The sequence below is a fragment of the Desmodus rotundus genome, chromosome X (assembly GCF_022682495.2).
Source record: "Desmodus rotundus isolate HL8 chromosome X, HLdesRot8A.1, whole genome shotgun sequence".
NCBI classification, from domain to species: Eukaryota; Metazoa; Chordata; class Mammalia; order Chiroptera; family Phyllostomidae; genus Desmodus; species Desmodus rotundus.
The window spans coordinates 71,088,035-71,232,213 of record NC_071400.1 but is presented as its reverse complement, the minus strand read 5'-3'; positions in this window follow the sequence as shown (position 1 = coordinate 71,232,213).

Genomic DNA, 144,179 nt, shown 5'->3' with positions numbered 1-144,179 from the left:
ACAGACAGGATGACCAGCAGAACTCACCTGACAAGTTTAAAGCCAGCAGAAGACTTTTTTTTAATTATTTTTTTTCCTTTCCTCCTTTTCCCTTGAATTCCTTTTTCCTTTCTTTTTTTTCATTCCTTCTTCCTCCCATCCTTTACCTTTTTTATGCCTTCCTCCTGCCTTCTTTTATTTATTCATTTGTTTTAATTTTTGTTAAAATTCCTTCTTATATTGCCTCCAATCTTTCTTTATTCCCTCTTCCTTCCTTCCTTTCCTTTCCTATTTCCTTTTTCCCTCCTTCCCTTCTTTTTTTTTTCCCCCCCTTTCTCTTTTTCCCACAGGTGAGACAACAAAACATGGAGTGCTGAAGAGACCAGTTAGACCATGTTACACCCATAAACGTCAGCTCAAGACCATTGAGCACAGGAGATTAAGGAGACAGCACCACTGAATCCCATTGGCATTCTACCATAGAAGTTCATACCATAAACCCAGGTAGTCAGAATAGATCAATTTAAGAAGCAGAGGCTAACAAGAAGAGTCTCACAAACAATGGGAAGACAAAGAAACAACTACCAAATGAAGGAAAGGAGGAAGCCTCAGAAAGAATGCTAACTGAAAAAGAGGCAAGTCAACTATCAGATACTGCGTTCAAAGCAATGGTTATCAGGAAGCTCACTGAGTTCTCTGAGCTCAAAGATAACTACCAGAAACTACAGGGAAACTACAATCAACATACTGAAAAAAATATCAACATGAAAAAGGATACAGAAACTATCAACAGGAGCCAAGAGGAAATGAAGAATACAATTTCTGAATTGAAGAACACAGTAGAAGGAATGAAAAGCAGACTTGATGAAGCGGAGGATCGGATCAGCGAGCTGGAGGACAAACTAGAAAAAAACACCCAGAAAGAGCAAGAAAAGGAAAAGAGGCTCAGAAAGAATGAAGAGGCAATAAGGGAAATGCAGGACAACATGAAACGTAACAATATCCGTATAATAGGAATACCAGAAGGAGAAGAAGAAGAGCAAGGGATAGAAAACCTGTTTGAAAAAGTAATGATGGAAAATTTCCCTATACTGAGGAGAGAAAAAGTGACCCAAATCCAGGAAACACAGAGAGTCCCAAGCAAGAGGAACCCAAAGAGGCCCACTGCAAGACACATCATAATTAAAATGGCAAATTTCCAAGACAAAGAGAGGATCTTAAATGCAGCAAGGGAGAAACAGGAAGTAACATACAAGGGAGCCCCAATAAGGTTAGCAACTGACTTCTGAATGGAAACGCTCCAAACCAGAAGAGATTGGCAAAAAATATTCCAAATAATGAGAACCAGAGGCCTGCAACCAAGACTACTTTACCCAGCAAGGCTCTCAATCAAGATAGAAGGCCAAATAAAGAGTTTCCCAGACAAAAGAAGTCTAAAAGAATACGCTTCCACCAAACCAGCTCTGCAACAGATGCTAAAGGGACTGCTGTAAGGAAAGGAAGGAAAAGAGAAAGAGAGATGAACACAGGTAGTGAAAAATGGCAATGAATAACTACCTATCGATATTAACCTTAAACGTAAATGGATTAAATGCTCCAATCGAAAGACATAGAATAGCTGAATGGATAAGAAAACATGACCCACACATATGCTGCCTACAAGAGACCCATCTCAGGACAAAAGACTTACACAGACTGAAAGTGAAGGGCTGGAAACAAATTTTCCAAGCAAACGGACAGGAAAAGAAATCAGGGGTAGCAATACTCATATCAGACAAAATAGACTTCCAAAGAAGGGCCATAAAGAGAGACCCAGAAGGTCACTTCACAATACTCAAAGGAAGAATCCACCAAGAAGACATAAACATTGTAAATATATATGCACCCAACATAGGAGCACCCAAATACATTAAGAAAATCTTGGAGGACTTCAAGAAAGATATTGACAGCAGCACAATTATAGTAGGGCACTTTAACTCCCCACTATCAAAAATGGACAGGTCTTCCAAACAAAATATCAACAAGGATATTGTGTCACTTAACAATACCCTAGATGAAATGGACTTAACAGATATATATAGAGGTTTTCATCTCAAAGAAGCAAAATACACATTCTTTTCAAGTGTACATGGAACTTTTCAAAGATAGACCACATGATAGGACACGAAGCAAGCCTCAACAAATTCAAGAAAATTGAAATCATATCAAGCATGTTCTCTGACCACAAGGGACTGAAACTAGAATCCAACCCCAAAGGAAAAAACGCCAAACACTCAAAATCATGGAGACTGAATAGCATGGTATTAAACAATGAATGGGTCAAGAACGAGATTAGGGAAGAAATCAAAAACTTTCTGGAAACAAATGAAAATGAACTCACAACAACCCAAAACCTATGGGACACAGCAAAGACAGTCCTGAGAGGGAAGTTCATAGCAATACAGGCCTACCTTAAAAAGATAGAAACATTTCAAACAAACAACCTAACCCTACGCCTACAAGAACTGGAGGAACAACAACAAAGACAGCCCAGAGTAAGTAGAAGGAAGGAAATAACCATGATCAGAGAAGAATTAAATGACATAGAAATTAAAAGCACAATTCTAAGAATCAATGAATCCAGGAGCTGGTTCTTTGAAAAGATAAACAAAATCGACAAGCCTTTAAGTAGGCTCATCAAGAAGAAAAGAGAGAGGATCCAAATAAACACAATTAAAAATAAAAGAGGAGAGATTACAATTGATACCACAGAAATACAAAGGATTGTAAGAAATTACTACGAAGAACTGTATGCCAAGAAATTTGAAAACCTAGGTGAAATGGACACATTTCTAGAAAAATATAATCTTCCAAAACTGAATGAAGAAGAAGGAGAAAACCTGGACAGACCAATAACAGCAGACGAAATTGAAGCAGTCATCAAAAAACTCCCAACACACAAAAGCCCTGGACCACTTGGTTTCACAAGAGAATTCTACAAAGCATTTAAGGAAGAACTAACCCTATCCTTCACAGATGGTTCGAAAAAATCCAAACTTTTGGAAGACTCCCAAACTCATTTTATGAAGCCAGCATCATCCTAATCCCAACACCAGATAAAGACACAATGAAGAAAGAAAACTTCAGGCCAATATCACTGATGAACATAGACGCTAAAATTCTCAGCAAAATATTGCCAAACCGCATCCAGCATTATATTAAAAAGATCATACACCATGACCAAGTGGGATTCATCCCAGTGATTCAATGATGGTATAGTATTCACAAATCAATAAACATAATATATCACATCAATAACTGCAAAGACAAAAATCACATGATCATATCAATAGATGTGGGAAAAGCATTTGATAAGATACAGCACCCATTTCTGATAAAAACACTCAGCAAAGTGGGAATAGAGGGAGCAGTCCTCAACATAATAAAGGCCATATATGAGAGACCTACAGCCAACATCACACTCAATGGACAAAAACTTAGAGCTTTCCCACTAAGATCAGGAACAGGACAAGGATGCCCTCTCTCACCACTCCTATTCAACATATTATTGGAAGTCCTACCCACAGCAATCAGACAAGAAAAAGAAATAAAAGGCATCCAAATTGGAAAGGAGGAAATGAAACTGTCACTGTTTGCAGATAACATGATAGTGTACATGGAAAATCCTATAGACTCCACCAAAAAACTACTCGACCTAATAAATGAATTTGGTAAAACAGCTGGATACAGAGTCAATACCCAGAAATCAAAGGCATTCCTGTACACCAGCAACGAAACTGCAGAAACAGAAATCAGGAAAAAAATCCCATTCGATATAGCAACAAGAAAAATAAAGTACCTAGGAATAAACCTAACCCAGGAGGTAAAAGACCTGTACTCAGAAAACTACACAACACTGAAGAAAGAAATTAAGGAAGACACAAACAAATGGAAGCATGTACCATGTTCATGGATTGGAAGAATTAACATCATCAAAATGGCCATACTACCCAAAGCAATTTATAGATTCAATGCAATCCCTATTAGAGTACCCATGACATATTTCACAGATATAGAACAAACATTTCAGAAATTCATATGGAACCATAAATGACCCCGAATAGCTGCAGCAATTTTGAGAAAGAAGAACAAAGCAGGAGGGATCACAATACCTCATATCAAACTGTATTACAAGGCCACTGTAATCAAAACAGCCTGGTAGTGGCATAAAAACAGGCACATAGACCAATGGAACAGAACAGAGAGCCCAGAAATAAACTCAAGTCTTTATGGTCAATTAATATTTGACAAAGGAGGAAGGAGCATAAAATGGAGCAAAAACAGCCTCTTCAACAGATGGTGTTGGGAGATCTGGACAGCTACGTGCAAAAAAATGAAACTCGATCACCAACTAACACCATACACGAAAATAAACTCAAGATGGATAAAAGACTTAAATATAAGTCTTAACACCATAAAGGTCCTTGAGGAAAACATTGGCAGGAAATTCTCAGACATTCCACGCAGCAACATCCTCACAGACACATCCCCTAAAGCAAGGGACATAAAGGAAAGAATAAACAAATGGCACCTCCTCAAAATAAAAAGCTTCTGCATGACTAAAGAAAACAGCACCAAATTACAAAGAGAACCAACAGTATGGAAAAACATATTTGCCAATGATACCTCAGACAAGGGCCTGATCTCCAAAATATATAAAGAACTCACACAACTCCACTCCAGGAAGACAAACAACCCAATTAAATAATGGGCAAAGGACTTGAACAGACACTTGTCCAAGGAAGACATACAGAGGGTCCAGAGACATATGAAAAGATGCTCAGCATCACTAGCCATCAGAGAGATGTAAATCAAAACCACAATGAGGTACCATCTCACACCAGTCAGAGTGGCCAACATAAACAAATCCACAAACAAATGTTGGAGAGGATGCGGAGAAATGGGAACCCTAATGCACTGTTGGTGGGAATGCAGACTGGTGAGGACACTGTGGAAAACAATATGGAATTTCCTCAGAAAACTAAAAATGGAACTGCCCTTTGACCCAGCAATTCCGCTGCTGGGATTATACCCTAAGAACACTGAAACACCAATCCAAAAGAATCTGTGCACCCCAATGTTCATAGCAGCACAATTTACAATAGCCAAGTACTGGAAGCAACCTATGTGCCCATCAGCAAACGAGTGGATCCAAAACTATGGTATATTTACACAATGGAATTCTACTCAGCAGAGAGAAAGAAGGAGCTTATACCCTTTGCAACAGCATGGATGAAACTGGAGAGCATTATGCTAAGTGAAATAAGCCAGGAGGTGAGGGACAAATACCATATGATCTCACCTTTAACTGGAACATAATCAATAGAAGAAAAAAGCAAACAAAATATAACCAGAGACATTGAAGTTAAGAACAATCTAACAATAGCCAGGGCGGGGGGGGGGGCGGGGACAGTGGGAAGAGGGGATTACAGAAACTACTATAAAGGACACATGGACCACATCAAGGGGGAGGGTGTAGGTGGGGGAGGGAGGTGGGTTCGCCTGGGGTGGGGTGGAGGGATGGGGAGAATAGGCATACAACTGTAATTGAATAACAATAAAAATTAAAAAAAAAAAAAGAAAAACATGTTGAAACATGATAAGCTGAGAGCTATGGCTCCTGGACCAAACAGTTTGCCAAACTGTGAATGCAAAGAAAAAATTCTTTGAGGAAATTAGAAGTGCTACTCCAGTGAACATATGAATGGCAAGAAAGTCAAACAGCCTTTTTGCTGATATGGAGAAAGTTTTAGTGGTCTGCATAGATGATCAAACCAGCCACAAAATTCCAATAAGCCCAAGCCTAATGTAGAGAAAGGCCCTATCTCATTTCAATGCTATGACGGCTTACAAAGGTGAGGAAGCTCCAGAATAAAAGTTGGAAGCTAGCAGAGGTTGGTTCATAAACTTCAAGGGAAGAAGCTGTCTCCATTACATAAATGTGCAAAGTAATGCAGCAAGTACTAATAATAGAAACTATAGAAAGTTATCCAGAAGATCTAGATAATGAATGATGCTACACTAAACGACAGATTTTCCATGCAGACAAGCCTTATATTGGAAGTAGATTCCATCTAAGGCTTTCATAGCTACAGAGGAGAAGTCAATACTTAATTTCAAAGCTTCAAAGGACAGGCTGACTCTCTCGTTAGGACCTAATGCAGCTGGTGACTTTAAGTTGAAGCCAGTGCTTATTTACCATTCTAAAAATCCTAGGGCCGTTAATAATTAGGTTAAATATACTCTGCCTGTTCTCTGTAAATGGAACAACAAAGCCTGGATGACAGCACATGTGTTTACAACATGGTTTACTGAATATTTTAAACCCAGTGTTGAGACCTACTGCTCAGAAAAAAAAAAAAAAAGATTCCTTTCAAAATATTAATGCTCATTGACAGTGTATTTGGTCGCTCAAGAGCACTGATGGAGATGTAGAACAAGATTAATGTCGTTTTTGTTCACAGCATCCATTCTGCATCCCATGAATTGAGGAATAATTTTGACTTTCAAGTCTTATTATTTAAGAAATACATTTCATAAGGGTATAGTTGCCATAGATGGATCTGGGCAAAGTAAATAGAAAACCTTCTGGAATGGATCCACCATTCTAGATGTTAAAAGCATTCATGAGAAAAAGTCAAAATGTCAACATTAACATGAATTTGTAAAAATTTGATTCCAGCCCTCATGAGTGACGTTAAGGGATTTAAGACTTCAATGGAGAAAGTAACAGCAGATGTGGTAGAAAGAGCAAGAAAACTAGAATTATAAGTGGAGCCTGAAGATGTGGATAAATTTTTGCAATCTCATGATAAATCATCAACAATGAGTGAGGAGTTGCTTTTTATTCCCAGGAGTTTCTCCCCTGGGAATGATGAGGCTGGAAACGTTGCCTGCTGGCCCATCAGGAAGAGACATCACCCAGTGGCTACACCATCACTTCTTACTTGCTGGGCAGAAAACCATGTGGTCCACTATAACAGCTTGGGAGTTACCTGTCACCTTAGCAGAGGTACAGGAAATTTGTGAGACCTGTGTTGTCTATTTGAAAGAGCATCTCTGGAGGCCTGTGGGGACTACCAGGCAGGTGGTTTGAGGATGGGTATTGCTGACCCTGTGGCAGGTTGATGAAATCAGACCCCTGGTTAGTTCAGAGGGGTATAAGTATGCAATCATATTTGTGATTTGCACACATGTCCAGTGGACATGGCTACTGGACTTTGAGCTGCTTACCCACATGCCACCCAGATCAGAAAGTGGTAATAGCTGTGCTAGTGCATTTATGTGTTACTTATGGGTGATCCTTGATCATTGAAAGCGATCAGGGGACACATTTTACTGGGGCCTTGGTACAACAATGGGCCCAAGACCTGCAGATTGACTGGAAGTTCCATGTGGTCTATCACCCCAAAGCTGCCAAAATGATTGAACAGTATTATGGCCTCTCAAAACAAGGCCTGTGAGCCACGACTGCCATCCCTATGCTGGGGGCAGGAGGAGCTTGGACAAAATGCTTATGGACTGTCCTCCGGACTCTAAGTGAGAAGAGTTGGAGGAGGGGCCCAGCTCCAGTGGAAGCCTTACTCCACCAAACTGCTGCTGCAATTCAGCTGCAGGTACAGACTAAGGAAGGATGCTTTGCTGAAACCAGGCATGTGAAAACAAGGAAACATTTTCTTGCTAGCACCTGAGGGCCTGGAGCGAGGGCAGGCAGCCACTTGGACATGGACTTGGGAAATAAAAGCTCCTCACATGTGTTGGGTGGCTCTGGCTCCCCTTTGGGGACAAGAGGTAAAGAGAAACTTGCAAACAGTGCCCTGGGTAATCGGAACATGCCCCCAATCTTAAAGGTGGCATACTCAGGGCCGGTAGACCATGAAATGCTTCTCCATGGAATCTTTGTAATATCCTTATGGCTCCTTATGAGTTTTCTACTATTGTGCAAGTAGATGCTGAACCCCTAGTTGAGCTGAGAGGTATGGTATTCACATTCCAGAAGGCTGTTTCTACCAGACACCATCTTGTCAATGAACCAGAAACTTGAGGGTCATGCTTGAGGGTCATGATTTGCCATTGTTAGTTCCAATACCTGTTTTGTTTTTTTCACCCCTCGGGTGCACAGTAACACAGTAGTGGACTGGGTACATACCTATGCCCCAGTGGCTAACCAATCTGCATGCTGGGTCTGCACTGAACTCCCCCTGAGCACATCGGCCAGCCTCCCGTGGTGCATCTCTCCAGCTTCTGTCTCCAATTGCACTTGGTTATAGCACCAGTGAACAGGGCACATCCGTTGTGGAATGTGACCTGCACTGACATCTCAGCAGGGTGGAAGCAGCAGTATGACTGGCCCAGGCTGTTGGTCGGCTACTCCATATGGGATGACTCACAGCTGAGGCCTTGGAGCTGGCTGAACCAGCTCCCCTTTGCATTGAGAACCCCAAAGGACAAGCCCAGGTGGGCTGGACAGCTGGACAGGTCTGTGTCAGACTCAGACTCTAGAGCATCTCTGGGAGGCATGGAATGATGCATCAGCTGTTGTTCCTACTGGAGCCCTCTGGGTGTGTGGTTCACACGGGTGGGCTTACCTGCCTGGAAATCGGACTGGTCGTTGTACTTGGGGATGGCCCTATTTGCCTTCTTTAGTTCAGAAAACTCCTGTAAGCTGGCCATCAAATTGGGAAGCGTTTAAAGCATGATACTGGGTCAAATGTACTCCCTGGTGGTATTATCCATTAGCTGTTTTTTCTTCTTAAGCTGCTTCTGTAGTCACTGAGACCGAGATAAATGCTTTGGCTTTGCACTCTGCTCGTGTGTTGAGTGCAACACATGATTCCTTAAGCCTCTTAAATGGGGAAGTATATCAATTAGGAAAAGTAGCCTTGCAAAATTGCATGGCTTTAGCCATGCTCAGTGCATCACAAGGTGGGGTGTGTGCCCTGGTAGGGGCTGAATGCTGTGCATACATTCCAGATGTCCATCGCAATGTTTGACAAACTCTACAGGCATTAACTTCTGAGTCCCGTGCTATCAAATACCTGACAGGTGATCTCCTGCAGGAATGGTGGGCATCCCTAACCACTGAATGGAGATGAGTCTTTGCTGTTTTGGGTGGTAGCGCTTGTGTTCTGTTTGTGTGCTATTGCAGTTTGTATTGCTGTTGTGGCATTTGCCTGCAGGGCTCTGTCCTCCTTGCCAAGGGACCCTCATGGAAGACACCCTCATGTAGATTGTGTGGTGAGGAACTCTGAAGGGGTGGATTGTAGGGAAAATGGAGTCAGTCAGGGTCCCTCACGCAGATGCCCAAGCAACTAAGAAAAGCAGTATTCTCATAACCTTGAAAATGGGCCCACATGTGCAGAATCATGCTTTGTTATATAATATTTTGGCTCTCTGCTGACTTTGTGTGTATTTAGTATATGAGGGAGTTGGGACTTCCTACTGTGCAACACACAGCTTTCAGTGTGCGTGGATCACCCCACCTTTGAATAAAGGCGTTCCAGGCATTCTCATGGCTCTGAATTTTCTTCCATCTGCTGAATCCCCTGTGAACCTTCCCATCCTTGAAAGGTTGCAAAATAACTATTATAGAATGTTAAGAGAGAGTAAAAAGACTAGCTTTGGCTGCCATTTCATGGTCGCTGGGCAGGGGACAGCATCTTTGGGAGCCAGGCAGAGGAGAATGGAAGAGCAGTTGGAAGATGTGTGGATTTAAGCTGCCACGTCCCTAATTCAAGATCTTGAAATGCATCGTGATTCCTGTCCATTTTGGAAACAACAGTAACAAGACTGAATTGGAATGAGCTTTTGGCTATTAGGGACTACTCCGAAGTGTATGGATTGCTGGAAACCCTCCTGGCTTTGCTTTTATTGAATTTGAAGATCCCTGAGATGCAGCCAGTGCTGTCCAAGAGCTAGATGGGAGAACACTATGTGGCTACCCAGTAAGAGTGGAACTGTCAAATGGTGAAAACAGAAGTTGAAATTGTGGTCCACCTCCCTCTTGGGGTCGTTGCCCTTGAGATGATTATCAGAGAAGAAGTCCTCCACCTTGTCGTAGATCTCCAAGATGGAGAAGCTTCTCCGACAGCCAGAGCAGGTCCCTTTCTAGAGATAGGTGAAGAGAAAGATCACAGTCTTGGGAGAGAAATCACAAGCCATCCTGATCTTTTTCTAGGTCTCCAGAGATCTTTCTAGAGATCTCTAGAGATCGTCCTGATCTTTCTCCAGATCTAGGTCAAATGAAAGGAAACAGAAGACCAGTTTTCAAGAGTTGTGGTGTACAGGAAATAACTTCATTTGACAGCAGTATGTACAGAAAATTCGAGTTTTGTTTGAGACTGCATAAGTGTGGTACATTTTTAAGATGTTTTAGCTGTTCACCTTTGTCTTGGAACAGTGACATAAAGATGTAATTATGGTTCAAAATAAATCATATGAAGCATGTAATACCAAGAATTGTTATTTTACAATGTTTCCTTAAGCAAAATTGGTTTTGCTTTGAAATTTAGTCTTGCATAGACTGATAATAATCTGTTAACTCCTTCCAGCTAAAGTGTGATATATAGTATTATGGAAGCTAAACTGGCAAAAATTGAACTTAAGACTTTCCATAGTTGGGGTATAACATGCAGTGGTAGTAGAATAAGCAACCTTCAGAAGCTGCTGTGAACACAAGCCAGCAGGTAAAAATTAAAGCTACACCCTTAGATTAGAGGTTTAAAAAAATCCAACTAGTCTTTACACTGGGCAGAGTTGGTTCAGTTAGTGTAGTACCTAAGAAGTTTCAAGAAAGTTAGTTTACCTTTCTTTGTTTTAGGTAATAAATTTCTGATGTGATTGCTGTATATGAATACATAGCTCTTTGTAACATTATTCATTTGGAAATTTGAGACTTCAAGATACCATTGTCCTGTCAGTTTAAGAGTACATTGTAGAGCTGAAGTATGAGTTACTGTGCAAAATTTTTTTTCATTTGTAATATGTTTTGTGAGAATCCTCGGGATTAAAGTTTTGGTTACAAATCGTTATTTAACATGGAAGCCTGTTTTTCCTTGCAGAACTAAAATCTGTGAGCTTGGTACCAAGTTCAGGTGTAACATTCCTATTGGAAGCCATACTTGTATTTCCTCGTAAAGTGCTTCTGAATTAATAAAATCATAACATAACTTTGTAATAGTCAAACCCACTATTACCATAGTTTGTGTCCCTTGGAAAGTAGTTGGTTACACAAATCTTATAAAAAACAAAATTGAGGCCTTTAAAATGAAGGAAATATTTAGTTGTCATCTAAGTGATTGTTAGTACTTACCACTTAGGAGTTTTTTTGTTTTGTTTTAGTAGAAGCCAGTTCAAAGTCCATGATACTCAGTGACCAACATTTTCAAGTTTAGCAACCTAGAACATTGTTGCCCATTAAAAGGTTTTTAGTATTAGCATGAGAGCTTTTCATAAAGCTTTAAAAATTGCTTCCATTTTACATAATTTGAGGTATTGCATGGGAATTCTAAATTGTTCCATTATGATGTAAAACTCACTATATGGTTCAAAGGTAACAGTGCAGACTGGAATATGGAGGCATGGATAATCTTCCTCTTATAAATCCAGAGGAGCTGTAATTTCAAAATTTTGTGCAATTACATTAAATCATAATACAAAAAACAAGACTAGCTTTGGCGTGTTTGAAACAAGAGGGAGCTAAAATACAATAACATGAAAATGAGAGAGTAAAGTTTTTAAAATTTCTGAGTTCATTTTATTTTTGTGCATAGAGGCAAGAGATGAGGATATTTTTCTATTTTACTTGCACATATGTTAAAACCTAATTGTGAAGTCATGAAAGCTAATTCACTTAGCATCAAACTGATATTCACATCTCTATTACTGTCAAGTATTAGTAAATACCCAGCAAGTAAAGGAAAAATAGAGGCCAACTCGTCTTCTGAGCTGTGCTTCACAGTATTACCGAACAGCAAGTGGGAGTCCTGCAGCTCACCTCCACCCTCTAGGCAAAATTCGAGAGGCAAAGGTTTGGTGATAAAGGAAAGGAGTCTTTATTCAAAAGCTACAATTTTGGGATAACAGCTTAACTCTTTAGTTACAGCTTTAATCACTTAAACCTATCAGTTAAGGCTAGACTCTTTAACCCCTGAGTTCTCCTATTATTCCTCCTGTTAGTTTTTAATTCTCTTATTTCTATAGGGTTAGTTTACAAACTAAAACAACATAAGATGCAAATGCCACACAATTTTAGAAGAGTGGCAAGCTTCTGCCTCAGTTCATCCCCTCTAGGACACCCAAAGAATAACCCTGCCACCTTCTGCCAGACCAGCCTGATTCTAGGCTGTACCCAGAGTTCTTTCCCATCCAAAAACTGTCCATTGGAAATGATAGGCAGCAGCACATAATCATTCAGGTATACCTGAGAAAGAAGAGAGCCCGAGAGCCAATCTCTGCCCTCCTTTTATTTTAAATCTTATGGCTCATAATTCCATGTGCTCCAGAGGCATTCAGCTTCTCAACCAATCCTGTCCTAAACTCTTTACCTTGCTTCAGAAAACCTCCTCCTACATACTCTTCTTACTTTTCTGCATTGATCTGATCAGATCTCTCTTTATCAGTAGGGTAGAAGAAAACAACATCAAGTGTTGTTGAGACCCAGGATGCTAATTTTTGGCTCCTGTGGAAGAATGATTTTATACGTCAGACTCTAATTAATTGCTTATTTGGTTACTTACTGGGTGTCAAGGGCAATGGCCTGTATGTCATTGGCATATTCTCATTTTAAGCATCTGTCCTCAGAATGAAATGAGCATACATAAATAAGCAGCCTTGTTAATAAGATTCAGTCACAAAACAAGTATTTGGAGCCTTGAGATACAAGAAACTGCTTTCTAGCATAGTGTTGTCTGATTGTAGCTTATTTTATGGTGGACTTTTATTTCCTTGTTATCTCCCACTGGCCTTTCTTATAGCTGACCTAGTCTGCTAAGCTAACTTGTGTAGTTCCAGAGACCAAATAATGACTAGTGTTGTCTGTAGCAGCACAACATTTGTAGTTCTGGGAAAGAAAAGCCAAAACCTGTATTAGATGTAGCTTTTTTTCTGTTCCAAATGAGTATTTAACTACCCAACTACCCTGAGATTCAAAGACCATGAAGGGATGGGAGTTGCTGGGAATTTCCTTGGATGAATAGTTTGGATTGTTTTATAACGAGATTAATTGCCTTGTGCCCAGGTATAGATGGCACATTTTATCTCTAGAGCCTGGGAAATAACCCTCATCTTCATTTTAAAGCTGGCCTGGGTCCCCAGAAATTCAGTGCTGGGGCTTTCACAAACTGGAAGGAAAATCAGGGAAGCAATCTGTTCGTTTTTTGCTGGTTTTTTTTTTTTTTTCCAGATTCCTGGGATTTTGCTGAGTCTGCTCCTGAGAAAGATCGCTCATCTCCCACACCCTATTTAATTAACCTGCAATTAACCTTCTCATTAATCTACAGATAGAGAAGGCCAGCACACACAGTTTGTGTACAGTTGCATCGGCTCTCACTGGTTATGATGAAGAACTAAATTCCAGCTGATATATGCAGGAGGCATAGTTAAAGATATTTAAATTTGAATTTTTATTGCAAAAATTGGTTGCCAAAACATATTTTTATGTTAACTATAAGTCTATACTTGTAATATAATTATTAATCAAGAAAAATATTGAGTCATTTCAGGAACCTGATCCAAGTTTCTATTGATTTTTTCCCATCCTATGGACTTAACGTACTAGTGAACAACATACCTAACCCATTGCACACAAGTTGGTTAATTCACTGCTTGGGGAACTTGGGGTTTCCTATAAATCCATGTCTATACTGAAATCCTTACCTCTCCTAATCCTTCCCAATGCTCATATTCAATATTCTCCCCTTCATCAAACCTTATTAACCACAGTAGCTATATTTATTGACTGCCATTCTTTTTCTGGCATTAATTCTTAATGCAATCTTTGGTTTTGATCAGTCCCAGGAAAATCTGCTCCCTAATTAACACCCATGTCTCAATTTTCTTTTACTTTATGCAGTCTTTGGGATTCTTACTGTCAAAATCCAAATATAATGGCAAAAAACCCACAGACAATGTAGTTTCCAGTTTTAGGCCTGTCTTAATAATTCTATGAGAGATGATTTAAAGCTTCTCTTGAAAATTCTCTGCTAAAGACCTTGTAGTTGTTTTTTATGGTTTTCCAATGAAGTGTGAAGTCCTTCTAATAGCTGTCAATAACTTTCTCTTCTCTGTAGCTGAGAACCCTAAGAAAGAGGCCTTTAACAACCATTTCTGCTTCTCTCTCTCTCTCTCTCTCTCTCTCTCTCTCTCTTTATCATCATCACTACTTTGATATGAAACTGAACAGTTGACATTATAACCCTGCATTGCCTAAGAGGAGTTAGGGTTAAGTATAATCAGTCATGGTGGATCCCTCCTGAATTTAAAAAAAAAGAAAATCTTCACACATAATTTATATCCAGCAGTTCAAAACAAAAATGATGGACTTATACTCTGTGCTGTACATTTTGCTAAAAGCTGAAGAGAGGTAGATAAAGAAAGGGGTTCTTACTCTCAAGTAACTCCCAGCCTAGTTGGGTAGAGAGAGATGTAAATGAGAACACTACAAGATTATGTGCCCTGAAGAGAAAGGTAACCAGAAAGAGGCTGAATCTGACAGATGAGCATAAGCATGTCTATCATCACTATGTCTCCAGTACTTAAGTCAGGGTTCAACTTGTTTATAGATATGCAATAAGTATAGGTCGAATTAAATGATATTACCTTAATTTTTAAGGCATCTGTAAGAAAAGTGAAATAATCCTATACATTACTTTACTATTTGCAAAGTTTATGTTTTCAAGAAAGACGTCTATTTAAGCTTTCCTAGATATCACTTAGAAGAGATGAATCAGTAAAACCATCCCTTAAAAAGCCTTTTAATTTTTTAAGAAGGCACATGAAATTGTCAAGTAAGTGTTTATGTCTGTTATACTTAGCATAATAGTTTAGGCCAAATTTGTGATTTATGAGAGCTGTATTTTTATATGCTGTAGGTACTCTTTATGGCACATTGGAGTACCTTTTGTGTAATCAATGTGCACAATATGAGGTCTGTCAGGAAAGAGTCCAGTCATTGTTAATATAACGAGAATGGTTTGCATGACATCCATGTAATCTGGCAGCCAAGGATAGTGAACTGGAATGTGCATGCCTGAACAATAATGACTTCATCATACTACTCAGTGGGGTGGTAGACACCATTGAGTGAGCATGTGTACTGTGTGGCCATTGCATTCAAAATGACTGAGTGAGTAGAGCAATGAATTTGCATCAAAGTTTGCATTAAGCTTGAACATTCCTCCACAGAAGCTATTCAGATGATTCAGAAGGTTGAATTATTGCCAACTTCTGATTGGCAGCTTCATCACAACAATGTACCCAGCTATGCATCATGTCTCGTGCAGAGTTTTTTGTTGAAACATCAAATTACTCAGGTGACTCCGTTCCCCTAAAACCCTGATATGACACATTGTGACTACTGGCTTTTCCCAAAACTAAAATCACCTTTGAAAGGGAAGAGATTGCAGACCATCCATGAGATTCAGGAAAATATCATGGGGCAGCTGATGGTGATTGGGAGAACCGTGTGAGGTCCCAAGGTGTCTACTTTGAAGGGGACTGAGGCATCTTTGTCCTATGCACAATGTTTCTTGTGTCTTGTATCTTCTTCAATAAATGTCTCTACTTTTCATATTACATGCTTGGATACCTTCTGGACAGATCTCATATATTTCTGTCCACTATATAAGGCTTGAAATATAATCTTACTCTTTTAAATTGTTATAGAGGCTTGCAGTTGTATTTTTCTTCTATAACATACTATTGTTCATGTTTATAATATATTTTATATCATATCCTTGGTTATAAACACAGTCCCAATTATTGCCTTGCTCCGTGAGGAGAAAAGATGACCTGTTTCAGGACAATATGCTCTGCTCCTAGAATGCAAGAATGCTTTGTGGTAGAAATTGGTGACTGTGTAGTCATGTATGACTTGTTATTTTTTCATAGGAGTGTTAAGTTATTTCTTCAATCTGAATGTATGCCCTTCCAGTGAGTCACTTTTCCTTTTCCTCTCCAAATTCCTGTAACCATTGATAGGTTATCCTTCTAGGCAAAAGTTGGTATCAGGCCTTAAGCCAATCATGGATGCCAAAAATGTCTGAATTTCCAGGTTAACTTCAAGGGGAACTTAGAATTAAATTTTAATGGAGTACACTAAGAGTCAGGCATGCTAGGGATGTGTGTTCTCCCTTAATTCCTACACAATAGTTCAGCCAGGTTAGCCCCACAGTCTGCTTCTGAATACACTTACCATTTAACTGAGTTAAGGTCCTGCTAAGTTCTTGTCAGACTTCCCTCTGAAGTTCTGAGCTTCATTACCTATATTCTCTATCAATACTTAAGGTCTGCCTTTGAATGGACAGTGTTCACAAACATGATGTCATCAACTTTCATCCAACTCATTCTCACTACCTGACTTCCAGCCAAACTGGACTTTTCCTAGACCTTACCAATTTTAAGACTTGGCCTCCAATGTTAGAATGCCTGAATATGTTACAACCTTAGGATGATGGATTTCTCTGTCTAGCCATCTTTGCTAGGACAAGCTTCTCTAACATTCCTAGACTTACCAGTTTTAGTTTTGTCTCCTTTTTCATTAGTTTATGATTCCAAAGTACCAAGATATCTCACAACAGCACTGGTTGGACCCCAGTTCCTTAGATATGAACATTATATTAACCATGCAAACTCCACAATATCTAGATGGGGTAGGGCACAGAGAAATTCCTGTTGAACCAACGTCTGGGACAAAAAAATGGGGGGTGGCTCATCTGCCAATCCTGGCCCAGGGATTTGGAGCAAATTCTGGCAGAGAAAATGTAATTTAAACAACTCTGCCCTCGTGAGTTTATAACTTGATGGGGAGAAAAGGATCGATACAGGGAGCTGCTCCACACATGGGAAATGTAGCCCAGCTCCCACTTAGAAAATCCAGTGGGTGCGAGGTCTGGCACACAGGACCTACACCCACAAACAGGTTCTCCTGTGGGGAATCAGGCATGCATTGTACCTAGGCTGCTATGAGACTTGCTTTTGCTAAAACTCCGTCACCCTGGATTGAGGCAGCAAATGTTTACTGAATATCTTTAACTTCCTAAAGTCTGTGCTAAACCTCCCAAGTATGGAGTGTAACCAGTTCAACCACTTTCCCCCTTGATCTGTAACATCCTTCTCTTTGAAGTAATTAGTAGCATTCTTTCCTTTGTTATCTGTGAAAGGTAATCACCTACAGTGAACCTGTGCATAGTAAATGAGGACCATCCTCAATGTAATGTGCCCAGAAAAGCAATAAAAGCCTGTCTAGGCAGGGGTTGGGCTCTCTTGGGCTTGCTCTGGCCCTCTCTCCCTCTCTCTCACTTAGAGAGTGGCCATGCTGTCCCTTTTTCTCCACAGGATTTCTGTAAATTTGTCCATTGCTGCCACAACATGGATCCCATGAGCTGGGATCCGCATCAGATCAATGCACAGGAAATACAAATGAATAATACAGACTGCCAGGTTCCTGTGTTTTCTATAAAGATAAATGTTACTCTTAGTCACTCAAACAAGAAAATAGGACACTTTACTTCTTTTTTTACCCCTACTGACATTAATGGTGATCAAATACCACCGGTCCCTCATCTTTATGTCTCTCATATTTATTCTTTATTTCCACCACCAAGAATACTGACTCTAGTGATCCCACTTCTGGGAATATATCTGAAGAAACCCAAAACACTTATTTGAAAGTACAGAAGCATCCTTATGTTCATTGCAGCATTTTTTACAACCACCAAGATTTTTTACAAGCAGCCCAAGTATCCATTAATAGATGAGTGGATAAAACAACTATGGCATCTAGAGACCAAATGAAATCAGGAAGATAAAGGCAAGGTAGGTGGGAACAGAGCCCAGTTCTCCCTGTGCCCAGCTGGGACACCTAGCTGATCTTCTGAGGAACAGGGTGAACAGCCAATGGAATCCCAGCTTATATGAAGTTTGATAGCAAAAAATTGCAGAGGACATTGAAAAACAGATGGTGAGGGTGAGGAGATGGCACTGGGGAGGTAAGGTCCCTGGAATCTGCACAGGGACCAAGGCTGCTGCAGCCCATGGCCCCTGGCCCAGCGTGGTGCCTGCTGCAGGATATGGGGAGGAGAGGTAGATCACCAGCTCCCTCCCCTGCCAGAGCAGGGAGGGTAGTCCAGCACCAGGAGGAACCTGGATGCTGGAAGTCACCAGGGGGAACAGAGACAAAGTAGACAAAGTAGGACACACACAGAGATGGTACACATCTACTGGGACTGTGGACACCAGTACCAGAGAAATTGAGGTGCCCAGCAACACCTAGAGAAGGGAGGAAGTTGGGCCATGCAGGACCCTGACACGGATAGTCTCTGGACTGGTTGGAAAGGTAGGCTGTGTGAAAAGCCTTGCACTTGTTAAGAACAGCAGGCAGCTGCTTTGTAAGGAACCCTCCAGCAGTGGCTGGCTCACCCTGAGGGTGATTTCAGCTGCACGCACCCAGACACTGAGTAGCTGAGCAGAACCACATGCCCGGCTTGTCTCGGGCTCTGTGAACGAGATTGACTCACACTGTCTGCCCAGAAACTGAGTGGCTGATTTGAGCCTGGCAGCTCACAGAGGACATGGGCCAGAGGCCAGGAAACTGTGAATATTGAGACCCAGACCTGGTCCCCATCCTCTCAAAACCATAGGAAAGGAGCAAAGTGAAGCCCAGCCCCCATCTTCCTGTACCATCTACAAAGACCAGCAGAACTCGCTGAACAGGTTTATTCAGCAGGAGGCTTAATATTTTTTTCTTTTTCATTCATTTTGAATCCTCTCTCTTTTTTTTCCCTTTTGTTTTCTTCCCCCAAGTGAGACAATAACACATCAAGTTACAAAGGGTCCAGAGACAGATCAAAAGGGGAAGCACAAGGCTAGCCCCAGAAACTGAGAAACTGAGACAAATGTCACTTTGCTATCCCATAAACCTGGCATTTTATTGTTTATAAGTATTATTATTATCTTTTCATTATTTTTACCACTTTTATTTTATTAGTATTTTTAAATTTCTCTTCTTTATGTTTAGTTTTCCTTGTTTGATTTATCTGTTCAATTGCATTGTTTGTCTGGTTTTCCTTATTCTCTTTTTATTGTATTTTAATTTTCCTTCTTTCAATTCACCTGTGTTCCAATTACACACAACTCTTGATCAGGTACTTTCTATTCTGGTTATCCAAATCATATATATTTCTTGTCATATTATTGTTGTTCCAGTACTATTGTAAATAATTGTTGTTCCATACAACTGTACATGCTACAGAGCACACCTCCCACCCTACCCCGATCTTAGCCCAATTCACTTCAATCCTGAGCATTATTATTATCGTGGTTAACTCTATTCTTTCTCACATTACACCTACTTTCTATCCTTTACTCTCACTGTATCTCATCATCTAACCTTGCACAAGTGTTCTGTTTTCTGGATTCAGCTCACAATCATCCTCCCCTCTAACAAGAGTCTCATCTCTCTCTCACCTTTTATAAAAAGTGGCTGGTTGGGTAAAAGATCACAGTTAAGGCTATACTTAACCAAAGAATCTCCCATCTCTTCTCTACTTGCTAGTACTTTAAATCCCATAAAATACTCTCCCGCTGTCTTAATCCATTTTGCCTACCCCCTGCCACTGATCACATAGAGGAATAGGTGGGAGCTGCCAACATCAGTATAACTGCTTGAGGAGAAAAACCACCAACAAAGGAATCACCAAAAGGTAAAAACCCAAGTACAACAAGAGAGCCCACACAAACAGAAGAAAGGGCAAACCTAGAGTGCCCAGACAAGGAGATCAAAGAGACCACACCACTGAACCCCATAGAATTCCTAACATAGAAGTTCACCCTACAAAAACAGCTAGGAAAGTGAAACATCAGGAAGCACAGAAACTAACAAAAAGAGTCACCTAAAATGGGGAGACAAAAAAGAACATGCAATCAAAAGGAATGGAACACTCCCCAGTAAGAGAGCTAAATGAATGGAGGTAACCAAACTATCAGATATAGAATTCAAAATAATGGTTATAAAGATGCTCAAGGAACTCACAGACAAGAGCAAGGAATCGAGTGAAAACTACATCAGCATGAAAAAGGAAACAGAAACTATAAGAAAAAAACAGGAAGAAATGAACAATAAAATCTCAGAAATCAAAAACACATTGGAAGAAATTACAAGTAGGCTGGAGGAAGCAGAGGATTGGATCGGTGAGCTAGAGGACAAGGTAGGAAAAAACACCCAGAATGAAAAAGAAAAGGAAAAGAGACTCAGAAATAATGAACAGGTGGTAAAGGATCTGCAAGACAACATGAAACGTAATAATATCTGTAAAATAGGGATACCAGACGGAAAAGATGAAGAGCAAGAGATAGAAACCAGTTTGAAAAAGTAATGATGGAAAACAACCCAAATTTGATGAGAAAAAAAGTCACAGAAGTCCAGGAAACACAGAGAGTCTCAATCAAGAGGAAGCCAAAGAGACCCACTGCAAGACACATCATAATTAAAATGGCAAAATTCCAAGACAAAGAGAGAATCTTGAAGGCAGCAAGGGAGAAACAGGAAGTAACATACAAGGGAGCCCGGATAAGGGCAGTAGCTGACTTCTCAATGGAAACGCTCCAAGCCAGAGAGAATGGCAAGAAATATTCTAAGTAATGAGAACCAGAGGCCTGCAACCAAGGCTACTTTATCCACCAAGACCCTCAATTAAAATGGAAGGGCAAATAAGAAGTGTCTCAGACAAAAGCACTCAAAAGAATATACCTCCACCAAACCAGCTCTGCAAGAGATGCTAAAGGGACTGCTTAAGAAAAGCAAGAAAAAGAATGAGAGAGAGGAACATGGGTACAAAAAAATGGCAAAGAATAAGTACCTATAAATAATAACCTTAAACATAAATGAATTAAGTGCTTCAATCAAAAGACATAGAATAGCTGAATGGATAAGAAAGCATGACCTACACATGTGCTGCCTACAAGAGACCCACCTCAGGACAAAAGACAGACACAGAATGAAAGTGAAGGGCTGGAAACAAATATTCCAAGCGAACGGACAGGAAAACAGACCCGGGGTAGCAATACTCATATCAGACAAAATAGACTTCAAAAAAAAAAAAGGGCCATAAAAAGAGACCCAGAAGGTCACTTCATAATACTCAAGGGAGTAATCCACCAAGAAGACATAAACATTGTAAATATATATGCACCCAACATAGAAGCACCCAACTACATAAAGAAAATCTTGGAGGACTTCAAGAAAGATATCGACAGCAACACAATTATAATAGAGGATTTCAACACCCCACTGTCAAAAATGGATAAATCTTCCAAACCAAATATCAACAAACATATTGTGGCATTGAACGATGTCCTAGATCAAATGAACTTAACTGATATATATAGAAGCTTTCATCCCAAAGAAGCAAAAAACACATTCTTTTCAAATGCACGTGGATTATTTTCAAAGACAGACCACATGATAGGACACAAAACAAGTCTCAACAAATTCAAGAAAATTGAAATCATCGCAAGCATTTTCCCTGACTACAAGGGACTGAAACTAGGAGCCAACCTCAAGGAAAAAACACAAAAGCACTCAAACTCATGGAGATTTAATAGCGTGCTATTAAACAATGAATGGGTTAAGAATGAGATCAAGGAAGAAATCAAAAACTTTCTGGAAACAAATGAAAATGAATTCACAACAACCCAAGACTTATGGAACACAGTGAAGCCAGTCCTGGGAGGGAAGTTCATAGCTATACAGCCCTGCCTTAAAAAAAAGAAACATTTAAAATAAACAACATAACCCTACATCTAGAAGAACTCGAGGAACAACAACAAAGACAGCCCAGAGCAAGTAGAAGGAAGGGAATAACCAAGATCAGAGCAGAATTAAAAGGCATAGAGACTAAAAGCAGAATTCTAAGGCTCAATAAATGCAGGAGCTCATTCTTTGAAAAGAGAAACAAAAACAACAAGTCTTTAAGAAGTATCATCAAGGAAAAAACTGAGGGGACCCAGATAAACACAATCAGAATGAAAGAGAGAGATTACAACCAATATCACAGAAATAGAAAGGATTGTAAGAAATTACTACGAAGAACTACATGCCAAGAAATTTGAAAACCTAGATAAAATGGACAAATTTCTAGAAAAATATAACCTTCCAAAACTGAATGAAGAAGAAGTAGAAAGCCTGAACAGACCAATAACAGCAGACGAAATTGAAGCAGTCATCAAAAAACTCCAGAAACACAAAAGCCCAGGAACAGAAGGTTTTGCAGGAGAATTCTACAAAGCATTTATGGAAGAGATAACCCCTATCCTTCACAGACTATTAGAAAAAATCCAAACTGATGGAAGACTCCCAAACTCTTTTTAGGAAGCCAGCATCATCCTAATCCCAAAACCAGATGAAGACACAATGAAGAAAGAAAACTTCAGGCCAATATCGCTGATCAACATAGATGCTAAAATCCTCAACAAAATATTGGCAAACCACATCCAGCAATACATTAAAAAGATCATAGATCATGATCAAGTGGAGTTCATCTCAGTAGTCTCTAGTATTTACCAGTGTTTTTTCTTTCTGCATTCGCCTGTGGTTATGTGGAATGTTGACCCCATTTGACCTTAGGCAGCCTGCTCAGAGACTGCCAGAGATCTACTGCCTGTGGCTATATCCTCCAGCTGTTAATCTAATCACTCTGCACTCCTCAGTCAGGCTTAAGCCCTATAGGTTGAGGCAACATCCCTCCTGGGTTTGGGACTATTGTTTGCCCTCAGGCTGCTGCTGCTCAGAGGATAGTGATCTGCTTGAGCAGAATGGTTGCTGACATAGCGGTAATGACTCAGTCCCAGGATCTCTGGGGCCGCTCTTTCAGATCTCTACCCAAAGCCTCCATCCCCAGTTTCTCCTCAAGCATCTCTAGTCCACTCTGCCCCATCTTTGATAAGCATCTGCTGTCTGTGGCTGTCTCTTTCGGTTGTTCATCTAGTCATTCTGTACTCAGCAGTCAGGCTTAAGTACCACAGAGCTGGGGCAGAGTCTCTTCTGATGTTGGGGCCGTTGTTTCCCCTCAGGCCGCTATAGATAGCTTGGAGGGGAGAGATCTGCCTGAGCATGATGTCTGCTTCTTTATGGGGGATGACTCAGCACTGGAATCCCAGGGTCTATCTCTCAGCTCTCTCCCAAAGCTTTCATCCCCAGTCTCTCTTCAGGCCTCTGTCATCCACTTTGCCACCGGCTTTGCCGGAGCCCCGGGTAAGTGGCTGGGAATGAAAATTTGTGCCTTGCCCCTTTAAAAGCTCTTTTTGTCTCCAGCCATCTGTCTCTGGCAGAGAGAAACCCTGCTGCTTTTCGCCACCAGTTGTTATCTGTGTACTTTTTGGGCACTGGTGCTCTAGGCTGGGGCTCCCAGCTTAGGGTTTAGACATCACACTCGTCAGGGGGATCCAACCCATTGCTTAATTATCCCTCTGGCACTGCCACCTGTAGGCGCATAACCAGTCCTCTCAAGTCTCCACTGTACTCCTTACTAGTCAGTTATTGCTGAAGCAGATTCTTCTGTTTGTCCAAGGTTATAAAGCTTCTCTGTCGCTATTTTTCAGTTGTTTGTTCTGGGCGATTTCTCCACAATTTAGTTGTAATTCCAGATTGGTCTGGGGAGGATGTTAGTGTGGCTTCCATTCACTCCTCCACCATCTTGCTTCTTCCATATCCCTCTTTTTATTTTTGGCATTCTCATTTGTGTTCCAGTCATTTCTTTAGTTCACGATTTTATCAGCTAGATTCTATATTATAATTCCAATAGTTTTATACTTGAATACTTGTATGTATAACCCAGTTGGCTTTTATTCCATAATCTGAGTTGTATTGATTAGGCTAAAAGTTCACAGTTGAATGCTCCAAACACTCACTTTTTGGAGAGGATGGGGAAGGAGGACAACAGGGGAAAGAAGGGGAAGGGTTATCAAGGAACATATATAAAGGACCCACTGACAATGCCTAAGGGGCATAAGATTGACGGTGGGAGGTGGGGGTAGGTGGGGTGGGGTAGAGTGTTGAGGGGAAATGGAGACAACTGAACAGTAAAAAAAAGAAAAAAGTAGTTTTGCTACTTACATGCTTTATGACTTTGGACAAGCTACTTAACCTGTAGCACTAACTTCCTCATCTGAATATTATGGCAATAATAACACTACTTCACAGGGCTTTGTCAAGATTATGAGAGGAAACTCAAAAACTCAGAATTTATTTATAAAAAATTGTATATTTATTCTTACATGTTTAAACTTCATTCACCTTCAAAATACTGTCCTTTTGATGCAATATACCTATTGAGACTTTTTTCCCGTGCTTATAACAGTTTTGGAACTCATTGATTTTGATGCCTTTTAGCACTTCTGCCATTTTTTTTGTTTCACCTCTTCCACATTGACAAAACCTTTCCCTTTGAGGACTTTTTTCATCTGGGGAAATAAAAGTGAGTCACTCTGGGTGAAACAGGGTGAATAGGGAGGGTGGGGCACAGGGGTTATGCCATTTTTGGCAAAAACTGCTGAACACTCAGCATGGTGTGGGCAGGTGCATTCATAAATCACCCATCATGAAATGGGCAACCACGTTGAAAGAGTATTTTAAAAAATCCCCTAAAGCCAAAAACAGCCTCTCACAACAATGCCAGCTGGTACACTGATACAGATGGGTTCCTAGGACACTCACCTACTGAGGAAGCCTACACTACAAGATGCCCTCCCTCCAGAAGATATTTTTTGGGGTCCCTCATAAATTCATTAAAATATGTTAAAAATATGAAAAATGCTTAAAACAGTGCATGGTCCATAATAATTGCTATATATAAATGCTTAATTCTTGAATATGAATATAATATAGCATAATATAATGCAATATGATATTTATATAATGCATATATAATATGACTAAAATAGTATTTCATATATAAGTGCTATATATTATTACTCTATTTTTGACTTAATTAAGAATTTTATCAACATTAGAGATTGGACTTTATCCAATGCCTTTGTGGCATTTGTAACAATGTTCATATATCATTTTTCCTTTCATGGATTCATTTTTCTTAAATATCCATCTCAATATTTTTCTTTCACCCCTGTTGAAGTCATCCTACCTGCATAAGATGTGTAATTCTTTTTTTTGAAGATTTTATTTATTTTATTTTTATACAAAGAGGAAGAGATGGAGAAAGAGAGGGACAAAACATCAATGTGTGGTTCCCTCTCACCCCACCCCCACCACCAGGAAGTGGGCTGGCAACCCAGGCATATGCCCTGACTGGGAATCAAACCAGCGATCCTGTGGTTCGTAGGTTGGTGCTCAATCCACTGAGCCACACCAGCCAGGGCTAGATGTGTAATTCTTTAGGAAGTCATTCAAGAACTTCAATGGTATGACTTCTGTTTTGTTTCTAACCTCGCCTACCTTCTTCTGCACTCTCTGCTCTGAATATATTGAAGAATTTATTCCATGAAAGTACAATACTCTATAATGTTTTTACCGTGTGGGTTTATTGTGGGTATTAAATATTTTGTGCCTTTTAAAAATATGTGAAATGTATAGAATGGTACCTGGCACAGTCTAAATGCAGTATAGGTATTCCTATAATTATTTCATTGTTTTTTCATTAAGAGTTTTATCAGTAAAGATACTGAATTTCATTAACTTATTTTGGGGCATTTGTAGAAATATTTACGTGCTGTTTTTTGGCATTGGATCATCTTTTTTTAAAACACGTATCTCATCATATGACATCATTATATAGACTTAGCACTGTCTTCAGAGCAAGACATTGAGGACCTTCCATGATCTAACACAGCCTTTAAAGGACTTGACTGTGGTCCTGTACATAGATTTTCAAATGTTCTGTTAATCTGAAACAATTGTGACCAGATTGTGAATTATCAACTTTTTCCAGTTTTTTCATGCCCCTGGTGTTGATGCAAATTGTAAGACAAAAGCATAGCATTGTAGGAATTGGCATTTATTTCTCTGAAAACTTTTAATTTATTGGACTAATTTTGTATTAACCATGTGTTTCTTCTTTTGGGCCCCAGATACCATTTCATTAAGTGCTCATTAGTATAACTTCTATAATGCAAATGTAAAAATTCCACACGTATTAAAAATGTCTCCAATGTCAATACTTAGGTCCTTATTTTAGAAGTTTCCCGCTTTTTGTTTTTTAGATTTTACTTATTTTATTTTTAGACAGAGTGGAAGGGAGGGAGAAAGAAAGGGAATAAAACATCACTGTGTGGTTGCCTCTCATGTGCCCCCTACTGGGAACCTGGCCTGCAACCCAGGCATGTGCCCTGACTGGGAATCAAACCAGCGACCCTTTGGTTCATAGGTTCATACTCAATTCACTGAGCAACACCAGCCAGGGCAGAAATTTCCTGATTTTTAGGCATACATTTTGGACAACTAAACAGTATTCAAAGATCCCCTTGGGGCTACCTGAAATTTCAGAGATATATTGAAATCACATCAACAATACCTTGCCCTTTCATAATATATTGTGTGAAGATTTATAACCTCTCTTAGGGAAATAAAATTAATTTTTCAATGTTCTTCCCTTGTGAGAGAGGAGAGCATAGTAAATACACCTTCTCTGTACCTTTGGAGATAATTGCCTGGAAAACAATTGGGTGAAAATTGTTTTCTCACTCAAGGTCACTTTTTTTGCACATTAGCACCACTGAGGCATGCTTCTGATTACTAGGAACATGCCCTTCAGACAAAGATTAATTAGATGCAAAAGTTAAAAGAGAGAAACAGATGAATCCTCAGCATGGCTTTCAGAATATAAGAAGTGCAGTCTGTGTTAATGGCTGAGTTAGTTTTCAAAGCTAGCCTTTTGAACTTATTATGTATGTAGTTTCAAAGGCTTGTATTCCTGTTAGTAATGAAATTTTAAAATGAAAGAGATCCATCTAGCATTCATGCAAAGGAAATAATTATTTACCATAAAAAATTAATTCACAAATGTCACATAAGGAGCTAAACTGAGGAGAAACCCCTGTTTTGTTCATTCTCTTTCATCCGATTACACCCTTCCCTGGAATTGGAAAGGGCTGCCTTGGGGTTGCAAACATGAGTATAATGTGGTCCCACTACTTTATGACAAGTTTTTTTAACAGCGGTAACCAGGACAATATACAAATACCATTGATGCAAGGAAGAAAATGTTAGTACCCAGAAGATAAATTTTGAAAAGGAAAAAGATTACGTTCCTTGTTTTGATTCTGTTGTTTCATCTTGCTTTATCATTTTATTAAAACTTGTAAGTTACAAGAGTAAAGGGATACTATATAACAAGTCAAATAATAAAGACATATAAAAAGTATTTCATAATCTGCTCCTCCATCCCTTCAATCTTTGCCCTTGTTCAAAGTAACCAACATGAAATGTTTGATGTGTAACTTCTGTTCTTCTCTAGATTCTCCTATTAAAATATCCAAACCTTTTTTCACTCTTTTATCAAAAAATAGGTTAATCCTAAGTATCAACTTTTTTCCTCCATCTAGATCAAGGTATAAGGAAATAGATATGCCAATGTATTTCTATACAGAAAACTAGAATCTTTTCAATGAACAACTGAAATGAGTGAGTCTGAAGCAACTGAATATTTGTAAGGAAAAAAAAATGATCATTGACCCCCCTACCTCACACATAGAAAATTAATTTGGTTTGGTTCATAGACCTAAATATTAAAGCTTAAACTGTAAAGGTTTCAGAGAATGCATAGTAAGATAAAGTCATGACTATATCCTTGAAGTATAAAGTTTTGTTATAAAACTTTGTCTTCAAGTAGGCAAAGTTTTATAACAAAGAGAAAAATACTCTACTCGGAGGAAGATGGCGGTGAGATAGGTGGGAGCGGAGTCCACTACCCATCAAAACCAGTGAAACACCTAGCTGATCTGAGCAACAGAGAAAACAGCTAACAGCATTCCAGCATATATGAAGATCGGAGACCAAAGAGAGAGGACATTGAAAGATCTGTAGGTAAGAAGAGTGCTTAAGGACAATAAGGTCCTTGGGACCCACGCGGGGACCAGGGCGGCTGAAGCCCCGGCCTGGGTGCAGGGTCTGATGCAGGATTCTTAGGAGAGAGCCAGGCTGGGCTGTGTGAGAGGCCAGGTACTTGTTTGGACCAGGGGGGCTTGAATAGGAAGAGTTTCTCAAAAGGAAAAAGAAAATAGAGGCACTCAGCAGCTAGTTAGAGAACTCACCACAGCAGCCGCGGCCTCTGGTGCCCCTCCCCACTCAGCCCCTGGACTGTGAACGCGGATAAGCAGCGCCTGCTCTCACCTGAAGCCTGCTTGTGCGCACCCAGCTTAGCGGAATGGGGGCCCACAACTGAAACCCCAGCTGGCCGCCCACACTGAAACCTCGGGTGGGTGCGCACCGGGAGCAGAGGCTAGCTGCCCCACGCACAGACCCAAGGTGGCAGACCAGCTGGCCGCGTGACTAAGTCCCAAAGCGCTGGACCCGCCAGCCCCTCACAACTCAGGCCCAGAGCAGCTGACCAGGCGGCCCTGCAAGACCCAGGCCCAAAGCAGCAGATCCCCTGATCAAAACCCTGGCTGCCTGCAGGGGACCACACCTAGAAGCACCTGATCTGAACAACTGCTACCTAGACCCTATGCACAGAGCCCTGCAGGGCCTACTGGCTCTCTAGGACTAAAGCAGAACACCCAGCAGAGGGGAGCTGCAGGGCTAGGGTAGACTGCATTCCCCAGAAAGACTCAACCCAGTAGGGGGCTGAATTACCCCATAGCAGCACCCAGAGCCCCTAGCTCTAAGACAGCAAAGAGCAAGAAGGGGGAGTGTGAGTTGCCCCTAATTGGTGCAACTCAAGGACAGCACACCTGGTGAACTAAAGGCCTAGTGGGGAGCAGAAGGACCCTGAGGAACTGGACTACAGGCTGAACAACAGCAAAGAGTGTGGCTCAGGAAGGGAGGAAAGTGAAACCAATCCTTCCAACCACCCCAACCCGTTCCACAGACAGGAAGACCAGCAGAGCTAACCAGACCACTTTAAAGCCAGCAGAAGACTTTTTTTTTTCTTTCCTCCTTTCCCCCTGAATTCCTTCTTCTTTTCTGTCCTTCTTTCTTTTTTTATTCCTTCTTCCTTCCATCCTTTACCTTTTTTATTCCTTCTTCCTGCCTTCTTTTATTTATGCTTTTGTTTTTTTGTTTTTTTATTTTTTAAAAATATATTTATTGATTATGCTATTACAGTTGTCCCATTCCTCCCCCCTCACTCCACTCCATCCTGGCCACCCCCTCCCTCCCACATTCCCCCCCTATAGTTCATGTCCATGCATCATACTTATAAGTTCTTTGGCTTCTACATTTCCTACAATATTATTACCCTCCCCCTGTCTATTTTCCACCTACCATTTATGCTACTTAGTCTCTATACCATTCCCACCCATCCCCCTGCCACTCCCCTGTTGATAACCCTCCATGTGAGCTCCATTTCTGTGGTTCCATTCCTGTTCTAGTTGTTTGCTTAGTTTGCTTTTGTTTTTGTTTTAGGTGTGGTTGTTAATAACTGTGAGTTTGCTGTCATTCTTACTGTTCATATTTTTTATCTTTTTCTTAGATAAGTCCCTTTAACATTTCATATAATAAGGGCTTGGTGATGATGAACTCCTTTAACTTGACCTTATCTGAGAAGCACTTTATCTTCCCTTCCATTCTAAATGATAGCTTTGCTAGATAGAGCAACCTTGGATGTAGGTCCTTGCCTTTCATAACTTGGAATACTTCTTGCCAGCCCCTTCTTGCCTGTAAGGTTTATTTTAAGAAATCAGGTGACAGTCTTATGGGAACTCCTTTGTAGGTAACTGTGTCCTTTTCTCTTGCTGCTTCTAAGACTCTCTCCTTCTTTTTCATCTTGGATAATATAATTATGATGTGCCTTGGTGTGTTCCTCCTTGGGTCCAACTTCTTTGGGAATCTCTGGGCTTCCTGGACTTCCTGGAAGTCTATTTCCTTTGCCAGATTAGGGAAGTTCTCCTTCATTATTTATTCAAATAAGTTTTCAATTTTTTGTTCTTCCTCTTCTCCTTCTGGCTTCCCTATAATTTGGATGTTGGAACGTTTAAAGAGGTCCTGGAGGTTCCTAAGCCTCTTCTCATTTTTCCGAATTCTTGTTTCTTCATTCTTTTCTGGTTGGATGTTTCTTTCTTCCTTCTGGTCCACACCATTGATTTGAGTCCCAGTTTCCTTCCCATCAATATTGGTTCCCTGTACATTTTCCTTTGTCTCTCTTAGGATAGCCTTCATTTTTTCATCTAATTTGTGACCAAATTCAACCAATTCTGTGAGCTTCCTGATTACCAGTGTTTTGAACTGTGCATCTGATAGGTTGGCTATCTGTTCGCTGCTTAGTAGAATTATCATTGGAGCTTTGAAGTGGTGTGTCATTTGGGCCATTTTTCTTTTGTCTTGGTGCTTCTGTTATTTAAAGGGGCTGAGCTTTAGGTGTTCCCTGGGGTGGGGTAACACTGGTCGCTGCGCTGTGACCCTGACCTGGGGGAGGGGCTGAGAGGGAGTAATGGCGCTCCACTCTCTGCAGGATTTCAGTCACTCCCTCTGCTACACACAATCAAATTGGGCCCCTCCAGTGCTGGTTCCCGAGTGGGTGGGTGGGCTTGTGCACACTCTAGGCCCCTGTGGGTCTCTCCAACAACCTCTCCTGTGAGGCTGGGAGTTGCTCCTGCTGCCGCCCCAACACCCACGGGTGTTTTCACTCAGAGGTTTGAGGCCTTATTTCATTGTGCTGGAGCCCTGAGTTACGTGGTCTGCTTTGCTCCCCTCCATTCGTCTAGTTCATCTATGCACGAATGTAGGCCTGCAGTGTCTGATACCCACCGCACTGCCTGCCCCGTTCTCTGCCACTCTGAGTTCGGCCGTCTTGGTTTATCTGTGTGTGACTGTAGGGCTGCACGGTCTGCTAGTGGTCAGACTGCCTGCCCGGTTCATGCCACATTCTCCCAGTCTCAGTCCCCCACCATAGCAACGCGAATCCTCTCTGCCCTGACGGACCGTCTCTGTCCCTCCTACAGGTCTGGATGAATGATTATTTTTTATCTCCTTGGTTTAGGACTTCCTTGCCGTATGATTTTCTGTCAGTTCTGGTTGGGCAAGAAGGAGCAGTGTGTCTACCTAGGCCGCCATCTTCGTTCTCCTATTCTTTTGTTTTAATTTTTGTAAAAATTCCTTCTTATCTTACCTCCGATCATTTTATTCCTTCTTCCTTCCTTTCCTTTTCTATTCCCTTTTTCCCTCCTTCACTTCTTTTGTTCCCCCCCCTTCTCTTTGTCCCACAGGTGAGACAAGAAAACCTGGAGTGCTGAAAAGACCAGAGTTAGACCGTGTTAAACCCATAAACATCAGCTCAAGACCACTGAGCACAGGAGATTAAGGAGACAACATCAGAGAATCCCATTCGCATTCTACCATACAAGTTCATACCATGAACCCTGGGAGTCAGAATAGGTCAATTTAAGAAACAGAGGCTAACAAGAAGAGTCTCACAAACAATGGGAAGACAAAGAAACAATTCCCAAATGAAAGGAAAGGAGGAAGCCTCAGAAAGAATGCTAACTGAAAAAGAGGCAAGTCAACTATCAGATACTGAGTTCAAAGCAATGGTCATCAGGAAGCTCACTGAGCTCTCTGAGCTCAAAGAGAACTACCAGAAACTACAGGGAAACTACAATGAACTCACTGCAAACTATATTAACATGAAAAAGGAAATAGAAACTATCAACAAGGGCCAAGAGGAAATGAAGAATACAATTTCTGAATTGAAGAACACAGTAGAAGGAATGAAAAGCAGACTTCATGAAGCAGAGGATTGGATCAGTGAGCTGGAGGACAAAGTAGAAAAAAACACCCAGAAAAAGCAAGAAAAGGAAAGAGGCTCAGAAAGAATGAAGAGGGATTACGAGAAATGTAGGACAACATGAAACATAACAATATCTGTATAATAGGAATACCAGAAGGAGAAGAAGAAGAGTAAGGGATAGAAAACTGGTTTGAAAAAGTAATGATGGAAAATTTCCCTAATCTGAGGAGAGCAAAAGTCACCCAAATCCAGGAAACACAGAGAGTCCCAATCAAGAGGAACCAAAAGAGGCCCACTGCAAGACACATCATAATTAAAATGGCAAAATTCCAAGACAAAGAGAGGATCTTAAAGGCAGCAAGGGAGAAACATAAAGATACATACAAGGGAGCTCCAATAATTTTAGCAACTGACTTCTCAATGGAAACGCTCCAAGCCAGAAGAGAATGGCAAAAAAAATCCCAAGTAATGAGAACCAGAGGCCTGCAACCAGGGCTACTTTACCCAGCAAGGCTCTCAGTCAATATAGAAGGCCAAATAAAGAGTTTCCCAGATAAAAGAAGTCTAAAAGAATAACTTCCAGCAATCCAGCTCTACAAGAGATGCTAAAGGGACTGCTTTGAGGAAAGGAAGGAAAAGAGAAAGAGAGAGGAACACAGGTAGGAAAAAATGGCAATGAATAACTACCTATCGATAATAACCTTAATGTAAATGGATTAAATGCTCCAATCAAAAGACATAGAATAGCTGAATGGATAAGAAAACATGACCCACACATATGCTGCCTACAAGAGACCCATCTCAGGACAAAAGACTTACACAGACTGAAAGTGAAAGGCTGGAAACAAATTTTACAAGCAAATGGACAGGAAAAAATATCAGGGGTAGCAATACTCATATCAGACAAAATAGACTTCCAAAGAAGGGCCATAAAGAGAGACCCAGTAGGTCACTTCATAATACTCAAAGGAAGAATCCACCAAGAAGACATAAACATTGTAAATATATATGAACCCAACAAAGGAACACCCAAATACATAAAGAAAATCTTGGAGGATTTCAAGAAAGATATTGACAGCAACACAATTATAGTAGGGGACTTTGACACCCCATTATCAAAAATGGACAGATCTTTCAAACAAAATATTAAGAAGGATATTGTGTCACTTAACAATACCCTAGAGGAAATGGACTTAACTGATATATATAGAGCTTTTCATCCCAAAGAAGCGAACTACACATTGTTTTCAAGTGTACGTGGAACTTTTTCAAAGATAGACCACATGATAGGACACAAAGCAAGCCTCAACAAATTCAAGAAAATTGAAATCATATCAAGCATTTTCTCTGACCACAATGGACTGAAACTAGAAACGAACCCCAAAGGAAAAAACCCCAAACTCTCAAAATCATGGAGACTGAATAGCATGCTATTAAACAATGAATGGGTCAAGAACGAGATTAGGGAAGAAATCAAAAACTTTTGGAAACAAATGAAAATGAACTCACAACAACCCAAAACTTTTGGGACACAGCAAAGTCAGTCCTGAGAGGGAAGGTCATACCAATATAGGCTTACCTTAAGAAGATAGAAGCAGTTCAAACAAACAACCTAACCCTACACCTACAAGAACTCGAGGAACAACAACAAAGACAGCCCAGAGCAAGCAGAAGGAAGGAAATAAGCAAGATCAGAGCAGAGTTGAATGACATAGAGACTAAAAGCACAATTCTAAGGATCAATGAACCCAGGAGCTGGTTCTTTGAAAAGATAAATAAAATCGACAAGCCTTTACGTAGGCTCATCAAGAAGAAAAGAGAGAGGATCCAAATAAACACAATTAGAAATGAAAGAGGAGAGATTAAAACTTATACCACAGAAATACAAAGGATTGTAAGAAATTACTACGAAGAACTGTTTGCCAAAAAATTTGAAAACCTAGGTGTAATGGACATATTTCTAGAAAAATATAATCTTTCAAAACTGAATGAACATGTTGCAGAAAACCTGAACAGACCAATAACAGCAGACGAAATTGAAGCAGTCATCAAAAAACTCCCAACACATAAAAGCCCTGGACCAGATGGTTTCACAGGAGAATTCTACAAAGCACTTAAGGAACACCTAACCCCTATCCTTCACAGACTATTCAAAAAAATCCAAACTGATGGAAGACTCCCAAACTCTTTTTATGAAGCCAGCATCATCCTAATCCCAAAACCAGATGAAGACACAATGAAGAAAGAAAACTTCAGGCCAATATCGCTGATGAACATAGATGCTAAAATTCTCAACAAAATATTGGCAAACCGCATCCAGCAATACATTAAAAAGATCATACACCATGACGAAGTGGGATTCATCCCAGGGATGCAAGGATGGTACAATATTTGCAAATCAATAAACATAATACATCACATCAACAACAGCAAAGACAAAAATCACATGATCATATCAATAGATGCGGAAAAAGCATTTGATAAGATACTGCACCCATTTCTGATAAAAACACTCAGCAAAGTGGGAATAAACCGAGCATTCCTCAACATAATAAAGGCCATATATGAGAGACCTACAGCCAACATCACACTCAATGGACAAAAACTTATAGCTTCCCCACTAAGATCAGGAACAAGACAAGGATGCCCTCTCTCACCACATCTATTCAACACAGTATTGGAAGTCCTAGCCACAGCAATCAGACAAGAAAACGCAATAAAAGCATCCAAATTGGAAAGGAGGAAATGAAAATGTCACTGTTTGCAGATGACATGATAGTGTACATGGAAAGTCCTATAGACTCCACCAAAAAACTACTCGACCTAATAAATGAATTTGGCAATACAGCTGGATACAAAGTCAATACTCAGAAATCAAAGGCATTCCTGAATACCAACAATGAAATATCCGAAACAGAAATCAGGAAAAAATCCCATTTGATATAGCAACAAGAAAAATCAAGTACCTAGGACTAAACCTAACCAAGGAGGTAAAAGACCTGTACTCAGAAAACTACACAACACTGAAAAAGAAATTAAGGAAGACACAAACAAATGGAAGCATGTACCATGCTCATAGATTGGAAAAATTAACATCATCAAAATGGCCATACTACCCAAAGCGATTTATAGATTCAATGCAATCCCTATTAGAGTACCCATTACATATTTCACAGATATAGAACAAACATTTCAGAAATTTATAGGGAACCATAAACAACACCGAATAGCTGCAGCAATTTTGAGAAAGAAGAACAAAGCAGGAGGGATCACAATACCTGATATCAAACTGTATTACAAGGCCACTGTAATCAAAACAGCCTGGTAGTGGCATAAAAACAGGCACATAGACCAATGGAACAGAACAGAGAGCCCAGAAATAAACTCAAGTTTTTATGGTCAATTAATATTTGACAAAGGAGGCAGGAGCATAAAATGGAGCAAAAACAGCCTCTTCAACAGATGGTGTTGGGAGATCTGGACAGCTACTTGCAAAAGAAATGAAACTCGATCACCTACTTACGCCATAAACAAAAATGAACTCAAGATGGATAAAAGAGTTAAATATAAGTCGTGACACCATAAAAGTCCTTGAGGAAAACATTGGCAGGAAAATCTCAGATATTCCACGCAGCAACATCCTCACAGACACATCCCCTAAAGCAAGGGACATAAAGGAAAAAATAAAAAATGGGACCTCCTCAAAATAAAAAGCTTCTGCAGGGCTAAGGAAAACAGCGCCAAATTACAAAGAGAACCAACAGTATCGGAAAACATATTTGCTAATGATATCTCAGACAAGGGGATGATCTCCAAAATATATAAAGAACTCACACGACTCCACTCCAGGAAGACAAACAACCCATTTAAAAAATGGGCTAAGGACTTGAACAGACACTTTTCCAAGGAAGACATACAGAGGGCCTAGAGACATATGAAGGGATGCTCAGCATCACTAGCCATCAGAGAGATGCAGGTTAAGACCACAATGAGGTACTATCTCACACCAGTCAGAGTGACCAACATAAACAAATCCAGAAACAAATGTTGGAGAGGATGTGGAGAAGGGGGAACCCTGGTGCACTGTTGGTGGGAGTGCAGACTGGTGAGGCCACTGTGGACCACGGTGTGGAATTTCCTCAGAAAAGTAGACATGGAACTGCCCTTTGACCCAGCAGTTCTGCTGCTGGGATTGTGTCCTAGGAACCCTGGAACACCAATCCTGGGGAACCTGTGTACCCCAGTGTTCGTGGCGGCACAGTTTGCAGTGGCTGAGTGCTGAGGGTAGCCTTGGTGCCCATCGGTGGACAGGTGGATCCAGGAACTATGGTATATTTTCACAATGGAATTCTGCGCAGCGGGGAGAAGGAAGGAGCTTATACCCTTTGCAACAGCATGGATGGAAGTCGGGAGCGTTGTGTTCAGTTGAGTGAGCCAGACGGTGGGGGACAAGTGCCATATGATCTCACCTTTAACTGGAACATAATAAATAGAAGAAAAAAGGAAGCAGGGTTTGACCAGAGACATTGATGTTGAGAACGGTCTGGTAGTGGGCAGGGGGGAGTGGGGAGCGGACAGTGAGGAGAGGGTATTGCAGGAGCTTCTGTGGGGGACGCATGAACAGAATCAAGGGGGAAGGTGGAGGTGGGGGAGGGAGGTGGGTTCAGCTGGGATGGGGTGGAGGGATGGGGTGAAAAGGCACACAACTGTAATTGAATAACAATAAAAAATTAAAATTAATAAAAGAAAAAGTACTAATCATAGATGAAAGTACATGATCAATTGGAGACACACACACTTCTCTGATATTCAGAGTAAATATATCAACATTCTCTCATCAGTACCATAGGATTGTTTCAGTTACTTCATATCTTGATCAACACATAGTACTGGTAGGTTATTACATTTTACAATTATTATTGTTGATGTTGTTTTAATTTTAGCCATTCTGGTTGCTGTATATCTTACTGTGATTCTAATTGTATTGAATACTTCCTTGATAAGTAATGAAGATGAGTGCATTTTTATTGGCTCTTTGGATGTTTTCGTTTGTGAAATGTCCATGAAACTCTTTTGTTCATTAAAAAGAAACAGAAATGGGTTTTCTGTTTCTTGTTGATTTGGAAGCATTTTAAAAGTATAGCCCTGGCTGGTGCAGTTCAGTGGATTGAATACTGGCCTGTGAACCAAAGGGTTGCTGGTTCAATTCCCAGTGTGGGCACATGACTGGGTTGCAGGACAGGTCCCTGGTAGGGGGCATGTGAGAGGCAACCACATACTGATGTTTCTCTCCATCTCTTCCTCCCTTCCCCTCTCTAAAAATGAATAAATAAAATATTTTATATATATAATCTCCTGACCCTGACCAGTGTGCTCAGTTAGTTGGGCTTTGTCCAACAAAGCAAAATGTTGCCAGTTGAATTCCTGGTCAGGGCACATGTCTGGGTTGTGGGTTTGAGGTGCATGTGAGAGGCAATGGATCAATGTTTCTCTCCCTCTCTTTCTCCTTCCCTTCCCAGCTCTCTTAAAAAAAATATATATATATATCCTGGACATGACATATATAAATCTCAAATATCTTGTCCTGCTCAGTCCTTACTTCTTCACTGCCTTAATATACTCTTTGATAACAAGAAGTTCTTTATTTTAACGCAGTACAATTGGCCAATCATTTCCTTTATTGTTAGTGCATTTCATGGGGGCTATATAAGCAAGCCCAGAATTAGTAGCACAGATAATCAGAAAGGCAAGATCCTGAGCAGGCTGCCATCCCAGAGACACTGTCTAATGCTCATCCACAAGCAGGCAGACTGGATACATGGGAAAACCACTAGCAGGTTGGAACAGCACAGCATAGGTCAAGTTTATTGTCCACAGGTAGCAGTTAGGTAGACCCAGAAAGGATGGGAGAGCCATTTCAGACCTAGGTGCTGCTTGGAGTGTGAGCTCAGAAAAGACCTAACCCCTTTAATAAAATTCTTCCAACTGATTAAATCAGATACACAAAGGTAATGTCTCCTTTGATTAATGCAAAATCAACTGACTATGAACTAGAACCACATCTGCAAAATCCCTTTACAGTGGCACCCAGAATAAGCATGTGTATGCTACAAAATGGCTGTTGCCACCTTTCCATTCCCTAACTTTTGCCTGATAATCTCCTTTGGAACTGTAATTAATCCTAGTAAAGTTAATACATCAAATCATCATGACAGATATTCTATATTATCTTTTAGAACTACAATGTCCAATATGGGAATCACACATGGTTATTTAAATTTAAATTAATTCAATTTAAATAAAATTAAACATTTACTTTCTCAGTACAAGTGCTCAGTACCACATGTAAATACTATATTATCACAAAGATAGAATATTTCCATCATCTCAGAAAACTCTCCTGGACAGTGCAATTTCAGAAACTTTATTGTTTGCCTTTAACATTTAGGTTTATCTCCCACTTACAGTTCATTTTTTAAAAAATTTTATTGTTATTCAATTACAGTTGTATGCCTTTTCTCCCCATCCGTCCACCCCACCCCAGCTGAACCCACCTCCGTCCCCAACCTCCATCCTCCCCCCTGGTTTTGTCCATGTGTCCTTTATAGTAGTCCCTGTAATCCCCTCTTCCCACTGTGCCCGCCCCCCGCGGCTATTGTTAGATTGTTCTTAACTTCAATGTCTCTGGTTATATTTTGTTTGCTTTTTTCTTCTATTGACTATGTTCCAGTTAAAGGTGAGATCATATGGTATTTGTCCCTTACCGCCTGGCTTATTTCACTTAGCATAATGCTCTCCAGTACCATCCATGCCATTGCAAAGGGTATAAGCTCCTTCTTTCTCTCTGCTGCGTAGAATTCCATTGTGTAAATATACCATTGTTTTTTAATCCACTCATTTGCTGATGGGCACTTAGGTTGCTTCCAGTACTTGGCTATTGTAAATTGTGCTGCTATGAACATTGGGGTGCACAGCTTCTTTTGGATTGGTGTTTCAGGGCTCTTAGGGTATAGTCCTAGCAGTGGAATTGCTCGGTCAAAAGGCAGTTCCATTTTTAGTTTTCTGAGGATGTTCCATCCTGTTTTCCACAGTGGCCGCACCAGTCTGCATTCCCACAAACAATGTACTAGGTTCCCTTTTCTACACATCCTCTCCAACATTTGTTAGTGGATTTGTTTATGTTGGCCACTCTGACCGGTGTGAGATTAGAGTGGCCTTGTAATACAGTTTGATATCAGGTATTGTGATCCCTCCTGCTTTGTTCTTCTTTCTCAAAATTGCTGCAGCTATTAGGGGACATTTATGGTTCCATATGAATTTCTGAAATGTTTGTTCTATATCTGTGAAATATGTCATGGGAACTCTAATAGGGATAGCATTGAATCTATAAATTGCTTTGGGTAGTATGGCCATTTTGATGATGTTCATTCTTCCAATCCATGAGCATGGTCCATGCTTCCATTTGTTTGTGTCTTCCTTAATTTCTTTCTTAAGTGTTGTGTAGTTTTCTAAGTACAGGTCTTTTACCTCCTTTTTTAGGTTTATTCCTAAGTACTTTATTTTTCTTGTTGCTATATCAAATGGGATTTTTTTTCCTCATTTCGGTTTCTGCAGTTTTGTTGTTGGTGTACAGGAATGCCTTTGATTTCTGAGTATTGACCTTGTATCCAGCTGTTTTGCCAAATTCATTTATTAGGTTGAGTAGTTTTTTGGTGGAGTCTATAGGATTTTCCATGTACACTATCATGTCGTCTGCAAACAGTGACAGTTTCATTTCCTCCTTTCCAATTTGGATGCCTTTTATTGTTTTTTCTTGTCTGATTGCTGTGGCTAGGACTTCCAATACTGTGTTGAATAGATGTGGTGAGAGAGGGCATCCTTGTCTTGTTCCTGATCTTAGTGGGGAAGCTATAAGTTTTTGTCCATTGAGTGTGATGTTGGCTGTAGGTCTCTCATATATGGCCTTTATTATGTTGAGGAATGCTCGGTTTATTCCCACTTTGCTGAGTGTTTTTATCAGAAATGGGTGCAGTATCTTATCAAATGCTTTTTCCGCATCTATTGATATGATCATGTGATTTTTGTCTTTGCAGTTATTGATGTGATGTATTATGTTTATTGATTTGCAAATATTGTACCATCCTTGCATCCCTGGGATGAATCCCATTTGGTCATGGTGGATGATCTTTTTAATGTATTGCTGGATGCGGTTTGCCAATATTTTGTTGAGAATTTTAGCGTCTATTTTCATCAGCGATATTGGCCTGAAGTTTTCTTTCTTCGTTGTGTCTTTATCTGGTTTTGGGATTAGGATGATGCTGGCTTCATAAAAAGAGTTTGGGAGTCTTCCATCAGTTTGGATTTTTTCGAATAGTCTGTGAAGGATAGGGGTTAGCTCTTCCTTAAATGCTTTGTAGAATTCTCTTGTGAAACCATCTGGTCCAGGGCTTTTGTGTGTTGGGAGTTTTTTGATGACTGCTTCAATTTCCTCTGCTGTTATTGGTCTGTTCAGGTTTTCTGCTTCTTCTTCATTCAGTTTTCGAACATTATATTTTTCTAGAAATGTGTCCATTTCACCTAGGTTTTCAAATTTCTTGGCAAACAGTTCTTCGTACTAATTTCTTACAATCCCTTGCATTTCTGTGGTATAAGTTTTAATCTCTCCTCTTTCATTTCTAATTGTGTTTATTTGGATCCTCTCTCTTTTCTTCTTCATGAGCCTACTTAAAGGCTTGTCGATTTTATTTATCTTTTCAAAGAACCAGCTCCTGGATTAATTGATCCTTAGAATTGTGCTTTTAGTCTCTATGTCATTTAACTCTGCTCTGATCTTGCTTATTTCCTTCCTTCTGCTTGCTCTGGGCTGCCTTTGTTGTTGTTCCTCGAGTTCTTGTAGGCGTAGGGTTAGGTTGTTTGTTTGAACTGCTTCTATCTTCTTAAGGTAAGCCTGTATTGGTATGAACTTCCCTCTCAGGACTGCCTTTGCTGTGTCCCAAAGGTTTTGGGTTGTTGTGAGTTCATTTTCATTTGTTTCCAAAAGTTTTTGATTTCTTCCCTAATCTCGTTCTTGACCCATTCATTGTTTAATAGCATGCTATTCAGTCTCCATGATTTTGAGAGTTTGGGGTTTTTTCCTTTGGGGTTCGTTTCTAGTTTCAGTCCCTTGTGGTCAGAGAAAATGCTTGATATGATTTCAATTTTCTTGAATTTGTTGAGGCTTGCTTTGTGTCCTATCATGTGGTCTATCTTTGAAAAAGTTCCATGGACACTTGAAAAGAATGTATAGTTCGCTTCTTTGAGATGAAAAGCTCTATATATATCAGTTAGGTCCATTTCCTCTATGGTATTGTTAAGTGAAACAATATCCTTCTTAATATTTTGTTTGGAAGATCTGTCCATTTTTGACAGCAGAGTGTTAAAGTCCCCTACTATAATTGTGTTGCTGTCAATATCTTTCTTGAAATCCTCCAAGATTTTTTTTATGTATTTGGCTGTTCCTTTGTTGGGTGCATATATATTTACAATGTTTATGTCTTCCTGGTGGATTCTTCCTTTGAGTATTATGAAGTGACCTACTGGGTCTCTCTTTATGGCCCTTCTTTGGAAGTCTATTTTGTCTGATATGAGTATTGCTACCCCTGCTTTTTTTTCCTGTCCATTTGCTTGGAAAATTTGTTCCAGCCCTTCACTTTCAGTCTGTGTAAGTCTTTTGTCCTGAGATGGGTCTCTTTTAGGCAGCATATGTGTGGGTCTTGTTTTCTTATCCATTCAGCTATTGTATGTCTTTTGATTGGAGCATTTAATCCATTTACATTAAGGTTATTATCGATAGGTAGTTATTCATTGCCATTTTTTCCTACCTGTGTTCCTCTCTTTCTCTTTTCCTTCCTTTCCTTAAAGCAGTCCCTTTAGCATCTCTTGCAGAGCTGGTTTGGTGGAGCTGTATTCTTTTAGACAAATTTTCTCTGGGAAACTCTTTATTTGGCCTTTTATCTTGATTGAGATCCTTGCTGGGTAATGTAGTCTTGGTTGTAGGCCTCTGGTTCTCCTTACTTGGAATGTTTTTTGCCATTCTCTTCTGGCTTGGAGCGTTTCCATTGAAAAGTCAGTTGCTAACCTTATTGGGGCTCCCTTGTATGTTACTTCCTTTTTCTTCTTTGCTGCCTTTAAGATCCTCTCTTTGTCTTGGAATTTTGCCATTTTAATTATGATGTGTCTTGCAGTGGGCCTCTTTGGGTTCCTCTTGATTGGGACTCTCTGTGATTCCTGGATTTGGGAGACTTTTTCTCTCATCAGATTAGGGAAATTTTCCATCATAACTTTTTCAAACAGGTTTTCTATCCCTTGCTCTTCTTCTTCTCCTTCTGGTATTCCTATTATACGGATATTGTTATGTTTCATGTTGCCCTGCATTTCCCTTATTGCCTCTTCATTCTTTCTGAGCCTCTTTGCCTTTTCTTGCTTTTTCTGGGTGTTTTTTTCTACTTTGTCCTCCAGCTCGCTGATCCAATCCTCTGCTTCATGAAGTCTGCTTTTCATTCCTTCTACTGTGTTCTTCAATTCAGAAATTGTATTCTTCATTTCCTCTTGGCCCTTGTTGATAGTTTCTATTTCCTTTTTCATGTTGATATAGTTTGCTGTGAGTTCATTGTAGTTTCCCTGTAGTTTCTGGTAGTTCTCTTTGAGCTCAGAGAGCTCAGTGAGCTTTCTGATGACCATTGCTTTGAACTCAGTATCTGATAGTTGACTCGCCTCTTTTTCAGTTAGCATTCTTTCTGAGGCTTCCTCCTTTCCTTTCATTTGGGAATTGTTTCTTTGTCTTCCCATTGTTTGTGAGACTCTTCTTGTTAGCTTCTGCTTCTTAGATTGATCTATTCTGACTCCCTGGGTTTATGGTATTAACTTCTATGGTAGAATGCTAATGGGATTCAGTGGTGCTGTCTCCTTAATCTCCTGTGCTCACTGGTCTTGAGCTGATGTTTATGGGTGTAACACAGTCTTACTCTGGTTTTTTCAACTCTCCAGGTTTTCTTGTCTCACCTTCGGGAAAAAGAGGAAAGGGGGCCAAAAACCGGAAGGAGGGAAAAAGGGGAATAGAAAAGGAAAGGAAGGAAGGGAGTAGGAATAAAGCAAGATCGGGGACAACATAAGAAGGAATTTTTTAACAAAAATTAAAACAACAGAATAAATAAAAGAAGGCAGGATGAAGGAATAAAAAAGGGAAAGGATAGAAGGAAGAAGGAATAAAAAAAGAAAGAAGGACAGAAAGGAGGAAGTAATTCTGGGGGAAAGAAGGAAAGAAAAAAGAAGAAAAGAAAAGAAAAAAAAAAAAAAGGTCTTCTGCTGGCTTTAAACTGGTCAGGTTAGTTCTGGTGGTCCTCCTGTCTGTGGAACGGGAGGGGGTCGTTGGAAGAATTGGTTTCACTTTTCTCCCTTCCTGACCCACACTCTTCGCTGTTGTTCAGCCTTTAGTCTAGTTCCTCCGGTTCCTTCTGCTCCCCACTAGGCCTTTAGTTCACCAGCTGTGCTGTCCTTGATTTGCACCAATTAGGGGCAACTCACATTCCACCTTCTTGGTCTTTGCTGTCTTAGATGCTCTACAGTTCATTTTTTTAATATAGGGCAAACTAGGAGGTCAAGATTCATTTTTTCCTATGGAAATCTAATAAATTCAACCAGCATTGTTATTGAAAAGTCTACTAATTTTTGAAAACTTAAAAAAAAATTTTGTTCAAGTACAGTTATCTCCATTCCCCCCCTACTCCACCCCACCCCAGCCATCCCCATCTCCATCCCTTGATCCTCCCCCCCCTTGATTTTGTCCATGTGTCCTTTACAGATGTTCCTGAAAACCCTTCACCCTTTTCCCTCTATTATCCCCTCCTACCTCCCCTCTGGTTAATGTCAGATTGTTCTTAATTTCAATGTCTCTGGTTCTATTTTGCTTGCTTGCTTGTTTGTTTTGTTGACTAGGTTCCACTTATAGGTGAGATCATATGATATTTGTCTTTCACTGTCTGGATTATTTCACTTAGCATAATGCTCTCCAGTTCCATCCATGCTGTCTCAAAAGGTAGGAGATCCTTCTTTCTTTCTGCTGCATAGTATTCCATTCTGTAAATATACCACTGCATTTTGATCCATCCATTTAACTGATAGGAACCTCGGTTGCTTCCACCACTTAGCTATTGTAAATTGTGCTGCTCTGAACATTGGGGTGCATAGGTTCTTTTGGATTGGTGTTTCAGGGCTCTTAGGATATAATCCCAGCAGTGGAATTGCCAGGGCAAATGGCAGTTCCATTTTTAGTTTTCTGAGGTAATTTCATACTGTTTTCCACAGTGGCTGCACCAGTCTGCATTCCCACCAAGAGTGCACTAGGGTTCCCTTTTCTCCACATCCTCTCCAACACTTGTTTGTTGATTTGTTTATGATGGCCATTCTGACCGGTGTGAAGTGGTGTCTCATTATGTTGTTTTTTTTTTTAAATTTTTATTCCATTACAATTGTCTGCATTTTCTCCCCATCCCTCCACCCCACCGCAGTCATTACGGTTTTAATTTGCATCTCTCTGAGGGAGAGTGATGCTGAGCATCCTTTCCTATGTCTCTGTGCCCTCTGTATGTCCTCCTTGGAGAAGTGTCTGTTCAGGTCCTTTGCCCATTTTTTAATTGGGTTGTTTGTCTTCCTGGTGTGGAGTTGTGTGAATTCTTCATATATTTTGGAGATCAAACCCTTGTCCGACGTATCATTGAGAAATATGTTTTCCCATATGGTTGGTTCTCTTTTCATTTTAGTGCTATTTACTTTAGCCATGCAGAAGCTTTTTATTTGGATGTGGTTCCATTTGTTTATTCTTTCCTTTATGTTCCTTGCTGTAGGGGATATATGAGTGCAAATATTGCTGTGTGGAATATCTGAGATTTTCTTGCCTATGCTCTCCTCTAGGATTTTATGGTGTCACGACTTATGTTTAAATCTTTTATCTACCTTGAATTTATTTTTATGTATGGTATAATTTCAGGGGGGTTCATTTTTTGCATGTAGCTGTCCAGATCTCCCAACACCATTTGTTGAAGAGGCTATTTTTACTCCATTGTATGATGCTGCCCCCATGGTTGAATATTAATTGACCATAGACACGTGAGTTTATTTCTGGGTTTTTTATTCTGTTCCATTGATCTATGTGTCTGTCCTTATGCCAGTACCAGACTCTTTGGATTACTGTGACCTTATATCAAGTGTTGTGATCCCTCCTACTTTGTTCTTCTTTCTCAAAATTGCTGCAGCTCTTCAGGGTTGTTTATGGGTCCATATGAATTTTTAAAATGTTTGTTCTATATATGTGAAACATGTCATTGGTACTTTAATAGATATTGCACTGAACCTATAAATTGCTGTGGGTAGTATGGCCATTTTGATGATGTTAATTCTTCCAATCCATGAGCATGGTACATGCTTCCATTTGTTTGGGTTTCCCTTAATTTATTCCTTCAGTGTTGTGCAGTTTTCCTAGTACAGGTCTTTTACTTCCTTGGTTAGGTTTATTCCTAGGTACTTTTTTTTTGTTGTTGGTATAACAAATGGAATTTTTTTCCTGATGTTTGTTTCTGATATTTTATTGTTGCTGTACAAAAATATCTTTGTTTTCTGATTATTGGAAAAGTCTACTGATTTTTACTATATTTCAGTGGCTGATACCTGTGTTGTAAATTAGGTGACAATACATATTATGATCTGGATGGTCTGTTTCTTGGCTTTTTATTTTGTTCTATTTGTCTATTAGTTTATCCTTACACCAAAACCACCCTATCTTAATTTCTGTCTCTTTATAATAAATATTCGTGTGGTTAATGAAAGCTTTCCCAATTGTTTTTCTTTAAATTTGCCTTCGTGGTTTTAGACCATTTGCATTTCTATATGCATTTTGGAATCAGTTTGTTGATTTAAACAAATAATGTTATGGGAGTTTACATTGGGATTGCATTAAATCTACAAATTAATTTGAGGGAAATAGGCAACTTCTTTTGCATTTTAATGCTATTAAATACTTACAATTTGTCCATTTATGTTCACAGACATTCCCATTAGTAATATGTAAAATCTACTTCCTTTATATTATTATCACCACTAAATATTATTAATCTTTAAAATATATATTATCTGATGAATAAAAATATCTTGTTTTAATTTGAATTTCCTAACTTCTCATAAAGCTGAGCATATTTTCATATTTTTTCCATTTGAATTTCCTTCTCTGTGAAATGACTTTTTACTTAAAATTATTTTTGTTAATTCCATTGTAGGTCTCTTTGTATATTATGGATATAATGGATACTATGCTATGTCACTCAGATGCCCTTTCAAGAAATAATCACTTATTCCACCATCTGCCTTGAATGTCAGGTATTGATAGGTCACAGTTGTGCACTCCTGGGCACTTACCTTTGGAAAGAGTATGCTGCATTGCCCAAGGCTATATTTCATGATTGGCTAATGCTGGTGTGCAGTGCCTTAAAGGTGGGGCACCGCTGAAAAGCTACCTCAGCTTTAGAGCTCCCCCATTGAATTAGCTTAAGTTGGTGGTATAACTGGACTGTAGTTCAACCTCTTCCTCTGCCCAGTCTTGCTCTCCTGGCTTCTCTTTTGGTTCAAGAACATTCCCCAATAAACCTGCATGCAAATCTCAGAGTCTCAGAGTCTGTTTCTCTGGAAGCTTGGGCTGTGACATTTTGTATAAAAGTAGTCATAGGTAGCAGATTCTGAAATGATATTTTAGAGATGGATCATTGGCAGGCTGTCTGGCAATGCAGACTCCAATACCGGTTGTGGGCAGAATATGGAAAACCCATGGAATGGTGTGATTGTACAACTGTTAAAATTATACCAGTGGTAAACTTCTGTGGGATATTGGTGGAGTGAAATGCACTCATGTCTGCAATATCTCAGGCATTTGAGATGTTTGGGGAAGCAGTGATTTTAAGGACTTGACACTGGATAGCTGTAGTTTGGAGCCTTTGTTTTAGATAAAGGCAAAGAAATACCAAAATAGATTAATCAGTAATTAAAGCCAAATGTGTAAGTTGGGTGGTCTTCTTAACAGCATAGAAAGAGGCTGTCCTTCTACAGCCAATGGGCAGAAAAAGCCAGCATCTAGCCTAGGACTTAACTATCAGAGTAGCAAAGCTCTACAGGAGGTTGAATTTTCAGAAAGGCAAAGTTGGAAAGGGCACTGGTAAGAGATCCATGGGAATTTTTAAGAGGTAAAGTTGAAACCATCATATATTTAAACATGTACTTAAGAATATAACTTTTAGCCCTGGCTGGTGAGGCTCAGTGCATTGAGTGCCGGCCTGAGAACCAAAAGGTTGCTGGTTTGATTCCCAGTCAGGGCACATGTCTGGGTTGCAGGCCAGGTCCCAAGTAGGGGGCATGTGAGAGGCAACCACACCTTGATATTTCTGTCTGTTCCTCCCTTCTTCCTTTCCCTTCTCTAAAAATGAATAAATAAAATTTTTAAAGAAAGAATATAAATATAACGTTTAGCTTTCCCATTTTATCTTTTCTGACTCAATAAACATAGACACTATACATATGGAAATTAGGAGAATTTGACTACATTGCTACATTATTTATATCTTTTTATTTTCCATTGAAATGGCAATTTAACTTTGATTTTTTATCATTTTACTTCATTTATTTTAATTTTTAAAACTACCTGAAAAGTTTATCTGATTCAATTATGTAATTTTTTAGCTATGTCAAGAATATTCATAGGATAAAGATTCAGGAAAATCCCTCCAAAAAGAGATATTAAAAGTTATATAACTCAAAGAAAACATAGTCCCCACTTACAATAATGGAAAACATAAAAAACAGGAAAATTCATTTGAAAGACAAATACATGTGGAAAAAAATAAGAAAGAATAACATGGGATAAGAAAAGAATATTAATATTAAATCAAAAGTAAAATGAAAGTGTGTAGTCAACAGGGTCCTGGAGTTTTATTACTAAGACTGTTTTACAGGACACAAACCTAAATTTAAATGAACAATTTCTTAAGTGTCAATATTGACAGAATAATAGAAAAGATTGCATTTACTTGCCTCATGAGTCTACTGCAAGACCTCTTTTAATCACACAAGTCAGAAAGATATTGCTTCTTAGTTTTCCATTGTTCTACTTTTAAAAATCAAACAAGAAATACAGAGATTCCAATAAAAACTAATATTGAGAATCCTTCATGGGATTTCATTTTTCTAAATGCCAAACTTTCAGAAGATGAAATGACAAAAAATCCCTAGGACATTGACTATGCTAGGACAGAAAAATCATCTGAAAACATAGTTTTCTTATTTTTTTTGTAGAACTTCAGGGTGAGGAGTATAGAAGATATTTTTCCATATGAAAACCAGATGAAATTATATTTAAAAATTAATAAGTTTTTATTTTTCAAAAAAGAAAAAAATGATATCTAATATTATCTTACGTAACCAGATTGTAACAGTAAAAATTCCAATATCGATGAGCACTGTGCTACATTAAAAGGTATCTGAAAAGGACCAAATAATCATCATATTTCATTCTATTAATGTGTATTTTTCAGTGACTTCATTGATTACCAGAATGTCTGCATAGTGTGATATCATGTGGAAAATATGACTTTCCATTTACAATTTAAAATGATCTTGATTATAAAAGTGATATTTTTTACAGAATTTCCATATAGTGTCTACAACATCTTTTTACCAACATTTTATTCAGAATGTGGCTTTGAGTAACAAGTATAAATTAAAATCAGAATATAGGTACAGGAGCTTGTTTTGTTAATGTTATCACAGTCAATTTGTCAAACCTTATGCATCATTGCAATTTCACAGGGCACTGTACCTACTGTAATGTTAAGACTCTGGGAGATTGGTGTTTCAGGGTTCTTAGGGTATAATCCCAGCAGCGGAATTGCTGGAACATAATAAATAGAAGAAAAAAGGAAACAAAATATAACCAGAGACATTGAAGTTAAGAACAATCTAACAATGGGCAGGGGGGAGTGGGGAGGGGACAGTGAGGAGAGGGGATTACAGGAACTACTATAAAGGACACATGGACCAAATCAAGGGGGAGGGTGGAGGTGGGGGAGGGAGGGGGGTTCAGCTGGGGTGGGGTGGAGGGATGGGGAGAAAAGGCACACAACTGTAATTGAATAACAAAAAAAATAAAAAATTAAAGAAATAAATTGGAGTTGTTTTCAAAGGAAAAAAAAAAAAGACTCTGGGAGAAGTCCTGGGCTTCTACTATTAAGTCTCCTAGACTTTCTTTTCTTCCCTCCCTGCTGACAGAAGCTTCTGACTTTTTGAAGTTCCAGAAAAATGGTTATGAGGAGAGAGGCATGTAGGAGTTGCCAACTGAGCTTTTCCATTTGGCACTGTCATGTCTGACATTTTTAAAAACATTTTGTGAAAAATAAACCAGTCAATTAACTACATTTCTGTGAGTATTATGACTCCAGATGATTTTTTTGTAAATATGAATTTGCTGACTGATATTCTCAGGCCACCATACACACTCATATTAAGATAATTTATCTTTAAATAATCCTTCAACAGGATTTTAGTGAGTGCTGGGAATCGACATTTAGGGCATATCTTTCTCTCAGGAAGTTTCTGATCTGACGGGAGTGACTAAACAACTTTACAGTGAACTAAACAAGTACAGATGAGTAGAAATATTAGAAAAACAGTTAGGCAGTCAAACTTTAGCGTGAATCAAAATCATGTGGAGGGCTTGTTAAAACACAGATTACTGGGTCCACCCCACTATTTCTGATTTAACAGCCCTAGAGTAGAGACTGAGAGTTTGAATTTCTAACAATGTCCTAATTAATGTTGATACTACTGGTCTGGTGACCACACTTATTACAGACAGATTCTGGGAATTTACTGTAAGTATTAATGAAGATCTAATACAACCACCCCAAATTTATAGGGGACCAATATGTGTCAAAATCAGTATGAGTCACACAAGGAAGAATGAGTAGAACTTTTGCAAAGCTCTCTTCTGTGACACATTGCAAATTTTACCTTGTTAAATGCTGGATATTTTAATATTTCTATAAATACTCTTGAGCCTGTTGTAGGTTGAAGTTACTCAGAAACAGTTTTCCTTTTGGGTCTTGCATTTAAGATCTATTTGTCAGAAATGGAACAGCATTTAGTCTATGAGTAATTATTCTCCACTACTGGGGCAAGATTCTTCTGATGACTCTACCTAGTGTTACATGAATTATGCAGATTATCAGTCTGGCTGGTGAGAACAGACTCTATTATTAACCCTGAGTTATCACCAAGTACTGTTCCCACTAATCCTTTGGCTGTTTTTTCCCCTTGGTTTTGGGCAGATTTTTTTCTTCTCTACTGAATATTTAAGAGGGACCCTCTATGAATCTGTAGAATTTTCTCTTTGTGCAGCTCTTGTCTCTCTAGTGCTATTTGTTAACTTTAGATATGTTGTTCTCCAAGGCTTCTTAGCAATATCTCCTCAACGTGGGAAGTTTGATGTAGTCTCTCTGGGTTTGTCCTAAATACACTGTGGTATAGCCAGATGTACACGGCTTACCTAACACTGTTTCATGTGTTTTGTCTAATATTTTATTTATTTTAGATAGGAGAATAAATCCCTGCTACCATATTTTGGTAAGTTCCTAGTCACCCTTTCTTTGGCATTAGGTTTTAGTGCTCTCTCTTTGTTTCTCTCTCTCTGTTTCTCTTTCTCACTGAAGTAACATTTGGTTAATAACATTATATAAGATTCACTAAGGAAAAAAGAGCGAAAAGCAAAGTAAATAAAATCAGAAATGAATGAGAAGTCACAACAGATACCACAGAAATACAAGGGATCATATGAGGTTTGAAATAAAATTTTAAAAATAGTGAACAAAAGGGAACAAAATTGCAGAAAAACCAGAGCATGTCAATAACAACAACAGATGAACAAAGATCAATAAAAGTGGAAAGAGAATAAGAATATTATACAAAAGAGAAAAGTGAATATGAGATGTCTGCAGTAAAGAAAAATGATTTTGAGGGGACAGAGGAAGGAGAAATAATAAGAGTAAGGAAGAGAATCCAGGCTGAGAAAGGGAAAAAATAAAATTCCAAACTCAAACAAGCAAGGGCAGGAGGAAGGCAAAAGAGAGTAAGACAGGGGGGGAATAACCTATGAGATTTCAAATTAAAAAAATGAAAAATAAGAATACAGCTGGAGAATAACAGCAATAACTGTAATATCCACACCAAACAAGCCACAATTTATAAAGGTAGAAAGAAAATAAGAATATTATAAGAAGGGGGAATAAAATGGGAGCTGACTAAAGGAAGGAAGAGTGATTCTGAGAGGATAGAGGGAGGAAAAATAATAAGAGTAAGAAATAGGAACAGGGCATAGAGTAGGGGAAAATAAGATCTACAATGAAAATAAGAAAGGGCAGGAAGAAGGCAAAATGGAGTAAGACAAGGGAAGGGTACAATGTGAGATTTAGTATTAAAATAAAATAAAATAAATCTAAATAAAAAATAAAAAATACAAGACAGAATGGTGAATTAGTTGCAATATAATTAATGCAAAAGAAGAAGTCTTGGAACTTCTGGCCAAGATGGAGGTGTAGGTAGACTCACTGTGCTTCCTCACACAACCAAAAAAAGGACAACAAAAAACAAAAATTAAAAACAAAAAACAACCAGAACTGATAGAAAATCAAACTCTATGGAAGTCTGACAATCAAGGAGTTAAAGAAGAAACATTCATCCAAACCGGTAGGAGGGGTAGAGACAGGCAGCCGGATGGAGAGGAATCAAGGCAAGGCAGCAGCTGGAGGACCTGACGAGGCCACTGATTGGGGACTGGGTGGTCCCACATTTGTGTGCAGATAAACTAGGAGGAACAACTGGGGAGTGAGATAGACCACGCAAAACAGTGTTCCAGTGAGGGGAAACAAAGCCTCAAAGCCTCTGACTGAAAACACCAGTGGGAGTTGAGGCGGCAGTGGGAGAAACTCCCAGCCTCACAGGAAGGTTTGTTGGAGAGACTGACAGGGTCCTAGAACACACACAAACCCACCCACATGGGAATCAGCACCAGAAGGGCCCAATTTGACTGGGGGTAGCGGGGGAAGTGACTGAAAACCAGCAGAGAGTGGAGCAAGCAGAATTGTGCCCTCTCAGGCACCTCCCCCACATACAGTGCCACAACTCAGCGAAGTGGGTTGCCCCACCCTGGTGAACACCTAAGGATCTGCCCTTTATACGTAAGAGATGTGCTGAGACAAAAAAATAAAAAATGGCCCAAATGAAAGAACAGATTGAAGCTCCAGAAAAAATACAACTAAGCGACGGAGATAACCAACCTACCAGATACAGAGTTCAACACACTGGTAATCAGGATGCTCACAGAAATGGTTGAGTATGGTTGCAAAATAGAGGAAAAAGTGAAGGCTATGAAAAGTAAAATAAAGAAAAATGTACAGGGAACGAACAGTAATGGAAGGAAACTGGGACTCAAATCAATGGTTTGGAGCAGAAGGAAGGAAGAAAGAAACATTTAACCAGAACAGAATGAAGAAACAAGAATTCAAAAAAATGAGGAGAGGCTTAGGAACCTCCAGGACATCTTTAAATGTTCCAACATCCGAATCATAGGGGTGCCAGAAGAAGAAGAGGAAGAGCAAGAAACTGAAAACTTATTGGAACAAATAATGAAGGAGAACTTCCCCAATCTGGCAAAAGAAATAGACTTCCAGGAAGTCCAGGAAGCTCAGAGAGTCCCAAAGAAGTTGGCTCCAAGGAAGCACACACCAAGGCACATCATGATGGCATTACCCAAGATTAAAGATAAAGAGAGCATCTTAAAAACAGCAAGAGAAAAGGAGACAGTTACCTAGAAAGGAGTGCCCATAAGGCTATCAGCTGATTTCTCAAAAGAAACCTTGCAGGCAAGAAGGGGCTGGAAAAAAGTATTCAAAGTCATGAGAGGCAAGGACCTATATCCAAGATGACTCTATCCAGCAAAGCTATCATTTAGAATGGAAGGGGACATAAAGTGCTTCCCAGATAAGGTAAAGTTAAAGGAGTCCATCATCATCCAGCTCTTATTATATGAAATGTTAAAGAGACTTATCTAAGAAAAAGATGAAAAATATGAACAGTAAAATGACAGCAAACTCCCAGCTATTAACAACCAAACCTAAACACAAAAACAAAAACAAACTAAGCAAACAACTAGAACAGGAACAGAATTACAGAAATGGAGATCACATGGAGAGCTATCAGTGGGGAGGAGGAGGGAGGAGAATGGGGAAAAGTTACAGGGAATAGGAAGCATAAATGGTAGGTACAAAATAGACAGGGGGAGGTTATGAATAGTATAGGAAATGGAGAAGCTAAAGAGCTTATATGTACATCCCATGGACATGAACTAAGGTGAAGAGCATGCTGGTGGGAGGAGGTGCAGAGCGTAGGGGAATAAAAGGGATGAAAAAATGGGACAACTGTAATAACATAAGAAAATATACTTAAAAAGAGAAAAAATCATAATAAGTGGGACCAGGGTAAGGGAAGCATTTCTGTAGATTGACACATAATAAATTGTGATACAGCCTGCCATATGACCTTCCCAGAAACAAATTACTTTTTTTCCAAAATATGCCTTATCTTTCACTTCCCTGTGAAAAATGAAGTCCCATGCAGTTTGATTTAATGTGGCTGGGAATGAGCAACTTTATGAATACTCCCTGATTTCCCACTTTGGATTTGGGTGGGGGGAACACTGCCCTTCATTTACTACAGTTGATCTTGGAAATTAAAATTGGCTTGAATTTGCATTGGGAAAAATGATTTCCTAATGTTCTAATTAATGCTTTGTAATTATTAGAAGGCAGTGGAGTAGAGTGGATAAGCATATGGCTTCTGGAACCAGACTGCCTGGGTTTGAATTCCAGCCTCCTCAGTCACTAACTGGGTGACTTTTGGCAATTTATCTACATATGCCACAACTCAATTTCCTCATTTGTAAAACAGTGACAATGGTAGTAACTTTCATAGGGTTGTTGTGAGAACTAATTTATATATGTAAAATGCTTAAATGATTATCTAGTACAGTTTTATCAGCAGGATTATTTTTTAATCCTTAAACTCAAGCTGTATAACTTTTCTTCACTACCTTAATTAGGAAAAAAACAATTATTTATTCTTTTACTGCCTGGCTGATATAGCTGGGTACAAACTAATATGTAGTTTAATAGGAAAATTGCCAAAAGTAACACAGTGACTGATGAAGCTGGAGTTCATACCCAAGCAGTCTGGTTCCAGAAGCCAGTCCCTTATCCACTCCACTCCTTCCTTTCTAATAGTTAGAAAAGTTTAGTTAGAGGATTAGGAAATGATTGTTCCTGTCCAGAAATTTGAGTGATAGATGCAATTCATCTTATTAGCCTTGTCTTTACATATTACCCCAAAGACTGCATTCCTGTACGAGTTCACAGGTCTAAGCATTCCCCCAACACACATAGACTCAAAGGTGATAGTTCCTAAAGGACACTGTCCATGCCCTACAACCCAGCCTCCTCTACGTTTATTGAGGTATAATTTACATAGAATAAAATTCACCTTTTTAATGTACAGTTCTATTAGTTTTGACAAGAGCACATAGAAACCACCAGTATGTTAAAATATAGAACATTTCCATCACTCCTCCAAATTATCCTCTACCCCTTTGTAGTCTCCACCCCTTCTCCCATTTTCTACCCTGGTAACTACTAATCTATTTTCTCCTCCTATAGTTTTAGCTTTCTCAAATGCAATATAAATGGAATCATATAGTACATAGCCTTTTAAGTCTGGTTTCTTTTACTTAGAATAATATATTTTAGATTTATCCATGTTTTATGTATCAGTAGTTCATTATTTTTACTGATGGATAGTATGTATTTCATTGTATGAATGTGCACAGTTCTAGAAGTAAGTCTTAGCCCGTTACAAAAGGACAGTGGGCCTTTGACATGCTCCAAGAACACATAATTCTAAATCAGATAAGGACTACATAAGGTCCCTCAAAAATAGCAGAGATTCCTGATGTTACCTCACATAGTGGAGAATCCTAGGAGCTCAAGTCATGGAAATCTATGAAATAGTTGCTTGATATGGTTAGTGTAGTATCCCATCTATGGTTTCAGTGGGGAGGGGGAAAAGGAGGAAATGTTATAAAAGGAATCTTAGACACAAATCCTATCTCTGGAGAGATTGTTAATTAGTAGAGAAAGACAAGTACAATAAAATACAAAAGGTAAACAAATTTACTTTGATCAAACAAGAGTTATAGTTTTCTCCTTTCCATCAGTGTCCTTTACCAAATAAACAACAAAAGAGCAACCTAAGCTGTGTGGGATGTGTCAATTGAATGAATGTGATGACCCTCAACTGGAGTGTGCTGTGAGGCAATGCTTTTCTTACTCAACTTTGCCACTTCTCCTTTTGCTTCATGGTGCATAATAATTAGTAGGAGCTCACAAAATATCTCTTTAATAAATGTAAAATATCCTTTTTGCAGTAATGTTAACAAATAGGGAGTTGTAAGTTTGACTTATGATTTTTTTTAACTCACATATTTTCATGGCTAACCTGGGCTCAGATACAAACATTTCTGATGTGCTCTTTCAGCTGCACCATACCACCTTCCTAAGGCTTCCCATCTGGATGATAATTCCTCTTAATAAAGTGGTTGTATACTGATGACTTTATTTTCTCTGTTGCCAAGGAAATGGGATGATGGAAGAAGTCTTTCCAATCAATGCCTATGAAAGATTCACCCCAGGTATTTGAAAATCTATTATCAGCCTGTTTTCTAAGGAATGCCTTTCTCATTAATGATTTTTAGTTATTACCTATTTTTATTACCTATTTTTGAAAGCAATATATTATCAGTCATTTGACCCTAAAGTCATAGTCTCATAACAAGTTAACTTTCTCCCCATTAACACATTTTCCAATACAGTAAAATATTGCTATAAATGATAATAGTAAGTATATGAAAAAAATTGCTTGACAATCTCTGTGTAGGTAAATGCTAATTACTCCCATGAGCAAAACTAGATTTTAAGTATAAAATTGTGATATTCATTAAATTTTTAGGGGCTTAATTTCCATGACTAGTAAGTATCTACACACTCAGATTTACTAGTGTGAATTATGACATGTGCAGAAAGAAACGTTTCTGGCTCCAGTCATTTCTAAAGGGGCTGCTTACCTTGTCTGCATATTCTGTTCATCTGAGTGGTAATTGTTATCATTTGGATCAACCAAGTTCAAGTACTTACATATAATCAGATACTAAGAGGATTTTTAGTTAATTAAAAAAATAATAAATATTAACTGAGAAAAACTGAATGTACACTGGGGGAAGAGAACTATATATAATTAACTTTAACATAAAGATTCACAACAAAATATAAAGTAGAAATTCTTTCTTCCTTTCTTCCCACTTTATTCCAAAATGGGTTTACCATATTAGTCATAGGACGTGAAAAGATATAGGGCAAGAATTCTGAATATCCAACTCCTCAGCCAGCTGTTGGTGTCATGAAAGGTAGATCCCTGATCCCTCCTGAGCTAGACTGAAACACAAGGCTGGCCACTGTGCTTTTTTATGAAGGCCACATTTGAGAGGACACTGGGTGGCTTCCAGGTTCCTTGCTCCTAGGTATACTTGTTAATCTTGAACCTCAGCATCTTTCCAGTTGATGATAAATAGAGTTAAGGAAGCATTAATGCAAGGCAAAAGATTTAAAGCAAAATACCTATTCCATTCAGAGACAAGGCACAGCTATCCTGCACTGACCACCCATTCAATTAAGGAAGAAAAATCCTCATAAAGTCGATTCAAAAGAGAGTTAAAATCTGTCTGTTTTCAGGGTGTCCAACTAGGTAACACATAGTCTTTCATAGTATTCTTTTGTTCATCTTTAGAATTTGCATTATTTTTTTCTTTCACATAGCCTTTTAAGACTTCTTTTTTTAGATATATTTTATTGATTATGCTATCACAGTTGTCCCATCCCCCCCCGTTTATTCCCCTCCACCCTGCACACCCCCTCCCACCCACATGCCCCCCTTTAGTTCATGTCCATGGGTCATAAATGTAAGTTATTTGGCTACTACATTTCCTGTACTACTCTTAACCTCCCCCTGTCTATTTAATACCTACCATTTATGCTACTTATTCTCTGTACCTTTTCCCCCTCTCTCCCGCTCTCAAGCCCCTGTTGTTAACCCTCCATGTGATCTCCATTTCTGTGGTTCTGTTCCTGTTCTAGTTGTTTGCTTAGTTTGTTTTTGTTTTTGTGTTTAGGTTTGGTTGTTAATAGCTGGGAGTTTGCTGTCATTTTACTGTTCATATTTTTCATCTTTTTCTTAGATAAGTCTCTTTAACATTTCATATAATAAGAGCTGGATGATGATGGACTCCTTTAACTTTACCTTATCTGGGAAGCACTTTATGTCCCCTTCCATTCTAAATGATAGCTTTGCTGGATAGAGTCATCTTGGATGTAGGTCCTTGCCTCTCATGACTTTGAATACTTTTTTCCAGCCCCTTCTTGCCTGCAAGGTTTCTTTTGAGAAATCAGCTGATAGCCTTATGGGCACTCCTTTCTAGGTAACTGTCTCCTTTTCTCTTGCTGTTTTTAAGATGCTCTCTTTATCTTTAATCTTGGGTAATGCCATCATGATGTGCCTTGGTGTGTGCTTCCTTGGAGCCAACTTCTTTGGGACTCTCTGAGCTTCCTGGACTTCCTGGAAATCTATTTCTTTTGCCAGATTGGGAAGTTCTCCTTCATTATTTGTTCCAATAAGTTTTCAGTTTCTTGCTCTTCCTCTTCTTCTTCTGGCACCCCTATGATTTGGATGTTGGAACATTTAAAGATGTCCTGGAGGTTCCTAAGCCTCTCCTCATTTTTTTGAATTCTTGTTTCTTCATTCTGTTCTGGTTAAATGTTTCTTTCTTCCTTCCTTCTGCTCCAAACCATTGATTTGAGTCCCAGTTTCCTTCCATTACTGTTCGTTCCCTGTACATTTTTCTTTATTTTACTTTTCATAGCCTTCACTTTTTCCTCTATTTTGCAACCATACTCAACCATTTCTGTGAGCATCCTGATTACCAGTGTGTTGAACTCTGTATCTGGTTAGTTGGCTATCTCCTCATCGCATAGTTCTATTTTTGGAGTTTTGATCTGTTCTTTCATTTGGGCCATATTTCTTTGTTTTGGGGTGCCTGCTATGTAGTTAGGGGTGGAGCCTTATTTATTCACTAGAACAGGGCAACCCACTTCGCTGGGTTGTGGTGCTATAGGTGGGGGCAGGATTTGAGAGGGAACAATGCTGCTTGCTGGGCTCTTGGCTGGCTTTCAGTCACTTCCCCTGCTACCCACAAGCAAATTGGGCCCTTCTGGTGCTGATTTCCAGGTCAGTGGATTTATGTATGTTCTAGGACATTGTCAGTCTCTCCAACAAACTCTCCTGTGGGGGTAGGAGTTTCTCCCACCACCACAACCCCCACAGGTGTTTGCATCCAGAGGTTTTGAGGCTTTCTTTTCCCACTCTGGAACCCTGGGTTGCGCAATCTGTCTTGTCCCAGTTGTTCCTCCTGGTTTATCTGCATACATACAGATATGGGACTGCCCAGTCTGAAAGCTGTGGCCTCACCTGCCCAGTCCTCCAGCCACTGCTTTGCCATGTGTCCTCTCCACCCTGGCTGTCTGTCTCCACCCCTCTTACCAATTTAGATGAATGTTTCTTCTTCAACTCCTTGGTTGTCAGACTTCCATACAGTTCAATTTTTTGGAAGTTCTGGTTATTTTTTGTTTTTAAATTTGTTATTGTGGGAGGAGTCAAAATATATCTACTTACACCTCCATCTTGGCCAGAAGTCTTATTATATGACTTTTTTTCATAGCTGCAATTCATCTCATTAGCACCACATGTCCAAATATTATAGCAGTGTTTTTAAAATTGCAATCCAACAGAATATGCCTTGACTCCACCACATAAAACATCCTCAGCAATATGTTTCTCTCCTTGGATTTTACTTAAGTGAAAATATGTAGAAAATAAATCCATTTCAATATTTCCATTTATTTATACCCTACCTTCTTCACCAAAGAAGATATGGAGTATGGTGTTGTGTTCTGCAAAGTTCATAAACATAAAACTTTAAAAAAAAATCTGTTTTTGTGCAATCTCACAATAGACGATGTGCTGACCAAATATGCTATATATTAAAATTCACATTGAACATTACATTTATCTTCAAGCTGCAATTTTTCCCATTTTTCTTTGCCAATGACTTCTGGAAATGCTATGCTAAAAATAACAGACTTTCAATGTGAGTAACAGGTTAACAAAATGAAAGTTGCTATAGAAACAGAATGCACACTTTAGAAAATGGAACTGCAAGGAGAAATTATATTTATTGGCTGCATTGAACTGGCAAAAGCTTATCAATCTATAATCCCATAGTCTGTTTCAGATAGGTTGGTAGCTTCTAATGGCAATATTTCCCACTATTTTCTTGAGTTTTAAGAGTGTATGTAATCCAGAATGTTTAGCCAAGAGGCAGGAAGAAACAAAGATGGCTATTTTATGGATTCCTGTACCACTCAGCATAAACAAAAGTAGGTTTATTAGGGTAGGGCCCTTGTGCCTCCTTAATGCTATGTTTTATTTTGATGTCTTAACCATTAATATTTATAGTGTTGCCAGAATTATTCATGGAAGAGTTCTCAACACTACTCGTGGAAGAGTTTTCAAATCTAAGGGAATTATCACTTATTTACGTAGGGTTTGGTGCACTTGGTTTGTTCTGAGCAGTAAGCTGCCAGTATACTTAAGCAAAGCTTTAATGATTGGCTATCTTCTGTTTAACTACATTCTTAAGGGATATTTCATTTAGTATTGCTCTCCAACTGCAACTTTTGACTGAATGTTAGCATGATTTGACCATATTCTATTAAAGAGGAACAAACAGCAGTTTTTTATACAACATGCCTCACTCTGCTTTTATAGCCTAAATTTTTCATGCAGTAAATCCAGACAGTAAACAATCATTAGGAATATATAAGATGACTTGGCTCCATAACATCCTCTCTCCAGAGTTCAATCTGTGATATAAAACAAGCCACCACTGAAAACATGCATTTAGGCTCAGCTCTCTGAAAGCCAAACCCCCTTGTTGTAAATAAATTATTTCTGTTAGGAAAGTCATAGGTAGTTTGTGTTGAATGTTTTGCTACCTTTCATCCAGATGACTGTTGCTTCTTTCCTGCTCACCTTCTTTAAATTGCAATTTACCCTCTTTCTGAGCTCATTAATAATGTAGTCTCTGGTAAATGCATAGCACTTAATTGAGATGACTATATTGCAGTCGCTAGAACCCAGCTGGTTTCTGCACTGAGGTTACGTAAAGCTCTAACTAAGCAGCTTTTTCACTCTCATAATTTCCTTCAAGAAATTTTAAGAGGACTGTGATGAGTACTGCTCTGGGGTTCATTGAAGTCACCTTGGGACTCCCTTATTCTCATCCTGTCTCCCAAGCTCCTGGCTCCTTCTTATGGGAGAGAGTAGTAATGGTACCAAATAGGGCTGTTTGAGCTAGACAGAGGAAAAGTGAATAGGCTCAGACTTAATTGCTTCCCTACCTGAGACTGGAATTTTCTCAAAGATATGGAAATGGCTCTCTGGTGAAAATGGAATCCACATAGATCAGGGAGATTTTCCATCCTTAGGGAATTCCACACTTACAACAGTACAAATCACCTTTATTTTTTTCCTTGCTCCCAAAGAATAGTTCTGACAATAAGAAAGGGTCAAGTTCAGAATCACCAACACCTGATGAAGACTGGGCTACAATGAAGCAAAGGCTCTGTTTATTGAGCCTTGACTATACAGTGGGGATTGTGCCTTAGCTCATGTTTTAGCTCATTCCATTTTTACAACAGCCTGTGAAGTAAGAATTATTCTTATAATAGTTAATCATTTGTTTCAGTCCAGTTATTTTGAATGATGGTTCTCTTTCTTGCTGAACAGAGAATGAAGTAAGAACTACTGAATTTCCTTTTTTTCTTCTGTCATTTTTTAATGCTATATCTTCCTCAAGCAGGGTTCCTAGTCTTTTTTACTTCATGATGTTGCTCTAAAAATACTATCTTTTATCTTTTTAATTTATCCTTTAATTTATCTTTTTAAATATTTTTTATCTTTTAATTTATATCAGGAGTCAGTATGGCACAGCATAGACAGAGGTCAACAAATTCCAGATAGTAAATACTTTAGGTTTTGTCAGCTATATGTTTTATCTCAACTCTTCTGTTATAGTATGCAAAAACAGCATAGACAATAGATCAAAGAATGGGCATGGCTGTGTTCTAATAAAACTTAAATTACAGAAGCAAGAGGCCTGCCCACAAAATTTAGTTTGATGATATCTGGATAAAAAAAAAAAAAAACTGTCAGGAGATGGGCTGCAAAGAAAAGGGATGGTCATCAATTGATTAATTTCCAGGATTATGTTATTAGTTGTGGGACATTGGGCAAGTTGCTTTATTTGTTTGAGATTTAGTTTTCTTTTCTGTAAAACAAAGGTTATTGCTTTCTAATGGGATTATTGTGAGGATTAAAAGAGAGAAACACGTCCTCCTGGGCTTGCCCCTCTTTCAGTTTGGTTAACACTATTTGATTGTTTACAATGTTCTGAGTTTTCTTCAATGTTCATGATACCGCATTTTTTTTTTTTGTCTAGGACTGAAAATATACCCAGGTAAAAATACGCAATCCCCAATCTTCCTTGTAGTTAGAGGTGGCCATATGACATAGTTCTGCCCAGAGATGTAGGAAGATGTTCCTGGGGAGGGCTTCTTTTTCTGGATTATAGGAAACAACTATATAGGAGAGACTTCCTTCTGATTTGCAATGTGGATGTAACACTTGGAGATTCAGCAACACTTTTGCAATCATGAAAACAAAAGCCACATATTGACAATGACAGGTTAGAAAGACAAAAGAAGCCTGTGTTTTCTATGGTACTGTTGAGCCACCACATCAGCCCTAATGATCTATTTCCAGACTTTTGTTACATGAGAAAAATAGTTCCATTATTTAAGACAGTGAGTATTGTCTTTTCCATTGTTCACAACTAAACAAAATTTACTAACTGATACAGAGTTAGAAGTGATAGAAAAGATGCTGAAAAAGTAGATTGGGTTCACATTATAAAGAGTGATTAATGTTATGCCCTGGAGTTTAAGTGAGAAAGTAGATAAGTAGATAAGTATAAACTCTAAGTATATGTCAGGTACTGTGGGAAATGACACAGAGAAAACAAGACATGCTAAAAAATATAATTGTTATAAATAATGTCTTATGAAGGAAACAAATGGTTTAGCTAAAGAGTAATCAAAGTGGCCTACTTTAGATGTGGTAGAAAGGCCTTTAGAAGTGGTAATAATAGAGCTCAGACCTAAAAGATGAAAAGTTGGTTAGGCACATACTGATGATAATAACATTCTAAGCAGACAGGTCAGCATTTGCAAGAACCCTGAAGCAAGAAAGAGTTCAGCAGTTTCTAGGAATTTTAAGAAGCTCAGTGTAGTAACAAAATAGCCATGGAGATATAAAGTACAGCATAGGGAATATACTCAATAGTATTGTAATAACTATGTAGGTGTCAGGTGGTTACTGAAAATATTGGGGGGAACACTTTGTAAAGTATATGATTTCCTAACTACTAAATCTAATATAAAATAATACTGAATGCAAACTTTAATTGAAAAATAAAAAAGAAACTCTGTGTGACTGGAGCTTATTACCCAAATTGGAAGTTGATGGTTTGAGATGACATTGGAGAGATGGTTAGCATATTGTAGGCTATGTCAAGGAGTTTTAAATGGAACAGGAAGCTATTTAGGGGTTTCAAGTAAGTGACATGTTTCAAGTAATGTTTTAAAACAGTGTTCTTGATATGTAGAAAATGGATTAGAAAGGGGCAAGAGTAGAATGGTGTAGACCAGTTACCATTGCAGTAGTCTAGGTGAAAGATGGTAGAGGGATGATGGTGGCCTAGGCTAAGGTGGTGATTATGAGGATGGAGAAATGTGGATACTTGAGGTACATGACCATGGGCTGTTGTATGCATTGGGCATGGGACATTAGGGGAAAGGAAGAATCAAAGATAACTGTTGCTGAATTGATCTTTTGGATTGAGAATGATGCCATGTATTGAGATGAAGATTGTGGGAGAGGATAAATGTGGATGGGAAATTAATTGTTCTGTTTTAAACATGTTTTGTTAGAGATGCTTATGAGACATCCCCGTGGAAACATCAAGTAGGCTGTTGGATATGTAGGATGTGTTAGTCTGAGATTTAGAGAATTTCTCTGGCTGGAGATAAAATTATGACTCATAAGAAAAATTATGATATTTTAATCCAAGAGAATAAATGAGCTTACTTTGGAATATTTTATAGAAAAAGAGAAGATTTGAGGTCTGTTTGGAAGAGATAGGTGGATAATGGGTTAGAGAGAAGAGAGTCTAAGAAAAGGGAAAGGAGCTCAGAAGTTGCTGGAGTAGTTTTGAGTGAGAAATAAGGGAGGTCTGAACTATAGTCAGGAGCAATGGAAATGGAGAAAAAAGGATATATTTAAGAATGTTCACAGGAAGAACCCACAGAACTAGGAACCTGATTGGATTCCAAGGGTGAGAAAATTAAACTCTGAGATTCCCCCTTGGTCAATTGACTGTATCCTGATGGTCTCAATCACTGCGTTGATACACAGGATAAGGACTTCCAGGGTGAGATGACATGTTTGTTTTGGGTACTACAAGGGTTAACATCAGATAGGTTTAAAGCTTGGTACTACAGGATGATGCTCTTGAAAAATTGCCCTCTCTTCATCTAAACCTGCAGCATATGCTCAGTAATTATCTGTAGTTGTTTTTAAGCTGGTGGAAAGTTAGACAGTGTCCAGAATAGTCATGTGGGTTATGGGGGGCTTTTAGAAAGTTATGAACCTTCATGAGAACGTAACAGTGGAAAATTTTAACAGTGGGGAATTCTAACCCACCCTACCATTCTTTTGACATTGTTTCCCTAGGTGTTGACACTAATATGCAGATTGTAGATAAACAGCATGTTTTTAATACTAAGAACTAACTTAGAAAGATACAGACCCTGACCTTCAGGCATCCCAGTTACAGAATTGCTGACCTTCAACCATGGATCCAGGATGATATGAAGCTGAGATGTTGTGAAGCCAGGATAACTAAACCAGGATGATGTACAGTGGACCGTCACTTGCCTGATCAAAATGGACTATGATTGTCTACATGTAGAGAACTTTGCAACCCCTCCCTTGAGCTCTTCATTCTGTTCCCCTCTCCTTCCTTATAAAAACATCTGCCTCCACTGAGAGGACTTTGAGATGTGAGACCCCATCTTCCAGAAGATGGGTTTCATGACATGAGTCCCCCATCTTTCTGGTGGCTAGCACCTGAGAATAAGCCACTTTCCTTCACATCAGCACCTGCCAATTGAGTATTGGTTTTCATAGTGGCAGGCAGCCAGACCTGCTTTCAGTTACAAGACTAGCAAGGGGAATTTCTTCTGCCTACTGCAATCCTTGGTCCATGTTGCTTCTGTCATCCACAGCTGAATGTTCCCGTGGGAAACTTGGGGAAACAAGAAAACCTTACTTTCAGTTGAGGTATATTGGGGGTCTTCTATTTTATTGAACCATCTTCATGAAAACTTTATACTTCTAGCTGTGTCCATTGTTGTTTTTCTGTGGATCATATTACTGACTCACTGTTTAAATGAAATTGCTGCAAAATCCTTGGGTTCTGATAGCAGAGTTGGTAAGGAGAACTAGAGAAACCACAAAGGTGTTAATACCAGAATGCTAGAATAACAAGTAAATCACCTTTGTTGAAAAACAAACAAACAAACTGTGTAACTAGGAAAAGGAAGAAGTGTTTCAGTGAATAATGTCAATTGTCTCCTTAACTCCACACAGTTTGGATTCCTGGATTAAATATTGAAAATGGTAACATTTATAATTTCCTAGTTGCCTCTGGGTCAAAGATATTTGGAGTATTATAGCAGAAAATTAAATTAGAATATCCAGTCTGGGTAGCAATAAAAATAGAGACCAAATCTGTTTCTAGGCAAAAATTGAATACTTGGCATTTTTGATATGAAATGGAGGGGCATTAAAAGTTAAGCAGAAAAATTATTTGCTTTTTATTTTAGATTTTGTCAGTGGCAGTAGATTTTTAGAACAATAAGAATTTATGAAATGGGAGGTTTTAAATATGGAAGGGATTGGTGGCAATAATGATAAAATTAAGTAAAGTTCTATCTTCACTGATCTTACTTAAAAAAGTGGATGAAGACTACCTGGGTCCACATTAGAATTTTAATTATTAGTAACTGTGGTTTAAATTTTGTGTACTAAATCTTTTCCTTTACTCACACCTCTGACCTTGGAACTCTGTGATCTGTGCAATCTAATTCAAATTTTAAAAATATGTTCAGAGAGAGCCACTCAAAAATATTTTTTTCATTGGATCAGATGCAGTTCAAGCAGATATCATAAGTCTTTCAATGAGACATAAAACATCCACTGGTTAAAGTGTACAAAAGGCAATTTCTTTTTGAAACTTCTGTTTGAAAGATAAATATTTCATTGCATAGACGTTAGTCAGGAGGTGTTTGTTTAAGTATGATTGACAGATAGATTGCTACATGTCATCATTTTCAAGATAACCCACAGTCCCTAAGTATACCAATTAAAATGGTATTGTGACAATGTGACTTAAGTGGTAAATAATTAACTTTATAATTGTAGATATAACTTTTCCTAGAAAAAAATAAGCTTCTTCAAACTAAGACAGGAAAGTTAGCCTTTCCAACATTACAAATTTGTGGCTGCCAGAAGGGGACACATGTATATGTTTACAACAATGGGAAAGCTAGTAAATAAGGAAGGTTTTGGCAAATTTACTCTTCCCTGAAAATTTAGAAAAATAAATAGTATAGAAGCATTTTTGAAAGTTGCACAAAGTGGAGAGGGTTTTAAAGAGTAAGTAAACATTAGTTAGAAAAACAAATTCCCAAGTGAGTTAATAGAAGGTCTAGCACAGATAGCCTGTATTAGTCTGCTCAGGCTGCCAAAACAAAGCACCACAGACTGGGTGACTTAAACAACAGAAATTTATTTTCTCACAGTTCTGGAGGCTGGAAGTCCAAGATCAAAGTTTCTGGCAGATTCAGTTTCTGGTAAGAGATTCTTTTATGGCTTGAAGATGGCCACTTTCTATGTTCTCACATAGTGTTTCCTCAGTGTGCTATTGCAGGGAAGGGGAATGGAAGAAAGAGCACAAACTCTCTGGTTTCTTTTGATTAAAGACTCTAATTGTATCTGATCAGAGCCCCACCCATATTATCTCATTTAACCTTATTACTTACTTCCTTAAAGGCCCAACTCCAAACACAACCACAGAGAGAATTGGGGCTTCAACATGAATTTGGGGGTAGAGGCACAAACATTCAGTATATAACACAGCTCAAGAGAACAATAAGTGTTGGAACAGCCCCACTTGGGAGACTCTGAGGGCAGGACAGATGGAGGTGTCCCAGTCTTTGTAGACCCAGCCCAGACCTCTTCAGGCTGGGTGAACTATTAAAAACAAAAGCTCCTTTTCCTACCCATTGCCCACTTGGCATAAGGAAACCTGAGGGTGGGGAGTGGGAGCAGCAAGCTTAGATGAGAAGATGCTGTGAAGCCAAACTGTGGATAGTTCAAAAAAGTGACAGTTAAATGGGTTTCACAAGATCACATAGAACTTTCAGGTAAAAGTGTGTTAAATCCATGAGTGAAATGCAAGAAAAATGCAAACCTTTGAAATTGCCAGTTCCTGTGAATTATTTGGGTGAGAGCTCTCTAGGACCTACCAAAGGCCATTTAATAGTGTCTGTAGGTGTTTTAACAAAGATATAGGGGTTGGCCTAAAAAGCAGGGCCTCCAAACCACAGACATCTTGGACTACATAGTCCTTTGTTGCAGGAGTGGTCCTAAGCGTTGTGATCTCCACCCACTAGATGCCATTAGCAGTCCCCACAAAGTTGTGACAAATAAAAATATCTACAGACATTTACAATACTGAGAACCATTGGCCTAAAAAACCATGGTTACCAGTAGCCTAAAAAAACAATTTATGCGCCAAATCAAAACAATAATTTACAAGGTTAACAGAAACACTAAATGAAGCCACAGTCCATGATAATGCTGAAAAGGAAAATGTAATATGCCACAGGAAAAAGTAAAGCCAATGTGAGTTGGTTGATTATTACTCAATTTCTCACAAAATAGGAGAGATTAACAAATTGTTCAATTAAAGAGAAAGTTAAAATTGATTCATTATTTAATTTTGCCATACTGTTTCTCACTAGGTACTTTAAGAAGTTATTGTATCCATACTATAAATGTAATTGGATACTGCAAAAAATATTATATCTTAGGGCAGGGTATAAATTAAGAGGTTTAACTCAGGCCTGAAGCCTGAGTCCTTTGTGGGCTTACTTGGGAAACTGACCTTCAATGTGTTAGGTCTTGCTGTATACACTTAAGTGTGTGCTGGTATTTTAGTTCTGACCAAGATGGAGATGTAGGTAGAAACCCTTCACTTCCCTGCACAACCAAAAGGAGGATAACAACCAATCCAAAATCAATAAACAACCAGAAGTGCCAGAAAATCAAACTGCATGGAACTCTAACAACCAAGGAATTAAAGAAAAAGTCAACCAGAATAACTAGACCAGTAAGAACCTGTGGCAAGGCAGCCAACCGTGCGGGCAGGGCTGGCTGAAGGTGAAACTGAGACAGAGTTGACTGTGGACTATAGCGGTTACTGTGGCAGAAGAAACTACAAGTCTCACACAACAGTTCCTTGAAAAGTGGGCTAGAGCTGAGAGGCAAGCTGCATTTTTCATTCTCTTGCCCCTCCCCCACAGGCAGCACTGCAGCACAGCAAAGAGGGTTGCCCTGCCCTGGTAAATACCTAAGCGCCCCCCACCCCCCGCTTACAACTTAACAGATGTGCCAAGACAAAGAAATAGGGCCCAAATGAAGGAACAGAGCAAAACACCAGAAAGAGAGCTATTCAATGAGGAGATAGCCAACCTATCAGATGGATAATTTAAAGCCCTGGTAATCAAAATGCTCACAGATCTGATTGAGCTTGGTTGAAAAATGAAGAAACAAATGAAAGATACCCAAAATGAAATAAAGCAAAATATTCAGGGAAACAACAGTGACAGGAAGGAAACCAGGACTCAAAGCAAAATTTGGAACAAAGGGGGAAAATAAACAGTCAAATGGAACAGAATGAAGAAACAAGAATTCAAACAAGTGAAGAGAGACTTACAAACTTCTGGGACAGCCTGAAATGTTCCAATATCCGAATTATAGGGGTGTCAGAAGGAGAACAACAGCAAGAAATTGAAAACTTATTTGAACAAATAATGAAGGAGAACTTCCTCAATCTAGGGAAGGAAGTAGACTTCCAGGAAGTCCAGGAAGCTCAGAGAGTCCAAAAGAAGTTGGACTCAAAGAGGAACACACCAAGGCACATCATTATTGTTATCCAAGATTAAAGATAAACAGAGAATCCTAAAAGCAGCAAGAGAAAAGGAGACAGTTACCTACAAAGGAGTTCCCATTAGACTATCAGCTGATTTCTCAAAACAAACCTTACAGGCAAGAAGGGGCTGGAAAGAAGTATTCAAAGTCATAAAAGGCAAAGGTCTACATCCCAGATTACTGTATCCAGCAAAGCTTTCATTTAAATGGAAGGGCAGATAAAGTGCTTCCCAGATAAAGTAAAGTTGAAGGAGTTCATCATCACCAAGCCCTTATTATATGAAATGTTAAAGGGACTTATCTAAGAAAAAGAAGGCCAAAATTATGAACAATAAAATGACAACAAACACAACTATTAACAAAAGAACCTAAAAGAAAAGGAAAACAACAAAAACAAAAACTAAGCAAACAACTAGAACAGGAACAGAATCAGAGAAATGGACATCACATGGAGGGATTTCAGTGGGGAGGGGGAAGGGAGGAATAGGGAGAAAAGGTACAGGGAAGAAGAAGCATAATTAGTAGGCATAAAATAGACGGGGAGAGATAAAAGTGCTACAGGAAACAGAGAACTCAAAGAACTTATATGTACGACCCATGGACATGAACTAAGGGGGGGAATGCTGTAGGATTGGGGGTGCAGGGTGGAGGGGGGACAATGGGGGAAAATCTGGGGAAACTGTAATAGCATAATCAATTAAAAATGCTTAAAAAACACTTAAGTGTGTGCTGGTATTTTATTTATTTATTTATTTATCTATCTATCTTTATTTATTTATTTATTATTGTTCACTTACATTTGTCATTTTTCCCCATTTTAAATATAATCATTTGCACCTGGTGTTACCCAGACTTTCTAGAGTCAAATAGTAGTTTGCAAGGAGTCTGCAAACTTGGGCAAAGAGAGTCTCTCATACCACCACTCTTCCTCAGTTCCATGTTTCTTTGGGGAACTTTGGGAGACATAGGTTGCTCTGCATTCAGCGGGCAGCATAACATGTTAGCTCTTGCTTTCTATTGTTATCTCTGTATGTTTTTATGTCTGTTACCATTGAAAAAACTATTATTTTCTCTTTTTTATTGTTGTTTAAGCAGTTGTCTGCATTTTCTGGAACAGTGTCTGTTGGTGTCTTTTTGTCAATCTAATTACTGTCCTGTTGTGATGACTGAGAAAGTACATGTTGAATTTTCTGTGCCTTTTCCTCCATCCCACAGTGTTGTGTACTAAGCATTAGGAAACTTAGAAATGAAATTTATATTGGCACCTGTCTCCTGTATTTCCTTTAGTTTTCTTTCTTCTTTTATCTTTTGAGCTCATCAGAGAACCACTGTGAAGTCACATTGCTTTCTTTACATTCCTCCTTCTTTTTACTTCTCTAGTCTAATTTCACACTACAAGAATTTTTTAGGGCCTTTTGTCTCTCTTGAATACTTTTCAGAAACCCTAATCATGAGATTATAACCACATTCTACCTGACTTTTTAAGAACATGAGGTTCTAAAGTCTGGAGTACTACTATTTCTGTTGCCAATATCCCACTTTTAGAAAAAACAGAAAGATCACTTTCTTCCAAGGTGTTCCTGTCATCCTCATTTTAAAAACTCTATTGTTCTTTTTGGTGGGAATTAAGCCCAGAGTAAAAAAAAGTTCAGCTTGATATTTTCTTCTATATGCAGACATGATATTGTCAATAAGAAAAGTGAAGAATGTGTCAAATGTTTAGTAAACTGAGACATCCTAGAGATGTATCTTCCTTTCCTCTAAACCAGATATAAAAAATGATGTTAGAAAAGCTTAGTCTATTTATGAAGTTATAATTGTTGAAATGCCTTGTATTCTATTTTTAACTTTTATATTGACATAATACCAAACCTACAGAAATGTTGCTAGCGTAATACAAATAATTTCCATACACCTTTCATCTTAAACATTTCACCACGTTAGCTTTATCTATGCAAATAACTTTAAATGAAAGACATGGGCAATAACACAAGGTGTCCCTAAGATGTATAAACTATGACCCTAAATACTGTCTCTCCCTCCATACAAACCTTTCATCAGCCAGTCAGCCAGACCTTAGTAACATTCTAGTTGCTCCCTTCCTCTTATATCATGCTGCACATGTCTGCCATCCTCACTAGACACCGTCTTACCAGCCTTGAAAGTAGCAACTGTCTATTATTCAATCTCTAGTTTGCTATTCAGTATCCAGCACATTGTAAAAGTTCTCAGTAGGTGTGAATTAAATTTTTCCATTCAAAGGGTTGGGATTACTGTTAGTTTTGTGGTTTTAGCATTGGTCTGCTTCTGAAAAAGATGCTCCCAGGAAATGCAGACTTTTAGGCATATAAAACAATAGCTGAGACTCCTAGATACAGAATATGTGAGTTTGGTGTCAGAGAATATATGGGTGTAGGAAAACAATTCTGATTGAAGAAAGAGTAAGGATGTAGACAGGATTATGAAAAGCCTTTAAAAAAGCAGTTTGGCACAGGACAGAAAAACATAAAAATGTTACAGGTCATTATGTGTTTGAGTAGGTTAATATTGCTGGTTAACTGAAAATTGAATGTTTGGAGCATTGAACAGTGAACTTTTAACCTAGTCAATACAACTCAGATTGTGGAATAAAATCCAGTTGGGTTACACATATAAATATTCAAGTATAAAAATATTGGAAATTATAATATGGAACCTAGTTGATAAAATCATGAGCTAAAGAAGTGACTGGAACACCAATAAGAATGCCAGAAATAAAAAGAGGGGTATATCCATCCACTGTTTTAGTAAGCATATCTTACAATCTTGTCTTACCATGATCTTCTTTTTTTTGGATTTCTTAGTTTTTTGTTGTTCAATTACAATTATCCCCATTTCCCCCTCCAATTACACTCCCTTGCCCTACCAACCCCCATCTTCCACATTCAATCCTCCCCTCTTCATTGCCTTTGTCCATGGGTCCTTTATACATGTTCCTTGACAACCTTTCTACTTCTTTCTCTCATTATCCTCCTCCCTCCTCCCCTCTGGTTACTGTCAGATTGTTCTTTATTTCCATGTCTCTGGTTCTATCTTGATAACTTGCTTGTTTTGCTGATTAGGTTCCACTTATAGGTAACATCATATGGTATTTGTCCCTCACCACCTGGCTTATTTCACTTAGCATAATGCTCTCTAGTTCCATCCATGCTGTTGCAAAAGGTAGGAGTTCCTTCTTTCTTTCTGCTGCATAGTATTCCATTGTGCGAATGTACCACAATTTTTTGATCCACTCATTTACTGATGGGCACCCAGGCTATTTCCAGCACTTGACTATTGTAAATTGTGCTACTATGAACATTGGGGTACATGAGTTCTCTTGAATTGGTGTTTTAGGATTCTTAGGGTATAATTGTAGCAGTGGAATTGCTGGCTCAAAGGCGGTTCCTTTTTTAGTTTTTTGAGGAAATTCCATACGGTTTTCCACAGTGGCTGCACTAGTTTGCATTCCCACCAACAGTGTACTAGGGTTCCCTTTTCTCCACAAACTCTCCAACACTTGTTGTTTGTTGATTTGTTTATGACGGCCATTCTGATCTGTGTGAAGTGGTATCTCATTGTGGTTTTAATTTGCATCTCTCTGATGGCTAGTGACGCTGAGCATCCTTTCATAGGGCTCTGGGCCCTTTGTATGTCCTCCTTGGAGAAATGTCTGTTCAGGAACTTTGCCCATTTTTAATTGGGTTGTTTGCCTTCCTGGAGTGGAGTCGTGTTGTCTGGGGGCTCCACCCGCAGGGCATCCTCAGCCACCAAGGATGAGAATAAGTCTACCAAGACATGATCTGCTTGGGGAGGAAAGGTGGCCAATCTCTCAAAGGAGGAGGGCCAAGAGCCTTTTCCTCAATGGGATTTTATTGAGTTCAATTTGCACAGGAATACAGGTAAGGCTCATTAATCACCGTCAGGCAGTAAGGATCAAACGATAGATAACATACAAAGAACTCTGAGGGCTTATTCTGAGTCAGGGTGAGTTAGTTAAAGGGCTATAAAACTTTGGGAAACAAACTCATTTCATGCTTAGACCCTTATCAGAAAACCGAGGGCATTCTTAGCAAAGCAAGTTTCACAGGGTTTTGTGTATTCTTTCTTAGGCCTGATCACCCCAGGGAATCCACCCTTTCAAGCACAGGACTGCACTGCCCTCTGTCATTGTTTCAGGCTTAAGTAAGGTAGGGGAAGTAAGGCAGTCAAGAGATTAGGAGACTTCTTGCAGACAGAGTGAAGACTCAGGTTATGTCAAAGCCCAGGGGTGAGGGTCCATCACCCCCTTTTTCTATAGCCCCCAACAAGTCCTTCCCTGAGGGCACCCTCATGACCATGCTTGTCTTAGGTTGTCCCTCCCTTGAGGAACCTTACCCATCATTGGCTAACCCGTCATGCACCAGGGGCCAAGCAGGGTGAAGTAAAGTGGACAGAGGCAGTGCCCCTGCCAGGGAAATAAGCTTTGTCTCCCTAGTGGCTTAGGGTCCCAAGGTCTCTCACTCAGCCTTAGCCATGGGGGTTTACAGCTTCTGAAACCAGGCAGGGTGGTTCCCAACATTGTGTGAGTTCTTTATATATTTTGGAGATCAAACCATTGTGGGAGGTATCATTGGCAAATATATTTTCCCATACTGTTGGTTTCCTTTTCATTTTGCTGATGTTTTCTTTAGCTGTATAGAAGCTTTTTAGTTTGATGAAGTCCCATTTGTTTATTCTTTCCTTTATGTCCCTTGCTTTACAGGACATATTGGTGAAAGTATTGCTGTGTGGAATATGTGAGATTTTCCTGTCTATGTTCTCCTCTAAGACTTTTATGGTGTCGTGACTTATATTTAACTCTTTCATCCATCTTGAATTTATCTTTCCACATCTTTTGAAAAGCATTTCTACATTTGAGGAAACTACCACCTCATAAGTCCTGTCTCTGTAATGTTGAAATCTAAATTCAAATTCCCAGCATCCTTTGCAACAAGTATGCAATCATGTGAGTTAGGTCCCAAGAATAAGACATATCTAGGAGAGACTTCAATTTGGAAATAAGTAAAAAAGGAAGCAATTTTGGTATGGAGTTAACGTATGTGCCAGCACAGATCATTGCCAAGGCATTTGGTTTCAAATGGCATACCATTTAATGCTATAAATTTGAGTTCCTGATGGAGAAGTAGCATTGCAGGTGGCAGCAGTAATGGCTGAGTAGAGTCAAGTTCTTTCCATTTAGTGTTTGGTTGGTGCAGCACAGGTGGGTTTTCCTCAGGCCACTTCTGGGATGTGGCTTTGAACATTTCTCTAATAAATAATTATTTGAACTAACAGCTTTGTTTTTATTTGCAATCTTTTTTTATTAAAACCACCAAATTAAATTCTGTTTGCAATTGCTTAATATAGTATTATAAATACCTCCCACTTAGTTCTTCTTCTAGGAAGCAAGTAGTGATCAATCAACTTTGTTGGTATCAAGAGATAATAGGAGTAAATTTGGCCTTTAAGGATAGTAAATACAGAAACTCAAATGGAATAAAGACATTCTTGGGTAGCTCATATTTCATTTGACTCCTTGGTGTTTACATTACACCCACTTTGAATTCATAGTTGACCTTTTGTAGCTCTCCAAACAGAACCAAAACTATAACAAATGATTGGAAGTGGAATTTTTCTCTGAGGATTTCATGGACAGATAAAGAAGAGGTCTCATTGTACATCTTAAAATAACACACAGTGTTCCCATTAGACAACTTTATTCCTTTCTTAAGGAATGGGTGATGGAAAGGATAAAAGGGGTGAATTTTGATGTCAAGAACATAGGAATTTTTAGCCATATTTTAAAAGTGGAGAATGTCTTAAAATATACTTTCCATAGAATGGGCACCATATACTTACAAATTTCTCTCTTTTAAACATTGGTCTAACAATAGCCAGGGGGGAGTGGGGATTACAGGAACTACTATAAAGGACACATGGACAAAATCAAGGGGGGGGTGAAGGTGGGGGAGGGAGGTGGGTTTGGCTGGGGTGGGGTGGAGGGATGGGGAGAAAAGACATACAACTGTAATTGAATAACAATAAAAATTTTAAAGCTATGGTATATTTATATAATGGATTTTTACTCAACAGAAATACAGAAGGAGATCCTACCATTTGTGAGAGCATGGATGGAACTGGAGAGAGTTATGCTAAGTGAAATAAGCCAGGCTTTGAAAGACAAATACCATACAATCTAACGTCTAAGTGGAATCTTATCAACAAAATGAACAAGCAAACAAAACATAACCACAGACATTGAAATTGGTACAAGCTGCAGGAACTACTATAAAGGACACATGGACCAAATCAAGGGGGAGGGTGGAGGTGGGAGAGGGAGGGGTTTTCGGCTGAGGTGGGGTGGAGGGATGGGGAGAAAAGGCACACAACTCTAATTGAATAACAATAAAAAATTTTTTAAAAACTTTTGGGAAAATATTTAATACTCTAGATGAATTTTCAGGGGTATTAGGTATCTGGAGAACATTTAATTTTTATCTTTGTATAGGAATATAAACAACAATAACGGTGGAGACCCATGGTGAAGGAGAAAGCAGCAATTCTTTTTTATTGTCTCTTTTTCCCAGTACATGTCTCATCATGTGTATGTGTGAGTGTGTGTGTGTTTTATGCAGGGATAAAGGGATTACATAGATGCATTTAAGTAGCCACGGGCCAGTGTTTTTTTTCTGTGAATTTTCCCAGTGTTTCTCCCAATTATTTAAATGTTTCATACTACTGGACTTGCCCATCACAGCTCTCAGGAAAAGTGGGACCCTGGTCCTTTATAAGAGTCAGATATTGTGTCCTTTCTCCTTAGCTGACTGCCTTTGTTTGTTTTCATTAGTGGAAATGTTTGTTTTCATTAGTGGAAATGAAAATAAATGGAATCCCTAGGTGCCTAGGCAGAAGGGGTGCTGTGGACCTCCCTTCAATTGCTGCAGCCTTCAGACTTTCGGAAACCTCGCCAAGAGAGGGATGCTTCTGCGGTAGCTCTCCCCTTCAGAAGCTCCAGGCATATTATTTTGGATTACTTCAGAAGAGGAGACTCTCAGCCAATCAAGACACAGCACTAATATTAGCTCATTTTCAACCAAATGATAGCTTTGTAGAATGAAAGTCTCCTCAGATCTCACTATTTCTAGGCTGCTTGCTTTCTCAGCCTAAATTTAGCCTCCATTTTCAGAACACTGAATCTATGTTGCTGTCTTTGGAATTTTGCATGAACAAAGGATTTCATAAATAGCTGCAGTTGATTGTTGGAATTTGTGTTTACAAGTTCCTTTCCTAATTTACAAATTCAGGCTCAGCTGTGCAGCATTGAAAAGCTGCTTCCCCTCAGCAAATGTTTGACACTCATTGTGCTCTTGTCTTCTCTTGTTTGTCTCACCCTGCTATCCATTTCCACGAGGCAAGATAACCTGGAAATGTAATTTCTTCTCCCCCCTGTACAGCCCTCTCTACTAGTGACTTTCCCATTGCTTCACTTCAAAAACCACAGCTACCAGGTTCTGCATCATCCTCTGTATTGTAGTTATTTCTGCTTCCATGCCTCTTCACAGTCGGACATTACAAGTAGTGATTACTAAAGCCTTAATTTTTTTCTCCTGACACTATCTCTCCATGCTTAAGTTTTTCTGTCACAGTGGGAGACATGACTACAAAAATTCAGTCAGCTATCAAGAAAGTCTTAGAGTAATATTTGACTTCATTTCTTTAATATTTAATCACCGTATGCTGCAGAAACATGTTTAATCTGCATTACCTATTAGGGTCAGAACCCTGCTTCTATCTCTAATCCAAGCTCTTGTAATAATATCCTCACTGATCATCCATCTGGGACCTTAATTCAATAAATGTTTATTGGGAGGTGAGGAAGCATTTACTAAGTGGCTCCAGGATGTAGATCCCTTATTTGTCCATGTTCTCAGGCCTCTGAAGAAGTGTGAGGTCCACATATTTTTGTCTTACAGAGAGAATTAACTCCACTCCTTTCCTATTTTCTCCAGGTGGTCCTGTGATCAGATACCTCAGGTCAATGTGGGCCTGAAAGATGGAAATGAGAAGAGGAATAACTATGCAATTTGAAAAGGAGGATTATCTGAAAGAAGTTATAGTTTTGCACAAGTCAATATTACCGGGGCATCAGGGACATAAGTCTACCTATGTCAGGTTGTGAAATTTTTCATTTGTTTATTGCTGTTCAATTACAATTGTTCTCATTTCACCCCATTACTCTCCCCTGCCCTACTCACCCCCACCTCCCACATTCAATCCTCCCCCCTTCGTCTTTGTCCATGTGTCCTTTATACATGTTCCTTGACAAACTTCCCCCTTCTTTCCCCCATTATCATTCTCCCCCATCCCCTCTGCTTATTGTCAGTTTGTTCTTTACTTCCATGCCTCTGGTTCTAGTTTGCTCACTTTTTTGTTTATTTATTGATTTTATTTTATTTTTTCACATTTTTTAATTGTTGTTCAAGTACAGTTGTCTCCATCCCCCCCCCCACTGCCTCCAACCCTAGCTATCCCCACTTCCCACCCTTGATCCTAAACCCCCTTGTTTTTGTCCATGTGCCCTTTATAGGTGTTCCTGAAAACCCTTCCCCCCTTTCCCCCCATTACCCCCTCCCGCCTCCCTTCTGGTTACTGTCAGTTTGTTCTTAATTTCAATGTCTCTGGTTACATTTTGCTTGCTCGTTTGTTTTGTTGATTAGGTTCTACTTACAGGTGAGATCATATGTTATTTGTCTTTCAAAAGGGAACCCTAGTACACTGTTGGTGGAAATGCAGACTGGTGCAGCTACTGTGGAAAACAGTATGAAATTTCCTCAAAAAACTAAATGGAACTGCCTTTTGACCCAGCAATTCCATTGCTGGCATAATGCCCTAAGAAGCCTGAAACACCAATCCAAAAGAATCTATGCATCCCAATGTTCATAGCAGCACAATTTACAATAGCCAAGTGCTGGCAACAGCCTAAGTGCCCATCAGCAAATAAGTGGATCAAAAAACTATGGTGCATTTACACAATGGAGTACTATGCAGCAGAAAGAAAGAAGGAACTCCTACCCTTCAAAATAGCATGGATGGAACTGGAGAGCTTTATGCTAAGGTTGTGAAATTTGACAATGTTCTATAAATCAAATGTTTTCTTTGGTTAATAAACTGTCACATATTCTGTGCCAACTACCGGTTTTGAGGCTATAAGAGATACAAAGATTGGGTTTCTTCCTCTACTCATTTATTGCAAGTTTCCTTTTGACTGGGACCTTCCTCCTTCTCCAGCAGCCACCTTCACAGATAAACCTACAGAAGCTTCAAACAGGGGCAGAGAGTGAAGAAGATAAATATGGCTCTTCAAACCATCCACTAAAATGTCAGCATTGGGTCTGATGTTCTTTGGTATTCTAAACACCGCAGTGTTTCTCCACTGTCCCCTCTTTCCATTTATCTTGAGTGGTTCTCAAAACTGGGTGAATTTTAGAATTACTGGGAAACCTAAAAAATAAATTAGCATCTAAAAATGATTGAATCATTATATTTTGTATTATGCATATTTTACCAAATAAAAAATGTATTAGGTTGTCTACCTCAAGGAGCTCAAGCATAACTATCCATTCTTTAAGTGTGGGCTGCACATAGTACCTTCCTTCCAAAGAGAATAGTATGCTAAGGAAGAAGAAAGTATAACTCCACAGTGGAGAAACTTGACAAACCTCAGCCAGGTGATCAAAGACAACATCAACAGTGATAAGTCATGTTGATAACATGCATCATTGACATGATGTGATGAGAATGACACTTTACCTCTGTGTCATCTTCTCCAAAATTTATAATCTCAGTTTAATCATAAAGAGAACATCAAAACAATGTCAACTGAGGGATCAGCTACAACATACCTAGCTAGTAAACCTCAAAATTGTTAAGATCATCAAAAACATGGAAAGTGAGAAATTGTCACAACTTAGAGAAGACTAAGGAGACTTGACAACTCAAAATAATGTAGGATCCTGGACAGAATCCTGATACAGAAAAACGACATTAGGGAAAACCTGAGGAAATCTGCATAAAATATCAATGTTAATTAATAATGATGTTTCAGTATCCATTAATTAATTGTTACAAGTGTTCCATACTCATGTAAGGTATCAAGAGGGGAAACTGAGTGTAGGGTACATGAGAATTCTCTGTACATTTGTACAATAATTCTATAAATCTAAAACTGCTGTAAAATAAAAACTTTATTGAATATATAAATATATTTGGATCCCATCCAAGGTAAATCTATACCTTCCTGTGTGAGGCCTGGGCAATTGTAGTTTTATAAGCTCAACTAAGGGAATGTGATACAAAGTAAAATCCGAGAATCATAGATTCATATGGCCTTGTTCTCTGCAAGTGAAGATTCTGATGTTAACTTGCAGTCTCATTTTCAGTTGCCTTTGCCTTCTTTAGTTCTTATACCCATATCTATCAATTAGTCTCCTCTCAGTCCAGATCCAGCTTACTTCTCTCCTATAATGGGAGTTGGTTCAGGACGTTGGACATTTTTTTCCAGGTACACCACCCAGATTTGGGATGATGTTCTGTAATCCCTGGCTCCTCCATGACCCAGTGTGTAAGAATTTGCTTCCATGTCAATTCTTTTTCTGTGGTCTCTTCATAAAACTGCTCATATCAAGACTCTTTCTTGGGCATGGGCCTCAGACCTCTTATATAGAGAACTTATCTTTGTTAATTTATTTTATTGAAGATTTTGGTCCCCACCTCAGTCACTAATTAAACAGAGATGAGGCTAGACAAAGCCTCTAAAATGAATTTGCCTGACTCCTGTGTCATTGACTGAAAGTTTCCCTGACCAGGTACCAGATGGGACCCCTGAAGTATACACCAGGAACTCCTTAATTTCCTACACCGGGCTCTTCAGGCTCTGAGTAAAGTTGCCAAATTCACACTTAGAATGTTAGAAATTATTCTACCTCAATTCCATCTTGGTCGCCCTGTTTTGCTCATAATCATATGTCAAGTCTTGAGCCCACAGCCAGTATAAAAAGTCCTGTCAGGCCAAACTTCCCTTTTTTCTACTGCTCAGTTTGTACCTCTAATGGGTCTATAACCTGTTACCCAAAACTTCAATCTGGTAACACTTTCACATCTGCTCTCCACAAAAACTTCATCTTTATCTTACACTCATTCACTCCATTCTACTCCGTTCCATCTATATTCTCCTTGATCCTTTTTTGCTGCCATTACTAATGGAATTCCTTCAATTCTTTGTCCCACCAATATTACCAGACATGTGAAGAAAACATGTAATTTGAAAAATAGAAAACAAAGAAACAAGGAAAAAGTATTTTAGAAGAAACAGACACAATATAGAAAGTACAAGAAAACTTAAAAGGGAAAGAAAAGACCTATAATTATCATCCTAAAGAGAGGGATGAAAATATTTAGTCTGTGATACAGAAACAAAATCCTATATTAAAACATAAAAAATAAATAATTTGTTTTTTTCTTCATAAAGGCAGCGTTATATACTTTTTTCTCCAAAGGGACATTCAGTTACTATTTTTCCTCTTTCATACATATATTTATTTATTTATTTAAATTATTTTATTGTTGTTCAATTACAGTTGTCTACATTTACCCGCCACCACTCTCCTCCACTGCAGCCAAACCCTCTTCCCTCCCTTGCTTCCACCCGCCTCCTTGGTTTTGTACAGGTGTCCTTTATAGCTGTTCCTGAAAACCTATCCCCCCAAAATCTCCTTCTACTTCCCCTCTGCTTAATGTCAGATTGTTCTTAATTTCACTGTCTCTGGTTATATTGTGCTTGCTTTTTTCTTTTGTTGATTAGGTTCCTGTTAAAGGTGAGATCATATGTTATTTGTCCCTCACTGCCTGGCTTGTTTTACTTAGCATAATGCTCTCCAGTTCCATCCATGCTGTTGCAAAGGGTATAAGCTCCTTCTTTCCCTCTGCTGCGTAGAATTCCATTGTGTAAATATACCATAGTTTTTGGATCCACTCGTTTGCTGATGGGCACTTAGGTTGCTTCCAGTACTTGGCTATTGTAAATCATGCTGCTATGAACATTGGGGTGCACAGGTTCTTTTGGATTGGTGTTTCAGGGTTCTTAGGGTATAATCCCAGCAGCAGAATTGCTGGGTCAAAGGGCAGTTCCATTTTTAGTTTTCTGAGGAAATTCCATACTGTTTTCCACAGTGGCCTCAACAGTCTGCATTCCCACCAACAGTGCAGTAGGGTTCCCTTTTCTCCGCATCCTCTCCAACATTTGTTTGTGGATTTGTTTATGTTGGCCACTCTGACTGGTGTGAGATGGGAACTCATTGTGGTTTTAATTTGCATCTCTCTGATGGCTAGTGATGCTGAGCATCTTTTCATATGTCTCTGGGCCCTCTGTATGTCTTCCTTGGAGAAGTGCCTGTTCAAGTCCTTTGCCCATTTTTTAAATGGGTTGTTTGTCTTCCTGGAGTGGAGTCGTGTGAGTTCTTTATATATTTTGGAGATCAGGCCCTTGTCTGAGGTATCATTGGCAAATATGTTTTCCCATACTGTTGGTTCTCTTTGTAATTTGGTGCTGTTTTCTTTAGCCATGCAGAAGCTTTTTATTTTGATGAGGTCCCATTTGTTTATTCTTTCCTTTATGTCCCTTGCTTTAGGGGATGTGTCTGTGAGGATGTTGCTGCGTGGAATGTCTGAGATTTTCCTGCCAATGTTTACCTCTAGGACTTTTATGGTGTCACAACTTATGTTTAAGTCTTTTATCCATCTTGAGTTTATTTTTGGGTATGGCATAAGTTGGTGATCAAGTTTCATTTTTTTGCACGTAGCTGTCCAGATCTCCCAACACCATCTGTTGAAGAGGCTGTTTTTGCTCCATTTTATGCTCCTGCCTCCTTTGTCAAAAATTAATTGACCATAAAGTCTTGAGTTTATTACAGGGCTCTCTGTTCTGTTCCATTGGTCTATGTGCCTGTTTTTATGCCAGTACCAGGCTGTTTTGATTACAGTGGCCCTGTAATACAGTTTGATATGAGGTATTGTGATCCCTCCTGCTTTGTTCTTCTTTCTCAAAATTGCTGCAGCTATTCAGGGTCGTTTATGGTTCCATTTAAATTTCTGAAATGTTCGTTTTATATCTGTGAAATATGTCATGGGTACTCTAATAAGGATTGCATTGAATCTATAAATTGCTTGGGTAGTATGGCCATTTTGATGATGTGAATTCTTCCAATCCATGAGCATGGTCCATGCTTCCATTTGTTTGTGTCTTCCTTAATTTCTTTCTTCAGTGTTGTGTACTTTTCTGAGTACAGGTCTTTTACCTCCTTGGTTAGGTTGATTCCGAGGTACTTTATTTTTCTTGTTGCTATATCAAATGGGATTTTTTTCCTGATTTCTGTTTCTGCAGTTTCATTTTTGGTGTACAGGAATGCCTTTGATTTCTGAGTATTGACTTTGTATCCAGCTGTTTTGCCAAATTCATTTATTAGATCGAGTCGTTTTTAGCGTGAGTCTATAGGATTTTCCAGGTACACTATCATGTCGTCTCCAAACAGTGACAGTTTCATTTCTTCCTTTACAATTTGGATGCCTTTTATTTCTTTTTCTTGTCTGATTGCTGTGGCTAGGACTTCCAATACTATGTTGAATAGGAGTGGTGAGAGAGGGCATCCTTGTCTTGTTCCTGATCTTAGTGGGAAAGCTCTAAATTTTTGTCCATTGAGTGTGATGTTGGCTGTAGGTCGCTCATATATGGCCTTTATTATGTTGAGGAATGCTCGGTTTATTCCCACTTTGCTGAGTGTTTTTATGAGAAATGGATGCTGTGTCTTATCAAATGCTTTTTCCGCATCTATTGATGTGACCATGTGGTTTTCGTCTTTGCTGTTGTTGATGTGATATATTATGATTATTGATTTGCGAATATGGTACCATACTTGCACCCCTGGGATGAATCCCACTTGGTCATGGTGGATGATCTTTTTAATGTATTGCTGGATGCAGTTTGCCAATATTTTGTTGAGAATTTTAGTGTCTATGTTCATCAGCGATATTGGCCTGAAGTTTTCTTTCTTCGTTGTGTCTTTATCTGATTTTGGGATTAGGATGATGCTGGCCTCATAAAAAGAGTTTGGGAGTCTTCCATCAGTTTGGGTTTTTTCGAATAGTCTGTGAAGGATAGGGGTTAGCCCTTCCTTAAACGCTTTGTAGCATTCTCCTGTGAAACCATCTGGTCCAGGGCTTTTGTGTGTTGGGAGTTTTTTGATGACTGGTTCAATTTCGTCTGCTGTTATTGGTCTGTCCAGGTTTTCTGCTTCTTCTTCATTCAGTTTTGGAAGATTACATTTTTCTAGAAATGTGTCCATTTCACCTAGGTTTTCAAATTTCTTGGAGTACAGTTCTTCGTAGTAATTTCTTACAATCCTTTGTTTATCTGTGGTATCAGTTGTAAACTCTCCTCTTTCATTTCTAATTGTGTTTATTTGGATCCTCTGTCTTTTTTTCTTGAGGAGCCTACATAAAGGCTTGTCGATTTTGTTTATCTTTTCAAAGAACCAGCTCCTGGATTCATTGATCCTTAGAATTGTGCTTTTAGTCTCTATGTCATTTAACTCTGCTCTGATCTTGCTTATTTCCTTCCTTCTGCTTGCTCTGGGCTGTCTTTGTTGTTGTTCATCAAGTTCATGTAGGTGTAGGGTTAGGTTGTTTGTTTGAAATGTTTCTGTCTTTTTAAGGTAGGCCTGTATTGCTATGAACTTCCCTCTCAAGACTGCCTTTGCTGTGTCCCATAGGTTTTGGGTTATTTTGAGTTCATTTTCATTTGTTTCCAGGAAGTTTTTGATTTCTTCCCTAATCTCGTTCTTGACCCATTCATTGTTTAATAGCATGCTATTCACTCTCCTTGATTTTGAGTGTTTGGGGTTTTTTCCTTTGGGGTTGGATTCTAGTTTCAGTCCCTTGTGGTCAGAGAACATGCTTGGTATGATTTCAATTTTCTTGAATTTGTTGAGGCTTGCTTTGTGTTCTATCATGTGGTATATCTTTGAAACAGTTCCATGTACACTTGAATAGAATGTGTATTTTTCTTGTTTGGGATGAAAAGCTCTATGTATATCAGTTAAGTCCATTTCCTCTAGGGTATTGTTAAGTGACACAATATCCTTGTTGATATTTTGTTTGGAAGACCTGTCCATTTTTTTTTTTTAATTATTTTAGTGTCGTTCAAGTACAGTTGTCTGTATTTATCCCCCTCTACTCCCCCCACCCCAGCCATCCCCACCTCCCTCCCCTGCTTCCACCCTCCCCCTTGGTTTTGTCCATGTGTCCTTTTTTTTTTTTTTAATTTTTTTTTAATTGTTATTCAATTACAGTTGTATGCCTTTTCTCCCCGTCCCTCCACCCCACCCCAGCTGAACCCACCTCCCTCCCCCCTCTCCACCCTCCCCCTTGGTTTTGTCCATGTGTCCTTTATAGTAGTTCCTGTAATCCCCTCTACCCAGTGTCCCCGCCCCCACCCCCCACCCCCTCCCTGGCTGTTGTTAGATTGTTCTTAACTTCAATGACTCTGGTTATATTTTGTTTGCTTTTTCCTTCTATTGCTTATGTTCCAGTTAAAGGTGAGATCATATGGTATTTGTCCCTCACTTCCTGGCTTATTTCACTTAGCATAATGCTCTCCAGTTCCATCCATGCTGTTGCAAAGGGTATAAGCTCCTTCTTTCTCTCTGCTGCGTAGAATTCCATTGTGTAAATATGCCATAGTTTTTGGATCCACTCGTTTGCTGATGGGCACTTCAGTTGCTTCTAATACTTGGCTATTGTAAATTGTGCTGCTATGAACATTGGGGTGCACAGATTCTTTTGGATTGGTGTTTCAGTGTTCTTAGGGTATAATCCCAGCAGCGGAATTACTGGGTCAAAGGGTAGTTCCATTTTTATTTTTCTGAGGAAATTCCATACTGTTTTCCACAGTGGCCTCAACAGTCTGCATTCCCACCAACAGTGCACAAGGGTTCCCTTTTCTCCACATCCTCTCCAACATTTGTTTGTGGATTTGTTTATGTTGGCCATTCTGACTGTTGTGAGATGATACCTCATTGTGGTTTTAATTTGAATCTCTCTGATGGCTAGTGATGCTGAGCATCTTTTCATATGTCTCTGGACCCTCTGTATGTCTTCCTTGGAGAAGTGTCTGTTCAAGTCTTTTGCCCATTTTTTAATTGGGTTGTTTGTCTTCCTGGAGTGGAGTCGTGTGAGTTCTTTATATATTTTGGAGATCAGGCCCTTGTCTGAGGTATCATTGGCAAATATGTTTTCCCATACTGTTGGTTCTCTTTGTAATTTGGTGCTGTTTTCTTTAGCCATGCAGAAGCTTTTTATTTTGATGAGGTCCCATTTGTTTATTCTTTCCTTTATGTCTCTTGCTTTAGGGGACATGTCTGTGAGGATGTTGCTGCGTGGAATAAGACCTGTCCATTTTTGATAGTGGGGTGTTAATGTCCCCTACTATAATTGTGTTGCTGTCAATATCTTTCTTGAAGTCCTACAAGATTTTCTCAATGTATTTGGGTGCTCCTATGTTGGGTGCATATGTATTTACAATGTTTATGTCTTCTTGGTGGATTCTTCCTTTGAATATTATGAAGTGACCTACTGGGTCTCTCTTTATGGCCCTTCTTTGGAAGTCTATTTTGTCTGATATGAGTATTGCTACCCCTGCTGTTTTTTCCTGTCCGTTTGCTTGGAAAATTTGTTTCTAGCCCTTCACTTTCAGTCTTGTAAGTCTTTTGCCCTGAGATGGGTCTCTTGTAGGCAGCATATGTGTGGGTCACGTTTTCTTATGCATTCAGCTATTCTATGTCTTTTGATTGGAGTATTTAAACCATTTACATTTAAGGTTATTATCGATAGGTAGTTATTCATTGCCTTTATTCCTACCTGTGTTCCTCTGTCTTTCTCTTTTCCTTCCTTTCCTTAAAGCAGTCCCTTTAGCATCTCTTGCACAGCTGGTTTGGTGGAAGCGTATTCTTTTAGACTTCTTTTGTCTGGGAAACTCTTTATTTCGCCTTTTATCTTGATTGAGAGCTTTGCTGGGTAAAATAGCCTTGGTTGCAGGCCTCTGGTTCTCATTACTTGGAATGCTTTTTGCCATTCTCTTTTGGCTTGGAGCATTTCCGTTGAGAAGTCAGTTGCTAACCTTATTGAGGCTCCCTTGTATGTTACTTCCTTTTTCTCCCTTGCTGCCTTTAAGATCCTCTCTTTCTCTTGGAATTTTGCCATTTTAATTATGATGTGTCTTGCAGTGACCCTCGGGTTCCTCATGCTTGGGACTCTGTGTTTCCTGGATTTAGGTGACTGTTTTTCTCCTCAGATTAGGGAAATTTTCCATCATTACTTTTTGAAACAGGTTTTCTATCCCTTGGTCTTTTTCTTCTCTTTCTGGTATTCCTATTATATGGGTATTGTTACTTTTCATGTTGTCCTGCATTTCCCTTATTGCCTCTTCATTCTTTCTGAGCCTATTTTCCTTTTCTTGCCCTTTCTGGGTGTTTTTTTCTACTTTGTCCTCCAGATCGCTGATCCGATCCTGTGCTTCATCAAGTCTGCTTTTCATTCCTTCTACTGTGTTCTTCAATTTAGAAATTGTATTCTTCATTTCCTCTTGGCTCTTGTTGATAGTTTCTATTTCCTTTTTCATGTTGATATAGTTTGCAGTGAGTTCATTGTAGTTTCCCTGTAGTTTCTGGTAGTTCTCTGTGAGCTCAGAGAGCTCAGTGAGCTTCCTGATGACCATTGCTTTGAACTCAGTATCTGATAGTTGACTTGCCTCTTTTTCAGTTAGCATTCTTTCTGAGGCTTCCTCCTTTCCTTTCATTTGGGAATTGTTTCTTTGTCTTCCCATTTTTGTGAGACTGTTCTTGTCAGCCTCTGCTTCTTAAATTGATCTATTCTGACTCCCTGGGTTCATGGTATGAACTTGTATGGTAGAATGGGAATCGGATTCTCTGATGTTGTCTCCTTAATCTCCTGTGCTCACTGGTCTTGAGCTGATGTTTATGGGGGTAACACGGTCTAACTCTGGTCTTTTTAGCACTCCAGGTTTTGTTGTCTCACCTGTGGGAAAAAGAGAAAGGGGGGAAGAAAAAAAAGAAGAAGGGAAGGAGGGAAGAAGGAAATAGAAAAGGAAAGGATGGAAGGGAGAGGGAATTAAGAAAGATTGGAGGCAAGATAAGAAGTAATTTTAAGAAAAAGTAAAACAAAGGAACAAATAAAAGAAGGCAGGAAGAAGGAATAAAAAAGGTAAAGGATGGAAGGAAGAAGGAATAAAAAAAGAAAGAAGTACAGAAAAGAAGAAGGGATTCAGGAGTAAAGGAGGAAAGAAAAATAAAAAAATGTCTTCTGCTGGTTTTAAATCAGTCAGGTTAGTTCTGCTGGTTTTCCTGTCTGTGGAACGGGAGCAGGTGGTTGGAAGGATTGGTTTCACTTTTCTCCTTTCTTGAGCCATACTCTTCGCTGTTGTTCAGCCTTCAGACCAGTTCCTCCGGGTCCTTCTGTTCCCCACTAGGCCTTTAGTTCACCAGCTGTGCTGTCCTTGAGTTGCACTAATTAGGGGCAACTCACATTCCACCTCCTTGCTCTTTGCTGTCTTAGATGCTAGGGGCTCTAGGTGCTGCTATGGGGTAATTCAGCCCCCTACTGGGTCGAGTCTTTCTGGAGAATGCAGTCTCCCCTAGCCCTGCAGCTCCCCTCTGCTGGGCGTTCTGCCTTTCTCCTAGAGAGACAGTAGGCCCTGGAGGGTTCTGTTTGTAGGGGCTAGGTAGGAGTTTTTCAGAACCTGTGCTTTTGGGTGTGGTCTCCTGCAGGCAGCCAGGCTGTTGATCGGGTTGGGGTTGTGTTGCAGATCTCCGCTTTTGTCCTGGGTTGGCTGCAGATCTCCCTCTTTGGGTCTGTGCGCGGGGGCCAGCCAGCCACTGATCCGGTTGCGCAACCACCCGAGGTTTCAGGTGTGGGCCCCTAGCTGGGGTTTTATGTGTGTGCGCCCACCCAGGCACTTTTTGTCTGTGCGCCCAGGCAGCCGGACTGCTTATGAGGGCATACGCCCACCCAGGGTGTCAGGTGTGGGCTCTAGGCCACTGATTGTTGTACACGTCCACTGGGGCACTTTGGGTCTGGCGCCCCGGCAGCTGGGCCCCTTATCAGGGCTCGCACTCTCCCGGAGTTTCAGTTGTGGGCCCCCAGTCCGCCAATCTGGGTGCATGCCGGCCGGGCTTCAGGTGAGCACTGGTGCTGCTTTTCCGCATTCACAGTCCAGGGGCCGAGGGGGGAGGGGCGTCAGAGCTGGTGGCTGCTGTGGAGAGTTCTCTAACTAGCTGCCAAGTGCCTCTATTTTCTTTTCTTTTTTGAGAAATTCTTCCTATTCAAGCCCCCCTGGTCCAAATAAGCACCTGGCTGCTCACACAGCCCAGCCTGGCTCTCTCCCAAGAATCCTGCAGTAGACCCTGTGCCTGGGCAGGGGCTTCAGCCGCCCTGGTCCCCGCGTTGGTCCCAGGGACCTTATTGTCCTTAAGCATTCTTCTTACCATCTGATCTTTCAATGTCCTCTATCTTTGGTCTCCGATCTTCAGATATGCTTGAATACTGTTGGCTGTTCGCTCTGCTCCTCAGATCAGCTAGGTGTTTCACTGGCGTTGAGGGGAAGTGGACTCTGCTGCCACCTATCTTGCCGCGATCTCAGCATTTCAGTTTTCAGGTTCTTGAGGCTGCATTTTACTGTCCAAGTATCTTGGAATTTAAAATTTGAAACAAAAACTTTAAATGTCACTTAAAAAGTTGTTTGGGTTTTTTTTCTTGTGCTTTTACTTCTTGGCAGGGAATTGATAGGTATCCTTGAACTTCTTACCCCTTTGACATGAACAAATCTAGCAGAATCTTCTTTTCCTCTGTTGGATATATGAGGCTTTTCTTGGGTTCTTGATCATGCAGCCGGTTGGATAAATGGACCTACAGTGTACACTGCAGTGTCATTCATATCTCTGGAGGGCCACTTGAGCAGGTGGGTCCCCAGATCAATATTTAAGCTGAGAACCAAACAGCTTCCCTTTAGTCTCAGGCACAAATAAGATTCTTAACTACATATGTTAGCTGAAAGCTTTGTACTTGGTTGATATTTTGGGATCAACTGTCAAGCTACTAATAAAGTCCTATTTGGATCCATATGATTTCTGATTTTTGTGTGCTTGCTTCAACAAATGGAATACAAGATGGGAGAAGACATGAATGGTATACAGAGCCCTTGACATATGCCTTTTTTCCCAGTAACTAGAACGATGTATCATTAAAACTGAGGCATGTCTGAAATATGAATGTTTAAGGAAATTTTAGTGACTAAAATAAAATAAAATAGCATTCTAAACATTACATATCAGGACAACTATGTGCCTCTATGTCTACATTTTCAGAGGGCTTATATTCTATACCCTCCTACCAACTGATCTTATCAACAGAAACAATAATTACAACAACAACAACAACAACAACAGAAAATGGTTTTATGGGGCACTTATTTTGTGCCATATATTGTGCTAATTTAATTCAACCCTCATAAAAAAAAAATACTTCAAGAGGGAAGTAAAAGTGTTATCTCCATTTAACATATTAGAAAACTGAGGAACAAAGAAATCAAGTAAATTGTCCATGGTTTAGTAAGAAAGGGACTCAGATAAAATATAGAATGACTTACTCCAGGTTATATTCTCATTCCTAAACTTGCTGTTCGTGGTGCCTTGTGAATACTGGTTCTTTACTTAGAGTCCCTCTCCCTTCCATCTTTCTACTGAAAGCTTGTTTTGTTTTGTTTTTTTCACTCAAAAATAAAATCAAATGTTATTTCTTCCATGAAATACTCTTCTCTCAAAGTTCCTCTCTCTCTCCTCAGTATTATTTATAAATATCTTTATGATTTAGTTTGAGTTCCCCAGAAGCAGACCCAAATGTAAAGTTTTCTGTGTGAGTAATTTATGAAGTGCTCTCAACAGGAATGGGTAAGGGAGTAGGGAAGTAGGACAGGGAAGAGGAGGAAACCCCAGCTTTAGTCTGATCCTTCACAGGAAGTCTGGAGTGTTACAACTCAGAGTTTATCTTTATACAAGGCAAGGGAGCTAGAATTCCCCCCTCACCTGCCAGCCATTGGCTAATCCCCTCATCTCTGAAAGATAAAACTTCTAGGCATTTCAGGCTTTAAGACTATCAAGCCAAAGTGACTTTAATGGACAAAGGGAGTTCTTTATGAGAGTTCTCTGTGGACATTATGGGCTCTTAGAAGCAAAACTATCCAAAAACTTTGGAGGAGATCACAGAAATGGAAAAAGTGATCTGCGGGTATCTGAGCAGAGTCCCAGTAGTGACTGGTAATCTCTATAACAGAATTTATGACATTACTACATCCAGTCTATTATTTATTTCAGTATTTTCTTTACTATATTATTTGATAACACCCCCCTGCATCTTTTTATTTGCACCTAACACAGCTTGATTAGATTTAATTCACCTTAATTAGGAAGAGAGGCCATGACAAGACTTATGAATTCTGAATTCATTTTTTGGCTCCTTTGAAAACTCCTCCATCCCTACCATTTATACTGGGCTGCATTTTTTGTTAATATCCCTGAAGACATCAAACTCTATTGAAAATTCCCTTTTAAATATGATAAAGGGAAAACATATGATAAAGTGGTCTTAGCTAAGGACCACTCCCAAGGGCTGATAGCCAAGTTAGCCATTTTACCATTCTAGAACCAGACATGTTTCTGCCCTCTCAACACAACCTCTTATTTCCTTTCTAATCCCAATACTGAATAAAGAAAATTGAGTGTGACTTTGTAGGGGATGTAAGGTATAAACAGCTAGTATAATATGGGAGTAAATGAGTACCTCATTTCACAACATCAAGATGGAGAGAAAGCTCTGCATGTTGTGTTGCTGCCATGGCAATTGTGAATTGTTGTCTGTGAGACAATCTGCTCAGAGGCTCAGATACGTGTTTTGCATTAGTACCCACTCAGGTCTGGAAGGTGAAACTAGTGCAGATTTATCCTGTTAATCAAAATGACTTGGTATACACATATTTGAAAGCATTGGAATCAAGTAGTAATTTCTACTAAAATTAAAAACTATGTAGGCAAACCTCTGTTCTAGAATATGTGGTTAGCCATTAATCCACTGATGTCTACATGTGGAGAACAATACATACATAATTCCATGGTTTAGATCTTTCATTATTTCAAGCTGATTTAACTTCTATCAATCTTATTTAATTAAGTTTTTAATTTAAAAACTTTCAAGTAAACTATTAATTAAACTGTATGCTATTTTTCTTAAACAAATGATTATTTCTGATATATACAACTATTGAGGCTATACAGTTTTATCTTTCATTAGATGTTTTCAGTTTTTAATTCCTTTTTCAGTTAAATTTAATGAACAATATTCCAGTTCAGAGAATGTTGCATGTCTCTCTTTTTTATGGTATCAGGATCCCACCTGATATCATGGTATCAGGAAACATATGGCATGCTTAAGTTACAATATTTGAGTTCAATGAACAGACTATTTATAAAGATGTGAGTCAGATATGGGGATTGTACTGTACCTAAGGCTTATAACAAAGTTCCAGGCCCATTAACCATTACTTCCCTAAGGCCTAGAAAGGTCTTGTAGAGGGAGCGATTACCAGGACCTAGAGACCTATAGCTAGTGACTAGTGCAAAGACATAGGTGGCTTGTTGTGGTCCTGCAAGAAGAAAGCTAATAAAATTTATCCACACACTTACTCTCTTCCATCTTTCCAATCTTCCCCCACTAGCAGAGTCCAAAGGGAAGCCAGATGGCAAGGGAATCTATTAATAGTCCACCCAGGTCCACCTCCCAGGGCACTCATAAAGGATATTGGTACACTCATTGTCCCTGCAGTGTGGTGACTAGGTTCCCTTTATCTCTGTATACTCTACACATAGAAAGGGCCTAGCTAAAATGAGATAAATAAGTGATTCCTCTCATTGTTGGAAAAGAGCTCTTCAGTGTAATGCATGGAAAATCAAAAGAAAACCAAAGCTTTTGAGCTATTTCTAAGTATACCAATTAGATATATGTCAAAATCTGCCAATTTGATGCTTTCTCAAAATAAAGAAAATGATGAGTCTACTCAGGAATATATTTTTCTTCTAAATTAAGTTCAGAATCAGAAATTGAGTTTATTAATTGAAAATTATTTTTTCCTTGAGTTGTTCTGACTTAAGTGTTCATCTTTTGGATTTGTGTACCAAACTGAAGTCACACTTTGGAATTTTGTTTTTGCATTTTCTGTCTTTTCACAGTTTTCTTTCTATTTCTCCAAGTTCTCCCTTCTGATCCTTCTTTCCCTTATCCCATTCAGTGGTTAAGGTCCTAGAGATAAATGATAACTCACTTGGGATAAAATTCTGGAAATCAAAACCCACTTTTTAAATCCATTCTGACCCAGTTAAGTGACAACCACAGTAGCATGCACTCAATGCCCTCACGTCCTTTTTTTTTGCTCCTAGGTCTACATGCTCTTCAAATCCTCAGCCTACTAGGATTTTCTTTCACAGATGCAAGGGAGAACCTAATCAGGACACTCACCTGACTACATCTCACTCTTCATACACAAATTGCTTGATACTGGAGAAGGGAAGGTTCAGTGGCCTGTGGTTCAAGTTGCCTTCAAGGTTTTTTTTTGTTTTGTTTTGTTTTTGTTTTTTTTATCATGCCCAGGGCTTTGTCCAAAAATGAGCCTTTGCTATCTCTTAACACATAGTTTGTCTCATGTTTTTTCTCCCTAATACCCTCCCCTCTTTTCTAATTTCTATAAATAGTTCATGCTCTACCTACCTCCTTCCTGTCTTTCTGTGTCAAAACCCATTGCATAAGGGGATTACAGGAACTACTATAAAGGACACATGGACAAAACCAAGGGGGAGGGTGGAGGTGGGGGAGGGAGGTGGGTTCAGCTGGGGTGGGGTGGAGGGATGGGGAGAAAAGGCATACAACTGTAATTGAATAACAATAAAAATAAAAAAAAAACCCATTGCATAAATATCCACGGGACATGCATTTGTGTCAATCACAAATTAATCCAGCACAGTGTTTCCTTGTTTTGCTTAGAGTCTCCCATTCCACTCCACCTTCCACTGTACTTGCCAGAAATCTCTCATCTTCTTTCTACCCACAAAGATTATTTTCTCGCTCCCTTTGAGTCTAGCTCATATTATCCTCTTATCCTTGCTTAATTTGTGTCTCTGCCATTTATCCACTCAATTCTTGAATATTCATACTGAAGTGATTTATTCTATGCTAACTTATTACACTATTGATGATTGTTTTATTTCTATAATTATTTTTATGATTATAATTACCATCATTGTAAAACCAATGTGTGTATTTTATCTCTAAAACTAGAAAATAAGTTTCTGGTAATTACACTATCTGCTATATTTTATACAGAAAGAATACTGAAGAAGCTATCTTGCTTGCTTCCTGAATCCTGCAACTTAAATTCATTTGTAGAATTTTGTTTCAGCACACACTTTGTGCTGATGATAGAATTAGGTATTGAGTGCTCTGCAACATGGAAACAAATAACCCAATGCTTAAGAGACAATGCTTAAAATAACTATATAGACAAATTCTTTGGAAAAACAACAAACATTTAATACATTTATAATGTATAAATGTATACATTAATGTATACAAACATTACATTTATAATGAATGTAAGTAGTAAGAAGATAAGGCCAATGAAAGACTGTTTGGTCTAGGACAAGGAAAGAAATCACAGCTTCTTCTCCAGGTATGGCTTAATAGGGGAAAATAAAGTATACTTGTGGTTGATAAAGATAGCAAGCCTATGTACACAGTCTCTGGAAAGACTGGTTTAGTTCAGTCGGTAATGACTGAATGACATATTTCACAGATATAGAACAAACATTTCAAAAATTTATATGGAACCATAAAGGACCCCAAATAGCCACAGGATTTTGAGAAGAACAAAGAAGGAAGATAACAATACCTGACATCAAACTATATTACAAGGCCATAGTAAGCTAAACAGTCTGGTACTGGCATAAGAACAGACACATAGACCAATGGAACAGAACAGAGAGCCCAGAAATAAACCCAAGACTCTATGGTCAATTAATATTTGACAAAGGGGGAAGAAGCATACAATAGAGTAAAAATAGCATCTCCAACAAATGGTGCTGGGAGATCTGGACAGCTACATGCAAAAAAAAAAAAAAAAAAAAAAAAGAAACTCTACCACCAACTTACACCATACACAAAAATAAACTCAATGTTGTTAAAAGACTTACATATAAATAAGTCATGACACCATAAAAGTCCTAGAGGAGAATATAGGCAGGAAAATCTCAGATATTCCATGCAGCAATATTTTCACCTATATGTCCCATAGAGTATAAAGGAAAGCATAAACAAATGGGATTTCAGCAAAATAAAAAGCTTCTGCATGGATAAAGAAAACAGCATTAAAATGAAAAGGGAACCAACTGTATGGGAAAATATATTTGCCAATGATTCCTCTGACAAGGATTTGATAACCAAAATATATAAAGAATTCACATGACTCTGCTCCAGGAAGACAAACAATCCAATTTAAAAATGGCCAAAGTACCTGAACAGACACTTCTCCTAGGAGGACACACTGAGGGCCCAGAGACATATGATAGGATGCTCAGCATCACTATCCATCAGAGAGATGTAAATTAAAACCACAATGAGATACCACCTCACACCTGTCAGAATGGCCATCATAAACAAGTCAACAAACAAGTCCTGGTGAGGTTGTAGAAAAAAGGGAACCCTAGTATATTGCTGGTGGGAATGCAGACTGATGCAGCCACTGGAAAACAGTATGGAATTTCTTCAAAAAACTAGAAATGAAACCACCTTTTCACCCAACAATTCCACTGCTGGGATTATACCCTAAGAATCCTGAAACACCAATCCAAAAGAACTTCTGCACCCTAATATTCACAGCAGCACATTTTACAATAGCCAAGTGCTGGAAGCAGCCTAGATGCCCATTGGTAAATGAGTGGACCCAAAATCTATGGTACATTTACATAATGGAATACTATGCAGCAGAAAGAAGGAGCACCTACCCTTTGTGACATGGAACTGAGAGCATTATGCTAAGTGAAATAAGCCAGGCGGTGAAAGACAAATACTATATGATGTCACCTATACCATATGGTCTTACCTGTAAAGTGGAACCTAATCAACAAAACAAGCAAGCAAGTTAGAACCAAAGACATTGAAATAAAGAAAAAACTGACAGTAACCAGAGGAAAGCGGGGGGGAGATAATGGGGGAAAGAAGGGAAACGGGTGTCAAGGAACATGTATTAAGGACCCATGAACAAACCAAAGAGGGGTAGGATTTTGGGTGGGAGGTGGGTGTGGGTGTGGCAGGGGCATGTGGTGGTGGGAAAATGGAGACAGCTGTACTTGAACAACAATAAAAAATATAAAAATAAAAATACATTTGCAGCAGAAAAAGACATGTCATGTTATGTTTCTCCCTAGTTGAATAACTTTTTTGTGAATTTCTTATGTACTTAAAATAAAATCCCAATTCCTTGTCATGATATCTAAGCCCCAGTGTGAACAAGTTTCAGCTCACAAAATCTCAGCTATAATGGCTTTTCTGATCTTTGATTATAAGTTTATTTCAAACATTGGGCTTTTGAATTTGTTATTCCTTCTACCAAGATATCTCAGCTCCAGGTTTTTCAAATTGTCCCTTTCTTATTATTCAGGCCTTAAAGCAAATGTCACTTTCTCAACACAGCTTTGTCTTAACATGTAATAAAGTAGCAATTCTCAGCTGTAGCCTGCTTTAGTCACTGTCACATTTTTTTATATTTTCTTCATCCTTTTTGTAATTTATTTTGTTTTCTTGTTTACTTTTATTGTCTGTTCCTCTCTTCTAGAATGGAATTTCTATGAGTGGAGGAGCATAATTACATGCCCGCAAATTGCTCAGTTCTTGGAAATGTGCTTGGTACATAGCGCTCATTTACTAATATTTATTGCATAAATGTCAAGGGTTTCTACTGTTAAATAATTATACACCCAATTGATTAGATATCTCCAGCCTCAGAAGATTACTTGTCAAAAATCTTAATGTATCATTATTTAATGTGCAACTATTTAAATCGATCCTTAAACTCTTCTTTAGTTTACATTTTTTACTTTTGGCCTTTCACAAGAGTGAGGCTACTCTGATAATTCTGAGGAATATGCAGAAGATTACACTATCACCATAACTTCTAAGGTCTGTTCTGAAAAGCAACATGCTTCTTAGTGTGCAAAATTATTTGGATAAAATCATACTTGAGGTTTAAATGCCTCTTTTTACAACTGACATATTTTCTACTTATTTAGCTCTCTTTAGAGAAAAACAAGATCTCTCTCTTTATTTTGTTCTCCAACTGTATCTACAGAGATACACACACGCTGCTAACCTAGCTGTTATTTAAAATCAGCGTACATTACAAAAAACAATTGTTTCATAGTAATAGCCACTTTTTAGAAAAAGATGTTTGTTTCTAATGGATTACCCTTTTGTCTTGCAGAAAAATACATCAATGACCACTGGAGTATAGAGAAATCTTTAAAAATCTTGATTTTTTTTTCACTGCAGTACTTGATGTCATTTGCTGGAGAGACTGGGGTAATGGTTGGCAAAGGTTCACATTTCTGAAAAACTCCTACTGAGGCTATATGAACAGATTTGTAGTGACTAAGAATTGTGAGCTGCTAAGTGAATTGATTTTTTTCCTATCTGGAAGAGAGTCATCCCTTTATTTTCACTGTATTTGGTATATAATAGACTGATCTTAAGGTGCACAATTGAACTCTCTCCAGTTGTGAGAACATGGGCTTTTAAATGAAAAGCTTGGACCAATTTAATAAAGGAAATTATATGGCCTGACATTAACCCTTCCCATATTTTTCTGAGTATATGTCATCATCATTCTCATAGCTCAAAGTTGACCCAGAAGACAAATAAGAAAAGGACAGTAAATAAGTGTATTTTAGTGAGTATCACATGCCTCCTTTCTCATTATAAGTAGATGTTTTGTTCTTCATACAATTGGAAAGTAAAGCTCTTTTTGATCCCATTTCTAAGGAGCACAGATAATATTTTTCTTTAAAACTAATCACAGTTATCATATTTGTCATATATTTTTTATTTCTGTATCTATGAATCTTTATAAACTTTAATATTGAGAGCTCCATTATGAAGCAAGTTAGGTTGGTCCCACAAATCTGAGATTCTATTTCCTTGTTTCTGGGACAACTTATAACATTTCCAGAGTTTAAAGGAGTTTGTTATCTACCTTATCTAAAGGGTAGTTACCTGGCATTCTGGGCAGAAATCATGAAAATTAATAAACATAAACCTCATTTAAAATGGAGTCAGAAGGATAGATGAGAGAATACTCACACACATGTCACTCAATACACACTACTGACCCCAACAAGAAGAGAGGTACCTTGCATCTCTGACAGGAAGTGGTATTACTTTATTACCTCAGCATGAAGAAAAGAATCCTTCTTGTCCAGTAACATCTTAGCCAATGGAAGACTGCCATAACTCAGACAAATAAAAGTCATTATACCTCAAACTTTTAGTTTCCCTCAGTGGAGTCTTTGTTTACAACAACCTCTCCCAGGTGCATAACTAGTACTCCTCCCCTTTGTTTCTCTGGACCTACCTGTGGTTTTCCATTAGACCACATCCCAAATTTTCTTTGTTGTTCCCAAATAAACCCATTTTGCTGAAGAAATATCTGACTGCCCCTTTGTTAAGGTCAATATCTCATTTATTTCTCAGGTATTTCAATTCTATTGACAGTTTTAAACTTAAGATTCCACTGCCAACAGGGTAATATATTAGTTATAATTAACACATTAGTTGTAAATAAAGCAAGTTTGGATTAGCTGTTTTCATTTCTGGGACTCAGTTCAATTGGACTTCCCAGAACAGATATAACTTGAGTGAGAATGTAGAATTTCCAAGTCTTCTGACTCTGAGTATGGTCAGAAGATTGGGATTAATATTTGGAAGTATAAAATATATCAATAATTCTTTTTGTATCCTTCAATATAGTTGTTGAAGGAAAAAAGGATCGTATCGTTTTCACAAAATGTAAATTCTGAAGGTCAGAGTTTGAGGTCCTTCAGACTTAAACATGGACAAGTAAATCTCTTCACTTCAATCTCACATTCAATATGTAACCTTCCTATTTATTTTGTGTGGGGGGGTATGCTAAGAATCAATGTACCCGGGTGTCATTTATATTTCTTATTACAAATGCGTAAATAGGCACTCAGCTCCACTTAGCTCTTCCTTTCCAATTTTTTCTCTTCTCTTCTTTCCATTATAAAATTAACCTCTTTCTCCCTCTGAATCCTGATATTGGAGATATGTGTTCTGTTCCAGCACATGTTCCTTGTCTCTTGACACCACAGATTATCTCCCCTTCCTCTGGGGGCAAGGGCTAGGCCACCATCATGTTTGCCCCCAGAACAAGCCACAATTGTTCCAAGGCTGATTATCTGTGCCCACAGAGACTCTGCTTTCTCCAGAAGGGTCAGGTGGAGTGTTAATGCCCCATGGGGTGAACTTTGACCGATGAGACAGGATACAGAAAGAAACTTGCAGATACATTGCTTGCCCTTTCTCTCTTCCAAACATAGCCAGATGGTTAAGTAAAACAGAGGTTCCACACATTCTTTCTGAAGATATCCTACATGACCAATCAATCAGCCAGTTTCCCTATACAACTATGAACATCTTGGTAACACGTCACCTTGTATTAGCTTTTGCTCCTTCCCTGACTGCAATCCCCTTTTCCCTCATTCTTTGTTCACTAAAATTGTACCCTACCTCAAAAGCAAGCATGTAAATTGTGCATCATACCCTTATCATGCTTTTTTGGGGAAACTCAGGATAAAACAAAACATGAAAAATAGTAACTTTTTATGCAATTGTTAATTTCTACTAAGTAAATATGGCATTAAGGGATTTGTTTCTTTTGATTTTTTTTCACCCATAAATCAGTGATGGTGCTATTTTGTAATGACCTTGATTGGCTGGGGCATGCCGTAGTTCATTTTCACCTTGCTGAGGTATAACTCTCAATCTACCATGATTTGAGACAGATGAGTGGAGTCACCTATCTAGAGAATGAAGGCAGCATGCCTGCAGCAAAGCCATACTAAGATTGAGACTGTGGACCCTGAGAAAGAAGATACTTACAAAGGGTTCTCAGGGTTAACTGGGCTCAAATTTAAGAAAAAACATACAGTGTAGCAGCCATTTCTACATAGGGACCTCTCACACAAATTGCACTTCAGGGAGAAGCCTGCACTGAACTGCCTGCCTGCACTATGCTCTGTCATCTGAGCCAATTAAAGAGTTCCTAGAATCATATTTTAACTAATGGGACTGAGGCTTTCTCCATCCAGTCAGAGTTGCACAGCTATATTCCCATGAGGTTCTTCACTGACAATTCAGAATAGCTCAATTCTGACCAATCAGGACAGTGCCTTTTGGACCAAACTGTGAGGATTTGGAGTTGTCATGTGGATGAGGATGAAACAATCAGGGATCAAGGGTAGTGACTTTTGTCCATATAAGTAGCTCCCTTCTGGCTCTAAAAGTGTACTTTTCCTTTCCACTGAAGACTGAAGATTGTGTTTCCCTGTATAGATCTGAATCATTGAGGATGAAACACTGAAGTTGTCTTCCCAGAGCAGAGCAGAGTGGAGCAAAGGAGCAGACCAGCACAGGACAGAGCATACCAGACCAGACTGGCACAGAACAGAGGAAGAGCAAAGCAGTACAGTAAGGAGCAGAGCACAGCTGTCTAGCTGGAGTAGTGAGTGTCTTAGCACCCGGGCTCTTAACACAATTGAATCCTTCCGCAGCTAACCTAGCTCTTTTCACAGCTGTGCTGTATTACAATTGAGATGTTTGCACCGAATAAAAAGTTTCCATACCTCAAACTTGGGATTCCTGTTGGTGTAGAACTGATGCCAATGACCTTTGGTTGCTAAGACCATGAGTGGTGTGGGTAAATTATACTCTGTGTGGACATTTTTTAGACCTCTAAGGCAAAAAATACATTTGTTTCTCATCTACACTGATAACAGAAACTCTTTCCTATTTTATTATAATGGCCCATATATATGTTTAGATATAAACCTGCTTATGCTATCATCCCTTATATAATTATAAAATCAATATTAAGTCTATTATGTCTGATATAAGTATTGCTACATCAACTTTTTCTTCCTGCCCATTATATTAGAATATATATTTTCCAACACTTTCATCTGTGTAGATCTTCTCTTCTGAGTTGGGTCTCTTGTAGGCAGCATACTTGCAGGTTATGTTTTCTTAACCATTCAGCTACCCTGTGTTTTTTGATTGGAGCATTTAATCCATTAACATTTAAAGTTATTGATAGGTACTTATTCATTTCCCCCACTTTGTACCTGTGTTCCTCTCTCTCACTCTCGCTCTTTTTCTTCCTCTTCTTAAAGCAGTCCCTTTAGCATATCTTGCACTGCTGGTTTGGTGGAGGTGTATTTTTTCAGCCTATTTTTGTCTATGATATTCTTTATTTTTAATTTTTATTTTTATTCAATTACAGTTGTATGCCTTTTCTCCCCATCCCTCCACCCCACCCCAGCTGAACCCACCTCCCTCCCCCACCTCCACCCTCCCCCTTGGTTTTGTCCATATGTCCTTTATAGTAGTTCCTGTAAGCCCCTCTTCCCACTGTGCCCCCCCCCCCCGCCGTGGCTATTGTTAGATTGTTCTTAACTTCAATGTCTCTGGTTATATTTTGTTTGCTTTTTTCTTCTATTGATTATGTTCCAGTTAAAGGTGAGATCATATGGTATTTGTCCCTCACCTCCTGGCTTATTTCACTTAGCATAATGCTCTCCAGTTTCATCCATGCTGTTGCAAAGGGTATAAGCTCCTTCTTTCTCTCTGCTGTGTAGAATTCCATTGTGTAAATATACCATAGTTTTGGGATCCACTCGTTTGCTGATGGGCACTTAGGTTGCTTCCAGTACTTGGCTATTGTAAATTGTGCTGCTATGAACATTGGGGTGCACAGGTTCTTTTGGATTGGTGTTTCAGGGTTCTTAGGGTATAATCCCAGCAGCGGAATTGCTGGGTCAAAGGGCAGTTCCATTTTGAGTTTTCTGAGGAAATTCCATACTGTTTTCCACAGTGGCCTCACCAGTCTGCATTCCCACCAACAGTGCACTAGGGTTCCCTTTTCTCCGCATCCTCTCCAACATTTGTTTGTGGATTTGTTTATGTTGGCCACTCTGACTGGTGTGAGATGGGACCTCATTGTGGTTTTGATTTGCATCTCTCTGATGGCTAGTGATGCTGAGCATCTTTTCATATGTCTCTGGGCCCTCTGTATGTCTTCCTTGGACAAGTGTCTGTTCAAGTCCTTTGCCCATTTTTTAAATGGGTTGTTTGTCTTCCTGGAGTGGAGTCGTGTGAGTTCTTTATATATTTTGGAGATCAGGCCCTTGTCTGAGGTATCACTGGCAAATATCTTTTCCCATACCGTTGGTTCTCTTTTCATTTTAATGCTGTTTTCTTTAGCCATGCAGAAGCTTTTTATTTTGATGAGGTCCCATTTGTTTATTCTTTCCTTTATGTCCCTGGCTTTAGGGGATGTGTCTGTGAGGATGTTGCTGCATGGAATATCTGAGATTTTCCTGCCAATGTTTTCCTCAAGGACTTTTATGGTGTTACGGCTTATATTTAAGTCTTTTATCCATCTTGAGTTTATTTTCGTGTATGGCGTAAGTTGGTGATCGAGTTTCATTTTTTTGCACGTAGCTGTCCAGATCTCCCAACACCATCTGTTGAAGAGGCTGTTTTTGCTCCATTTTATGCTTCTGCCTCCTTTGTCAAATATTAATTGACCGTATAGACTTGAGTTTATTTCTGGGCTCTCCATTCTGTTCCATTGGTCTATGTGCCTGTTTTTATGCCAGTACCAGGCTGTTTTGATTTGTCTATGATATTCTTTATTTCACCTTCCATTTTAATTGAGAGCCTTGCCGGGTAGAATACTCTTGATTTGTCAAAAGAGTGGGATACAAAGTCAGTATTGAGAAATTGAAGGCATTTTTGTACACCAACAACAAAAGATCAGAAACAGAAATCAGGGGGAAAATCCCACTTGCTATAGCAACAAGAAAAACAAAGCACCTAGGAATAAACCTAACCAAAGAGGCAAAAGACCTTTATTCAGAAAACCACACAACACTAAAGAAAGAAATTAAGGAAGATAAAAATAAATGTAAACATATTCTATGTTCTTGAATTAAAAGAATAACATCATAAAAATGTCCATACTAGCCCAAAACAGTTTACAGATTCAACACAATACCTATTAAAATACCAATGACATATTTCACAGATATAGAATAAACATTTCAAAAATTTATATGGAACCATAAAGGACCCCAAATAGCCACAGGATTTTGAGAAGAACAAAGAAGGAAGATAACAATACCTGACATCAAACTATATTACAAGGCCATAGTAAGCTAAACAGTCTGGTACTGGCATAAGAACAGACACATAGACCAATGGAACAGAACAGAGAGCCCAGAAATAAACCCAAGTCTCTATGGTCAATTAATATTTGACAAAGGGGGAAGAAGCATACGATAGAGTAAAAATAGCATCTCCAACAAATGGTGCTGGGAGATCTGGACAGCTACATGCAAAAAAAAAAAATGAAACTCTACCACCAACTTACACCATACACAAAAATAAACTCAAGGTGGATAAAAGACTTAAATATAAGTTTTGACACTATGGAAGTCCTAGAGAAAAACATAGGCAGGAAAATCTCAGTTATTTCATGCACCAATATTTTCACCAATATGGTCCCTAGAGCAAGGGACATAAAGGAAAAAATAAACAAATGGAATCTCATCAAAATAAAAAACTTCTGCATGGATAAAGAAAACAGCATTAAAATGAAAAGAGAACCAACTGTATGGGAAATATCCTTCCCAAGGTAGGATATCTGCAAATATCCTTCTTCTGTGATGTAAGTAGCAACATCTTTGTTTTCTGTAAAAGGTAACCACCTAAGCAAACCTGTGCATAGTAAATGAGGACCATCCTCAAAGTAGTGTGCCCAGAAAAACAATAAAAGCCTGTCCAGGCAGGGGTCAGGGCCATCTCTCACTCATAGAGTGGCCATGCTGTCCCTTTTTCTCCACAGGACTTCTGTAGTCCATTGAATTTGTTCATTGCAGCCACAACACACGGACCCCGCAGGCCAGGGTCTGCCTCAGAAAAGCTCCTGCAAAGGGAAATAGCAGGTGAATGCTCCTTTTGAATTTTCTACCTCTTCTTGCTTTTTAACCTTGAATTTGATTAAATTACTCAAGGTGTAGCAGACATCATGGATTATGAGCCAACCTTAAGAATAGAAGGTATTTGCTAAGTATATTATAGCAAAGGTGAGGAGGACACTATATTCCTGATGATTATTAATCTTTTATGACTGTGCTACACTGAATATTTTAGAATTTTTTATGAAAAAGGTATAGTTGCACTTCTTTTAAGTCACTATTATCTAAAGTCACTGTTATGATCAGCCACATGCAATTCCTACATGATACAAGCATTTACATTATACTGACTTATCCTTGGAAGTCAAGAATATCCTGGCAAACCATAAGAAGGTAACTAAAATATACATTTTTGGATTTCTTCCCCAGCTACTCCTGTCATTGTCCAATGGGATCATAAATAAAGTGGCCACAGTGGCAGGAATGGAGGTTATGCATAGACTCAGCAACATGGAATTTCACCCACTAAGGCTGACCTGGTTAAAGCCACTGCTGAGTGCCCAAGTTGTAAGAAGCAGAGACCACTGACTCCCCAGTATGGTACTATTCCCCAGGGTGATCATCCAGCTATCTGGTGGCAGGTTAATTATATGTACTGCTTCCATCAGGTAAAATAATTATTTTCCAATCTGTTTATTTACAATTCAGGGATGCAGGTGGCTGGAACCTCTCCTGGCAGCTCAGGGCACAAGGTGAAAACCCACCCTGGAGAGGATACCCTTCTATCTCAGGGCATCCTCACACACACCCACAATCTCTCAGACTGAGACTGTTTAGACACACCAGTTCACCTCACCTGTACATCTTTGGGATGTGGGAAGAAACCAGAGTACCCAGAGAAAACCCACGCAGACATGGGAAGAAAGTGCAAACTCCACACAGACAATGGTCCTGGCTCTAAATCAATTTTCTTTTTATCAACAGTATAACAAAAAGATGCTGAATCAAACAATATTATTTGAGGACCTGCTGTAAATGGTGCTGTTCCTCCCTTAGCCAATATTCATGAATCCAAGAATCAAGGGGTGGAAATGGGAGTGACTCCTCTCACTATTACCCCTAGTAATGCACTAGTAAAATGTTTGCTTGCCATCCTTGCAACTTAAGGCTCTGTTGGTCTTGAGGCCTTAGTTCCAAAGAGAGAAATGCTTCTACCAGGGGGACCCAACAATGACTCCTCAAAATTGGAAGTTGAAACTGTTATCTGACCACTCTGGGTATCTCATGCCATTGAATAAAGAGGAAGGGAAGGGGGTGGGTGATCCCCTTACTCTGGCTAGGGTGATCAATTCTGATCACCAAGGGGAAATTGGGTTGCTACTGCAATACAATGGGGACAAGGATGAGAATGTCTGGAATATAGGAAATATTCTGCAGGGGTGTCCCACCTGTGGCCCACAGGCTGCATGCAACCCACCATGCAGCCTATGAATACAGCCCAACACAAAATTGTAAATTTACTTAACACCTTTTTTTTTTCTCATCAGTTTTTGTTAGCATTTGTGTATTTAATGTGTGGCCCCAGACAACTCTTCTTTCTCCAGTGTGGCCCAGAGAGACCAAAAAGTTGAACACCCCTACAAAGATATGTGTTGGTACTCCCATATCATATGATTAAAGTAGGTGAAATACTACAACATAAATTAGGCAGGGCCCCTAAAAGCTCAGACTTTTTAAGAATGAGGTTTTGGGTCAGTCCACCATGTAAAAAAACAAAAAAAGATGGTTGCTGAGGACAAAGGGAATAGTTTTAAGTACCTGCCACATGCTCACTGCAGAAATGAGGGCTATAAAAGTTATGAGTGTTCCTTATTTTAATACTTTTATTTAATTTTATGTGTAATTTAATAAATTAATATTTCAATTTCTTTCCCTCTGTCATCACTTTATAATCTAACCCTAAGATCTATTCATAATTTTTAACTTTATGTAAGTTGCATGACATAAAACAGAGAGTATGAATCAACAAGGAGAAGAATGAACATCACCCAAAGACACAAAAAGAATTTTCTATACTCTTCTAGGAAAAGGAGTAGCATGATTTCATGCTACTGTAAGATAGTTTTTATTTGGAGATTAAATATGGTTCAAGGAGATATACTTGAGTTTGAATTCAATAAGAATGGACTGTGGTAGCTTTGTAATGTGTCGATTTGGCTAAGTTAACTATATTTCCCAGAATTCATTATTTTTTTATTGCCCAGTTGGCCCACAAATGTGTTCCACATCAATTAATGCCTTGTGGTTTGCAGAAAAATGTACCTCCAATTCCACATTCTAATCCCCGAAATCTGTGATATGTTGTATTGCATGGCAAAGGAAAATTAAGATTGCAGATGTAATTATGGTGCTAATCAAGTGACCTATAAATTGATAGATTCTCATGGATAATCCAGGTAGGCCTAATGTTATCATAAGGGTCCTTAAAAGTGAAAGTGGGAGGCAGAAGAAGTGTTAGTGTTAGAGTGATTTCACATGGGAAAGACTTGAACAACCATTGCTGGTTTTCAAGATGCAAGGGGCTATGAGTCAAAAATTATGGGTGGCCTCTAGAAACTGGAGCAGGCCAAAAAACAGATTGTCCCCTATAGCTTCCAAGAGGGAACCCAGTCCTGCTGTAAAGAGAGGGAGATATCTCTATAACTGGAAATTCACTTTACAAAAAGAAAATCTACTTTTAAAAAGGAAAATCGGTGCCCTGCTTTTAGTGCTTTTTCAGTGTCTGCTGGTTCTAAATGAGCTTTAAAGAAATCCACATGCCAAAGAAGCTTATTTTAAGATAGCACATTCTTTTACCCTTCACTATAAACATATCTAAAGAGAAGAGAAAATTTGTGGTTGGAGAGAGGTGTGGGATATAGGGCAAGAAAGAAAAAAGAATGTAGACAGCCAAACCGAGCATGAAAATAATAGTTAAAGAATCTGTAATGGAACATAATTTACTTTGCTTTTTAACAATGTACTCATTCCTACTAGAAATGCTCCACTCAACCACTTCTACCATTCCATAGATATTAGAGTGATCCCTAATTTAGAATCTCATCTGAGTCTTCAGTCTGAGTATGCCAAAGACGATTGTACACTCTTGTTGAAACAATAGCTGTGTTGGGATATAGATTGTTTCAGCCTACCTGACCTAAGTCCCAACCCTTGCTTTTAGGGAATAAGATCAAGTTTAAATGAAGAACTAAAAGGCATTTGTTTTAAAATGTCATAAAACATGTTCTGGCTATAGCCTTCTCAGAAACATGAATTGTCATTCCTTACTTTATGGTTCTTTATTATTTTAAGAAAATCATAAAAATAAATAGAAGACAGTATGTGTGTATGTAATATTGGTACATTGTCCAATTTCAAAATGAATAAAAATAAAGAAAATAATAGTTCTGATTAAATAAAAAGTGAAATTACTTGCATTACAAAAATTAAATAAATCAAAATGAAAAGCAAGTAATAAATAAATAAAGTATTTATAACATATGTGGCAGGTAATGGTTTCATATCTTTAAAGTAGAAGACACTCTTCTAAAATAATGAGAAATGGCAAATTGCTATAGTAGAAAAGAGGGCAAAACATATAAACCGTCATTTCACGTAATAAGAAATATTATGACTAACAGACATAAGATTTTCAAATTCACTAGTAATAAAGAATGCAAGTGAATACTTGCACTTCTGGCCAAGATGCAGTAACAAAAACTGGATCTACCGTTACACCTGAAACAACTAAATAAAAGAGAAATACATATATATGAAAATGACAGTTTTCAAGACACTGGGTATCGAGCAATGAAGGACAATGATCCGTATGAGATGGGAAACAAATGAAATGAATCCTGTGATTATCCAGAGTTTCCAGGCCGAGGAACATGGAGGGGTGGCTCAGGTGGAACATGGCAAACTCCCTGAGTTGAGGAGACAGAGCCAACAGAAAAGGGATGCAAAGGCATCTAGAGTTCATAAGACAGAATACTGGAGAGAAGAGAGATTTTCAGAGAGAGAGAACTGCAGAGATCTGTAGAGGGCCCTTGAATGTTCAATAGAGTACTAATCAGACCATGAGTGACAGGAAGCTATGCAAAGCCAGGGAAAGAACCATTTGCAAGGATTAAAGTATAGTACTTACACAAAACTGGTAATAGTGCCTATTCCCACTAGCCAGATTTGAAAACTTGTGATTCATGGGACCTTTGGGTAAACAAGTTAGAAAGCTTTTGCCTCAGTATAAGGGAATAATTAGCCCTGATGGAGTTTAGGATATGCTGTCCCCAAATATGGCAACTTGGCATATTGAATATTTTAAGATGAAGGAATTTGAGAAAAGGCAGGTGCAAGAAGGGGTTTCTGATCTTCCCCTGAGCAAGTCATAAGACCCTTGTGTGACAGATGCCCTATATCTACCTTGAGGAATGGACTTTCCTTATCTCCGAAGACAAAGGATTTTCAGAAGAATCTTAAGAAATAGGCTTTGCTGTTTACTCCAGTTTGCCATACTTAAATTAATACCCTTTTTGTCCTATAGCAGCAATTTTCAAATTTTTTCATCTCACACATAAGCTAATTACTAAAATTCTGCAGCACACCAAAAAATATATTTTGGGGCCTATCTGACAAAAAAATAGGTATAATTTTCATTCATTTACATTGGACTGCTATTGTGTTGGCTGCTTTCATTTTTTTGTTTGACAATCTAAGGGAAAAGAAGTCAGTGCTCCTGACTAAATACTCAGGTAATGTATGTTTTAAAAATTCTTACAGCACACCAGTTGAAAAACCATTGTTCTATAACAATTTCCACTCTTCATCAAACTTAGCATAAAAAATGTTTCGACTTCACTGCCCCTTTGGGCCTTCATTTCCTAATGAAGCCTCCCATTTTGCATAAAACTTATATTAAATAAATGTATATGCTTCTCTATTGTTAATCTGTCTTTTGTTACTTAGAAGCATAGAAGAAAAATTACTTTTCCTCCCCTATGGTTCTATAGGGTACACTGCTCCAGACCTAACAAGTTATAAAATAAGACATGAAGGATGAAATGTTTCCAAATAGGAAAATAGTAAAACCATTCTGGAAAATGGTTTGGTATTTTCTTATAAAGTTAAATATGTATTTATTATATGACTCAGCGATCCCACTACTACATAGTTAGAGAAATAAAAATCCAGAGTCATGCAAAAACCTATTCATGAATGTTTACAGCAGTTCTAGTCATACTTTTTAAAAATTGGATATAACCCAAATGTCTGTCAGAAGTTTAAAAAATAAACTATGATATATTTATACAATAGAACACCACTCATTTATAAAAAGGAACAAATTATTGGTATAGGCCATTACATAGATGAATCTCAAAGGTATTATATTGTGTAAAAAAAGTCAATTTCAGAAGGTTATAAGAACATAAATGCACACATATATTCACACACATATAATAATGTTCATATTTCAAAAATGGGTATTACTCAAGTACCCATAAAAATGGATTATAATCTGTGGTATGTTACTAAAATGAAATAAAGTATGGCAAAGAAAATAAACTACCACTACATCTAAAAATGTAAATGAATTGAGAAAAAACAAACACATATAAATGACTAATAATGATTTCTTTTTTAGGATGCACAAAAAAGGGACAAATGTAATATACTATAGATCAGGATAGTGATTATCTTTGGGGAGGAAGCAAGGTTTTTAAAAGCTAGTATGTGATGAGATAATGACACAGGATCATTCTTGTTGTATTGGTAATACTTCATTTTTTCTATCTGAAGGTGACTTAAAATAGCATATAGTAAGTAGATTGTCAGATCTAATTGTGCTAATGTTTACTTCCCTATGTATTGGCCGTTTATTTTTATATTAAAGTCGATAAAGTGCAACCAGTATTGGTACACATAAAATTAAAACATAAATACTGCCTAGGAATGCCAATAATAAATATAAAACATGAAAACTGCTTTCTACAGAGTAGTAGAACTTACAGATTTAGGAAACCTTTTCCCACTGCTGGGCTTCAGGCTTACTGGGCATGTAACCTTGATTGAAAGAGACCTCAAGGAATAACTTGCATAAAAAATTTGAGCTTCAGCCTATTGGCATGAATAACTTGAAAGCAGAGAATAAGGAAGTGGGTTAAAGGTGTTTTTTTTTTCCATTATTTCTCTATTTGTGGATTGGTGCCAAGAAAAAAAGAATGTAAGTAGCAGCTAAAGATCTACAGTTAGTAGACCCCCTTTATCCACAGTTTTGCATTCCATGGTTTCAGGTACCCACCATCAATTGTGGTCCAAAAATATTAAATGAAATATGCTAGAAGTAAACAATTTGTAAGTTTTAAATGCACACTGCTCTGAATAGCATGATGAAATCTTGCACTGTCCTGCTACGTTCCACTTGAGATGTGAATTATCTCTTTATTCAGTGTTTCCACACTGTACATGATACCTGCCTGTTAGTCACTTTGTTGTCATTATCAGTGATCAGATAGACTGTCATGGTATCATAGTGCTTGTGTTCAAGTAACCTTTATTTTATTTAACAATGACCCATAAGCATAAGAGTAGTGATGCTGGCAATTTGGAGATGTCAAAGAGAATCCATAAGGGCTCCTTTTAAGTGGAAATGTGAGTATAGTACAATAAGATATTTTAAGAGAGAGAAAATTCACATAAATTTTATTCAATATATTGTTAAAATTGTTCCATTGTATTATTAATTAATGTTATTAATCTCTTACTGTGCCTAATTTATAGATTAAACTTTATCATAGGTATGTATGTACAGGAAAAACCTAGTATATGTAGGGTTTGGTACTGTCTGCAGTTTCAGGCATCCGCTGGGGGGCTTGGAACTTATCCCCCATGGATAAGGAGGACTACTGTATTTTCCTGAGCATTCTCCACTTTCTCTCCATCCACTTACATGTCAAAAAGCATTAGTTTAATCATTTCAATATCTGTATAAATTTGGGACAGTATCTCAAGCCTTTCAGTGTATGTATTTGATTCTTTATTCTCAATACCTGTCACTGTACATAGTATATAGTAAAAATCCAATCAATCCAAATTTATTTTATGAAATAAGGAAAATAAGATGAATGGAAAGAAGGAAGGAAGGAAAGAAGGAAGGGAGAAAGAAAGAAAGAAAGAAAGAAAGAAAGAAAAGGAAGAAAGAAAGAAAGAAAGAAAGAAAGAAAGAAAGAAAGAAAGAAAGAAAGAAAGAAAGAAAGAAAGAAAAGAAAGAAAGAAAAAGGATGAGTTTCATAGGAGTCCTAGAAGAAGAATGTGTGTATGGTGGTGACACAGTATTTTAAAAGATAATTGTGGGGGGCTCCGCCCACAGCCCCCCCCCCCCAGCCACAGATGAGAATAAGTCTATCAAGACATGACCTGCTTGGGGAGGAAATGTGGCCGATCTCTCAGAGGAGAAGGGCCAAGAGCCTTTTCCTTAATGAGCTTTTACTGGGTTCAATTTGCACAGGAATACAGGTAAAGCTCATTAATCATTGTCAGGCAGTAAGGATCAAACAATAGATAATAAACAAAGAACTCTGAGGGCTTATTCTGAGTCAGGGTCAGTTAGCTAAAGGGCTATAAGACTTTGGGAAACAAACTCATTTCAGGCTTGGACCCTTATCATTTAAATTGCGGGTATTAGCAAAGCAGGTTTCACAGGATTTTATGCATTCTTTCTTAGGCCTGATCTCCCCAGGGAACCTGCCCTTTCCAGCACAGGACTGCACTGCCCTCTGTCATTGTTTCAGGCTTAAGTCAGGCAGGGGTATTGAGGCAGCCAAGAGATTAGGAGACTTCTTGCAGACAGAATGGCTATGGACTCAGGCTATGTCAAAGCCGAGGGGCGAAGGTCCATCACACCCTTTTTCTATAGCCCCCCAAGTCCTTCCCTGTGGGACTCCCTTGAGGAATCTTACCCGTCATTGGCTAACTGGTCAGGCTCAGGGCCAAGCAGGGTAAAGTTGTCAGAGGTGGCGTCCCTGCCAGGGAGATAGGCTTTGTCTCCTTAGTGGTTTATGGTCCCAAGGTCTCTGACTCAGCCTTAACCATGGAGGTTTACAGCTTCTGAAACCAGGCAGGGCAGTTCCCAAGAGATAATGATTAAGCTTCTATTATTGAAGAAAGACGTGGATCTTCATATCAAAAGCATTCAAGGTACCAAACAAGATGAATAAAAATAAACTTCCTAGAAACATCTTAGTGAAACAAGAGAAACAGAGGGTAATGATGAAAACCTTAAAAGCTATGAGATAGAAAAAGAGAGAGAGACAGAGGAAGAAGAAAAGGATGCTCTTTCTGTAAAAATGGAATGCACTTTGGTCACAATGGCATTGTAAGAGCATGCATTGAGCTTCAAGAACATTGAAGTGATAGATAAAATACAGAAAAGAGAAAATAAAAAGATATTACTGGGCTTACAGGCAAGATAAGCATCTAACTTTTTTTTTAAAAAAGAAACAAGAGCCAAAATAGTGAGCAGAGCTGAAGCCACAAGCTAGGACTAAAACCAGAGATGACCAGATTTTCAGCAGATAGAAGCAACAGGGAATTAAAATTTCCATTTAAGTAGGTGACCAGAATCAAAGCCCCTTCCTGAAACCATCTCTCCAGAAAGGAGGTTGAAAATTGCTTCTGCCAGTTTATAACTAGGGATTCAGCTCATGAAACACAGCAGGCCTGGGCATCGGAAGACAAAGACAGAGCTGCCAGCTATGTCTATAATGGAATTGGCCGCCTTTCCAGTATCACCACAGAATAAGCACTGCTAACTGTTGAATTTGACCTAGTTACAGATGGAGAGACTAAGTAGCTTGAGTGGAGGGATAAAAGGAGAGAAACAGCAAGAGAAAAAAAAAATGAACAGCCTAAATAGGCCTATGTTGCTTGGGTGGTCTGTGGCCATCATCCCCATTGCTGTCAATGAGCCAAAATATGTGACCATTTCTCCTAACATTAGTCCTAGGCTAAAGAGGATAACCAACACTGAACTTGTTAGTAATGCTGGTGCTCTTCCCAACAGTTCACACCTGATGGCTTTGGTGAATACTATATCCACTTGGCCTTCCCATGAAATATAGGTAAACCACTGGTGGATCTTCTGGCTTCATATAACATATTCATTCCAGCATGCCCATTTTTCCTGACTCTTTTAATTCCGTCCTCCACTCTTCCATTGCAATTTAGGTATTTCCACTTTGTTTAGCTATCTCTTAGGACTATCACTTGAGCTCATAAAAGACATATGAGTAGCAACTTTGCCCCACCCTCTGGGGTTTTTACCCAGGTATTATTTCCTTTGTTCTGAGAGAGTGGTCAAAAATCAGTGAACCCTTGCTTATTTGGTATTATATTCTGGCCCACTTGATCAAGCACCCTCAGAATCCAATCCCATGAGGAGTCCTCTGGCTCCTGCCAGTAAATGTTAGCCAATTCTTGCAGCTTGTTTTGGGTGCAATCTTTTTATTCCCTTATTAGGTATAGCATAACCCAACCAGCACATGTTGGAATTTTTTTTTAATTTTGTTTTTATTCTTATTCAGTTACAACTGCATTTTTTCCCCATCCCTCCACCCCACCCCAGCCAATTCCACCTCCCTCCCCCACCTCCACCCTCCCCCTTCATTTTGTCCATGTGTCCTTTATAGTAGCTCCTGAAAACCCCTCTCCCCACTATCCCCTCCCCACTCCCCTCTGGCTATTGTTACATTGTTCTTAATTTCAATGTCTCTGGTTATATTTTGTTTGCTTTTTTTCTTTTGTTGATTATGTTCCAGTTAAAGGTGAGATCATATGGTATTTGTCCCTCACCGCCTGGTTTGTTTCACTTAGCATAATGCTCTCCAGTTCCATCCATGCTGTTGCAAAGGGTATAAGCTCCTTTTTTCTCTCTGCTGCGTAGAATTCCATTGTGTAAATGTACCATGGAGTTTTCAGTCTGGCACTCAGGAGAGGAGGTAAAGGAAGCTTCTGAGGGTAATACATTTTGCCCTACATGGGAGAGACTTCTGTGGTGTCTTCCCATAACAGGGAATTGCCACCTTTTTAATAAGGTGTACTTAGCCACCAATTCAAGACTCCTGAAGGCTTAGGGAAGTCAACCTAGCTATAATCCTGTGGAATATCCACTCAGAAGTCTATATCCCACTTGTTGGGATTTCAGATTTTCCCAACTAGGGCCTTGACTTTAGTGTAACAGACTACTTTAACTGAGCATGAATCAATCTTCAGTATCAGACCGGATATATTCACTCAGCTGGAATATATGTATGGTACAAAACAGGCCCTCTGGTTCTCACATTAATGTTTATTTTGAAAATGGCTTCATTTTCTCATTGCTACCCCTGTAGGATTTTAATGCAGTTTAATGATAATTATCTAAGCTCATTGTCCTTCTAGACAATGATCATCTCAGACCCATTCCAATGCCTGTAACATCACATTGCTCTTAAGCTATGTTTAATATCCTTGACCTTAGTGGGCTATGATACTCTATTTTCTTAATGAGCCCTGATTTCAATTCTTTTGTCATAGTTATCAATATAAAAGTAACAACCAGATATGATGAAAACTGTACACTATTAATTTAAATTAAGTTCCAAGTGGAATTAAACCCTAAATGTGAAAAACAAACTACAATTTCAAAATTACCTCTAGGAGCACATAAATGTAACCTAGGAATTGAAATTTGAAAAACTAGGAACAAAAAATTTTATAGGACAAAAATTGATATATTTTGACTAAATACACACTTAAAAAATTTAGACAACCAGACATCATTAGAAGAATGAAAAGAATAGAGACAAGGTACAGACTGGGATAAGATATTTGCATTGCATGGAAATAGGAAAGTATTAGTTAGCTTCCAGAATGTACAATGATGCCTAAATATCATTAACATAACACAACTCAATAGCTAAATGGGCACAGAATATGAACAAACAAAAGATGAGGAAATTCAAATAGCCAATGCATTAAAAAATCCTCCATGTTGCTAGAAATTAGGAAAATAAATATTTAGACAACAACGAGACATCATGTCACAGCTATTGGGTGGCAAAAAGGATAACTGCTAATATTATTTCTTGATGAGGATGTAGAGAAACAATAAATTGACATATTCCCAGTGGAAGTTTACATTGATAACATTAATTTGGGAGGTAATTTTGCCATGGTTAGAAAACTTGAAGACGTATAACCTGCAATCCAGTAGTTTTACTTCTAATTGTTTTCTAGTAAACACTAGTGTCAGAAAGTGAATATTTTTGTATTTCAAGCCAAGAGACTTCCTGAATAAATAAAATGGACATGCTAGAAAATGTCTCTTTTACCCAAGACCCATTGACTCCTCACCTTCTTAGGTTATTAGACTTGGAGCCATGTGTTTCCATTCAAGGTGGAATAAAACTTATCTTCCTTAGAGCCATTGAGACATACCAGGCTGAGGCTGAAAAATCTTCTGTGAAAGCTTCCAGATTCTCTTTCCTGCTCACAGTAATCACGGAGGGCATGTGTTCACAGGACAAAACCCCAACCTGAACTGCTGAATTACCACAAGGAAAAAGTACTTGCCTTGGAGGGACTTCTAACCTACACTGGATTTTGTGAGCATGATAAATAAAATTTGTGTGATAAGCCACTAGGATTTAGGGGTTGCTTATAACCAAAGTCTAAGTTTAGTTTATCCTAATACAATAGTATTCATTTTATTGACTTTTTCAGAGAGTAAGTTCTTTGATTTATGTGTTAAATATAGCAGTTTTGTTTTCTTTTTTTTTATTACTGTTCAATTACAATTCTCTGCATTTTCTCCCCTTCCCCCTACCCCACCCCAGACAAACCCACCTACCTCCCCTGCTTCCACGCTCCCCCTTGGTTTTGTCCATCTGTCCTTTATAGTAGTTCCTGAAAACCCCTCTCCTCACTATCCCCTCCCCACTCCCCTATGGTTATTGTTAGATTGCTCTTAACTTCAATGTCTCTGGTTATATTTTGTTTGCTTTTTTCTTTTCTTGATTAGGTTCCAGTTAAAGGTGACATCATATGGTATTTGTCTCTCACATCCTGGCTTATTTAACTCAGCATAATGCTCTCCAGTTCCATACATGCTGTCTCAAAGGGTATAAACTCCTTCTTTCTCTTTGCTGCATAGAATTCCATTGTGTAAATGTACCAAAGTTTTGGATCCACTCATTTGCTGATGGGCACTTAGGTTGCTTCCAGTACTTGGCTATTGTAAATTGTGCTGCTATGAACATTGGGGTGCATAGGTTCTTTTGGATTGGTGAATCAATCCAAAAGAACCCTGAAGCAGTTTTGTTTTCTGTAACAACAATTTCTGCTTTTGCTTCATTTCCTTTCTGCTTCCATTAGATTTAATTTTGGGATCTTTTCCTAACCTATTGAGTGTGGTCAATGTTTTTTATTTTTTATAAATTTAAGCATCTAGGGCCAAGATATTTTTCTCTGAGTAATGTTTTAATTTTTATTTGATAAGTAGCATTTATATAATTGTACTTTTTTGACATAATTTTTACCTTTTATATCAGTTGTTTAGGAAAGATATTTTACTTTAGAGGTGATAATTTTTTTGTTTCCATTTTTGTTGTTAATTTCAACTTTTGTGTTATTGTGATCAGGAAATATTTCTTGTTTTTCCATATATGCCAAATAGGTTAAACTTGTGTATGTACAAATTTTCTAGAGTCATTGTTTTTTTCTTTCCTGCTTGTTCTAATTTGACATATATAGAAGATTAACCCCAACAATGGTAGGTTGTGCATTACTTACAAGAATACACAAAAAAGATATTAAAATTTACCATATATTGGACCATAGAATAAATTTCAAAGGAATGAAAACATTCAGAATATATGAAAGTAAAAAAGACAACCATAAAATGTCCTTGTGTTTTGAAATTTAGCAACATAAATTTAAGTAGACAATGAGTCAAAAAAGCAATTATAATAGAAATGATAAAATATTCCAAACTAAATAATAAATAAAATACAAGCTAACTTGTGAAATACATCTAAAGTTATACATGAGGGAATTTATAAAAATAAATGCGTACACTCTTTTTTTTCCTGCAGATATGTGAAAAGGCGATCAATCTTATTAGTTATCAAAAATACAAATTAAAACCACAATGAGATACAATTATGCACTTAGAAAATGGCTTAAATAAACAAGAATGAAAATACCAAGAACTGTGAGTATGTAGAGCAACTACAACCTTCATGTATTTCTGCTACTACTGTAAATTTATACAATCATTTTTGAAAACTGGAAGCTTTCACTAGTTACCACATATCCTATAATCCAATACTTCTACTCCTAGATGTATACCTAAAGGAGTATATGCGTATGTACATCAAAAATCATGTAGAAGAATGGTCATAGCAAAAATGTTCATAGAAGCATTATTTGTAATAGCCAGATCCAGGAAACAGCTCAGATATCCATCAGTAGAATAAATAGATAAATTAATTATATTTATACAAAATATAGTGAGAAAAAATTAATGAACTACTACTATGTGCAATGAGACTGATGAATCACTTACATAAATATAATATTGGGCAAAAATCCAGACATAACTGCATAATGCTAATTCAATTTATATAAAATTCAAACACAAGCTAAGTAAATCTATGGGACCGGGAATTAAAATAGCAGTTACCTCTAAGGGGGAGAGTGGGTTTTTTTTTTTTTAATTCAGATGGTAGTTATAGTATGATTATTTCTTGAGCTGAAAACCTGTAATTTGTATTATTTATGTATTTTATATTCTTAAAATGTTAAAGAACTGAATTGAAAATTACCATTTTGTCATAAATATCAGATTTGAACAGGTAAATACTGATCTGAACCAAATTTGAGGTGCAGAGACCGACACCAGAGCATACTTAGACTGAAAAAAAAAGGAACAGTTCAAACTTGCAAGCTTCCACTGCATTAGTTTTCATTAGAAGCCTGAACTTAATGTTTTTTTAAAAAGGAATGATCAATCCCATAGTTTAAGGCTCTGAAGAGTTTTTACTCAAAACACTTCCAACACTGAATGAGAGAATTTGTTTTTCCTCTTGACACCAAATATTGTGGTGTTTTTTCCAACTCTCTGACACCAACTTGGTGTCTAACAGTCAATCCAGTTTGGGCACTAACTATAGAGAGTTAGTGCAGATCCCACAAGATGGCACCCACTTCAGACACCAGTTATGTTAATCACCAAATTACCCACACTACTGTATTACTTGGCTGCAAATTGGATGTTTCCTTGACTCCCCCATCTCAGGTTTAATAATTTTCTAGACCAACTCACAGAACTCACAGAAGCACTTTTTATAAGGATTACAACTCAAGAACACCGAAATGGATGAGATACATAGAGCAAGGCATAGGGTCAGGGGCATGGAGCTTCCATGTCCTCTTTCAACAAAACACCCTCTTATTGCCTCAGTGGGTTTGCTGACCCGGAAATTCTCCCAATTCCATTGCTTTAGAAAATTTTATGAACGTTTCATTACATAGGCATAATTTACTAAATAATTTGCCATTGGTGATTATCACAGTCTTCAGAGGTTGAGGTTGGTGGAAGGAGCTAGGAGTGGTGGAAGTAAGTTTCAACCACGTAATCATTACTTGATATTTCTGGTGACTAGCTCCCATCATGGAGATATCTAGGGGCTCTAGCCACCAGTCATCCCATTTAGCATACAAAAAATATTCTTATCACTTAGGAGATTCTGGGTTTTAGGAATTGTATGCCAGAAACCAGGAACAAAGACCAAATACATATTTAGTATTATATCACAGGGAGGTAAATAATTAGTGCTATCTGATTCTTCCCCTAAATAATTCAGTTTGATTTGCATTAAAAGTCTGATCTTTTATTTAACTCCTTCTTTATTTTACTTTTAGTGGTCCTGCTAATCTTTTTTTTTAATTTATTTTTTATTGTTATTCAATTACAGTTGTATGCCTTTTCTCCCCTTCCCTCCCCCCCACCCCAGCTGAACCCACCTCCCTCCCCTACCCCCACCATCCCCCCGATTTTGTCCATGTGTCCTTTATAATAGTTCCTGCAATCCCCTCTTCCCACTATCCCCACCCCACTCCCCCCTGGCCACTGCTAGACTGTTCCCCCCCTCAATGTCTCTGGTTGTATTTTGTTTGCTTTTTTCTTTTGTTGATTATGTTCCAGTTAAAGGTGAGATCATATGGTATTTGTCCCTCACCGCCTGGCTTATTTCACTTAGCATAATGCTCTCCAGTTTCATCCATGCTGTTGCAAAGGGTATAAGCTCCTTCTTTCTCTCTGCTGTGTAGAATTCCATTGTGTAAATATACCATAGTTTTTGGATCCACTCATTTTGTCAAACAACCCAATTAAAAAATGGGCAAAGGACTTGAACAGACACTTCTCCAAGGAAGACATACAGAGGGCCCAGAGACATATGAAAAGATGCTCAGCATCACTAGCCATCAGAGAGATGCAAATTAAAACCACAATGAGGTACCGTCTCACACCAGTCAGAGCAGCCAGCATAAACAAATCCACAAACAAATGTTGGAGAGGATGCGGAGAAAAGGGAACCCTAGTGCACTGTTGGTGGGAATACAGACTGGTGAGACCACTGTGGAAAACAGTATGGAATTTCCTCAAAAAACTAAAAATGGAACTGCCCTTTGACCCAGCAATTCCGCTGCTGGGATTATACCCTAAGAACCCTGAAACACCAATCCAAAAGAACCTGTGCACCCCAATGTTCATAGCAGCACAATTTACAATAGCCAAGTACTGGAAGCTAATCTTTATAAACATATAACTTTTTTGTTTTTTTTCTTTCTCCTGCATCCCACAACATCTTTGCTCTAGCCCCAAAAGGTATTAAGAATCAAACACTTTTCATGCTTTGATCAGTCTGATTTGTCAAATCCACCTTATCTTTTCCCTGAAAAAATAAAATATATTTCTAACTAGTTTCTCTGCTTCCATCCCTGCCCTCTGGTCTAATCTCCACAAAGAAATCACAGAGATCCCATTAAAGGTAAATGAGATAAAGTTACTTTTCTATTCAAAATATTTGAATGGATTCCTATTCACTGAAAGTTAAATCTGAAACCTTTACTTTAAACTACAAGAGCCTATAAGATCTGACTTCATCTCTTACCCCATCTTCTCACTGACTGTTCCAGTCACACTGTTCTTTCTACTTTTCTCACATGGTTATCATGGTTCTCCCTCAGGCTTTTAAACTTGATGTTCCTTCATTTTGGAATTCCCTTTCTACAGATGGCAGCTTCTATATCTGGGGCAAAAAATTGAAAAGTTAGGCTAAGAACATCTTAGTGTACTAGAAAACTAGAAAAATGCTTAAAGAGTAGTGGGATCATGTCAAAAAGATATAGAAGCTGGCCTGAAAGGGACTCTATCAGCCAAAAGTGAGACAATTTGAGAGTCAAAAAATTTAAATTACAGTAACATTTTAACAAAAGAATAAGTAAAAATCTGTGAGTCTATAATAATATGAAGAGAGCAAGAGACTTTTTCCAAGAAAGTATGCCAGCTACTAAGTTTAAAAGGGATGATAAATTATAAAACCACCACTTTGCAATCTTCAATGTAATATATAAATCAGGAAGGATCATCAGTAGATACTAAGACTATGAGATGAAAACTACTAGGGAACAGAATATTTACATAGCAATAATCAAAGTGTTAGCTCACAGATTTTTTACAAATTATGAAGGAAAAATAATTGTACCTTCACAATGGAGAAACTGATAATCCCCTACCTGAACAAAGTAATTGAACTTACTATCCACTAATAGTGGGAAAAACTAGAATTATGAACTTCTTGATATCATGCAACATGAAGTACACAGTGTCACTCAATCCTCTAGATCTAATTCTTACTTTATATCACAGACTTGAAAAAGACAAATTAAATTACACCATGAAGAAGCAGTCAAACAAAGCAAGCATGAGGGACATTCTGTAGACAGTGATCCTAGAATGCTTGTTAGAGGAAGTTATTAGAAGGTATGTCTGAAGGTTGACCCATGAGCTGGACCTTGGCAATCATATAGTCCTCAAACCACCCCTGTCCTTGGAATGTATATCATGTCCACAGTTCCTATAATAGGATTTTATTTTTTTTTTAAGACATAACCTGAATGTGTTATTGAGACTATCTGGACAGTATAGATCACTGAACCGAAATAAGGCCTCTATCTAATCTCATAAGTTTCTGGCAGGAGTGTGTAGAGATCTACTGGTCTTGTGGCTAAGAAAATCCTCTTAAGTAAGTTCCCTTGCTTATTAAACTTGTCACCTACCAATCTGGTGTAGTTGGACTCTTGTTTTGGTCTCTCGTAACCATCAGCGTATGGTTAACAGTTTGTGAACCAACAATCATGTACAACCAATCTCATAAAAATAGGAGTGAGGCAAAATAAAAAAATGCAATGAATAAATTATGATTGGACCCTGCTTTGCAAAACTGTCATAGAAGATATTCTTGGGATAGTTGGAGAAATATTAATATGGACTGGATATCAGATGATATTATGGAATTACTGTTAATATCTGTTGAAAATTGTGTATCACCATTAGTAAAAAAATCCAAATTTTAAAAATAGACACAATTTCTCCCTATTTTATTGGAAATGATTAAAAATAATTCTAAGAATTTTTAATTATAAAAATAATTTTAATTTTAAATGATTAAAAATAATATTGGTGCTGTGGCAAAATGAACTCTGCAATGCAATGTGCCATACTGTATGTGAATAATATCTGTCTCACTAAACAATCCAGAAATTGATCTTTGGAAAATAGTAATGGATACAAACATGAAAATAAAATTATGATAACAATTCCGTATTTACAAAATCAAATTTTGGGGAGGAGAAGATGGTGGCGAGATAGGTGGAAGCAGAGTCCACTTTCCCTCAACACCAGTGAAACACCTAGTTGATCTGAGGAACAGAGCGAACAGCCAAGGATATTCCAGCATATATGAAGATCGGAGACCAAAGATAGAGGACATTGAAAGATCTGATGGTAAGAAGAGTACTTAAGGACAATAAGGTCCCTGGGACCAGCAAGGGGGACCAGGGCGGCTGAAGCCCTAGCCCGGGTGCAGGGTCTGCTGCAGGATTCTTGGGAGAGAGCCAGGCTGAGCTGTGTGAGAGGCCAGGTGCTTGCTTGGACCAGGGGGGCTTGAATAGGAAGAATATCTCAAAAAGCAAAAGAAAATAGAGGCAATCAGGAGCTAGTTAGAGAACTCTCCTCAGCAGCCACGGCCTCTGGTGCCCCTCCCCCCTCAGCCCCTGGACTGTGAACCTGGGATAAGCAGTACCAGCGCTCACCTGAAGCCCAGTTGCGCGCACCTAGATCAGTGGACTGGGGGCCAACAACTGAAACCCCAGCTGGCCGCCCACACCTGAAACCTCGGGTGGGTGGGTGCGCACCAGGAGCAGAGGCTAGCTGTCCCATGCACAGGCCCAAGGGGCAGACCAACCAGGCACGCGCGCAACTCAGGCCCAAAACATCAGAAAGACTGGCAGTGCGCGACTGGGTTCCAAAGCTGCAGACAGGCCTGCCCCACACAACTCAGTCTCAAAGCAGCTGGTCCCGCCAGTCGCATGTGGGACTTAGGCCCAAAGCAGGGGAGAGACGGCCCTGCGACCCAGGCCCAAATCCACAGATCTGCTGATCAAACCGCTGGCTGCCTGCCAGGGACCACACCTAAAAGTACCAGTTCTGAACAACTCCTACATAGCCCCTGCAAAAAGAGCCCTGCAGGACCTACTGGCTCTCTAGGACTAAGGCAGAACACCCAGCAGAGGGGAGCTGCAGGGCTAGGGGAGACTGCATTCCCCGGAAAGACTCGACCCAGTAGGGGGCTGAACTACCCCATAGCAGCACCCAGAGCCCCTAGCATCTAAGACAGCAAAGAGCAAGAAGGGGGAGTGTGAGTTGCCCCTAATTGGTGCAACTCAAGGACAGCACAATTGGTGAACTAAAGGCATAGTGGGGAGCAGAAGGACCATGAGGAACGAGCCTGCAGGCTGAAAACAGCGAAGAGTGTGGCTCAGGAAGGGAGAAAAGTAAAACCAATCCTTCCAACCACCCACTCCTGTTCCACAGAAAGGAAGACCAGCAGAACTAACGTGACCTGTTTAAAGCCAGCAGAAGACTTTTTTTTTTTCCTTTCCTCCTTTCCCCCTGAATTCCCTCTTCCTTTCTGTCCTATTTTCTTTTTTTATTCCTTCTTCCTTCCATCCTTTACCTTTTTTATTATTTCTTCCGGCCTTCCTTTATTTATTCTCTGTATTAACTTTTGTTAAAATTCTTTCATATCTTGCCTCCGATCTTTATTCCTTCTCCATTCCTTCCTTTCCTTTTCTATTTCCTTTTTCCCTCCTTCCGTTCTTTCCCCCAGCCCTTTCTCTTTTTCCCACAGGTGACACAATAAAACATGGAGTGTTGAAAAGCCCAGAGTTAGACCGTGTTACACGCATAAACATCAGCTCAAGACCAGTGAGCACAGGAGATTAAGGAGACAGCACCACAGAATCCCACTGGCACTCTACCATAGAAATTTATACCATAAACCAGGGAGACAGAATAGATCAATCTAAGAAGCAGAGGCTAACAAGAAGAGTCTCAAAAACAATGGGAAGACAAAGAAACAACTCCCAAAGGAAAGGAGGAAGCCTCAGAAAGAATGCTAACTGAAAAAGATGCAAGTCAACTATCAGATACTGAGTTCAAAGCAATGGTTATCAGAAAGCTCACTGAGATTACTGACCTCACAGAGAACTACCAGAAACTACAGGGAAACTACAATGAACTCACTGCAAACTATATTAACATGAAAAAGGAAATAGAAACTATCAACAAGGGCCAAGAGGAAATGAAGAATACAATTTCTGAATTGAAGAACACAGTAGAAGGAATGAAAAGCAGACTTCATGAAGCACAGGATCGGATCAGCGATCTGGAGGACAAAGTAGAAAAAAACACCCAGAAAGAGCAAGAAAAGGAAAAGAGGCTCAGAAAGAATGAAGAGGTAATAACGGAAATGCAGGACAACATGAAACGTAACAATATCCGTATAATAGGAATACCAGAAGGAGAAGAAGAAGACCAAGGGATAGAAAACCTGTTTCAAAAAGTAATGATGGAAAATTTCCCGAATCTGATGAGAGAAAAAGTCACCCAAATCCAGGAAACACAGAGAGTCTCAAGCAAGAGGAACCCAAAGAGGCCCACTGCAAGACACATCATAATCAAAATGGCAAAATTCCAAGACAAAGAGAGGATCTTAAAGGCAGCAAGGGAGAAAAAGGAAGTAACATACAAGGGAGCCCCAATAAGGTTAGTAACTGACTTCTCAATGGAAAAGCTCCAAGCCAGAAGAGAATGGCAAAAAATATTCCAAGTAATGAGAACCAGAGGCCTGCAACCAAGGCTACTTTACCCAGCAAGGCTCTCAATCAAGATAGAAGGCAAAATAAAGAGTTTCTCGGACAAAAGAAGTCTAAAAGAATACACTTCCAGCAAACCAGCTCTGCAAGAGATGCTAAAGGGACTGCTTTAAGGAAAGGAAGGAAAAGAGAAAGAGAGAGGAACACAGGTAGGAAAAACTGGTAATGAATAACTACCTATCGATAATAACCTTAAATGTAAATGGATTAAATGCTCCAATGAAAAGACATAGAATAGCTGAATGGATAAAAAATAAGACCCACACCTATACTGCCTACAGGAGACCCATCTCAGGACAAAAGACCTACACAGACTGAAAGTGAACAGCTGGAAACAAATTTTCCAAGCAAATGGACAGGAAAAAAAAGCAGGGGTAGCAATACTCATATCAGACAAAATAGACTTCCAAAGAAGGGCCATAAAGAGAGACGCAGAAGGTCACTTCATAATACTCAAAGGAAGAATCCACCAAGAAGACATAAACATTGTAAATATATATGCTCCCAACATAAGAGCACCCAAATACATAAAAAAAATCTTGGAGGATTTCAAGAAAGATATTGACAGCAACACAATTATAGTACAGGACTTTAACACCCCACTGTCAAAAATGGACAGGTCTTCGAAACAAAATACCAAGAAGGATATTGTGTCACTTAACAATACCGTAGAGGAAATGGACTTAACTGATATACATAGAGCTTTTCATCCCAAAGAAGCAAAATACACATTCTTTTCAAGTGTACATGGAACTTTATCAAAGAGAGACCACATGATAGGACACAAAACAACCCTGAACAAATTCAAGAAAATTGAAATCATATCAAGCATTTTCTCTGACCACAAGGGACTGAAACTAGAAACCAACCCCAAAGGAAAAAACCCCAAACACTCAAAATCATGGAGACTGAATGGCATGCTATTAAACAATGAATGGGTCAAGAACAAGATTAGGGAAGAAATTAAAAACTTTCAGGAAACAAATGAAAATGAACTCACAACAACCCAAAACCTATGGGATACAGCAAGGGCAGTCCTGACAGGCAAGTTCATAGCAATACAGGCCTACCTTAAGAAGATAGAAACATTTCAAACAAACAACCTAACCCTAGGCCTACAAGAACTCTAGGAACAACAACAAAGGCAGCCCAGAGCAAGCAGAAGGAAGGAAATAACCAAGATCAGAGCAGAATTAAATGACATAGAGACTAAAAGCACAATTCTAAGGATCAATGAATCCAGGAGCTGGTTCTTTGAAAAGATAAACAAAATTGACAAGCCTTTAAGTAGGCTCATGAGGAAAAAAAGAGAGAGGATCCAAATAAACACAATTAGAAATGAAAAAGGAGAGATGAAAACTGATACCATAGAAATACAAAGGATTGTTAGAAATTCCTACGAAGCACTATATGCCAAGAAATTTGAAAACCTAGGTGAAATGGACATATTTCTAGAAAAATATAATCTTCCAAAACTGAATGAAGAAGAAGCAGGAAACCTGAACAGACCAATAACAGCAGACGAAATTGAAGCAGTCATCAAAAAACTCCCAACACACAAAAGCCCTGGACCAGATGGTTTCAAAGAGAATTCCACAAAGCATTTATGGAAGAGCTAACACCTATCCTTCACAGACTTTTCGAAAAAATCCTACTGATGGAAGACTCCCAAACTCTTTTTATGAAGCCAGCATCATCCTAATCCCAAAACCAGATAAATTAGAACAACGAAAGAAAACTTCAGGCCAATATCGCTGATGAACATAGATGCTAAAATTCTCAACAAAACATTTGCAAATTGCATCCAGCAATACATTAAAAAGATCATACACCATGACCAAGTGGGTTTCATCCCAGGGATGCAAGGATGGTACAATATTCGCAAATGAAAAAACATAGTACATCTCATCAACAACAGCAAAGTCAAAGATCACATGATCATATCAATAGATGTGGAAAAAGCATTTGATAAGATACAGCAAACATTTCTGATTAAAACACTGAGCAAGTGGGAATAAAGGGAGCATTCCTCACCATAATAAAGGCCATATATGAGACACCTACAGCCAACATCACACTCAATGGACAAAAACTTAGAGCTTTCCTACTAAGATCAGGAACAAGACAACGATGCCCTCTCTCACCACTCCTATTCAACATAGTATTGGAAGTGCTAGCCACGGCAATCAGACAAGAAAAAGCAATAAAAGGCATCCAAATTGGAAAGGAGGAAATGAAACTGTCACTGTTTGCAGACGAAATGATAGTGTACATGGAAAATCCTATAGACTCCACCAAAAAACTACTCGACCTAATAAATGAATTTGGCAAAACAGCTGGATACAAAGTCAAAACTCAGAAATCAAAGGCATTCCTGTATACGAACAACGAAACATAGAAACAGAAATCATGAAAAAAATCCCATTTGGTATAGCAACAAGAAAAATAAAGTACCTAGGAATAAACCTAACCAAGGAGGTAAAAGACCTGTACTCAGAAAACTACACAACACTGAAGAAAGAATTTAAGGAAGACACAAACAAATGGAAGCATGTACCATGCTCATGGATTGGAGGAATTAACATCATGAAAATGGCCATACTACCCAAAGCAATTTATAGATTCAATGCAATCCCTATTAGAGTACCCATGACATATTTCACAGATATAGAACAAATATTTCAGAAATTTATATGGAACCATAAACGACCCCGAATGGATGCAGCAATTTTGAGAAAGAAGAACAAAGCAGGAGGGATCACAATACCTGATATCAAACTGTATTACAAGGCCACTGTCATCAAAACAGCCTGGTACTGGCATAAAACAGGCACATAGACCAATGGAACAGAACAGAGAGCCCAGAAATAAACTCAAGAGTTTACGGTCAGTTAATATTTGACAAAGGAGGAAGGAGCATAAACTAGAGCAAAAACAGCCTCTTCAACAGATGGTGTTGAAGATCTGGACAGCTACGTGCAAAAAAATGAAACTTGTTCACCAACTTACGCCACACACAAAAATAAACTCAAGATGGATAAAAGACTTAAATATAAGTCGTAACACCATAAAAGTCCTTGAGGAAACCATTGGCAGGAAAATCTCAGACATTCTAGGCAGGAACACCCTCACAGACTTGTCCCCTAAACCAAGGGACATAAAGGAAAGAATAAACAAATGGGACCTCATCAAAATAAAAAGCTTCTGCATGGCTAAAGAAAACAGCACCAAATTACAAAGAGAACCAACAGTATGGGAAAACATATTTGCTAATGATACCTCAGTCAAGGGCCTGATCTCCAAAATATATAAAGAACTCACACAACTCCACTCCAGGAAGACAAACAACCAAATTAAAAAATGGCAAAGGACTTGAACAGACACTTCTCCAAGGAAGACATACAGAGGGCCCAGAGACATATGAAAAGATGCTCAGCATCACTAGCCATCAGACAGATGCAAATTAAAACCACAATGAGGTACCATCTCACACCAGTCAGAGTGGCCAACATAAACAAATCCACAAACAAATGTTGGAGAGGATGCGGAGAAAAGGGAACCCTAGTGCACTGTTGGTGGGAATGCAGACTGGTGAGGCCACTGTGGAAAACAGTATGGAATTTCCTCAGAAAACTACAAATGGAACTGCCCTTTGACCCAGCAATTCCGCTGCTGGGATTATACCCTAAGAACCCTGAAACACCAATCCAAAAGATCCTGTGCACCCCAATGTTAATAGCAGCAGCATTTACAATATCCAGGTACTGGAAACAACCTAAGTGCCCATCAGCAAACGAATGGATCCTAAAACTATGGTATATTTACACAATGGAATTCTACGCAGCAGAGAAAAAGAAGGAGCTTATACCCTTTGCAACAGCATGGATGGAACTGGAGAGCATTATGTTAAATGATAAAAGCCAGGCGGTGAGGGACAAGTACCATATGATCTCACCTTTAAATGGAACATAATAAATAGAAGTAAAAACTAAACAAAATATAACCAGAGACATTGAAGTTAAGAACAATCCAACAATGGGCAGGGGGGAATGGGTAGGGGACAGTGAGGAGAGGGGATTACAGGAACTATTTTAAAGGACACATGGACCACATCAAGGGGGAGGGTGGAGGTGAGGGATGGAGCGGCTTTCAGCTGGGGTGAGGTGGAGGGATGGGGAGAAAAGGCACAAAACTGTAATTGAATAACAATAGAAAATTAAAAAAAAACAAATAAAAGAAAATCAAATTTTATGTCCAACAATAGGTAATTGGAATTTCCTGGACTTTTAGCCAATATGAAGATGTAAGTAAATACATGATGCCTTCCCACACAAACAAAAGTAGGAGAATAACAAATTAAATAAAAAAACCAAAAAGAAACAGGACTGCCAGAAAATGTAACTGTATGGAAGTCTGACAACCAAGGAGTTAAAGAAGAAACTTTCATCCAGACCAGTAGGTAGGAGGGAGTAGATGGGCAGCTAGGGAAGAGAGAACTCGTGGCAAGGTGTCATCTGGAGGACCAGGCAGTCCCACATTTGTGTGCAGATAAACTGGGAGGAACAACTGGGGAGCAAAACAGATCCCACAACCCAGGGTTCCAGTGCGAGGAAATAAAGCCTCAAAACATCTGACTGAAAAAATCCTGTGGGGGTTGTGGCAGTGGGAGAAATTCTCAGACTCACAGGAGAGTTTTTTGGAGAGACCCACAGGGTCCTAGAATGTACTAAAGCCACCCACTTGAGAATCAGCACCAGAGGGGCCCAATTTGCTTGTGGGTAATGGTGGAAGTGAATGAATGCCAGCCTAGAGCTGAGCAAGTGACATTGTTCCCTCTTGTATCCTGCCCCCACATACAGCCCTACAGCACAGTGTTGTGGGTTGCCCTGGCCTGATGAATACCTAAGGCTCTGCCCCTTACTAAGTAACAGGCATGCCCAGACAACAAAAATATGGCCCAAATGGAAGAACAGATCGAAGCTCCAGAAAAAATACACCTAAGTGACAAAGAGATAGCCAACCTATCAGATGCTGAGTTCAAAACACTGGTAATTGGGATGCTCACAGAATTGGTTGAGTATGGTTGCAAAATAGAGGAAAGAGTGAAGGCTATGAAAAGTGAAATAAAGGAAAATGTACAGGAAACCAACAGTGATGGGAAGGAAATCATGACTCAAATCAAAAGTTTGGACCAGAAGGAAGAAATAAACACTCAACCAGAACAGAATGAAGACACAAGACTTCAAAAAAATGAGGAGAGGCTTAGGAACCTACAGGACAATTTTAAACATTCCAACATCCAGATCATAGGGGTGCCAGAAGGAGAAGAGGAGGAGCAAGAAATTGAAAACTTATTTGAACAAATAATGAAGGAGAACTTCCCTCATCCGGCAAAGGAAATAGACTTGCAGGAAGTCCAGGAAGCTCAGAGAGTCCCAAAGAAGCTGGACCCAAGGAGGAACACACCAAGGCACATCATAATTACATTACCCAAGATTAAACAGGAGGAGAGAATCTTAGAAGCATCAAGAGAAAAGGACACAGTTACCTAGAAAGGAGTACCCATAAGGCTATTAGCTGATTTCTCAAAAGAAACATTACAGGCAAGAAGGGGCTGGAAGGAAGTATTCATAGTCACGAAAGGCAAGGACCTACATCCAAGATGACTCTATCCAGCAAAGCTATCATTTAGAATGGAAGGGCAGATAAAGTGCTTCCAAGATAAGGTCAAGTTAAAGGAGTTCATCATCACCAAGCTTTTATTATATGAATTATTACAGGGACTTACCTAAGAAAAGGAAGATCAAAAAGTATGAACAGTAAAATGACAACATACTCACAACTATCACAACCAAACCTAAAAAAAATAAATAAATAACAAACTAAGCAAACAACTAGAACAGGAAGAGAATTACAGAAATGAAGATCACATGGATGGTTATCAAGTGGGGAGGGGGAAATGGGAGAATGAGGGAAAAGGTACAGGGAATAGGAAGCATAAATGGTAGGTACAAAATAGACAAGGGGAGGTTAAGAATAGTATGGGAAATAGAGAAGCCAAAGATTTCATATGTACGACCCATGGACATGAACCTTTAAGGGGGCAGAATGTGGGGGGGGAGTGCAGGTTAAAGGGGAATTAAAGTGGGAAAATGTGACAAATGTAATAGCATAATCAATAAAGTATACTAAAAACAGTAGGATATTGATTAAATAAGGGACAACTGTATAGCCATTAAAATGATAATACAGGCATATATTTGTTGACAAAGATGGAATTTCATGATATCAATGAAGTAAGCCAATGAGTTACAAAATAGTGCATAGAGTATAAGCCCATTTTATTATATATTTACTTATAAGTATATGCTCTATAATGGAATAACATACAATGCAAACAGTATGTATCTTTCAGTAGTAGCATTGCATTTGGCTTTTTTCACTCATCTGGGTTTTTTTTAATTTTGAAGTTTACATATATTTTCATATAATGAAGTTGTTTAAGATAATTTCTTTTCAAATGCAGCTTGTTTAGAGTTTTGTGCAAATTAAAACATTAATTAAATATTAGAAGAGAAATGTCTTAAAATAACCTAAATATGTGCCAGTAGTGAATGAGAAGTGTTTAGAGTTCTACTTGTCTTGTGGATTGTTTATTACAGTGTATAAATATTATTTCTTAGAAAATAATATAACCCCCTGGTCCTTATTCAGGAGATGCAGCAATAATCCTTAAGTACAAGATACCCCAGAATAAGCTGATATTTAAGATTCCAGCTGTATATTATGTTGACTAGTTTTACCTGCTTTCAAATTTACAGGGAACAAGAGGTGGACTAGACTCCCAGAGACCAGCTTGGTCATTGGGGTGGCAATTAGAGATAAAAGCAGATTAGAACCAGATTATGGGCTAAGAAATATTTAATCTGATGTCCTTTAAGTATTTAACATTTGATACTGCAAGGCTAATCAAAGCAGCATAGTACTGGCTTCAAACAGCATGGGTCATTGGAACAGAATGGAGAGCCCAGAAATAAACCCACATCTCTATGATGATTAATCTATGACAAAGAAGGCAAGAACATACAATACAATGAGGTAAAGACAGTCTATTCAATAAATACTGTTGGGAAAATAGGATAGATACATGCAAAAAGAAAAAGGGAATTAGACCACCTTCTACACCATATACAGGAATAAACTCAAAATGAATTTAAGACTTAAATATAAGACTCAAAACCATAACACTACTAGAAGAAAGCACAGGCAATAAAGTCTCTGATATTACTTTTAGTAATTTTTTTTGTGTGTGAAATATGTCCTAAGGCAAGGAAAACAAAAGAAAACATAAACAAATGGAACTATAGCAAACTAAAAAGTTTTGCACAACAAAGGAAACTACCAATAAAATGAAAAGACAAACTACTGAATGGAGGAATATAGGTGCCCATGTTACATCCGATAAAGGGTTATTATCCAAAATTTATAAAGAACTCATAAAACTCAACACCAAAAACAAAATGTTCCCGTGAAAAAAAATAGAGGACCTGTATAGACACTTATCCAAAGAGGACATAAAGATGGCCAATAGACATATGAAAACATAACTCAATATCAAATCATCACAGGAATGCAAATTAAAACCACAATGAGATATTACATCACATCTGTCAGTATTGTTACCATCAATAAATCAACAAGCATTGGTGAAGGTGTGGAGAAAAGGAAATGTTGGGAACTGCCCTGCCTGGTTCAGAAGCTGTAACCCCCCATGGCTAAGGCTGAGTAAAAAGACCTTGGGACCATAAGCCACTAGGGAGACAAAGCTTGTCTTCCTGGTAGGGGCGCTGCCTCTGCCCTCTTTTATTTCACCCTGCTTGGCCCTGGGAAGATGAGTGGTTAGCCAATGATGGGTAAGATTCCTCAAGGGAAGGATGACCTAAGACAAGTATGGTTGTGAAGGGGCCCTTAGGGAAGGACTTGGGGGGCTATAGAAAAAGGAGGTGATGGACCCTCACCCTTCGGCTTTGGCATAGCCTGAGTCCTCATTCTATCTGCAAGAAGTGTCCTAATCTCTTGGCTGCCTTACTTCACCTGCCTGACTTAAGCCTGAAACACTGCCAGAGGGCAGTGCAGTCTTGGGCAGGAACAGGTGGTTCCCCAGGGCGATCAGGCCCAAGAAAGAATGCATAAAATCCTGTGAAACATGCTTTGCTAAGAATGCCCTCAATTTTCTGATAAGGGTCCAAGCATAAAATGAGTTTGTTTCCCAAAGTTTTATAGCCCTTTAGCTATCTGACCCTGACTCAGAAGCCCTCATAGTTCTTTGTATGTTATCTATTGTTTGATCATTACTGCTTGACAATGATGAATGAGGACCTTCCTTGATGTAATGCTCCCAGAAAGCAATAAAAGCCTGTCCAGGCCAGGATCAGGGCACTCTCTCACTCAGAGAGTGGCCATGCTGTCCTTTTTCTCCACAGAACTTCTGTACTCTGTGTGATTTTGTTCATCACATCCACGACACTGCGGACATTGCTGGCTGGAGTCCACATCAAGAAAACCCTCATGCACTGTTAGTGGGAATACAGACTGGTGCAGGCACTATGGAAAACAGCATTGACGTTTCTCAAAAAATTAAAAATTGAAATGCCTTACACCCAGGAATTCCACTTCTGTGTATATATCTGAAGAAAACCAAAACACTAATTCTAGAGAATATATGCATCCCTATGTTTATTGCAGTGTTATTTACAATAGCCAAGATACGGAAGCAATCCAAGTTCCCATCAATAGACATGTGGATAAAAAAGTGGTGGTTCATACATACAATGGAATATTACTCAGCCATAAAAAGAATGAAATATTACCATTTGCAACAGCATGGATGGACCTAAAAGGCATTATGCTAAGTGAAATAAGTCAATCAGAGAAAGACAATTACCATATGATTTTACTCATATGTGCAATCTAAAGAACAAAATAAATGAACAAAAAAATTGAAAGAGATTCATAGAAACAGAGAACAGAGAGGTGGTCACCAGAAAGAAGGAAGTTTAGGGAACTGGGTGAAAAAGGTGAAGAGATTGAGAAGTACAGATTTGTAGTTACAAAATAGTCATGGGGCTGTAAAGTACAGCATAGGGAATGTAGTCAGTAATATTCTAATAATTATGTATGGTGTCAGATGGACACAAAATTTTGGGGGACAATCAGTTATATAATATCTAATCACTGGGGTGTACACCTGAAACTACTACAAAATAATATTGAATATTAACTGTAATTGAAGAAATAAAAAAATTAAATTAAAAATAAGGACTTTATTAAAGTTTACCTTATCTTTAATTGTGTTACTCAACACTGTTCTCACCATAAATGGATATCATAAGCCAATCACAACTAAAGATATGACAGGTACATTTACACATTGGAGTTTTTCAACTGAATAACCCCTCCATGTGGTACACTCTTATCCCAGATAACTGCATTCAAACTTTCTCAGTTCCTTGAAGTCTATGCTCAAATGTCACCTTCTCATGGTTTAATTTAAAATATCTTGTTTAATACTTAAAAGTTCCATTTTTCTGGCTTTCATGTTGAGAAAATTACTCCATTTTGTAGGCCATGCTCTCTGTCTTATTTTGTGACTTTTTTTTAAACAGGTATTTTCTTAGGGGTGTGCATATTATAAGGTTTATAATATAGATAATAAAATTGACAATTTGTTTCCAGTGGTGGTGGGGAACTATATGACTCTTTTAGTTTCAGAATTTCAGATGATTCTGTTTATCAACACTATATGACTCAACTGACCAAAAACAACTTATACATGTTTGTCTCAAAAATATTTTTTAAAAAAGGTACACTGTCTCTGGCTCTGGTAAGTAGTATTTGTACTTACATCACTTATCTACTGTTGCATAACATAGGGAAGGAAAGACTTTTCCCTCTACCCTCTCAGGTTCAGCACCTGGCAGTCTGTAAAATAAACTACCAAAAGACAGATTAGTAAGAAAATAAATCATATGTTCAATTTGGCATACACACAGGGGTACTCAGTGATGTGTAACTAAAAGGGGTGGTCAGAATTGGAGCTTATATACCTCCTTAAAAGGTGAAGGAGAGGGCAAGGAAAGAGTCTTAGGGGAAAACAAGTTATTTTTGAAAAGATGTAATGGTTCCTTAGGAGAATAGATGGGAGGTATGATAGTCTTGTGACAAGATCTGTTTCTGGTCTTGCATTCCTGGGGAGGGAATTATGACAATTGAGTTCTTTTAAGTTCTTTTTGGAGGTTCTACTTTTAGGTAGATAAGGGAAGCTATGAGAAACCTTCTTTCCACATCTGTTGATTCTCAATTGCCTTATTCTCAAAAATAATTATTCTCAAAATAATCCTTATGCCAAAGTGGTATATCCTCATACCCTTAATAATAAAACAGCCCCAAATTTAGGTATTTTAAATAACAAGAAAATATTATTTCTCACCATTCTATGGGTTTGTAGAGTAATCTCTCTATTGGCTTCACCTGAGCTCACTCATACAACTGATGGCAGCTGGGACATTGGCTGGGTTGTAAAGATCTGCACTCATATGTCTGGAAGTTGGTTCTGGCTATCAGTTTGGGCATCTTAGTTCCCATCCTCAAAGAGAATATATCTGCTTCCTTGTGGCAGTCTCATTACATCATTCTAAGAAAATCATGGAAACTATAAAGTCTCTTAATGCTTAAGTCTCAAACTGACACAGCATCACTTGTACTGCATTCTATTAGGTAAAGCAAGTCATAAGTTTGAGTACAGACTCAAGGAAGGGCAAAAAAGACTCCATCTCTGTTGGAAGAGTGCAAAGTCTACATTGCAAAATAATAGAAGAGAATTTGTTGTCCACTTTTGACAATCTACCATACCACTCTAAGATACTGTGCACTTGGCAGAAATTTAACTATTTGTCATTTTAAGTTTAGAATTTATGAGTTTTTAAGGAAACTTGAGTTAAATGACATTTTCTTTCTGACTTAATTCAGGTATATATTTGTACCTTTTAATGGGGTATAAACAAACCAATGATGTATGGTTAAATCAAGGAAATTATGAAAAAGGATATTGTATAACTCTCAGAAAATCCAGAAGGGGCTTGGAATCCCCATGATCAATGGTGAAACCCCAAATCATGCTCTCTGGGGCACACTATTTATAGAGTCTGTAGAGAGGAAACGGAAGCCATTATTACTGTCACCATTCACTGGGAAGGAGTCACACAACTTTTCATTTAGCAAATGATGACAAAGAGCTTCCCTTGGGCAGATATAGAGTGATTAAGCCCCAGATTACAACTGGGTTACAAATAAAACCTCCAAATCCTATGGAGCTCATATTAAAGTGGCAGAAAAATGATAGTAAACTATATGGATAATAAATAAATAAATTATATATTATGTTAGGAAATGACGAGCTGTAAGGAGAAAGATAAAAAAAATGTAGGTCAGGGCAAGAGAGGTTAGAAGTGGTAAGGATGGATGGTGCAATAAGAAAATGACTTTTTATACGAGAGACCTACAACCAACATCATACTCAAAGGGACAAAAACTTAGAGCTTTCCCACTAAGATCAGGAACAAGACAAGGATGCCCTCTCTCACCACTCCTATTCAACATAGTATTAGAAGTCATGGCCACAGCAATCAGACAAGAAAAAGCAATAAAAGGCATCCAAATTGGAAAGGAGGAAATGAAACTGTCACTGTTTGCAGACGAAATGATAGTGTACATGGAAAATCCTATAGACTCCACCAAAAAACTACTCGACCTAATAAATGAATTTGGCAAAACAGCTGGATAAAAAGTCAATACTCAGAAGTCAAAGGCATTCCTGTATACCAACAACAAAACTGCAGAAACAGAAATCAGGAAAAAATCCCATTTGATATAGCAACAAGAAAAATAAAGTACCTAGGAATAAACCTAACTAAGGAGGTAAAAGACCTGTACTCAGAAAACTACACAACACTGAAGAAAAAAATTAAGGAAGACACAAACAAATGGAAGCATGTACCATACTCATGGATTGGAAGAATTAACATCATCAAAATGGCCATACTACCCAAAGCAATTTATAGATTCAATGCAATACCTATTAAAGTACCCATGACATATTTCACAGATATAGAACAAACATTTCAGAAATTCATTTGGAACCATAAACAACCCCGAATAGCTGCAGCAATTTTGAGAAAGAAGAACAAAGCAGGAGGGATCACAATACCTGATATCAAACTGTATTACAAGGCCACTGTCATCAAAACAGCCTGGTACTGGCATAAAAACAGGCACACAGACCAATGGAATAGAACAGAGAGCCCAGAAATAAACTCAAGCCTTTACGGTCAGTTAATATTTGACAAAGGAGACAGAAGCATAACATGGAGCAAAAACAGCCTCTTCAACAGATGGTGTTGGGGAATCTGGACAGGTACGTGCAAAAAAATGAAACTTGATCACCAACTTATGCCATACACAAAAATAAATTCAAGATGGATAAAAGACTTAAATATAAGTTGTAACACCATAAAAGTCCTAGAGGAAACCATTGGCAGGATAATCTCAGACATTCCATGCAGCAACATCCTCACTGACACGTCCCCTAAAGCAAAGGACATAAGGAAAGAATAAACAAATGGGACCTCATCAAAATAAAAGCCTCTGCATGGCTAAAGAAAACAACATTAAAATGAAAAGAGAACCAACAGTATGGGAAAACATATTTGCCAATGATACCAAGGACAAGGGTTTGATCTCTAAAATATATAAAGAACTCACACAACTCCACTCCAGGAAGACAAACAACCCAATTAAAAAATGGGCAAAGGACTTGAATAGACACTTCTCCAAGGAAGACATACAGAGGGCCCAGAGACATATGAAAAGATGCTCAGCATCACTAGCCATCAGAGAGATGCAAATTAAAACCACAATGTGGTACCATCTCACACCAGTCAGAGTGGCCAACATAAACAAATCCACAAACAAATGTTGGAGAGGATGTTGGGAAAAGGGAACCCTAGTGCACTGTTGGTGGGAATGCAGATTGGTGAAGCCACTGTGGAAAACAGTATGGAATTTCCTCTGAAAACTAAAAATGGAACTGCCCTTTGACCCACCAATTCTGCTGCTGGGAATATACCCTAAGAACCGTGACACCCCAATCCAAAAGAACCTATGCAGCCCAATGTTCATAGCAGCACAATTTACAATAGCCAAGTACTGGAAGCAACCTAAGTGCCCATCAGCAAATGAGTGGATCCAAAAACTATGGTATATTTACACAATTGAATTCTATGCAGAAAGGAGAAAGGAGGAGCTTATACCCTTTGAAACAGCATGGATGGAACTGGAGAGCATTATGCTAAGTGAAATAAGCCAGATGGATAGGGACAAATACCATACGATCTCACCTTTAACTGGAACACAATCAACAAAAGAAAAAAAGCAAACAAAATATATCCAGAGACATTGAAGTTAAGAACAATCTAACAGTAGGCAGGTGGGAGTGGGGAGGGGACAGTGAGGAGAGGGGTTTACCGGAGCTACTATAAAAGACACATAGACAAAATGAAGGGGGAGGGTGGCGGTGGGGGAGGGAGGGGGGTTCGGTTTGGGTGGCGTGGAGGGATGGGGAGAAAAGGCATACAAGTGTAATTGAATAACAATGAAAATTTTAAAAAAAGAAAATGATTTTTGAGAAAATACATGAAGGGAGTGAAGAGGTTCTTTATGCACATATATACATGTAGAACATTCCAGGAACAGAGAACAACCTAGGATAACTGAGCATCATAGATGAGGCCAGTGTGGCTGGAGCATAAGTTGGGAGAGCAGTGGGAGGCATGCTTAGGTTGGGAAGAGGTGAACAGCAATCACAGAGGATCTTTTAAACCATTGACTTGACTTTGGCTCTTACTCTAAACTGGATAGCCATTGCCAGATTTTGAACAGAGAAATGCCATGATTTGACTTGCTTTTCCAACAAAATACGCTTTATTTCTTCAGGGTATTAGCTTATGGTCAATATGTGACATGATAATGATGGAAGAAGGGAAATTAATTAGAAACAGTATAGAATATATTCGTCACCTGTGTGGGGGTAGATAAAACAAACAAAACCCTTGGAAACACATACCATGAAGCAAAAACCGATGAATTCGATTACCTCAAAATTACATGTTTCTGTTAAGTGAGGCACATCATAGCTAAAATTAACAGGTAGGCTACACATAGGATCAAATAGTGGCAATGTCTAAAACTGAGGATTGATAGAAATTGTACAAGGTGCTCTCTTAATAACCAGAAAATGATGTCTCAATTACTAAAATGGGAAAATGATATATGAGCAGACAATATTATACAGAATATGAAACCGTAAAGTCTCATAAGTAAATAAAGAGCCGTTCAAAATTGTAGATAATCAGAGAAATGCAAGTGAAAACCACCATGAGATATTAACTATGTCTATTGACTGGTATTATTTGGAAAGTTGGATGATATCAAATATTGACAGGGAGGTGAGAATATAGCAACTTTTACACATTGCTTATGATAGTGTGTACTGTGTCACCACTCTGAAGAGTGATGTGGCAATACTCAGTCTAATTACATTTGTACTTAACCTATAATCCAGCAAATCTGTTCCAAGATACATATTCCAAAAAATTCATACTTAGTAGATAATGGGGCATAGAGGAGAGTGGAGGCTTTTTTCATGTGAAAGTTAGCCTAAAATCCAAAATGTTCAAGTAAATCCTCACTATTGTGGTTAAAGAGAAGAGGGTTGGAGTGAAGACCTATCTGAGTGTTCTCCCTCCCTCTGTCTGGCTCATGATGGAAAATCATGAATGGGCTCCTTAGAAAACGAGAAAACTACTGTGCTACCCAACACCAGCATATAAGCTTTAAGAATCCTAAAGGAGTCACCAAAACATTAATAAGTAGATGGGACTGGCCAAGATGGAGGCGTAGGTAGACACACTGCACTTCCTCGCACAACCAAAAGAAGGACAATAATTTAAAAACAAAAAACAACCAGAACTTACAGAAAATCGAACTGTATGGAAGTCTGACAACCAAGGAGATAAAGAAGAAACATTCATCCAGACCGGTAGGAGGGGCGGAGATGGGCAGCCGTGGTGGAGAGGACTCGCAGCAAGGCGGTGGCTGGCGGACCCAGCAAGGTGGTGGATTGTGGAACGGGGCAGGCAGTGCGGCAGCTAGCAGACCCTGTGGCCCCACATTCTTGCATAGATAAACTGGGAGGAACGGCAGGGAAGCAAAGCAGACCTCGAAACCCAGGGCTCCAGCACAGGAAAATAAAGCCTCAAACCTCTGATTGAAAACACCTGTGGGGGTTGAGGTGGCAGCGGGAGAAACTCCCAGCCTCACAGGAGAGTTCGTTGGAGAGACACACAGGGGCCTAGAGCATGCACAAGCCCACCCACTTGGGAATCAGCACTAGAGGGGTCCAGTTTGATTGTGGGTAGAGGAGGGAGTGACTGAAATCCAGCAGAGAGTGGAGCAAGTGCATTGTTCCCTCTCGGCCTCTCCCCCACATACAGTGTCAAAGCGCAGCAACCAGCACTACCCTGACATGGTGAACACCTAAGGCTCTGCCCTTTTATGTAACAGGTATGCCAAGACAAAAAAAAATGGCCCAAATGAAAGAACAGATCAAAGCTCCAGAAGAAATACAACTAAGCAATGAAAGAAATAGCCAACCTATCAGATGCACAGTTCAAAACACTGGTAATCAGGGTGCTCACAGATTTGGATGAATTTGGCCACAAATTAGATGAAAAAATGAAGGCTATGCTAAGAAAAACAAAGGAAAATGTACTGGGAATCAATAGTAATGGGAAGGAAACTGGGACTCAATCAACAGTGTGGACCAGAAGGAAGAAAGAAACATCCAAGCAGAAAAGAATAAAGAAATAAAAATTCGAAAAAATGAAGAGAGGCTTAGGAACCTCCAGGACATCTTGAAATGTTCCAACATCTGAATTATAGGGGTGCCAGAAGGAGAAGAGGAAGAATGAAAAATTGAAAACTTATTTGAACAAATAATGAAGGAGAACTTCCCCAGTCTGGCAAAGGAAATAGACTTGCAGGAAGTCCAGGAAGCTCAGAGAGTCCCAAAGAAGCTGGACCCAAGGAGGAACACACCAAGGCACATCATAATTTCGTTACCCAAGATGAAACAGAAGGAGAGAATCTTAGAAGCAGCAAGAGAAAATGACACAGTTACCTACAAAGGGGTTCCCATAAGACTGTCAGCTGATTTCTCAAAAGAGACCTTACAGGCAAGAAGGGACTGGCAAGAAGTATTCCAAGTCATGAAAGGCAGATTACTGTATCCAGCAAAGCTATCATTTAGAATGGAAGGGAAGATAAAGTGCTTCTCAGATAAGGTCAAGTTCAAGGAGTTCATCATCACCAAGCCCTTATTATATGAAGTGTTGAAGGGACTTACCTAAGAAAAAGAAGATCAAAAATAGGAACAGTAAAAATGACAGCAAACTCACAGTTATAAACAACCACACCTAAAACCAAAACAAAAGCAAACTAAGCAAACAACTAGAACAGAAACAGAACCACAGAAATGGAGATCACATGGAGGGTTATCAACAGGGGAGTGGGAGGGGGAGAGAGGGGGGAAAGGTACAGAGAATAAATAGCATAAATGATAGGTGGAAAATAGACAGGGGGAGGGTAAGAATAGTGTAGGAAATGTAGAAGCCACAGAACTTATAAGTATGACCCATGGACATGAACTATAGGGGGGAATGTGGGAGGGAGGGGGTGGGCAGGATGGAGTGGAGTGAAGGGGGGAAATGGGACAACTGTAATAGCATAATCAATAAATATATTAAAAATAAGTAGAAGGGAGGAATTGCATGTTATAGGATTGTCATGTGTGCAAAGGTGGAGTAGGGGAGTGATATCAGGTGAGTCCTAGGAGTTGCATCTTCAGGTAGCTGGGTGACTTTATGCAACCCACTTAACAACCTCTTGCTGAAAGTGAAATGCTCGGGATTTGTGTTGCTTCAGAGACTTGCTCAGCCCCATTCTCTCTTCCTCTCGCTCCATAGCCTTGTCTGGGCTTATAAAACATTGAAATTTCCTCTTCCATTATACAATATTGGGACACATAATTTAATTGTCTTTCTATTTCTAGTGCTACAATACTACCTTTAGGGATAGGAAGAAGGAAACAAGGAGGGAAAATATCATCAAGCCCACCAACTCTTCCAAATTACAGGGATTTGTTTTAGGCAACATTTCCTGACAGAGGGATCAGAAGAGAACATTTTTGCAGACAACTTGTTTATTGCTGTGAGAAGTTTTGAAAAAAAAAAAAAATGCACCCTGCTAGGCTGTGTGAAAATCCAGTTAGTCAAGCCAACGGTGAATTCCTTTACTGGAGTAAAGTGACCTGACATTACTGTTTATTACTTTTCCTTGTCCTGATCAGATTGTTCTGTCCCTGAGAGTAGATGCCAGCTCTCTTTCACCCTTACTCCCTCTCCTGCCTTCCACCCCTACCTTCCTCCTTTCTTTTCCTTCTCCCTTCATTTGACAATGACTGTTAAAATGGCTTCTCTCAGCACTTCAACAAATACAATAAGAGCTACTCTGTTATTGCTATCCACTGCAGAACCTGTGGATTTGTTCTCTTAACTGTGACTTACCTGAAGCCCAAGTAGGAGAACCACTGATGAGAGAACTTTTACCCCAGTTTGCAATTTTGAATTACAGAGTGTTCAAAAGACAGTAGGAAATTGTTCTCTCTCTGAGGATTTCTTTTTTCTTTGTTTGCCTTGCTTTGATATGAGTGGAAATGCCTCTAGTGTTTTCCCATTAAATAAGATAATGGTTTTAGAACTAAGGTATATTTTCATTCAGAGAATACCCTTCTATTCTTATTTTATCGACAAGTTTTATTATGAACGGCTGTTAAATTTTATCAAAGGCATTTTCAGCATCTATGTAGATAATCATGTATGTTTGTTCATTCTCAGCATGGTAATCTGGTGTATAATATGAATACATCTTAAAATATTGACCCATATGCCTGGAATACATCTCACTTGGTCATGGCATATTATTTTTTCTCTGAAATGTTGGATTTTGTTTGCTAGTATTTTTATCTTTTTAAAATTTGAATTGTTGTGTGGTATTTTGCCTGTAAATTTCATTCTCATAATGTCTTTATCAGGTTTTCCATCATAAATGGAATTAGAAAGATTTCCTTTATTCTTAATGTTCTCAAATGATATATAGAGCATTGAGTTTATCTTTAAGGGTTTGATGGAATCTCCTTGGGAAATATATCTAGACTGCTCTTTTTCGTGGGGTAGCTCCTCAATGACTTTCTTTATTTCTTTCATGGAAATTGGTCTTTCTAACTCAAGTGGAGTAAATTGTGATAATATGGATTTTCCTAGGAAATTATCCATTTGATCTAGATTTTTAAATTCTTTTCTATAGTTGTCTCCACAGTAATCTCATGATTTAAAAACACTTTTCTGTTTCTATGGTTGTTTGCTTCTTGTCACTTCTTATTTTATATATTTGTGGTTTATCTCTGTTTATGAACAAGTTAGCTACTGATGTGTCTGTTATTTTTCTTTAAAAATGTGATTTTGGTTTATTAATGATGTCTATTGCTTTCTGTCTCAACCTCTGCTATTATTTTTATAGTTTGTTTCCTTGTGTTTTCTTTTGGTTTACTTTATGTTTTTCCTAGTTTTTTCTAAACCTATGAATTTTGCTGTGATCACTGCTTTAAATGTATCCTGTAGATTCTGATGTACACTGCTTTCATTACTTTTTCTGAAAGATTCTGTAAGTTCAGTCTGTTTTCCCTGCACTGATGTGTTGTTAAATAGAAGTATTTTTCATTTCCAGGTGGAAGAGATATTTTTCTTTGTTTATTTGCTTGTTTATTTTTATTAGTAACTTCTAGTTGTGGTGTATCATTATCAGATGTTATTTGTAATATTTCTACACAATGAAAATTACTAATGTTTTCCTTGTGACCTAATATATGATCAAACTTTATCAATGTGGCATGGATGTTTGAGAACAAGTTATAGCAGGATATTTAGTTCTATATACACTTGTAACATCTATCTTATTATGTTGTTTAAGTACTCTATCTCCTTACATGTATTTGTCTATTTGACCTGTCTTGTACTGAGAATATAACAATAACATCTTTTGTTATTAGTGTATATCTACATGTTTTCTTGTATATCCTGTAGCTTTTGTTTCTGAAATGTAGATGCTGTGTAGTTTAGTGCATAAATGTTCATATTAATTGTATCTTGATTTTGTATGATGGCTTTTAGCACAAAAATATCCTACTTTGTTACATTTAATACTATGGGGCTTGAATTACACTTTGTTTTATATCAACATCTCTATGCCTGTTCTCTTTTTGTTTTCATTTTCTTAGTACACTTTCTTATTCCTCAGTTTTGGTTTCATGAATCACTTAGTTCTGGTGTATCTCATATCCAAGACATAGAGTTGGGCCGTGTTTTGTGAAAAAATTAAAAACATTTTTCATTTAATAAATGAGTGTTAGTTATTGCTTAACAAATAAGTAATTCTAAATTTATCAGCTTAAAACAACAAACATTTTTTATGGCTCAGTTTCTGTAGGTCAGAAAACGAGGAGGTCCATAGCTAAAATCCCATGGTTTCTCACAAAGCTAGAATCAAGTTCCTAGCCAGGACTACAGTCATACCAAGGTTCAACTGTGGGATGATTGACTTTCAAGTTTTGGTAGTTGTTGTCAGACCTCAGGTCCCTGCTAGCTTGTTGGAGATTTCAGTTCCTTGCCTTGCAAGTGTGTGTATAGGGTAACTCATGACATGGTAGCTGTCTTCTCTCAGAACATATTATAAGACAGTGAGTGAGACCAAGGCCATAATCTTTTTGTAACTTAATCTTTGAAGTGACAACCTTTTACCTCTTTTTTAATCCACACTCATGGATATTAATGAGAGAGAGAGACAGACAGACAAACACTGGTATAAAGAAAAACATCACTTGATTGCCTCCCATATGTGCCCCAACCAGAGATCAAACCTGCAATCTAGGTATGTGCACTGACCAGGGATTAAACTCACAACCTTCTGGTGTACAGAACAA